At 36.4% G+C, this 144179-nt stretch overlaps 5 protein-coding genes and 8 long non-coding RNA genes across 21 annotated transcripts; 7 read left to right on the top strand and 6 right to left on the bottom strand.

The window, feature by feature from the left end:
* Positions 1–11634: 11634 nt before the first annotated feature.
* Positions 11635–13382, top strand: LOC118490639. Its single transcript, XR_004889680.1, has 3 exons — positions 11635–12583; positions 12761–12803; positions 13181–13382. It is a non-coding gene; the product is annotated as an uncharacterized LOC118490639 (long non-coding RNA).
* A 4684-nt stretch (positions 13383–18066) lies between these two features.
* Positions 18067–19813, top strand: LOC110927980. The gene is made up of 3 exons (XR_004889679.1): positions 18067–19014; positions 19190–19232; positions 19610–19813. It is a non-coding gene; the product is annotated as an uncharacterized LOC110927980 (long non-coding RNA).
* A 14286-nt stretch (positions 19814–34099) lies between these two features.
* LOC118490476 lies at positions 34100–37136 on the top strand. The gene is made up of 3 exons (XM_035988137.1): positions 34100–34890; positions 35155–36793; positions 37047–37136. Exons 1-3 carry the CDS (start codon positions 34100–34102, stop codon positions 37134–37136), a joined length of 2520 nt encoding a protein of 839 aa, XP_035844030.1.
* Positions 37137–46028: 8892 nt separating this feature from the next.
* On the bottom strand, positions 46029–48240 carry LOC110927981. Of its 2 annotated transcripts, XR_004889678.1 has the most exons (6): positions 47956–48240; positions 47840–47879; positions 47568–47748; positions 46749–46922; positions 46354–46429; positions 46029–46217 (listed from the first exon to the last, which is right to left on the bottom strand). It is a non-coding gene; the product is annotated as an uncharacterized LOC110927981 (long non-coding RNA). The 2 variants fall into 2 exon arrangements; XR_002586049.2 differs by lacking the exon at positions 47840–47879.
* A 10439-nt stretch (positions 48241–58679) lies between these two features.
* LOC118490638 lies at positions 58680–59278 on the top strand. The gene is made up of 2 exons (XR_004889677.1): positions 58680–58773; positions 59166–59278. It is a non-coding gene; the product is annotated as an uncharacterized LOC118490638 (long non-coding RNA).
* On the bottom strand, positions 59158–66561 carry LOC110929647. 6 transcript variants are annotated; one of them, XR_004889676.1, is made up of 13 exons: positions 66261–66522; positions 65528–66174; positions 64471–64631; positions 64214–64274; positions 64053–64118; positions 63482–63567; positions 63228–63291; positions 62345–62557; positions 61666–61731; positions 61483–61562; positions 61268–61390; positions 60019–60082; positions 59158–59430 (listed from the first exon to the last, which is right to left on the bottom strand). XR_004889676.1 is itself a non-coding variant. In XM_022172813.2 (13 exons), the coding sequence occupies exons 1-11, from the start codon at positions 66400–66402 to the stop codon at positions 61276–61278; spliced, it is 1701 nt and encodes a 566-aa protein (XP_022028505.1). In that variant the 5' UTR covers positions 66403–66561; the 3' UTR covers positions 59158–59430; positions 60019–60057; positions 61274–61275. The 6 variants fall into 6 exon arrangements, 4 of the variants coding, with proteins under 4 accessions (XP_022028505.1, XP_022028506.1, XP_022028507.1 ...); XR_004889675.1 differs by having other exon boundaries at positions 61274–61390; positions 66261–66521; XM_022172813.2 differs by having other exon boundaries at positions 60019–60057; positions 61274–61390; positions 66261–66561.
* Positions 66562–76230: 9669 nt separating this feature from the next.
* On the bottom strand, positions 76231–77075 carry LOC110929650. The gene is made up of 3 exons (XR_002587321.2): positions 77007–77075; positions 76514–76600; positions 76231–76445 (listed from the first exon to the last, which is right to left on the bottom strand). It is a non-coding gene; the product is annotated as an uncharacterized LOC110929650 (long non-coding RNA).
* A 428-nt stretch (positions 77076–77503) lies between these two features.
* LOC110929648 lies at positions 77504–78136 on the bottom strand. The gene is made up of 3 exons (XR_002587319.2): positions 77998–78136; positions 77659–77904; positions 77504–77581 (listed from the first exon to the last, which is right to left on the bottom strand). It is a non-coding gene; the product is annotated as an uncharacterized LOC110929648 (long non-coding RNA).
* A 5867-nt stretch (positions 78137–84003) lies between these two features.
* Positions 84004–88694, top strand: LOC110929649. Its single transcript, XR_002587320.2, has 2 exons — positions 84004–84209; positions 88422–88694. It is a non-coding gene; the product is annotated as an uncharacterized LOC110929649 (long non-coding RNA).
* Positions 88695–91032: 2338 nt separating this feature from the next.
* LOC110929651 (60S ribosomal protein L7-2) lies at positions 91033–93965 on the top strand. 2 transcript variants are annotated; one of them, XM_022172817.2, is made up of 7 exons: positions 91033–91174; positions 91944–92135; positions 92230–92327; positions 93063–93120; positions 93245–93324; positions 93403–93505; positions 93582–93965. In XM_022172817.2, the coding sequence occupies exons 2-7, from the start codon at positions 91953–91955 to the stop codon at positions 93795–93797; spliced, it is 738 nt and encodes a 245-aa protein (XP_022028509.1). In that variant the 5' UTR covers positions 91033–91174; positions 91944–91952; the 3' UTR covers positions 93798–93965. The 2 variants fall into 2 exon arrangements, with proteins under 2 accessions (XP_022028509.1, XP_022028510.1); XM_022172818.2 differs by lacking the exon at positions 91033–91174 and adding an exon at positions 91182–91264.
* Positions 93966–95449: 1484 nt separating this feature from the next.
* On the bottom strand, positions 95450–99453 carry LOC110929652 (AUGMIN subunit 2). The gene is made up of 6 exons (XM_022172819.2): positions 99205–99453; positions 98344–98445; positions 97593–97697; positions 96526–96594; positions 95965–96078; positions 95450–95891 (listed from the first exon to the last, which is right to left on the bottom strand). Exons 1-6 carry the CDS (start codon positions 99313–99315, stop codon positions 95574–95576), a joined length of 819 nt encoding a protein of 272 aa, XP_022028511.1. The 5' UTR covers positions 99316–99453; the 3' UTR covers positions 95450–95573.
* A 24631-nt stretch (positions 99454–124084) lies between these two features.
* On the top strand, positions 124085–127756 carry LOC110927983. Of its 2 annotated transcripts, XR_004889673.1 has the most exons (4): positions 124085–124829; positions 125195–125239; positions 127183–127295; positions 127360–127756. It is a non-coding gene; the product is annotated as an uncharacterized LOC110927983 (long non-coding RNA). The 2 variants fall into 2 exon arrangements; XR_004889674.1 differs by lacking the exon at positions 125195–125239 and having other exon boundaries at positions 124086–124829.
* An 86-nt stretch (positions 127757–127842) lies between these two features.
* LOC110932037 (F-box protein At5g49610) lies at positions 127843–131309 on the bottom strand. Its single transcript, XM_035988136.1, has 3 exons — positions 130857–131309; positions 128031–128173; positions 127843–127987 (listed from the first exon to the last, which is right to left on the bottom strand). Exons 1-3 carry the CDS (start codon positions 131307–131309, stop codon positions 127843–127845), a joined length of 741 nt encoding a protein of 246 aa, XP_035844029.1.
* Between the last annotated feature and the right edge of the window lie 12870 nt (positions 131310–144179).

Raw genomic sequence — 144179 nt, 5'->3', positions numbered from 1 at the left:
GCGTTTTGAAGCGGAATCACACAAAATGATTCAAGCGGAATAGTAATTTGAGGCGGAACCAATGATTTCGAGCGGAATAGCTGATTTTGCTTGAAACTTCTCAAGCGGAATCACCAATTGAAGCGGAATCAGTTGGTTTTAAGCGGAATCAAACCAAAAATTCAAGCGAAATAACAAGAATACAATTTCAAGCGAGATCTCTGTTTGAAGCGGAATCAACAACCACACTATTTCAAGTGGAATAGGCACTTGAAGCGGAATCACAGGATAAGTTTCAAGCGAAATCAATCTTTGAAGCAGAATCAAGTCGATTCAAGCGAAATCAGTCACAATCTCAAGCGAAACCCTAGTTTCAAGCGAAATCACTCAAGTGGAATGATGTTTTCAAGCGGAACCAAGGCAAATTCCAAGCGGAATCACAGTGACGTCATCATTTCGAACATGATTTCAAGCGAAATAGTAAAAATAACAAGTTTTAGTTCGATTTTAATTGTGAAACTTTCCAGGATTTGTTAATACATGATTGCGAGTGATATGTGAAAATTTGAGCCAATTTTACCGTAAAGAAATTTCAATTTTAATGAAGAATGGTGTAGAAAGCAGAAAATACAGCTAAAATGGTAAGAACTCTTCCTCCTGAGCTCCGATACCACTTGTAGGATCATGAAACGACCAAACGAGTCGATCAGAAGAGTGCTCAGACTGAATCAGAGGCGGAATTCATTGATTCAGTCTTTGTTTAGCTTGTATAACACTAGAAATACTATAAATTGTCTTTTGTATTGATCAAATAGCGATTACAGACACGGAGACACTTCGACGGAGCTTCGCCGTCGGAAACATGAACTGTTACCACTGATTTCGCTCGGTAGGATATATATAGGCATGCGATTCCGCTTAAACATGCTCAAGCGAAATCACCACAAAGTTCTAAATCTCATGATTTCGCTTGAAGTGAATCATCTGATTTCGCTTGAAATGACTCCGTGTCATTTCAAGCGGAATTACCTATATATTCCATTTCCTCGTTTTGCGTGCACTATACAATCAGTTCTAAACTAAGACTCGAACGAAGATGAAGTCGATAGACAACTACACCAACAGATTAGTAGGTTATTTGGCATATCTATGTCGTTTAATTTACACCATAACCTTCGAATCGATCTGACCGAGCACCTATGGTTTTATCGTGAACAAGGAGGAGTCAACGAAGACGACGAGTTATAAATTATTAGTTATAAATTTTCTAGTTATATTTTTTAATGCTTTGTAGTGTTTTTATTTTTTTAATGAAAATATGTTTTTTTTTAATTTTCTTGTTATTAAAATTGCCATTTAATTTTAAAAAATAAATATTTAAGTAAATAAATAATTAGGTAATGATGACGGGGGCTCCATCAACACCCTGCAAATTAAAGGGGGCGTGATAAAGCCCCCAGTGTGACGTGGCTCCTACGTGGCGCTTAGGTGGCCTGATAAAGCCCCTAGGGGGCTTCAAGCACACCCTCCAGCCTTAGGGGAAAGAGACACTCTAGGGTAAGTACCCTAGCCCTGATCAACCATCATTGGCTACATCAGAAAGTGCACTAAGTACCCATTAACTAGTAAGTGATGGCGTCGCCTACCCTAGCCACAAACTTTTTTTTTCAACTTTAAATAAAACGTAAAACTTAAACATAGGTCGAAATAATGCGCCATGCCGCTATGTGGTTAGTCCTTGTCGTTGTGGTGTTTGTAGTCGATAAGTGCCACTTGAATAATTTTCTCCTCCGAGAGCTCGTTGTGGGGATTTGGCACATTCAAGAACCTACCATGGAATCTTGAAATCTTGTAACAGATAAACGCGAAATGTGAATCCATTTGATCCACGGTTCGGTTGGTCTCACCAACGTAGACATAAAATTGGCGGTGAACCCGTTCCAAAAGGTGGTCCTTCGACAAGGAGATGTGGGTTGGTGATCGATAGCGACACACGACAACGCCAATGCGATGTCTTCCTCTTCGGTCAAAGGGATTAACATATTTAAAGATGAGGGTTTTGTGAATGAGAACGATAGAAGAGGTTTGGGTATATGAAAATATAAAAAAAGAAAGAGTTTTTGTGGTTTGGGTAGATAGTGTGGTTGGTTAAATAGAGAAGGGGGTAAAATTTCCCTTTTCGGTCGACAACCTTGAATTACTTTTAGGTGTGTTTTAGATCCATTTTCTTACCTCGAATTCGATATAGAACAGGTATACCTTAGCGTCAATTTCTTAAGGCTAGGTGTAATGATTTCATCTGTTTTCACCTTTAATATGTAATTGTTTTACAAAATTTCACTACCAATCGTTAAAATAACATCAAAATGAAATAAACATTGCCTAAATACACATATACATAGCGAAAATGTTGTCAAATTTCTAGACTTCTTATCTTTTGTTTTCCGACAAATCATGAGTAGAGATGACACTTGACAGTTGACAGCGATGCTCCATATTGTTCTTACAAATATAAAATAAAAATAATTTAAATGATGATATTAATATATTTATCTTCTTTTTGTTGTGTGATATGGCTCAAGGTGGACCATTTTTCTAATTAAATCCTATGCGTGAATATCATGTTATCTATTTTAAGATATTATTTAACCATTATTGCTAATATCATACTATCATGTGACAAATATGAAGCCAAAATAAATCAACGTTTACTATTAAAAACACACATTTTTTAACTAAAACTAGTGGTTGTGGACCAAACAAATCGGCATTACGTACACACAAATGTTTTTAATTTGGGGTTTCCCCACAATTCTATCCCCAAATGATTAAAAATATATTTTTTTATTCATTTCCTCATATCTCAATGGATCAAAACCCGTCATCAATATTTAAAAATGCATGATTATTGAAGTATTTATGATTTTTGTCATGAATTTTCACTTTTAATATTCGCTTCTTCTATGATTACAATTATAGTTAGTTGACCCATCAAATAGCCTAACCTTTTATTTTTCAAAATTGTCATCATTTTGATGGCTAATTTTAAAAGTCTAATTAGAGCCGATAAATTTGAAGTTATATATATTAAATATACGGTAAATAATTTAAATAAAAACGAGTTTTGCAAGTGAAATTGAATTATATAATCATGTTCATAAAGTTCTAAGATGCCATGAAGTCGCTAGAACCATCGTCTGCTAGCGATATACAAATACAATATACGTTCATTATCAATAATGACTTTGATAATATCAATAATACCCGTTTTGAATATAGTATTCATTATCAATAATGACTTTTGATGATATCAATAATACCCGTTTTGAATATAGTATAATAGGTTCTAAAAATCAATAGAACTAGAATTAAGCATCTCGCGTTGCGGCAGGAATGTAAAACCATGTCAAAAGCAAAAATGCCACATAACCGTCAACGACAACCAATGCTAAAGTTGTTGCGTTTTAAAGCGAATAAATAGACCGAAACGTAGAACATATAAAAAAATAACTAAGTCGATCTAAGACCCACGCGTTGTGAGGAACCTGTCAAATGAGAAAAAATAGAAGTAAAAACTTTGAACCACACATAGACGTTGCGCTGTGTTAACTCACAAAATTATGAACGAAACGTAAAAACGTTGAATCACACACGCACTGTGCGTCATGTTAACTTGCAAATTTAGTACGAAACGTAACACGAAAATTGGCGAAAGATGAGAAATATAGGGGATCAAAGTTGAAAGTAAAAAAGTTGTGTGGTTAAATTGCAAAAGATGTTAAGTTTTGGATAAAAATTAAAAATTCAATTTTGTGAGGTTAAAATTGCAAGAAACCAAAACATAGAACATATAAAAAAATAACTAAGTCGATCAATGACTCAGGCGTTATGACGAACCTGTAAGATGAAAAACAATAGACGTAAAAACCTTGAACTAAACATGGACGTAGTGTCATGTTAACTCGCAAAATTATGAACTAAACGTAAAAACGTTGAACCACACAAACACGTTGCTCCGTGATAACTCCTAGAATTTAGTACGAAACGTAAATCGAGAATTTGCGAAAGATGAAAAGTAGAAAAGTTGTAAGATTAAATTGTAAAAGAAGAAAAGTTTTGGTTTTAAAGTGAACAAAATCAATTTTATAAGTTAAATTTGCAACAAATAGAAAGATTTGGGTTAAAAGGTAAAATTCTAATTTTTTTTTTTTTTTTTTTTTTTTTAAAACTACCCAAAGCATATGATATAACACCATATGCATACAAAAGTTACTAAATAATAGTATATAAATATAACTTAATTAATTTAAAACTTATTATTAAAAATAGAGTAAACTGTCATTTTGGTCCCTGTGGTTTGGTCAATTTTGCCACTTTAGTCCAAAACTCAAACTTTTTGCATCTGGGTTCCTGTGGTTTCAGTTTTATTGCCATTTTGGTCCAAAAATGAAATCAGGTCATATTTGTCTTATAAAATCCTGTTATTTTGTCATTTTCCGCAGGGGCAAAATGATCATTTCTTTTTTATAAATAAATACCATATTTTATAAGACAAATATGACCTGATTTGCCCCTGAGGAAAATGACAAAATTGCAGGATTTTATAAGACAAGTATGACCTGATTTCATTTTTGGACCAAAATGGCAATAAAACTGAAACCACAGGGACCCAGATGTAAAAGGTTTGAGTTTTGGACTAAAGTGGCAAAAGTAACCAAACCTCAGGGACCAAAATGGCAGTTTACTCTTAAAAATATGAATGGAATATAACATGTATAATTGACATAACATGTTTAATTGACATTTTTAATTATCATAAAAATATATAACTATGTTTCAATGTTCTACTCAATTTACATTCTAAAAATAAAAATTAAACAAGAAATAGACTTTGGTTCCTCGGTGATACATAACGAAGCATAAAAGACAAACAAAAGAGAATTCTGAAAAAGAAAAGAAAGAAAGATTAGATAACGAAATAATAAAAACATTACGTGATGGCCTCTTTTATAGGAAACACTACATTTGAAATGTATTGATAAATTTTCAAATTTACAAAGTGTCACATAAATGTTGCAACTAAATACCTGTAAATAAAGGCAATTGGTTAATTAGCCGTTTTCAACTAAAAAGAAAAGAATTAGAAATCACTAAAATTTGAAAAAATATTTTGTGACAAAATTGAGCCATAATTAGCGAAGCCGTTTATGACGTTTGAAACATAATGTCGCTTACTGGGAGTTTTCCGTCTGCTACTTACAAGCTTTAACGCTACCCATAGCCCAAGTTAAGTTTTTTAATGTTTAATATAGTTTTTTCATCTTCTTTCCCTCTGTCTAGTTGGTAAATTAGGAGTCTTCTCGAAACTCTTAGATCAACTCTGTATTTAGGGTATAAATTCTAACATGAAAAATAAAACCCTACACAAAATTAATAGCTTTAGGTTTAAATTTAATGGGTCGAGTCAATTTTGAGTCTAAACTACGAGCATTTTTAGCTAAAGAGGAGGGGTCATGCTCAGGTAGACTTTATAACCCGTATATTTTTAAAGTTTTCAATTTTTCAATTGTAAACATGTATTTTATATCCCAACTTAAATATATTTTATAAGCATTAGATTTATAGCTTAAACTTTATTGTTATTTATAAAGTTATGTTGGTTTATTATAATTTATATGTTTAGAATATGAATATGCAATAGAAAGAGTAAACTGCAATTTTACCCCCTAATGTTAGGGGTTATTGGCACCCTTAATCCCCCCTAAGTAAATAATTGCAATTTTACCCCCTATTGTTTGCTGTTATGTTGCAACCTTACCCCCCGGCCTCAAATTTGTTGACTAATCTGTTGACTATAACTTGAAATGACTATAATGCCCTTTCATATTACCCCCTATGTTTTGTGCACTCTGTGATATTACCCCTTGCCACCACTGCCACCGCCATTCACCACCACAACCACCACTGCCACCTCCAGCCACCACCCCTCTTCACCCACCCCCACCCCCACCACCTCCACCACCACTCTTCAAACTCCACCAGGTGGGTACAAGAGGCCAGAGATCAAGATCCCCAATGTTGTCCTGCAACTGAACCCTGAACGAGTTCTTGATGGTGGGAAGATGGTTCTATACTAATTGCAGTTTACTCTTTATTATAATATAATATAATATAAACACGCCTATATGCACCCTCGTTTCTACCTCACCTACACCGGAATCTGTCTTTGCATAATGCTCCGACTTCAATTGTGTGCTCGGATCTTCACCGGCGACTTCTCCGATCATCAAACATTATTCGCTAATCACCTCCGACGATCGCCGGTTTCGATTTCGTTTTCCGCTTCTCAACTGAAGCATTATTGTCGCCAATCGTTGAAACCGATTGTTATATCTTGTAATTATTCTCGTGATAGAAGATCTGGAGACCGTTTAAACATATGGCGCCTCTGCTGTTTATTTACACCGTTTAAACAATGATGTTATTTATCATTTTCCAAAACATGAAATTCTGAAGTTGTGCGTTTTTATATGTATGAGAAGATTTAAATTATTTAAATATATATACCTGTTATATATTTTAAAGATAATGGGTTCCGATCATAGTCATAGAGTCATATCATAACAATTTCAGTGGTGGTGGCTGGAGGTGGGTGAAGAGGGGTGGTGGGTGGAGGTGGTTGTGGTGGTGAATGGCGGTGGTAGTGGTGGTGGTGGTAGCAGGGTAATATTATAGAGTGCACAAAACACAGGGGGTAATATGAAAGGGCATTATAGTCATTTCAAGTTATAGTCAACAGATTAGTCAACAAATTTGAGGCCGGGGGGTAAGGTTGCAACATAACAGCAAACAGTGGGGGGTAAAATTGCAATTATTTCCTTAGGGGGGTAAGAGTGCCAATGACCTCTAACTTCAGGGGGTAAAATTGCAGTTTACTCCAAAAGAAATAAAATAAAGAAATATCGGATTTTAATAAACCCAACTATTCGTCGTTGGCCGTCAATAGTCCCAATTTAAAAATTACCACTGGCAGTCCCAACTATTGACATATTGGCCACCAATGGACCCTGACTAACAGAATCCTAACGCTGTTAGTCTACCATTGCCGGAAAACCGTTTTTGGCAAGAAAAAAGTTTGTAAAGGTCCGATCTAAGTTTACAAAGAGGTTTGGGACGAGAATGTTAAGTGTTCCGGCCAAAAAGTTGAGTTTTACGGCCATAAAGAAGTTTTCCGACAAAAAAATGAGTTTTCCGACGACTTCAATAATTGGAGCTTTTACTAGAAAAAGGTTCCTAAATGTCCGTAATAAGGTTACAAAGAGGTTTGGGATGAAAATGTTGAGTTTTCCGGGCCTAAAAGAGTTTTCTGGCCAAAAACGTTTTTCCGGCGACCGAAGACTAACGTCATTAGGGTTCTGTTAGTCAGGGCCCATTGGAGGACAATATGTTAAAGTTGGGACTGTTGGCGACCAACGACGAATAGTTTGGATTATTAAAATCCAATATTCCTAAAATAAAATAAAACTTTCTCGTTAAACCTGTTATGTTTTTGTCTTTTTTTGTTTAGACCATGTGTAGTGGTAACTTGTTATAATGCCCCCACCATGGGGCATTATCCGACACGTGTCAACCCAGTCAGCATGGGGCATTATAGCATAAAGTGGTGTAGTGGGGATAATGCCCCTTTCAATCCTTAAAAAAAAAAAAAAAAAAAAAAAAAAAAAAAAAAAAAAAACAAAGTGATTTCTCATTGGTGGGTCAACTCAAGTCATACCTCCAACAAGTGCAAAATGGCGTTATAATTATAATGCCCAAGCAAATATTTTTCCCCCATAATGCCTTATGTAATGGAAGAGTGGGCGTTTTTTTTTATTATAATGCCCCCATAATGCCCCATAATGCCCCACTACACATGGTCTTACGTTATGTTCAAGTTCATATGTCAGATAAAATTTCGGGCGTGTATCGAATTTCCAGGACATGTGAGGTTCGACTTGCTAACCTACAAACATGCCACATTTAACATGTATTCTTACTTGTTAAGCACCAACCTTACTAAAGATAAATTATGAATATTAGACAACTTCCTTTTCTAAATCATAAAAGTAGAAAAGATGTTTATGTATTTAAACGAATTCGCGTAATAAGGTTGGAAGGAACACCCATCACATGATTTGATGATCACTAAAAATCAGCCAATCATAACTTCCTACATAATTTTATCACATGACCACATTTTCACCTATTTTTGCACGGAAATCAACCAATCATAACTTGCTACATATAATTTCATCGTATGATCATATTTCCACCTATTTTTATACGGGGCACTTATGGGAGTGGTGGTAGTCACAAGTGATGAAATTCTATCACTTACAAGCATTCAATCAAGTCCCGCCATGTCACTAGCCATTATTCTATCACTCACAAGCATTTTTTAGTGGCGGTACTAATCACTAGTGATGGAATACCATCACTCACAAATATTTTTAATTTTTTTTAATTAGAAATTAACAATAAAACATTAAAATTATAAATTTCATTAAAATTAAAATTAAAACATACTAGTTCAATTTAACATATTAGAAATATTTTAGGCTACAATTTAAAAAAAAAAATACTAAAAAAACTCTACTCCTCGTCCGACTCATAAAACTCCAAACCTAAAGAACCTACTAGTTCGATTAAATCGTATCTCAACCGAAAGTGTAACGCCCCAAAACTCGAATTACTAAATTTGTTAGTCTGACCCCATGTTTAATAAAATGGAATGTAATAACTAGGTTATCATGAATGAACATGGGTTAATGATCACCATCACAAGGGGATCATAAGGTATGTCTTAAATCTAAGATTGGTGATCTTGTATGAAGTGGGTTATGTTTTAATCCGTGAATTGGGATGAAATTGAGTATGAGTATGAGTTAATATCATGATATAGAGCCAAGATTATACATGGTTTGGGCTAATTTGATGATTAGAGGTAAAACCCATTTGTTTTGGTAAGAATGATGACTTGAATGATCATCCATGTTTAGTTAATCATGATTGTTGATGTATTATGATGGATAGGATGAATTCTTGTTAGAGGAACTGAAAGAAATATGATAATAATATGTTTGAATGTTTATGTGTGAATGATATATGTTTATTAGTAGGAGGATTTGATGAATTATGTATGAAATTAGGAGAGGTTGTACACACACCAAGGGTATGATGAAATTAGAGATAATTGAGCTTAGATCATTAGTAAGTGATTACCAATGTAGTTATGAAGTGGGTTTTGCACTATATGATGATATGTTATTGTTAATGATGTTTGAAATCACATACATGTGTATATGTTTAAAGGATTTCGGCTAGGATTTGATAGATTAGTATGTTTTGAGTTTGAATGGTAATTTCTGAAACAAGATTCCGTGTGATGAATGATGAACAAGCTAACTATCTTAAGAATGATATACGATAGTTGATGCTTGATAAGCGACATGGAAGCTTGGCAACGAAGCGGGTCAAACGGGACTTATGTGCACGGGAAGCATATTTGGATGAGAGGTAAGTAAGCTTACACCCCTTTTTGTAGAATATCTATTCGTTGTATTGATTACGAACATGGTAAGTAAATATGTGAAGTATGACGTTCCGAAAAGTATTTGATACAGGTCGGAATATGTGGGTATGATAAGAAATTAAAGTTGATGTTTAGAAAGGGTAAAAAATGGACATTTGGAACTAACGGGTCAAATGGTGGAGAAGTCACCATTTGGCATTATCGACTAATGAATGGTTTTGTCAAGTATTATGAATTCACAGATTGAATAGTGAAAGGATCTCGTTGTTATCATCTAACAATTTGGTGGATGAAGTATTAAACGGATCTTAGTTTTGATCCGAGCAAGGTATGTGTGTTTAGAGTTGTAGTTAAGTGATAGGGTTGGTTGAATGTGCAATGAAGTCCTTTTTTGTAAAGGATGGAGCGAAGTTGACAAAAATGCCCTTGATAGGTATAATGGGCAAACGACTTTAAAAGGTTGTTTAGAAACAAGCCATTAGATTAAATGATTACTTTGGACATGTATGAAAGCGAAAAGTATGATCTTTGCGAGTCAAAGTCCTTAAAAATGCGTAAATACCCTTAACAGGTCAAAATAACATTTAAGTGGAAATGGGTTGGGATGTTGTAAGAAACCCGTGATTGGAACCTTATATGATATATGACGTTGAAATTATAAGATTCATGAGGAATTTAGGTCAAACAAACAGGTTATTTTGATAAATGCAAGAACGGGTCAAAACTTAGTAAAAAGGTGATAAGTCGATAGCTTAAAAGTCTAGAATTTTGTTAATCCGGATGTCGGATGTTAACTCCATGTGATATAGAATTAAATTACGATCACGTAGGAAAAAGAATCGGGTTAAACGGATCAAAAACGAGAAAGTTATGCCCGTTTCCGTAAAATCGGGTTGTGCTGGGAATCTGCAACAACCAGCTGCAGCATGCTGTTCAAAAGAGGTGGTCGCGTCACGCGACGGCAGGGCCTTGTGTCGTCGCGCGATGCGACGGGAGTACGATTCAATAAAAATTGTTCTTTTGGCTCGTTTTGTCTTGGGAACTCGTTTAAATGCATTTTAATCACCCGTAAGCTAAGTATGACCAACTTAATTTATGATTTAGTAAACATAGGTATGTGTGAAGGTAAGTATGCATGTTGATATGAATGTAAACAAGTATACGCGGATATATGAAGGTATGTATATGAGTAGGCATGTATGAGTTAGGTATGTTGCAAGTAGGGATGTATGTATGTATATATGTTCATGCTTATGTAGGTAGGTATGAATAAACTTATGCACGTATGCAGAAATGTATGTATGTATCTTTGTATACATTTTCATGTGTATGTAGGTAGGTATGTATGAACTTATGCACGTACGTAGAAATGTATGTATATATGTATGTATGTATGTATGTATGTATGTATGTATGTATGTATGTATGTATGTATGTATGTATGTATGTATGTATGTATGTATGTATGTATGTATGTATGTATGTATGTATGTATGTATGTATGTATGTATGTATGTATGTATGTATGTATGTATGTATGTATGTATGTATGTATGTATGTATGTATGTATGTATGTATGTATGTATGTATGTATGTATGTATGTATGTATGTATGTATGTATGTATGTATGTATGTATGTATGTATGTATGTATGTGTAACATTCCCAAAATTTTTAGTTATATAAAATATATAAACTTATGTTATTAAAAGAATACATCATGGGTAAATTGACCAATGGAAAAATGAGATATTTTGGGCAAGCGTAGAAACCGTTTAATAACTAATTTATAAAAATACATTATATTTGAACCTACTCTGTTTTTAATGAAACTTGGTTCAAAATGTAGATAAAAATATGCTCGTCCTAATGGCATATTCATTATTTTATAAAATGTCATATTTTACAAACTATAAACGCCAAATAAATAAAGCAGTTAAATTAATATATATATATATATATATAATAAATTAATTGTTAAACAAACTTACACATGAATTAAAGTGTGTACGTTTTATAATAAAATATTAATATATTAAAACTCCAAATTTTTAAATAGACAATTGAAGGTGTACGTGTAAGATAAAAATTAGAAAGTCAAACTTTACATTAAATGCATGAAGTACGTGGCTCTAATTGAAGGAAAATAATAATTCTGGCGTGAGATGAAAGCTAAGCCAATTCAGTATAAATAGAAAAGAAGGTTCAGCTTTCAAATCCACTCCTTCTTCCTGCCTTCTCTCAAAGGCACAACCCAATTTTCTTTAAAGTTATTCACCCCTAAATTCTACAAAGCCCTGCCTCATTTTAAGTATGGTAGCCCCTGACTACTGATACCCTGTCCAAGTGACGTAGGGCCCCGTAACGTATGTCAAGGCTTTGCCTAAATTCGTTGGGGTTCTGTCTCGTGACGTAGGGATAAAGTAGAATTGGGTTACTATACTTGATGTGGGTACACTATATATTTTATTAAATAATCCAGGAGTTGTACCCAAAATATAACAAACCTCCCGAATATTTTTCTGACACCCTACACTTCCTAAAATACACCACATATGTGAAAACCGAGCCCGAAATATAATATAGCATTAAAAATAAGTGAAAAACAAGAAATAGTAAGTTGAGGCGGGCCGCGTAGACCCACCCCAACCATTCACGCGGGCCGTATGAAGGTGTAACCGGATTCCTTTGATTTCTTAAGTCCAGGCGGGCCGCGTAAGGCCACACCGTTAGTTTACGCGGGCCGCGAGTGTCCCGATTCGTGGCGCAGCCCGGTGATGACACGTGTCATCATCGTGGCAGGTCTAGAGGATGAGCCGGACAAGCTAGTCCGTTGACCAGGGTTGACGCGGGCCGCGTGACCCCTGTCCTTTCTTTACGCGGGCCGCGTGGGAACCAGAATCAGCACCTATATAAGCAGGCATCGGGTTTTAGTATTCCTCGTTCATTTCTTTTCTTTCTAAACGAATTCTGAAGTAGTAGAAGTGATACGCGGGTATTATACCCCCTAATTAGCGAAGCTCTGCCTCGTTGTAAGTATCATAACCCCTGGATACGTATTAGATATACTCTGCTCGATTGATCTAGGGTTCCGTAACGGCTGTCGTGGTTCTGCCCGACGTAGTCGTTGGAATACCGTCTCGGGGAGGGTATTACTAATGTTAAAATGGGTTATTATACTAACGCGTGTGCATTGTTTATTTAATTAGACTATAACCAAGGAATCACAAAGGAAAGCCTTATAATAGCAATGTGAGTGATCCTTCTTTTTATATACTCATTTTTGTGAGTTGATCCACTTTTTGTTAACTATTTTTACAAAACCTTGCATACTTGTCTATGCAAATAACAGTTATTGAGTATTTGTAAGAATACAATTATCACGGGTATGTTGGGGTTTTGTATACAAAATTGTTACAACCTGGATAGGAAACCTGGATATGGAGTAACATTACCACAAGTCGGGTATCGACAGTACCACGGGTGATAATTGATATAACTTGGAAACAAATGTAATTGCGGGATCGCCCTCAATACTGTTCACTGTGACTTTTTATTTAAACTTGATTAAACTGGGATTCACTCACCAGTATTTCCTGCTGATAAAATGTTTTAAACACGTGTTTCAGGTAACTTAGTGTAAAGCCAATAGAAGCCAGCTGGAGAGCACTGAAGGCTTGGAAAAGTGGCAATAAAGTTACCTAAAATAAAATAGATGTTTTTATTAAATAAAATAGGATTTATTCCTATGAAAATGTATGTACTGAAAAACTTGGGTTTTATCCCATGTGTTTAATATAATGAAAAGAAGGTGGTTTTACTCTGATAAAATATTTCCTAACTACGGTCCTGATGAAAAATTCCGCTGCCAAATAGACAATACGCGATACCACCGAAACTGGCTCACGGCCGCCCGCTCCTGAGGGATCGGGGGTTGTGAAAGAAGGTGGTATCAGAGCTATGCCACTGGTTCAAGCCAAAGAAGTGTTCTGCTGACACTTAAGTTTTAAATTCTGTGTTAGGAAATTAATATAACAATTTATGTGTTATTCTGTGTAGATGAATCTTAATATTTATATTATGGTTTTTATGTTTTGAGTTCAGAGTATAAGTAACCAATATGACTAGACGTACCCATAGGCTACCTCGGCAGATGTATTATACAACACTCTTATACAATTAGTAACTTAAGGTATCACCTTGAGTGAGATCTCTTCTTAAATAAATGAATGTACCGTAATATATATACATATATATATATATATATGTGTGTGTGTGTATATACTACTATGTGTATATCAACCTTACTAGGAAATATTAATACACGTTCATTTTGTAAAAAATATTCATAGATCATGGGTATAAATTTTAGATATTAAATCTAAAATCATAATTTATGGTAAATTTACATAAGAAATTGAATAATATTATGTATCCACCTTAAATAAAAGTATGTTATTTTAAGTTGATTCATAGACTTCATGATCTATACCATGATCTATCCTTATGAATGGCGGTATAGATTATGGTAAATTCCTGAATTGACCTTAAATCCAGAAATCGTGTTAATGTACAATATTAATTGTATGTAAAATAATTGTAGTATAGTATACTTCTAATAAACATACGTTATAATGCACTATAAAAAAAAGGGTCTGATGGTTTGTACAATCGGTATAAAAGAAAGTTAATAGTTAGTGTTTTTAAGAAGTAAAAATAAAGAAAATAAAGAAATCACAACCAAAGAAAGTGATAATAAATGCACAAACTCAGGAAACAGACAATAACCTATCATGGGAAGATAAACAATGGGTAAATCTCCATATATTAGCCACTACAGAAGTAAATATTAATTTATAGTTGAATCGCAAAACCAGTACCAGCACCCATGCCACCTATGAGCCAGAAATTTTAAAAGAAATTTTGCCCATTAAATAAACAACCTAAAAGAAAAAGATAGAATAAAACCATACATAAAAGTATGTTGAGCATAATACTCCTATAACCTAGATAGACTAAAATAAGTTATGAATGCATAATTCCTAGTATATTTTGAACCCCAGTTGTAATTGCAATAAATATACATATATATATATATATAAGTCGCAATGTTCGCCGTTTTTAATCAATCTATTTTTATGATGGTACCCAAATAGTTATACTAGAAATTTGTCTGTGATAATTAATACCACCTAATCAAATAACATTATAATATACATCAAACTAAGTTAGTTGTTAACAAAGCAATCATGTTCACGACTTTCTTTTGGAACCAATCATTTACTTTGGTTTAAAATACATATTGAAATATATGGTATAAAGTTTTAAAACTTTGTGGTTTTAAATAATATTGTCTCAAAATAAATTATATTTAAATAAATAAAACCGAAGCTAGTAAATTAACCGAAATGATTTTGAAAAAAAAAAAAAAAAAAAAGTTTGCTTTAGTGGATTGAGCCAAAGCAAGTTTTTGAAACCCATGTGTACCAATTTTCCACTTTATTTTATTCCTTCTGGTTTGTAACCAGTTGACCATAAGACTTTATACTTTCATAATTTTATGTTGGGATTATTTGTAAAGGTTTCTATTAAAATACTTAGCGATAAAATAAATGGTTAAATGAATATGAGGGATATTCATGATTAAATAAAATCATTTAAATTTTTTTGATTTGGGTTGATTAGACTACGTAGAAATGTCTAACTAAACATTAAAAGCATTTCTACAAATCTTTAAGGTATGTCCAGAATATGTCTTATGCATGGAAATAATTGATATAAGACTAACCCGTCATATTAGTTATATAATTGTGTATCCTAAATTTATAAAGAAAAATATTCAAGTCAGCTGGTTGATATATAATAGTTAGTTAGTAAATGAGTTGAGTTGATAAACTGGATGTTAAACTTACTTTAAGTAGTTTCGAAGTTCTCATACTTTAAAAAGATTATAATAAAGATGAAAGAGATGAGATTGAATTGTGATTGGTTAAATAATGAAAATGGAGATTCTCATAAAATAACTGTAGTAATAAAATACCAGTGATGTAATCGTGACACAAATAAAGTTGGTTACATGAATCTATAAAAGATCTATTTAATTAAATACTTGAAAAATAGATCTCAAATATGTACAAAATAAAGTATTATCTTAACATATTTTGAATATAAAATAGACATACTTTGATAGTATGGGATGAAGTACGTTACATAAGGTTTAAAAAAAAAAAAATCAAATTTTTGAACAGAGGGCAAAATCGTAAATTAATGTTATGTGTTTTAAGTTTATACTATATATTTAATATATATCCATTACATTGCTATAACTAAAGTTTTTAAATTACAGAAAGTAATTTATATATAGTATATATATATCTCCGGGTAACCCATAAATACCATGTCATGAGTCACATATGCACATAGTCTTCTAATTAATACTTTTCAATCTTAAAAGTATAGTATAATTGATTCAAAAAAAGGAAAAGGTAGTAATGTGATAAGTGGAATAGATATATAGATGGTTATTTGAGGAGAAATTATTGAGGTAAAATAAATAATGAGCCTGGTATAGTTTAACCCATTAGTTCAAAATAAAATTGTTCTTATGAGTCCAGAAAATTTATATTTTGAGTAATTTATTTCCCTAAACTTTTAATTCCAAAATATTATATTTGATATACTATTTTTATAAGGATAAAATAAAGTCATGGAAATAAAGCTTGATGATTGGTACCATCGGATGTATAGTTATTACTTTATATATTTGCAAGTTTAAATATTAAACTAGAAATTTGAAAGTTTCGTTTGTTTCTAAATAATAAATATACACATGTATATACATGATAGAATTTCTTGATGGTATACCCAACATAATATCTTTTGTAAGATAAATATAAGAGAAAATATCATTGGTGATTTTTATGAAAACACGAAGCCATTATAAGAATAAATCATGAAACCTATTATGTTTTAAAATACCATCTGTTTCAATAAATTATTCCGTGCATCGGAATCTCATAATATATAAGCATGAATAGAGTTAGCTGGAAGCATACTTATTACGTTGAACCTAGCTATAATATCAATGGAGATAATGATATAATTGAAACTCCCTTCTTCAACCAAAAGAAAACTACAACCATAATAATATCTATGCTTAAATGAAAAAAGTTACGATATTGATATTCACTGGTAACAACCAGGACAATATTTAGACTTGAATCTAAAATGCCTTAGTATAAAAGCTTTGAGATAAGCTAATTACTTGCATAGATAAAGTGTGATGGTTATTGGTATCCCGTGAGGATGATGACTAGAACAGTGCTTGTATGATAAATAAGCAATAACACTTGGCCACTGTTATTTCTTGTTTATTGATACTACTCGGTTCTAGAATATGATTCATCATGAGAATACTAATTTCCTTGTTCCTTGATACAATCTATAATAAATGATGTACTTCTGAAATCATTGTTTGAGAAAATTCTATTTATGGGAAATACAATGATAACTACCTCTCCGGCAAATCTGGGTATGATGTGGTATACACTCCAGCTTGTCCGGGTGAGATGAGGGTACCTCTCCGGCGAGACCGGGTGAGATGGGGTATATGTTATGTTAATGGAATTCCCTAAATAGTACCATGACTTGATGTCTAACCTGTTTTTGGAAATATGAATCTGTCAAATACACTGACCTGATGAAAGGTGTGTATTACAGTATGTGAAATATATGATTATATAGATATGTATATCTATAAGGAAATTCAAAGACCATATTGATTGACAATTAGGAATAAATCACGAACAGGTGTGTCAATGATAATTTTAGATTTATTTATTAGGAATCTCTAGTATACGTCTCTAAATTTCGATATCAAACATTATTTCGTTTGATCATCCGCCTCGAAATTCGTGCGACAAGATGAACGACGGGAACTCTTTAAGTTGGGACGCCATCAACAGTATAAGAATTTCCTTTGCAATTATTAACGCATTAGGAAACCTGTAACTAAAAGTATTTTTCTATATTTCAGGAAATCTCGAGGACGAGATTTAAAACAAGGTGGGGAGGATGTAACATTCCCAAAATTTTTAGTTATATAAAATATATAAACTTATGTTATTAAAAGAATACATCATGGGTAAATTGACCAATGGAAAAATGAGATATTTTGGGCAAGCGTAGAAACCGTTTAATAACTAATTTATAAAAATACATTATATTTGAACCTACTCTGTTTTTAATGAAACTTGGTTCAAAATGTAGATAAAAATATGCTCGTCCTAATGGCATATTCATTATTTTATAAAATGTCATATTTTACAAACTATAAACGCCAAATAAATAAAGCAGTTAAATTAATATATATATATATATATATATATATATATATAATAAATTAATTGTTAAACAAACTTACACATGAATTAAAGTGTGTACGTTTTATAATAAAATATTAATATATTAAAACTCCAAATTTTTAAATAGACAATTGAAGGTGTACGTGTAAGATAAAAATTAGAAAGTCAAACTTTACATTAAATGCATGAAGTACGTGGCTCTAATTGAAGGAAAATAATAATTCTGGCGTGAGATGAAAGCTAAGCCAATTCAGTATAAATAGAAAAGAAGGTTCAGCTTTCAAATCCACTCCTTCTTCCTGCCTTCTCTCAAAGGCACAACCCAATTTTCTTTAAAGTTATTCACCCCTAAATTCTACAAAGCCCTGCCCCATTTTAAGTATGGTAGCCCCTGACTACTGATACCCTGTCCAAGTGACGTAGGGCCCCGTAACGTATGTCAAGGCTTTGCCTAAATTCGTTGGGGTTCTGTCTCGTGACGTAGGGATAAAGTAGAATTGGGTTACTATACTTGATGTGGGTACACTATATATTTTATTAAATAATCCAGGAGTTGTACCCAAAATATAACAAACCTCCCGAATATTTTTCTGACACCCTACACTTCCTAAAATACACCACATATGTGAAAACCGAGCCCGAAATATAATATAGCATTAAAAATAAGTGAAAAACAAGAAATAGTAAGTTGAGGCGGGCCGCGTAGACCCACCCCAACCATTCACGCGGGCCGTATGAAGGTGTAACCGGATTCCTTTGATTTCTTAAGTCCAGGCGGGCCGCGTAAGGCCACACCGTTAGTTTACGCGGGCCGCGAGTGTCCCGATTCGTGGCGCAGCCCGGTGATGACACGTGTCATCATCGTGGCAGGTCTAGAGGATGAGCCGGACAAGCTAGTCCGTTGACCAGGGTTGACGCGGGCCGCGTGACCCCTGTCCTTTCTTTACGCGGGCCGCGTGGGAACCAGAATCAGCACCTATATAAGCAGGCATCGGGTTTTAGTATTCCTCGTTCATTTCTTTTCTTTCTAAACGAATTCTGAAGTAGTAGAAGTGATACGCGGGTATTATACCCCCTAATTAGCGAAGCTCTGCCTCGTTGTAAGTATCATAACCCCTGGATACGTATTAGATACTCTGCTCGATTGATCTAGGGTTCCGTAACGGCTGTCGTGGTTCTGCCCGACGTAGTCGTTGGAATACCGTCTCGGGGAGGGTATTACTAATGTTAAAATGGGTTATTATACTAACGCGTGTGCATTGTTTATTTAATTAGACTATAACCAAGGAATCACAAAGGAAAGCCTTATAATAGCAATGTGAGTGATCCTTCTTTTTATATACTCATTTTTGTGAGTTGATCCACTTTTTGTTAACTATTTTTACAAAACCTTGCATACTTGTCTATGCAAATAACAGTTATTGAGTATTTGTAAGAATACAATTATCACGGGTATGTTGGGGTTTTGTATACAAAATTGTTACAACATGGATAGGAAACCTGGATATGGAGTAACATTACCACAAGTCGGGTATCGACAGTACCACGGGTGATAATTGATATAACTTGGAAACAAATGTAATTGCGGGATCGCCCTCAATACTGTTCACTGTGACTTTTTATTTAAACTTGATTAAACTGGGATTCACTCACCAGTATTTCCTGCTGATAAAATGTTTTAAACACGTGTTTCAGGTAACTTAGTGTAAAGCCAATAGAAGCCAGCTGGAGAGCACTGAAGGCTTGGAAAAGTGGCAATAAAGTTACCTAAAATAAAATAGATGTTTTTATTAAATAAAATAGGATTTATTCCTATGAAAATGTATGTACTGAAAAACTTGGGTTTTATCCCATGTGTTTAATATAATGAAAAGAAGGTGGTTTTACTCTGATAAAATATTTCCTAACTACGGTCCTGATAAAAAATTCCGCTGCCAAATAGACAATACGCGATACCACCGAAACTGGCTCACGGCCGCCCGCTCCTGAGGGATCGGGGGTTGTGACAGTATGTATGTATGTATGTATGTATGTATGTATGTATGTATGTATGTATGTATGTATGTATATGTTGTATGTATGTAAGTAGGTATGTATGAACGTACGCGAGTATGTATGTACGTAGGTAGGTATGTAAGTATGCATGTACGAATGTATGTACGCAAGGTTTCAATATGGTTGAATATTGATATTATTAACAATGTACCTTGAGAATGAAGAGTAATGCAGGTACAATATTGTAGTCTCACCAAGGGTTTTGATGCTCGGATGGAATGCTTAAATGTAAAAAGATGTCTGAATGAAGAGTATACGAGGATGAATCTTTGTTTATATTTATAATGTGAGCTAATGTTATGAATGTATGTGGTGAGTGCAGGTTGTACGAGACACGAAGAATCATCGAGGAGTAGAGATCGAAGACCGAGTCACAAGTTAGATTGTACGGGAACGTTGATGTATGTAATATAGTAAACATAAGTTATGTTTTTATTTAGTAAATGAGTCGATTGATGAACTTATGTAAAAGAGTTATTTTGGAAATGAACTTTATAGTAAGTCAAAACGTTTTTAATGAAAGAATTTTATGGTACGAATTTTCCACTGCGACTTTGGTCAAATACGTGTTAGGGTCTTACAGAAAGTGAGTTTCTTCATCACGCAAGTCTTGTTGGATATTTTCTGGAACTTGAACTTGTGTAGGAGGATCCGGCACCCAAACCGGAGATATTGCACGTCCGTTTTCTTTGATTATCATATTGTGCAATATGATACATGCATATACTATGCTATATATGGATTTCTTGTTCATCGCACGAACCGGTCGGTGTAGTATACCCCATCTACCCTTTAAAACACCAAAAGCCCTCTGAACATCTTTTCTTGCCGATTCTTGTAATTTTTTGAACACGATTTCTTTAGCCTCGACAGGAAATGAAGGAGCTTTCACAAAAACAGACCATGATGGGTAGATACCATCCACAAGAAAAAAGCCTCGTCTGTAATATCGTCCGTTAACATAGAATGGAGAGAAGATGCGGTACCATCCGTTACGGTTTGAAACAACGACGACGTATGCAACACATTGATGTCGTTGTTTGAACCTGGAACACCGAAATATGAATGCCAAATCCATAAATCATTCGACGCCACCGCTTCTAGTATGATGATTGGTCTTTTGATGTCACCCCTAACATACGCCAATCACAACTCTCTTGGACAATTTTTCCACTCGATATGTGTACAATCGATGCTACCGAGCATCCCTGGAAAATGCCATCTAGCCTCATGTGCGGCATAAATACGTGAAATGTCGTGGCTCGTCGGTTTACGTAAAAACTCTTTACCATACAACTTAATGACCACGTTGCAAAAAAATTGAAAACATTTACGGGAAGTTCTGGCCGCCATAGCTAGGTATTCATCATATTGATTGGGAGGGTTACCTGTCGCTAGTTGGCGAATGGCGGACGTGCATTTTTGTATCAGCGTGAAACTTGGTTTGCCCCTCGCATCGTAACGTTCTTGAAATCATTCCTCGCTTGCTTCGATGTCTCCAACAATCTTTTAAAATAATTCTTTTGGTAAGCGAAACCGATCTCTAAACGTTTCGGCATTGTAGAGCGGATTCTCCCCAAAATAATCGTTCATTAACACTTCGTTGGCACGTATACGATCACGGTCTACCATCTTCTTCTTTGGGCGGGACGAACTAGTATCAAGTTCGTTATACACCGACACAAAATATTTAAGCGTCTCATTGTCGGAAGACGAGTCAGTATCGCTATCGCTATCCATCGGAATCGTCGAATTCGTAGGAAACTCCATTTGAAAAAGAAGTAGATTGTGTGAAATGTGTTTGTGTTTTGATGTGGGTGAAATGTTTAAAAATGGAGAAGTATATATAAAAGGTTTAAAGGTTATTTATTTTTTTAATAAAGTTTACCGTTAAAAAACGGTCAAAAACAGCCCCAACGTTCAAATTGTGCAACATTACAACGCGTGAAGAATTCCACGCGTTTTATATTTCACGCGTGAAAGTTAATAGTGGCGGCGGTGTTCCGATTCTCATCACTCGTGATGGGGTGCCATCACGGACCACCCCCACTCCCCTTATCGTGTGAGCATTTGAACCCAAGATTTTTTTTAATTTAAATTTAAATATGAAACCAAATTAATTAAAAACAACATTTTTCGAATACATAAATTAAATATGAAAGGCAGTTAAATTAAAAAAGATGCACTAAAGATTAAAAACCAATAACATACAAATAAAAAAACAACTCAAAAGTTATCAGGCCAATCTCACTTCCTAAAAAATTCTCGTTTGCGTTCTAGTGGAATGGATAACCATGGTTCAAAATCTAGGAAAGATACAAAAACACATTGGATCGCAAAATATTTCATAATAGATCGCAAAATATAACACAATGCCAAGAATTATAACAAAATACCGAGGAAAAAAGACACAGTTTATCACAAAAAAAAGACACAATGACGAAAATAAAAAGAACTCTAAAATCTACAAGCTAAAAATCCAAAAGTAGGGGTGTAAACAAGCCCAGAGGATCGAGAGCTACTCGTGATCGGCTCGGTTAAAAGCTCGAACGAGTCGAGCCTTAACGAGCCCGAGCCCGAGCTCGAGCCTGAAATAGAGCTCGTTTAGTTATCAAGCCCCCTGAAATACAAAGCTCGTTTAGGCTCGCGAGCCCAAACGAGCCTAAACAAAATTTTAGTTTTTTATATGTATAATATAATAATGATGATGGTAACATTGGTGAGCCGAGCTTTGGCTCACTTAATCGCTGTTGAAACGAGCTCGAGCCGAGCTTCTAGCTCATTTGAGGTTGTTCTCGAAATAGCTCGAGCCGAGCTCGAGCTTTGGATTTTACTCGCGAGCCGAGCTCGAGCTCAGAGAAGTAGACTCAAACCGAGCCGAGCTCGAGCTCGAGCTTTATAAAAACATAACGAGCAGAGCTCGAGTCTAGTCGGGCTCGGGCTCGGCTCGTTTACACCCCTATCCAAAAGCGAAAACCTAAAATCTAACATTGTAAAGTTCGCTGAGACGGTAACAGTGCCGCTAGAATGCGTTTAATTGGAGTCCGTTTGATACCCTTTCTACAACCTGCTAGTCTTAGAAGACTATGTATTTAAACTTTTTCCTAAAAACAATTAGATAAACAATTATTTAACTCTACTTTAATATCATAACCTGTGATAATAAAATACATATTAAATTCTATTTGTACTTCTTTAAAAACAATTGAGCATTTAAATAGATCTATTTCGGAAGAAAAAAAATAGTATAAAAACCAAGAGTAAAAAGTATTTGTATAATTTTTAGTTTATTTGGTGAATTAGGTGTTCTATATATGTATCATATTTTGGGAAAATAAAATACAAACACAAAAATTAAAATTGTCTATTACACACGTGATCATCATCATGGATACAACCCACAACACTATGACCACTACATTTACGGTAGTGTTTTACGGCCATCACTTGATTATGGCTTCATCAATCATCACGAGAGTGCCCTGGTAACCCTTAGGTCATGTGTAGTCATAAAGTCATTTGTGAGGCGTTATGTGACAAGTGGCGAAACGCGTAAGAGAAGGAGCTTTATATCACAAGAGGGTGTAGTAGGGTTATATATGTATGGGGCTTTGTATATATGTATGTATATATATGTGTGTGAGTGGGGCTTTGAATCTTTCTTCCTTCACACCGCTGTGTATATAAAGGTGACTCAAAATCTCAAACCCATACTGCCCCCTGTTTTATCATACAGGAACACCAAAGAGCACTATGGTTCATTTATGGGTGATATACCGCCCCATTACACATACTCTTAGAAACAATAATCAATGATCAACACATTTTAAATTTAAGCTTCTATACTGAGAAGTGTAAATATTTACTGCTTATAAGAAGACAGAAATATATTTTTTAATCATAAAGGTGATGGTGGAGATGATAGTGGGTAAAAAAGCAAGAGATCCGATTTTGTTTAAATTCTTTCACTATTCTGATGGAACGTTGAATCTTTTTTACCTCAGAGAAGGATTTAATTCAAGTTTCATTTGCTATACAATCAAATACTATTTTTCAAAGAATTTTACAAACATAGCTAAAAATGAGATTCCGTTAAACTCTATTAAATTTGAGCGAATAAAACGTTCATTTAATGTTCATTATAGTGTAGTGGCATCTTCGAAGTGGCATAAGATTTATGGACTATTAGGTCATGCGTTTGATTCTTACAAGAAAGTTTTTCTTAGATTTATTGAGTGTTTTCTTCTGAATTAGTGTATAGACATTATTGTCTAGTGGAGATGTATATGATTAGATGATTCTGCTGATGACACGATGATACTACAGTAGTCCGTTAGTGATCCAGATTTGCCGTTAAAAAAACGTTCATTTAATATTTGTAACACGTTGGAAATATCTATTTTCAGTTAAGATTTCTGTATTTTCAAAATAAGTTCTGAGATTCCTCCACACGATCGGAGGTTGTGTTTGTGGTGGTGTTGACGGTCGAAGTTCTGATTGTGGTGGTGGCAGCAGTGCTGCATGGTGGTTATGGCTGCGGTGTGGTGGTGTATGGTGGTTATGGCAGTCCTTAGAGAGGGAGATGAAGAAGAGAGAGAGAGAAAGGGGAGGTTGAGTGTGTGTGAGAGAGATAGATATAAGAATGGTATATTATTTATTTTATTTTTATTCTTTCTAAAGAAAGGGATATTTTAATCTTTTCATTAAAAACTAACAGAATAATCTAATAGTGTTAAAAAATTGGATTCAAATGGTTAAGAAAAGTGGCTGTATTTGGACTCAAATGGTTAAAACCCCTTAAACACATAGACTAAAAGAGTAATTTTCTCTAAAATAATAATAAAAAATTATAATGGAATGCCAATAGTAGGTTTGGATCGTCATGGTACTAGCACTTGTATAGGCGTATAGCTAACGATCTAAAAAATTATATTTTTAACACAACTTCATTTTCAATAAAAATTATATCTGAATGCCAAGAAAAAAACACGGTTGTATATTGAACTTTTATTAAAAAAAAGTTGACATATGCAAGTTATTATAAAAAATAAAATCAAAGTAAATTTGTTAATGTATATTATAGAGTAAATTGCAATTTTACCCCCTGAGGTTAGGGGTCATTGGCAGCCTTACCCCCCTAAGGAAATAATTGCAATTTTACCTCCCACTGTTAACTGTTATGTCGCAACCTTACCCCCTAAGCTCAATTTTGTTGACTGATCTGTTGACTTGGTGGTGAAATGACCATTTTACCCTTTTATTTTACCCCTGTGTTTTGTTTACTCTGTAATATTACCCCCTGCCACCACTGCCACCGCCATTCACCACCACAACCACCACTGCCACCTCCAGCCACCACCCTCAACCACCACTGCCACCGCTATTCACCACCACAACTACCACTGCCATCTTCTTCCTCCCCTCTCTCTCTCTCTCTCTAAAAAAACCCACCACCCGCATTCATCTTCAACTAACATAAACCCCAAATGGGTAGATCACACTTACCGACTTTGTTCCGTACCAACATTTTGAAATTAGCAATCTTTTTATCTCAATTCTATTGTTTTCACTTTATTTATGCTTCGGATTTGTTGGATCTAATGTAATTCGTTGATTTTGAGTTCGAATTAACAGTTAGGGTTACTGGTTTTAGTGATTTGAACTTATGTGCAAAACAGAGTGACTGATTGTTTAGACGATTTAGCTGTTAGTTGCATGTTTCTGAGACGAGAATTATGTTATGTTTCATCTCAATCCTATTGTTTTCACTTGATTTATGCTTCGAATTTGTTGGATCTACTGAAATTCGTTGATTTTGAGTTCGAATTAACAGTTAGGGTTACTGGTTTTAGTGATTTGAACTTATGTGCAAAACAGAGTGACTGATTTTGATAGTTTGTTTGGTCGATTTAGCTGTGAAACGTTAATTGCATGTCTGATGATCATATGAACTATTAAAGCTTCTTCGTCTGTGTTGTTTTATCTCAATTTCACTGAATCTAGGGTACAATATCTCTCGGTTCTCCCGTTTTCACCTTGAAATTTGTTAGATCTACTGAAATTTATTAATTTTGAGTTCGAGTTAACAGTTAGGGTTTCTGTTTTTAGTGATTTGAACTTAGGTACGAAACAGAGTAACTGATTTTGATAGGTTTGTTTGGATGATTTAGCATATGAACAACTCCTTATACGAGAGTTATGTTATGTTATGTTCCATCTCAATTTCACCTATAATCTTATTCAGTTTTATAGTTTTCACTTTATTTATGCTGCAAATTTGGATGATTGGGGGCTGGGGTGTGGAGATGACGGTGGTGATTGTTGAAGATGAAGGCGGGTGGTGGGTTTTTTTAGAGAGAGAGAGGGGGGGGGGGAGGGGGAGGAAGAAGATGGCAGTGGTGGTTGTGGTGGTGAATGGCGGTGGCAGTGGTGGTTGAGGGTGGTGGCTGGAGGTGGCAGTGGTGGTTGTGGTGGTGAATGGCGGTGGCAGTGGTGGCAGGGGGTAATATTACAGAGTAAACAAAACACAGGGGGTAAAATAAAAGGGTAAAATGGTCATTTCACCACCAAGTCAACAGATCAGTCAACAAAATTGAGCTTAGGGGGTAAGGTTGCGACATAACAGTTAACAGTGGGGGGTAAAATTGCAATTATTTCCTTAGGGGGGTAAGGGTGCCAATGACCCCTAACCTCAGGGGGTAAAATTGCAGTTTACTCTATATTATATATGATCCTAGGTGAAATTGAAAGACAAAAGAAACATTGTTTATACCGACATTTGAAATTAACTTATACACATGTACAAAAATAACCAATGACAAAAAAAACGTCATTTACATGATCATCTTGACCATCCATTTAGTTAATCAAGGGCTAAGATTAAATGATGAAAATTGAAGGGAAGAAAAGAGGCGCGTGAGTTTGTTTATGGGCATTCTAGTCAATCCAAGGCAATAGTTTCTCTCTCCTCTAATTCCCCCCTTTTTTTAAACGTTAATAACTCTTTCATACGTCATTATTTTTTTATAAAAATTGCACAAATAAAAACAAGCGTTTTTTTTATCTTTAAAACGAGTATACTATTGCTATATTTTCGAAAAAAATTTTTGAAAACCCAGTTGCGTAAAACGCAATGGAAAAAACCCAGTTGCGTAAAACGCAATGAAAAAAAAACCTAAAAATGACATTTTTCTAAAATGCAATGCACCAAAAACACAAAGAAATGTCTTATTTGTAAAACGCAATGGCCAGAAAACACAAAGAAATGTGTTATTTCTAAAACGCAATAGCCTAAAAACTCAAAAGAAAGTGTAGTTTCTAAAACGCAATAGACTGAAAACACATAAAAATGTATTTTACCTAAAACGCAATGCACCAAAAACACAAACAAATGTCTTATTTTTAAAACGCAATGGCTAGAAAACACTTAAAATGTCTGTTTTTCCTAAAACGCAATGGACTGAAAACACATAAAAATGTGTTTTACCTAAAATGCAATGCACCAAAAACACAAACAAATGTCTTATTTTTAAAACGCAATGGCCAGAAAACACTTAAAATGTCTGTTTTTCTAAAACGCAATGGACTGAAAACACATAAAAATGTGTTTTACCTAAAACGCAATGCACCAAAAACACAAAGAAATGTCTTATTTATAAAACGCAATGACCAGAAAACACTTAAAAATGTCTCATCTCTAAAACGCAATGGACTGAAAACACCTAAAAATGTGTTTTACCTAAAATGCAATGACTAAAAACACTTCAAAAATGTGTTTTACCTAAAACGCAATGACTAAAAACACTTAAAAATGAGTTTTTTTCTAAAACGCAATAGCCAGAAAACACATAAAACTCTCTTATTTCTAAAACGCAATGGACACATAAAACTGTCTGTGAACTGTCTATGAATTGTCTGTGAACTGTCTGAATTGTCTAAGAATTACTGTCTTCGAAATGAGCCAATTTCTGGAAAATTGTTTTTTCTGATTCATTTTTATTACAGCAATTTAATCGCAATGGACACTTAAAATGTCTGTTTAGGGGCATTCTAGTCAATCCAAAACTCAACCCCAGCCAGGGGTTTTGCCCCTTGGACCCCGCCAGGGGCTGCCGACCCTGGGACCCCGCTACAAGGGGCGCTGCCCCCGGACCCCCGCCAAGATCGTAAAACGCAATGACTAAATCAAAAACCCATATCGTAAAAATGAAATTAAAGAATTTCTTACATGGATTGAAGTGATTTCTTCAACAATTGACGAATTTTGAATGATTGAAACACTTATCAGCGCTCGAATCGAACGAATCGAGTGATTATCTCCAAAATCTCTGGAAAAAACAAGTTTTTTATGAAATTAAATTGGGTTTTCTTCAAAAAAGCTGAAGAACACGTTGATCGGGTGTTTGAATCATTGATTGGTGATAAAAATCGCACTATAATATGGTGATTATTGAGATAGAAAGTGAAGAAATGGTTGAAGATGGTGGGTTTTGAAAATAGTGGGTTTTGAAGTTACTGGGTTTTGAAAAGGAAGAAGAAAGGGTTGGATTGACTAAAATACCTTTTTTCTTTATTTTAAATGTTGCAACATATCCTAATCCTATTACTTCCTACACTTCCTAGCCAAAATAAACTTCATATTTGATGTTTTCCATTATACAAAATTGCAAGATTCATTCTTTTAACTTAAAAGGTCATACTGAAGATTTTTTTGTTAGCTTTTTTGTAATAGATAATGTCCTTACAATAACTGGCTTCAAAATCTTTACTTACTTTTTTATATATAAACTAGTAATAAGATCCGCGCGCGTTGCGGCGCGGATACATCGCAAACATCGAATGGATTAGTCCAAACATTATGTGATATGTTAACCATATGAAAACGTGCATTTCGACATATCATAGAAAACATAACAGGTATAACAGAAAAACTGACATGTATAATCAAAAGAGATTAATTATAACTTTTGGAAATAAAGGGGGGGGGGGGAAGAAACTACAATTTGACTCCACTAGGTTCTAAACAAAATTTGCGAAACATTCATATAATAAGCAAGGAAGCATATTGTATTTGGCCTCACTCATTTCCCAAAAAAAAAAGTTCACGTTGAAACATACACCAACTCGAATTTATACCAAAACGTACATATAAGTATGGACGTAAAAATGTTTTTTTAAATAAAAGCATATTATACTTGATCTGACTTATTTCCAGAAAAAAGTTTATGTCGAATAGAGAAAATCGAATTCATACCGACACGTACATAAAAATATGTACTTAAAAATAGTTTCTTAAGTAAAGGAAGTATAGGGGTAAACTTGAAACAAATTATTTTTAGTAAAAAATTTAATAGGTTAAACACGTGTGTAAAATCTTGCCAAGTAGCCCAATGTCACACCACCAACAAGAGAAGAGCTCGTAAAATAAAATAAATAAAAAGAGTAAAAATAACTCTGAACGAAAAACAGACATTGAATCATGCACACCCGTTGCGGTATGTTAATACGAAGAAATTAGACTGAAACGTAAAACGTAGAAAGAAAAAACTAAGTCAATTTAGGACCCGCACATTAGAACGAACTTGTCAAACGAAGAATAATATACGTGTTGCGACGGGCCTGTCAAATAGGAAAAACAGACAAAAAACATTGAACCATACACACACGTTGCAGTGTGTTAACTCGCCAAATTTTGAACGCTCGCTAAATTTTGAACGAAACGTAGAACAAAAAACTTACAAAAGATGAAAAGTATAGAGGACTAAAGTTGAAAATAAAAAAGTATTGAGGTTAAATTGTAAAACATGGAAGTCTTTGGGTTAAAAGTAAATGAATAAAAAAAGTTAAAATGAAAAGATAAAAACTTTAGATGAAAAATGAAAATGAAAAATGAAAGAAGAAATTTTTTGAAAATCACCCCATACACATGGTACAACTAATAATGCAAGAAAAACTTGTTTATTTATAGTATAAAAATTAGAATTTTACACTTATCTTTAAGACCATTTTTTAATTTTCATACTTGGACCAACCTATTCTTTAAAAGGTTACCGTAGCAAGCCCCGTTTTATTTTCTTTAATTGTTTTCATCACTTTTGTTGTATTAATGATTCTAAAACTGGTTAATTAACTAATCAAAGTTCTTTTTTAATAAAAATCTATTTTTAAGTATAGAGTTTTATTTTATTGTATGTTTATATTTTCGTTTGTTTATTTTAGCTATTTACTGTTCTATATTTTATATTCAAACAAAATAAAGATTTATTTTAGGGGTATAAACAGGTTGATTCGAGCCGAGCTCGCCTAAGGTTCGTCTCACATTATTTAATACTTTGCAATATTATATACTAAGCACTTGAGTCAGAATCTTATTCGAACATAATCTTTTACCACGAGTTTTATTCATTAATTCTGGTATATAAATTTAAGTTAAATAATTGATTTGGTTAATTATGATCGCTAGTAAAAAAACAAAAGAAACCAGAGTCTAGAACTTTGATCGCTAGAAAAATAGATAAATAAACTAAGCAAACGAAAATAGATATACAATAAAATAAAAATTTATATTGAATATATATTTTTATAAAAAGATGATTAACTTATTAATTCCTTTATAAGCATTCTCTATGCGAGTAAACATGTATCATATGGGTTTCGGGTAATATAGTTGAGGTCACTTAATATCATACTCGTATAGTCGTACTTAAACCTGTGGCAACTTTTATAGATGATTCAATATTGCCCTCGAATGCTCATCCCATGTACCAAACTTGAATTTTTTACTGTTGATTTTCTTTGCTGGCTTTGTGTTTTCATTAAATCACTACTGAAGAGGTATGGTCCCAATTCCTTGCCTACATGGCAAGGACCACACCACTTTTGTGCACACAAGGCACCCATGTCACCAGAACCTTCTAGAAGCTTCCAGAAGACATCTAGGCGGTTCATAGCTGGCATCAAAGAAGCTTTGCCCAACATAAAGGACAACACGTGTCACCATTGAGAGAAGGCCACATAGGCCTGCGACAATCCAGGGAGCAGGGCTGACGCGACCAGTACGAGGTATCCAGCACAAGCGAATACAAGGACGCCACGTGTACCACTACACCCTTCGCGACAGAGCAGACCAAGAGGATATTCCCCTTGGTCGGACAGCTGGCGCGCACCCACAGCTGGCATAGCTGCTTCCTCCTTCTTCACCCTCCGGCTATAAATACGACCCTTCATCATTCAGGTTCGGGATCTTGGCTCTCTTTACTCACTCTATACACACACTGTTTTATTCATCTCAGAGCAGTACTTATTCTCACGCCGGAGCCTGGTTAAGAGGGAAAACCCCCTTCTCCCTCTTAACGAGACTAACGGTGTTTACTGTTTTGCAGATCTCAGGCCTTTGATACGAGCAAGAGAAGAGGTTGAACCCCATAAGTGAAACGACCCTCTTGGTTATCCTTGTGTTAACCATTGTTTCAACATTGGCGCCATCCGCTTTTTTGCAAGACCACTCTCACCTCTTTTTCTCTTCTAGAAAACACTCGTGAAAATGGCAGACCAGAATCATTCACACCCCGCTGACGGAGAAATCTCTTCCTTCGAACTCGTTTCGGACACGGCACACGTCCAACGAGGTCAAAGGAACGAGACCATCCAAGAAGGTCAGCTGAACAACGAGTTTCCATCCATTTTTGGAAGTGCGTCCAGGGCTGCTAGCCAAACCACAACTGGACCCATTTTCCAAACAACAGCAAGAATCATTACTCAAACCACAAACGGAGCTGCTCTCCAACCTCCAACGGGGATATTACACCAAACACCACCGCCGATGCAGACTGTAAGTCATGGACCAGGCCCTTCTGTACCATCGGAACAAGCACAACTCAACTATTCCGCACTCTTAGGGCTACCCGAAGGAAAAACTCTGGCTTCCTGGTATGCCAAACAGATGGCGTCTATAAACCTCGTTTATACGCAGCTCAGCGCACAACAAGCCTTGCTCCAAGCACAGGCTAACCAATCAGCATTCGTAACTCCACAACCAAGGTCTCTGAGTACACACACGGCTCAACAGACAAACGCGTGGAACTTACGACCAGAAAGAGAACCAGTGCAACAGGTCAGAAGACCCAGCATACAAGACACGCGCGATACTTATGCTGAAACAGAGAGCAACTTCGTCCAAACTTCCAATCTACAACGAAGGCCGATCCAAACCCGTTTGGGCGCACGCAACATGAACACAGAATGGGAAGAGGAGGAAGACGACCCAACTTACAAGGCAGAATCCACAGTGTTCAGCAGACTTCCTCCAGAACACGAGGCATACAAACCAACCAAGCGCGCGGGGTACAACCCCAAAGCAGAGCATGATTACACCTTGAGCTATCGTCCTGAGGACATGGCTGAAAATTCAAAATTCATTCCAGAAATCGCGTGCGCGGCCATCGACAAAACGAAGTTACCACACAACGTGGGTAAATACAATGGGTTGACGGACCCAGACGATCACCTCCAGGTGTTTAAAGGTGCAGGAGCAACAGGCGGATGGAACTTACCAACATGGTGCCACCTGTTTGCTCAGACATTCGTTGGCGCGGCGCGCATTTGGTTCGACAACTTACCGGCTGGCAAAATCAAATCATGGGTCGACTTCCGAGAAAAGTTCCTGGCACACTTCTCTCAGCAACGAAGACAAGCCAGAGACCCAGGTAATTGTCTGAACATATGGAGAAAAGACTATGAAAGTGTAGAAGATTTCATTACAAGGTATAACAAAGAATGTCTAGAGATCGGAGACATACCAGAGAAAATGATGCGTGCACACTTCATGCGAGCAGTCAAGTGCGACGATCTGGTTAAAAGAATCAAAGGGCGAGACGGAGGACCCAAAGACTGGGAAACCTTCATTGAAGCGGCCAAGACCATTGCGCAGACAGATAGGCAACTGACCGGTGACGATCACCGTCAGCGCGCACACAACCATAACGATCGAAACAACAGAAGGGGCAGAAATCAACCCTGGAGGGCTTCTGGGAACAGAGAAAGAAGCCCCCCACGGGACGACGCACGCCATACGATCAATCAGATAGCCCATCGAAAAGAAGTAAAGCGCGAAAATAGAGAAAAGCAGTGGACTCCACTAACCAAAACACCTTCTGAAGTCTTAGCCACAGAGAACCATCAGTTCAAACCACCCTTGCAGATGCGCAACAAAAGGGGTCAGGACCCAAATCTCTTCTGTGAATTCCACAAAGATACGGGCCACTTGACCGATGATTGCTTTAGCTTAAAGCAAGAAATCGAAAGAGCCCTAAGAGACGGAAAGCTCGGTCACTTAGTCAAAGGAGGAAAGCGCGATTACCGCCAGATACAACGAAGAGATGAAGGTCCAGACAACAAGAAGCTCAGAAAGCTAGAAACTCATATGGTGCAAGGAGGTCCACGGCGACCAAGAAAAAACTACAACAAACGCGCGCAGGATGATTCATGGCGCGAGAAGCAAGTAGTGTTCCCAGTTGTCAGGGAGGTCCAAGAGAAAAACGGCCAATAGTCATCCCAGGGGTGATCGGCCACTACCAAGCAGATTACATCTTTATTGATCCCGGGAGCACCGCAGACATCATATATGAACAGTGCTTCAATCAATTCGACCAAGAGGATAAGGCGCGCCTAGAACCAGTCGATTACCCACTAACTGGTTTCTGCAATGAGGCCGTCTTTCCCCTAGGACAAATATCTTTCCCAGTATTGCTTTCTGATGGGAGAAATTCAAGAACCGAAGAAGTCACATTCATGGTGCTACCGGCACATTCAAGACATGACATCCTCTTAGGACGAGAATCCCAAGGAGATTTCAGCATGATCTGTTCCGCACCACATTCTGCCATAGGCTTTCCAACCGAAACAGGCATTGCGTTGATATACGCAAGCAAGGAAGTGCTAGCAACAGATGAAATCAGGCCGGCAAAAGCAAGCAAGCCCGCACCGCGCAAAGAGGCAGAAAAATGGGCATTGAATAGCGCGTACCCAGAACAAACAGTCACTCTGGGACCCGCAATGTCTGATCTAACGCGTGCGGCGCTAAAGAAATTATTGCATGACAACATGGACGTGTTCGCCTGGACACCGGCTGATATGGTTGGTGTTCCACGGCATATAGCGGAACACCGGCTAAATGTCTCAGAGGATGCAAAGCCAGTAGTGCATGCTAAACGACATCTGGGAGACATCAAACACGACGCAATGAAAGAACAAGTGTTAGAACTGCTAAACGCAGGAATCATCAGGGAAGTCCGGTACCAAACGTGGGTAGCAAGCCCAGTAATGGTAAAGAAACCGAATGGTAGTTGGAGAATGTGTGTCGACTACAAGGATCTGAACAAAGCATGTCCCCGTGACTGCTATGCTTTGCCAGACATAGACGAGAAAATAGATTCTTTGGCAACGTTTCGGTGGAAATGTTTTCTGGATTGCTACAAAGGATACCACCAGGTCCAGATGGCTGTTCAAGACGAGGATAAAACCGCATTCCGCACGCCAACGGGGCTATATTGCTACACCAAGATGCCGTTCGGCTTAAAGAATGCAGGTGCTACGTATCAACGATTGATGAACGAAACATTCAGCGACGCCATCGGTAAATACATAGAGGTATACATGGACGATCTGGTAATCATGAGCAAGGAGGAGAGCGCGATGCTGGCAAATATTCAGAAAACCTTCAACACGCTGCGCAGCGTGAGCATCAAACTGAATCCAGCAAAGTGCTCATTCGGAATGGAGGAACGAAAGTTTTTGGGCTTCATAGTCACTAAAGACGGTTTTAAGGTGAACCCAGAAAAGGTCCAGGCCATAGAGAGGATGCCTTCACCAGCAAACGTCAAAGACATGCAAAAGCTCGCAGGACGATTGGCAGCACTCAATCGGTTCCTAGCTAACCACGCAGCAAAATCCTTCCCATTCATCAAGACCTTGCGGAACTGCATGAAGAAAAACCAATTCCAATGGACTCCGGAAGCAGAAAATGCGTTCCGCGAGATGAAAGACTGTCTCATCAAGCTGCCAACTCTAACCGCACCAAACAAAGGAGAGCCTTTGATCTTGTACCTCTCAGCTTCCGACAGGGCCGTCGGAGCCGTATTGCTGGTCGATCGACAAGGTGTCCAAACACCTGTGTATTACGTGTCCAGAACCTTAACCGACCCAGAAACCAGATACGCAATCATGGAAAAGCTTGTCCTTGCATTGATTCACGCATCAAGAAGGCTGCGCCGATATTTCGCCAATTACGTCATCCACGCGTTAACAAATTACAATATTGGGAATATCCTAGCAAGGCCGGAAATATCAGGAAGGTTGGCCAAATGGGCGATAGAGCTAGGGGGACACAACGTAGTCTTCAGACCACGACCGTCGATCAAAGGCCAAGTTTTGGCAGACTTCATGACGGAAGTCCCGGATGACAAAGACAGAGAGTGTAAGGCGATGGAGAAAGCGGAGAAAAAACAAACCGAAGAACCATGGCTGCTGTATACAGACGGTGCATCCAACGAAGATGGGGCAGGCGCGGGGCTACGGCTAGTAAGCCCTGACAAACACGAGTTCACTTACGCCATACGCCTAGACTTCAAGAGCACAAATAACGAAGCAGAGTATGAAGCCTTTCTGGCCGGCTTGCGTTTGGCAATCAAAATGGGAGTCCGACATATTGAGGCACATGTGGACTCCATGTTAGTAGCAGGCCAAATCAATGGTCAATACGAAGCCAAGGGCGACATAATGGCACTCTATCTCAACCAAGCAAAAACGTTGCTGCAAACCTTCTATTCTTACAAGGTGCACCACATAAACCGCAGTGAAAACAAGCCGGCAGACGCCCTAAGCAAGCTTGCGTCAACAAGCTTCCAGCACCTAGCTAAAGACGTGCGTATAGAAGTTTTAAGCAACCCATCTGTCCCACTCCGAGAAGTCAGCGTCATCCAAACAGGAACCACGTCCTGGATGACACCCATAATCATGTACTTACAGTCCGGGATACTTCCAGAAAATAAAGCTGAGGCGCGGAAAATCCAGTATAAATCAGAACATTATCAGATGGCGGACGGGATATTGTACCGAAAGTCATATCTCGGCCCGCTGCTAAGATGTGTTGACGCCGACGACGCAAATTATCTGATCCGGGAAGTACATGAAGGCATCTGCGGCATCCACGCCGGGCCGCGCATGGTAGTGGCAAAAGTAATGAACGCCGGTTACTATTGGCCCGGAATGCACCTCGATGCCGTGAAGGAATTAAGAAAATGCAGCGGCTGCCAACGGCATGCACCAAAAACCATGCGTCCAAAAAACGAGTTGGTGCCAGTAACAACCGCATGGCCCTTTCAGCAATGGGGCATAGACATGGTGGGCCCTTTCCCAGAAGCTCCGGGGGCAGTCAAGTTCATCATCGTCGCGGTCGACTACTTCACCAAGTGGGTGGAAGCAAAAGCACTTGCGTCAACCACATCGGCAGTCGTTAAACGATTCATCTGGGAACAAATCATATGCCGTTTCGGCCTGCCAATCCGAATCATCACCGACAATGGTACAAACTTTGCAGCAGATGATCTCGAACGATGGTTCAAGGAACTAAACATTGAACATACCTTCTCGTCGGTCGCACATCCGCAAGGGAATGGTCAAGTTGAAGCAGTCAACAAGAGCATCGTTGATGGCATCAAAGCAAGACTCGGTGAAAAAAGACGAGGATGGGTCGACGAGCTACCAAGCATATTATGGGCCCATAGAACAATGCCCAAGACAAGCAATGGAGAAACACCGTTCAGCTTGGTCTATGGGTCCGAGGCTGTGATTCCAGCAGAAATCGGGCTTCCATCTCCGAGAATGCTCTCCATGAATCTGATCAATAACGAAGAAGAAAGGAGGATCGACCTGGACCTCCTAGAAGAACGGAGAGAGATGGCAGCAATCAATGAAGCCAAATACAAGACAAAGCTTGAAAAATATTACAACTCCCGAGTCCGGATCTGCACCTTCAACCCAGGCGATTATGTCTTAAGGGACAATGAAGCGTCCAACGCAGAAAAACCGGGAAAACTGGCTCCCAAATGGGAAGGCCCGTACATCATTGATGAGGTCCTCGGCAAGGGGGCATACAAGCTACGCACCATGAACGACAAAGAGGTTCCACGAACCTGGAATGCCCAACAGTTACGAAAATGCTACATATAAACATGTAATCGTATAGGGCGAATCGCCGACACATTTACCTAATACAAGAAGTGTTTGGCTATCTTTACTTCATGCAAATTTTTTGTCACAACTGCATTTATTACTTCGGGCGTACACGAAAACATCAATGGCTCGACCATAGGAAACGTTGTAGACCTCCAAGGCTCGTCACAACCAAGTGCACAGCCGGGTCGAAAACACAACCAAAGCCTACAAAACGCCAAAAAACATAACTTCGTGCCCACATAAACACGAAAATATCGATAGCAAGGCAACTAAACATTGTAATGCTCCCAAGGCTGTGATCCCAGCTGAGCCCACACAATAACCTGCAACTCGATCACTTCGTATGTCACATGCAAGCGCGCATACTTAAACGACAGAATAAAAACGTTGTAGTAACCCAACATCACCTGTCAGCGCCATCATTCATTCGTGACACCTAATCAAAGTAATTAAAACATGCACATATTATGACGATTTCAAAATTTGCATAACCATAATCAAAGTAACAACACATCTGTCAAATACATAACACCACATGTAAGAAATTTCAAATTGTCTCAAAAACAACCATTACAAGCCCATTCAGGGCCACACATGGCACGCAGGCCGGAAAACAACCTATCACGCATGGCTGGAGCCAGCACCTCCAGCAGCATCATCGCCATCTTCTCCCAAGGCCTTTTTCAACAAAGCCACCCCATTCGCTTTGTGAGCCAACTTCCCAGAGGCCCGAACAACAGCTAAATCAAGCGTCGAGAACTCTTTTCGCTTCGCAGCATAAGTAGCATCACAATCCTCTTTATACAGCTCGAAGTGAAAATCCTTCTCATTGTTCACCGCCGCAAGTTTACCTTCAGCATACCCAAACTTGCGTCCACTATTATACCCTGCCCTACCCAATTCAAACATATAGCGTGCAAGTTCATCAGAATGTAAGATACGATCAGCAAGCTGCATGAGAACGAGACCGAATAAGAACAAGAATATGCAAAGACAAAAACGAAATGAGAAAACCAAAAACATTACCAAAGGAACGCCGCGGGAAAGCAACCACCTACTATCAGCTGAGGCCTCCTCAGCAAGAAGCTCAGAAGCACGACACTCAGCCGCCTTCTCATCAAGAAGGCGCTGAACAGTTTCACACTCCGCAGCCTTCTCCTGCGCAAGAAGCTCCAGCTTATCGATCCGCGCAACGTATTCCTTTTCTTTCTTCTCCGCAGCAAGACGCGCCTGATGAGCCTCATCAGCAAGGGCCGTCTTCTCACCAGACAGCCGCACAATAGCATCACGCTGCGACTGCATCTCCGCGTTCGTACGAGCACATGCCGATTCCCAATCCTTTTGTTTTTGCTCATTCAACTGCTTCTGCTCTTCGAGTTTCCGCTCAGCCTCAGCAACCCGCCATTGCAAACCTTTCTGCTCTGAGTTAAATTTCTCCCTCTCTTCAGAAAACGCCTTCTTAGCCTCTTCAAACTCCAGAGTTTCTTCTCCCATAGATCGCCATTCGCGAAGGATCTCCTGAGAAGTGGCAAAGAAGTTAACCCCAGCTCTAACATGATCATCTATAAGGGCAAAGCGATTGCGGTTTTTCTGAAACATTCTCTCGGCAGGAGGAAGTGACAGAGAGAAAAACTCATGACAGTTCTGCAAGTCAGTCATTCGAGAGCCCTGAGTAAGGCTCCAACGGGGGACGTGAGGCATATCATCACAAGCTGGGTTACCCCAGGAATCATCAGGATTTTGTTCAAAGTGCGGACTTCGCACAAAGCCAGAAGTGGCTCCACCTTCAACGGGAGGGCGTTTTGTGTAAATGGTTTGTTGCGGAGTAGCCTCACTAGTCTCCATCTCCACTTCAACACCTTTACCCTTATCAACTCCAACAACATCACCTCCGGCACCGTGGCCTCCACCAGCATCACCCCCAACATCACCTCCAGCAGCGTCACCTCCCTCAAATATACCTTCAAACCCTTCCCCGCCCTTCACAGTTACACCAACATCATCTCGAGGAGGGGTCAAGCCAACAGTCCTCGAAGGAGGAGAGGTAGGTGGAGTAATCTGAGAAATATCCACCGGTCGCGGCTTCTTGCTAGTCTTAGATTCTGCCATAAGACAACAATTAAAGAGCAATCCAAGGAAAGATACAACAAACATACAATGAAGGAAAATTACCAGGAAGAGGAGCAGAGGCAGCCCATATCTCCTCCAACAAGTTCCCTCGACCCCCACTAAACACGCCCAAATCAATCTCAGACTCTGAGGGCGCTGGGGGGACCTCTTTTTGAAGCTTTGCCTTCTTGGCAGCAAAAACAGCAGCAGCCTGCTCATCAAGGCGACGTTTGTGATCATCGAGAGCTTTTTTTCTTCATATGCTCGGTCAAAGTGGCCTTATCGTCAGGATCCGACCCCTGACGCACCTCCCCAGGGCCTAGGCCAGACAACGTATCAGACACTACCACATAATCTAGATAAGGAAGAGTAGAAGGTTGCTTACGAGAAGATCCAGCAGCTCCACCCTCCTTCTTCTCTTCCCTTCTTCCAGATTTCTCCGTCCTTGCCTTCTTCCTCGTCTCCAACTGGGCAGACGGATCAACAGACGCCTCTGCATCATCATCATCCTCACCAAATCCATGTACCGGCTCCGCAACACCACCAGGCGCGGTACCTGCACGCGCGGAATGAGACATTAGATCTTCAACATCCCGGTCAGAACTTCCACTAGAAAGGATAATGACTTCCTCTCGACCAGAGTCGACAAAGTCATCCCAATCATCCTCACCAAGAACTTCATTCGCGTATCTGCTCAAACTAGCGTCGGTGGGATGCAGAAAACGGTCCCGTATTTGCTCCAACCACGTCGGATTCCCATCAGCCTGGATAGCTTCAACCATGGCACCCGCTGACTTAGGGTCCAAGGCATTCAACAAACTATAACCAACTGCAAAGTAGAAACGAAAAATAAGGATGCATAGTTAACATAAAGGGAAATAATCAAGTGGTAAGACACGAAAGAACAATACATTTGCCCTTGTGGCTATACGCAGGCTGACCCAGCGGATGTTTGGGAACCCACAGCAAACTCATCCCTGCACCAACCAAAGCCATCTCATCCAGTTGAGAAATAGCCGTCGGCTTCGCAGTTATCTTCTTAAACCAATCTTGATCACCATAGTTGGGAAGAACATCCACCCTAGGGATCCCTTGACTCACTTGCCGATATGACATATCCGCCGGAATCACACCTCGGCGGATATAAAAAAACTTCTGCTTCCAATCATGAATGCCCTTTATCGGAACAGAACACACCTGAGCAACTCCCATCCTAGCCTGAAAAGAGTAAAACCCACTGGTATACGAAACGCTGTAGATAGCGTTGAACATCTCAAACGTGGGCTCAACACGGTAAGACCTGCAGACAAACTCGAAATGGGTAATCCGAGGGAGCCCAATCGCATTTATCTGAGAAATATGGAGCCCATAACCACTCAAAACAGCAACAGTGAACTTGGTAATCGGCAACCTAAAATTGCCTTCCCGGAAAAAAGCAGCATATAACGTGATGAAACCTGGAGGGGCATCCAGTGCAGTGGATCCAGAGGGAGGGTAACGAGCACCCCACTCAGGACGGAAGTTATGTCCCCTCACAAGCATCTGAAATTCCTCCTCCTTCCAGTTAATCACAGCCTGGTCTGGACCAGGAGGAGCCCTACCTCTATGCTTCCTTTTCTTCTGAGTTGGATTCTTATCAGCCATGATAAGGGTCAAGAAGAAGATGATTTGAGAATATGGAAGATAGAACAAGCAAGAAGAAGATAGAGAGAAATCCCACTTAGAATTCGAAAGTGAAGGAAGAAAGAGATAACCGCCCCATATTTATACCCATCGCATTTAATGCGATGGGTAGTGGAACGTCAGGGAACAGAAAAAGCGCCCAATAGATGACTGACACGTCACAGGAGAGAGAAGACGTCGGCTCGTTTTTCGGGAAGCATGGGCGACAGGGTCTGCTGATGTGACAGAAAGTCACTGCAAAAGCAACTGTTTGCCTCCGAAAAGACAGGGACGTCAGAAGGTCACACCAAACACTTCCCCATAACCACCAAACTTCCAACAGAAGGAAGCACAAGAAAGCCAAAACCCATGCGGCATGCGTCCATTTGGCTCACTTTTTCAAAAGAGTCAAAACCCATGCGGCATGCGTCCATTTGGCTCAATTTTTCAAAAGAGTCAAAACCCATGCGGCATGCGTCCATTTGGCTCATTTTTTTAAAGAGTCAAAACCCATGCGGCATGCGTCCATTTGGCTCACTTTTTCAAAGAGCCAAAACCCATGCGGCATGCGTCCATTTGGCTTAATTTTTCAAAAGAGTCAAAACCCATGCGGCATGCGTCCATTTGGCTCATTTTTTCAAAAGGCCAAAACCCATGCGGCATGCGTCCATTTGGCTCACTTTTTCAAAGAAAGTCAGAACCCATGCGGCATGCGTCCATTTGGCTCATTATTTCCAAAGGGCCAAAACCCATGCGGCATGCGTCCATCTGACTCACTTTTTCAGAAAGCCAGTAACCATACGGCACGCGTCCACTTGGCTCACTTTATATTCACCAACTTCAACGCGATGCATAGAAATCACAACTCTCATAAGTCCAGAATCCCTCCTAGACGATCAACTCAACTAGAAGGCACACTGGACTGGGGGGACTTGAAGAGGTATGGTCCCAATTCCTTGCCTACATGGCAAGGACCACACCACTTTTGTGCACACAAGGCACCCATGTCACCAGAACCTTCTAGAAGCTTCCAGAAGACATCTAGGCGGTTCATAGCTGGCATCAAAGATGCTTTGCCCAACATAAAGGACAACACGTGTCACCATTGAGAGAAGGCCACATAGGCCTGCGACAATCCAGGGAGCAGGGCTGACGCGACCAGTACGAGGTATCCAGCACAAGCGAATACAAGGACGCCACGTGTACCACTACACCCTTCGCGACAGAGCAGACCAAGAGGATATTCCCCTTGGTCGGACAGCTGGCGCGCACCCACAGCTGGCATAGCTGCTTCCTCCTTCTTCACCCTCCGGCTATAAATAGGACCCTTCATCATTCAGGTTCGGGATCTTGGCTCTCTTTACTCACTCTATACACACACTGTTTTATTCATCTCAGAGCAGTACTTATTCTCACGCCGGAGCCTGGTTAAGAGGGAAAACCCCCTTCTCCCTCTTAACGAGACTAACGGTGTTTACTGTTTTGCAGATCTCAGGCCTTTGATACGAGCAAGAGAAGAGGTTGAACCCCATAAGTGAAACGACCCTCTTGGTTATCCTTGTGTTAACCATTGTTTCAACAACTACAAATTTTATTTTCGTTTAACCAAGCTCTTAAGACTATGTCACGATGTTCTAAAAAACGGGCCAGTGGTCGCACCACCAACTCCAACAATTTACGAATTCAACCGTGTGGGCTAGTCTTAACCAGTTGACAATCAGCCAACAATGTGAGAAGGTAACCATCGATTGTTCTTAACACGTTTTACTTCATATGACTAGTACAAAGTTGGGTGACTCATTTGTGCCACGTCCATTAATTAGCTTTTAAATCAATGGTTTCCGGTTTAACCGGTTAGCAGGGGCGGACCTACCTGTAATGGTGGGTGGGTGGCCGCACCCCTTGAAAAAAAAAAATCAAGTGTTAATTTTCGTCGAAAATCCCAACCGCACCCTTTGGATTTTTTCAACCGCACCCCTTGAAAATTTTCAACCGCCCTTCTCAAAAAAAATTTATGAATTTATAAAAAATATTAAATACTAATTATTATGAATATATAAGTATATAACACAAATTTGTATAATTATTCTTTGACTACTTATTCAATTTACTTAACTCAATCTACAATCTAATTTTATTAACCTAACTACCCAACCCAAAGATCTATCTTTTTTTATTGGTTGTTTTTTGTTGTTTTATGTCGTGATTAGAAGAAAATATAGATGTATAACGGTTGGTCTTTTTATGTTTTTTTTAGTTGTTCTAGACTTGTAGTTAATTATTTGTTGTTTTATTTTAAGCTTTGTTTGTTTATATGATTACTAATCAACATTAAAACTAGGGCTTGAATGTTTGAAAATTAAAATTGAAAATTATGGACTATGGTATTGGTTGAATATGATTAGTTATTTTTTCTAAGTGTTTAGTGTTGTTTTATTAACTTATGGAACAATTTATATGTGATAAGAACTATGAGTAGAGAAGTTATGGCGCAATTTCTTAAGAGAAAAAGGGTTGGACCAATTTTTTTCGTTAGATTCTTTTAATTAAAGACCAAGCTATGTCTTAGATAAGTTTCTTTGTTGTTTTATTTAATGATTAGGGTAAATAGAAGTAGGTAGGGTTTGAACTTTGATGGTTTTTTGTTGTTACTTTACTTACTTGTGATGGTTTTGTATGTTGTTTACTATTTTACTTGAAACTTTGTTAATGTGATAGGAAGTTAGGAAATAGGGTTTGATTGTTTCAAAATTGAAATTGACCCAACCCGACCCGACCCGATCTGATCCGATCCGCGAAACTTTGTTTGTTTATGTTTACTTGTTTTACTTGACCCAACTCGATCCGGCCCGCTATGAACCGATTTTTTATATAGCTAGGAATCTAAAATTTTTAAATTTTTCCACACCCCAAGAAAAATTTTCTGAGTCCGCCATCGCCGATTAGAGCAATCTATCCAAGGCTCCAAGCTACTAATTTATTTAAAACCAGCTAACACACATCCCCTAACACTAGTTCTAATTTTACACCAATATTTTACTATAAGATTCAAAATCTCAACCTCATAAAAACGGATACCACTTTAAACACCTAAATACCACTAACATAGAATCCTTTGGTTTTTTTCACTAATTAAAACCGGTTGTTGACTGTATCTGTGTGAAACCGATGACCAGAAATTCATAACACCGACATCATAGTTTATAGTTGATAGGCACATGCTCTGATCATCTGCCTCTACTAGATCTATTTTTACTTTTTAGGTGGAGTACCATAAAATATAAAACATAAAAACTGTGGGTATGGTTGCATTATGTAAGAAACTCTTTAATCTTTAATATTTTGTTCTCTAATTTACCTTTTTTTTTTAAATAAAATAGTTTTATATCAATTCGTAAATCTTGGCGATGTGATGGTTCATGGTAGTTTGGTGAAAGGTGATATTATGGATATTGACTCGAATTATAACAATCACGTAAAACATGTTCTCGTAGCTCGCTCGAAAGAAGCTTGAGAAAAACTAGCTAAAAAAACTCAATTTGAGATGGCGTGAACCAAGCTGGCTCATTTTGTAACCAAGCTCAGCTCGAGCTAAGCTCGGCTCGGCCCATGGCTCGGCTCATTAGCTCGTTCTTAGGCTCGTTTAACTCCGACGTAAAGCTCAAGCCAAGTTTAGCCGCCTGAATTAATTTCGAGCTTGAGCTCGACCCCACTCTGACTCGACTCGGCTCGACTCGTTTAGAGCCCTAATATTTTAGTACAAAAGAATTTCTGATTTCAACATAACAATTATGGTAATATACATAAACAGTATTATCTGTCGTGATTTCAATCATATTTTAGGCCTGTGAGTTACCATTGTTTTCACATTAACACTTATGACTATTATTATTATTCCATATATTATTCTATATATTAATAAGCAAATTTTCCATGCATAAATACTTGTAACTTGTACTTTGAGAATTCTTTAAAAAAAAAAAAAAAAAACTTGATTTTTTAGTTTTAACCCAAAGGTTTTTACCTTTTGCAATTTTAACCCAGCAACTTGTGCTTTGGGATTCTTCAAAAAAAAAATTGATTTTTTAGTTTTAACCCAATGGTTTTAACCTTTTGCAATTTTAACCCTACAAAATTTGTTTTTTAACTTTAACTCAAAACTTTTCATTATTTGCAATTTAACTTTACAACTTTTGTCAATTATACTTTTCGTCTTTGGTTTAACGTTTTTACGTTTCGTTACGTATAGTTCTAAATTTTTCGAGTTAATACGACGCAACGTACGAGTGTGGTTCAACTTTTTTATGTTTTCTTTCAAATTTTGCAAGTTAACACGACGCAACGTGCATGTGTGGTTCAACGTTTTTACCTCTATTTTTTCATGTTTGACAGATTCGTCGCAACACGCAGATCCTAGGTCGAGTCAGTGTTGGTGGTCGATCACGGTTGTGTGACATTAGTACTATTTGACACCGTTTTATGCCCCGCCGCAATGCGGGGTGTGCTTTGGGGGTTTTCCAAAGAAAAAATGGTTATGCATATGGTTATCGTAACCTTGGCTTTAGGGGTTTTCCAAAAAATAATTGATTTTTTTTTTACTCTTCACCCAAAAGTATTTCATAAATTACTTTTAACGCAAAACTATTTGTTTTTTCTTTTACTTTTAACCCAAAACTTTTTATCTTTTGCAATCTATCCTCACAACTTTTTTACTTTCAACTTTGATCATTTATAGTTTTCATTTTCCGTAAATTTCCCGCTTTATGCTTGGTTCTAAATTTTGTGACTTAACACATCGCAACGTGCGTCTTTGGTTTAACGTTTTTACATTTCATTCTAAAGTTTGCGAGTTAACACGACGCAACGTGCGTGTATGGGTGAACATTTTTACATCGTCTATTTTTTTTTCCCGTTTGACAGGTTTAACATAACGTGCGGGTCCTAGGTCGACTTAGTTATAACTATAGAATCCCCGCCGCATTGCGGCGGGTCTCATTTCTAGTTTATATAAATTTGCATTATTTATTAAAAAATATGTATACAGTTTTGGGGTGTTTAAAACATCCTTTTGAGTATTAACTAGATGGAAGACCCCGCCGCGATGCGGTCGGGGGCTTAGAAATTTAGATATGACATATACAAATAAACCTAAAGTGCGTCGATGATCACCTTCAATTCAGCTTGTAACTCGCGAATATTTGCAGCTTTCACCGTTACTTCTGTGAGGTTCTCAGCGAGGCGTTGCCTAGATTAATTAAGTTCAACCATCAATTTTCCATTTGTAGTCGTCATTATAATAAAAACATAAAAGTGAAATAAATATATGTAAACTCACATTGCCTTTTTATAGTAAAGTATACTGATGACTACGTATGACTCACCTACGGCTCGCAAAGTGTTAACAATACTTTTTTCCATATGTTTAACCCAAGGAAGTAAGGCTCTAGCATAAACTACCTGCATACATTAAATCAAGAATCACATATTATTTTTGTCTATTCCACACCTTAATGGTACATAAAGATTAGCTTAAAGTAAAAAACTAAAGTAATCATGTAATAAGTTACAATTGTAATTATCTCATATAAAATAAAACCCATCACTCACTGATACTTGTATTATACACGAATCAAAAACTTAGAATCAAGAAAACACAATATAAGTGAAAATCTAAAAGAATAATTAAACATCATTTCAAGTTTTAAGGCCACCTCAACGCCACGCCACGCTACTAAGCCAATTTGGAAAGTTGAGTAGAATCAAGAAACTGACATACCTTGAATCTAGCCTACAATCCGATCTTTCTTCTCTTAGTAAATTGATAGTCATTACTGAGCTATGCTTCTTTGTTTAGATCGCTTGCCAAAAAGCTATAGTCAACTTCACTTTCACTTGCCTGATTTCTTTCGCTTCCATCAAGGCTAGCAGAGGGGGCTAACCTTCGAGTAAGCTATATATAAGAATAAGAAAGATAAATTATCTATGCTAAAGGGAAAAGGGCATTCCTCTTTACTCTCAACAGCTTCTCAATCTATTGAACAAAATACAAAAAAAAAAAAAAGAAGAGATTTGATTAGTTGAAAAGAGTGGGCCCCACCTTCTTTCCCCTTTAACCGGCGTTAGTGCAATGGAGCCCTCCCCATAGCGCTCCCCCTTTGGCGCCCAGGGGGTGACTATGGGGAGCTATAGGGCGTTAACGACGCTTATGTGGCGGGGGGCTTTATACCACACCCCCTGGCCTAACTAATAACATGAACACTTATGGATGCTTGCTAGTGAAGAAATGTAGTATGTAAAGTGTTGTATTCTTAATCGTTGTGTTGCATCACCTAAATACACATTGCTTCCCAGAAATTCTTAGTTTTAGATATCTTAGAATATATGCAAAAATAGAGGTATTGTATAATAATCCCAGAGATCTTAACCAGTTACATGAATCATAAACACCTCAAATGAAGACCCTAATTTCAGCAAAAAAAAAAAGGTACTCCCACACTTCAGGAACTAAAGGTAAAAATTACAGATCAGAAAAGAATTTATATAAAAGGAACTAAGGTAAAAACTACAGACCAGTAAAGAATTTAAATAAAAATACCTGATGAACATTATTTTGATAATATAATTCCATTATTTTGATACTCCTCAAAGCAATGTGAACAACCGAAGGATCCGCATACGTAATAAACCCGAAGCACCTCAGACGACCAGTTTACTGATCTTTCATGATAACCAAATCTGTCAGGTCTCCATACTTTGTAAAATAGTTAACAATGTACCTATACACAATTATATACATAAACACTTCAAATGATGATATAAATAATGGCACTGTCATAATTACACAAACACATACAACTAAACACTAACCTATGGTAGTATCTTTGCTAAACCACCGATTAAAATCTTCCTATAACAATTAAACAAACGAATTTCTAACTTATATCATCAACCAAATGTAAAAATAATATAAACTGAAGACGAACCTGCGGCTTGCACCGTCACCGAAGCCAGGTTGCTTGGAGCCCATAGGAGATGAGTTTTTGCTTCTTGAATCGAAGATGTGTGACAATTTGGGGGTTTTAAGTGGTGTTATTGGGGTTGGTGGGGGAGGTGCGCTGGGGATTGGGTGATGGTCGTGGTGACAGTGTGGGCCGATGATAGTGGCGGTGATGAATAGTGGAGAAGATTCACCACCATCGTCGCCAACCTCTCCCTCTCTCTCTCTCTCTCTCTGAGCTTAACTTTCTCTCTCTATATTCTGATGATGCTGTGTGTTGAAAAGTAAAGTAATGAAAGAAGGGAAAGATGTATGGATTAGAACAACAATTTTTTTTTTGAAAACCACCCCAAGCCCAAGTTACAACCAACCTAAGCCTAAACTTGTTACTTATTTATATGGTTTTAATGTTTAAAGTATCAAATATTCAAATATAATTCTATATTTTTGAACTTTTAATAATTTTAAGTGTTCATCAACTTAAAAATATTATTTAGTACAATCTTTTAGTGTTACAGTATTTATATATGCATTCTCTTTATATATGAGTAAACTTGTATGTTAGGGGCGGAGCTAGTGTATTAGAAGGGGTAGCACGGGCAACCCCTCAACCCTGTCTCCGTACTGTTTTTATAGTGTAAAAAATCTTGGTTTTATACAAAGGATGCCCCTAATCCCCCCCCCCCCCCCCCAAAAAAAAAAAAAAAAAAAAAAATTGGGATGCCACAGTATTTTTTGGCTAGATCCGCCAGTGATGTATGATATGGGTTTCGGGTAATATAGTCGAGGTCACTTAATATATATCATACTTGTACTTAAACCTATGACAAGTTTATAGATAACTCCGTACCCATTTTGTCCTTGAATACCCCATCCCACGTAACCAACTTGAATGTTTTGACTCCGGATTTTCTTTGCTGACTTTGTGTTTTTCTTAGATCCCTATAAATTTTATTTTCGTTTAACAAATTTCCCTTAAGACTGTGTCACGATGTACTAAAAAGCGGGCCAGTTGTCGCAACACCAACTCCAACAATTCACCAATTCAACTGTGTGGGTTGGTCTTAACCAGTTGGCAATCAGCCAACAATGTGAGGAGGTAACCATCGATTGTTCTTAACACGTTTTACTTCATATGACTCGTATAAATCCGGGTGACTCATTTGTACCACGTCCATTAATTTTTTGAAACTTTTAAATCAATGGTTTCCGGTTTAACCGGTTAGAGGGCCCCGGGCTACTAATACTTTTAAAACCAACTATACACACATCCTCTCTAACACTACCCCTAATTGTGGCCCAATTCAAAAGTAATTATAAGAACATGGTTTGGGCTTGAAATAATACCTGAAACATTCTAAAGTCCAAAACTTCAGCTTGATTGTGAGATCATGTAAACTTAAAGAGTATATAACAAATCTCAAATAACTTTCAATTTTTATTTATTTATTGATTACTTTCTCTAACATAGTATTAACTAGTATTAAGCACCCTCGAGTTGCGGCAGGGATAAACACCAATGCCACACTGCTATCAGTGACCACCAACATTGAAGTTGCGACGTGATAATGCGAAGAAATTAAACAAAAATGTAAAACCTATAAAAAAAATAACTAAGTCGATCTAGGGTCCGCACGTTACAATGAACCTGTCAAACGTGAAAAATAGACGACGTAAAAACGTTTAACCACGCACGCACGTTGCACCGTGTTAACTCGCAAAATTTGAAACGGAACGTTAAATTTTGCAAAAATGAAAAGTATGAAGAACCAAAGTTGTGAGGTTAAACTGCAAAAGATGAAAAGTTCCGGGGTTAAAAGTAAAAAAGAAATCAAATAGTTTTGGGTTAAAAGTAAAGATGAAAAGTTTTGCCTAAACATGTTGAAAATTATAGTATTGGGTAATAATACGCAAATTTATTATTATTTCGTTATTATTTTTATTTTATCAAATTACTTTACTATGGTTTAAAATTAATATTTTATTTAATTTAATGCACATACCTGTTTCATACAAAAAAAGACTTTTATAAACCTTAAAACAATATTGACTGGTAAAATGTCTAGCTTACCGTTAGTAATCTAAAGTTGTATAGTGATCATAGTACATCCATCGAAAAAATAAATTTACTCATGCATAAAAAAATTCATTGTGACCCCTCAATCATAAAAGTCTGATTTCGCCATTGTATATATATTTTTAAATAGAAAACATATATAAAACATAAACTTATATCTTAGGCTCATTTAAAGTTATTAATCTCAAAATTTATAACTTAAGCCTATTAGACGACGTAAAAACGTTTAACCACGCACGCATGTTGCACCGTGTTAACTCGCAAAATTTGAAACGGAACGTTAAATTTTGCAAAAATGAAAAGTATGAAGAACCAAAGTTGTGAGGTTAAACTGCAAAAGATGAAAAGTTCTGGGGTTAAAAGTAAAAAAGAAATCAAATAGTTTTGGGTTAAAAGTAAAGATGAAAAGTTTTGCCTAAACATGTTGAAAATTATAGTATTGGGTAATAATACGTAAATTTATTATTATTTCGTTATTATTTTTATTTTATCAAATTACCTTACTATGGTTTAAAATTAATATTTTATTTAATTTAATGCACATACCTGTTTCATACAAAAAAAAGACTTTTATAAACCTTAAAACAGTATTGACTGGTAAAATGTCTAGCTTACCGTTAGTAATCTAAAGTTGTATAGTGATCATAGTACATCCATCGAAAAAATAAATTTACTCATGCATAAAAAAATTCATTGTGACCCCTCAATCATAAAAGTCTGATTTCGCCATTGTATATATATTTTTAAATAGAAAACTTATATAAAACATAAACTTCTATCTTAGGCTCATTTAAAGCTATTAATCTTAAAATTTATAACTTAAGCCTATTAGACGACGTAAAAACGTTTAACCACGCACGCACGTTGCACCGTGTTAACTCGCAAAATTTGAAACGGAACGTTAAATTTTGCAAAAATGAAAAGTATGAAGAACCAAAGTTGTGAGGTTAAACTGAAAAAGATGAAAAGTTCTGGGGTTAAAAGTAAAAAAGAAATCAAATAGTTTTGGGTTAAAAGTAAAGATGAAAAGTTTTGACTAAACATGTTGAAAATTATATATTAGGTAATAATACGTAAATTTATTATTATTTCGTTATTATTTTTATTTTATCAAATTACCTTACTATGGTTTAAAATTAATATTTTATTTAATTTAATGCACATACCTGTTTCATACAAAAAAAGACTTTTATAAACCTTAAAACAGTATTGACTGGTAAAATGTCATAGCTTATCGTTAGTAATCTAAAGTTGTATAGTGATCATAGTACATCCATCGAAAAAATAAATTTACTCATGCATAAAAAAATTCATTGTGACCCCTCAATCATAAAAGTCTGATTTCGCCATTGTATATATATTTTTAAATAGAAAACTTATATAAAACATAAACTTATATCTTAGGCTCATTTAAAGTTATTAATCTCAAAATTTATAACTTAAGCCTATCAGGTATTAGCCCAATACCCATTTTAGTCAAAATAATAATAACAACAACAACAACAACAATAATGAGCGGCAGAAAAAAAAATACCTACATTATTTATTTCGTTAAGGCCTAAGTGACACGTTTTTTCAGGCTCGAATAGAGAACCTGAATTCTCAGCATCGACTCTACGTAAATACATATATACGAGACCATCAATCATATACCACCCATTCACTCGCTTATCATGGAACACCCAAATATTATCGCCTTTTTATATATCTTCTAAACATTCATAACTTAGTGTTCAACGCATGTGTTGGTTTTGCCAAAGGCGTCGTATCCTGATGTTTGAGCATGTTTGCTTAGTCCATCTAAAATAAGAATTTTCATAACTGGACCCAACAAAAATGAAACGTCAGGTCCAGTTACAAAAAAAAAAAAAAAAAAAAAAAAAAAAAAATCTTATGTTAGTTGGAACAAGCAAAAGCGCTCAAACTTTAGAGACGATTTTGACATTTTAGTCGATAAAATAATAAAGCTAAAAGTAGAATTTAAACATGTTCTGAATTATATACATTACAGCTCATGCATTTTATAACCAGCGTTATACATCCGATTGATATATCTATTCGATGTTTCTCTATTAAATTACATTTTTCTGTTTCGATTATAGTATTTGACAAACAAAGTCGACAATATAGTTGAACCATATTTCATAGTTGCAGGAAATTTGTATCTTAAAACGTAAAAATAAACGAGTTCTATTTTAGCCATACGTTACACTATAAGTGATTTCTACTAAAGGCACTGTACAACCTTAATTACACAGGTTTTTTTCACTACCAATATTGATACGCAATCAAAACTGATAATAAGCGAGTCACAATCACATAAATAATGAATATTCATTGGTTAACCACTGAAGAGGCAACTTCAAACGCTATGCGACTATGCTAGTAAAAATGTGATATGATAGGGTATAACATGCATTTACTTATGATGACATTAAGATTTGGGGTATGTTTGGCAAAAGTAGTTGGCTGGTAGAGCTGATGGCTGGAAGTTGTTAACTGGTAGCTAGTAGCTTTTTAGATATATTTAGTGTTTGGCAGAGTAGCTGAAGCTTTTAATAAAATGTATAAAATGACCAAAATGGACATAACTAAAAATTTAAAAAGTTTGTTCATTAAAAAAGTTCATTATCTTTAGAGGTTAAAAAAGTCATTTTTTCCCTAAAAGCTTGTAGCTCTTTCTAAACGTTACTAGCAGAAGCGTTCAACCAAAAGCTTCAAGCTTCTAGGGCATGTTTGGCTAAGCTTTTTGAAATAACTTATTAACTTATTGGCTTTTTGGAAAAAGTCAGTATAGAGTGACTGATCGGAGTGTCGCGCTCCGGTCAAAGATAATATTTATAAGCCCAAATTACCCTTAACAATGTGTTAGTGGTAGTAAGGGGTCGAACCACGAAGAGTATGTGGTTTGTGTGTGGATTCGAATGAATTAAAACAATTGTCATAATTTATGAAGCTTGCTAAAGTATTTTTGTGTTTTCGTTTAATTGAGAGATATAATTTTTAACTAAATGGATTGATGAGAATGATTGACAAATACTACTTAACGATTGCAATAAAAACGGTTACTAGAACAATAATAATAAAAAGGAATCACGCCCGGCTTCGGTAATTGTTAACCTAGGGTTTCTACAAGTTTTAGTTTCAACTCAAATGCATTCGATTAACGGATTTAGTGTACCGTGACTTAGGTGCTACTAACTATCAACGTCCCGAAGAACGGACAAAAAGACACTTTGTAATCAACAAAAGTAAATCCTAACAACGACAACGTACAATTACATATCACCGTTTCACAAAGTCATAACTTTTAACATCGTTCGACAATTCATGAATTCGTAACAAATGTAATACTATTGTCAAAAGTTTCAAAAACCAAACACAAATTGTCACTAAGATGAAACAAGAACAATTCGAAACACTTGAATTAACAACTACCTACGCCGGGGTGAAACCGAGATGATTAGCCGCTCATGGTTGATGCAACTTGATCACCGGATGCTTGGAATGCGGATGGAGTCATCTTGAAGCTTGTAGGATGGAGGAATGATGGAGAATTAGGGTTTATGGAATGATGATGGTGAAGTGGTGAATGGATGAAAAACTAGGGTTATGGATTGATTGTGTGATTGATGGTGATGATCTTGATTAGGATGATGTAGTGATGAAGGAGATGGATTGGTAGGTGAATTCGGCTCCAAGATTAAGATTCAAACTTCCAAGAACTTGTAACTTACGAATTGAATGCTAGAGAGCCAATGGAATTCGAGATTAATCCCCAAATCATAACAATTCGCGTTTCCGGTTTTGACAAGTCGTCGCCGACGGCCCTCAACCTGTCGGCGACGGGCTTTGGTTTTGCTGCCTCCGTCCGACGGCTTGTGTACCTGGATACAGAAAATATGTGCCGACGGGCTTTTCTGGAAGGCGTCGTCGACGGTCTGGACCCCGTCGGCGACGGGCTCTCATTTGTGAATTCTCTGTTTTTCGCTCCTGACTCTCCTGGTTGATCCGTGACGCGTTCCGGTGCTTCGGTTTTCGACCCGGTGACCCGTAAAGCTCCCGAAAAGCTCCTTAAACTTTATAAAACCTGCATAACACAAATCTTATTAAAAGTAGGCCATTCAAGATTGAAACTTATGTAAAAACACTAAGTTACGCAATAACGAACACCGGTTTTCAACCACGTATCACATCCCCACACTTGTCTTTTGCTTGTCCTCAAGCAAATCTGTTTTTCACTTTCACATGGGTCGAACAACGAATATACATCCCATTCCCCGAGACAAGGGTTAAGGTCTATTGTCATACAAAAGTTCACATTCTTTACAATCTACACATATTTAATGGTAAAGTGAATAATCACATATAATAATGGTTATCCAAGACTATCCCGGCCGTAAAACTAACAAGTCATGCATATCCCTCACAATGTTCTCTCCACTCGGCTTAAAATTTGGCTAATATGTATAATGTATTAGCACTACAATCAATTAATCGCTCAAAACCGGTTAGAACGTGTACCCGCATAGGCTTGCAACTCAATCATTCTCCACCATTGATCACAAATACTAAGCACAAGTCAAAAGGTCTTTGAAGGGTTGTAACGGGGCTAGGCTAAGGGTATGGAATAGGATATTTTTAAAATGGCTAAGGTGATGAAAAATTCGATTTTTATTACAAACCACTAAACTACCCAAAACTAAATATAAACATCAACTATGAGGCAACGACTTTCGCTTTTTATTCAACCATTACTAGTACATCTTTTTGTGTTTTTCTCAATGAGTTTTCATTTTTTTTTTCATATGAATCACAACTATACAAACTTAAATTCCTAAAATCGAATTTTCATCACATGGGTTTAAAAAGAAAAGGCTTATGGTTATGGGCTAAGTGGGTTGTCAAACGAAAGGTTTAGGCTCAAAGTTGGCTACTAGGGGATAATTTTTGGGTAAGGATATAAAAATGGTGTAAAAGGAAAAGGTTTACCTAATGCCTTAATCATTCTCGTGCTTGTATTCGGTCTATGGTCTCGAACGTATCAAAAGTTGCAAGTTCTACAATACGCGACTAATGGTCCACTCAACAAAGAAACATGTAAATGTAGCTCTATGATATAAAAGTGGCTCAAACCTCACGTATAAAGGTATGATATGTGATATGCATGATATACTAGTTTCTTAGGCGGATTATTCCCAAATAACCACCCGCTAAATATCCGTCATGCTATTAATTTGAACTTGACCATGACAAAAGACCAAATGGGTTGTGCCATCCCTCATCGACTTGGTTACTTGTGCTTTTAAGATTGCTTTTGAAACAAGACATTTTTGAAAAAATTTTGAAATTTTCCCCCATCCCCACACTTGAGGCAAACATTGTCCTCAATGTGTAGTGTTTAAATGCATGGGTAAAAATCGAAAATTTTTACTACTCCCCCATCCCCACACTTGAAGTACATATTGTCCTCAATGTGTAAGAACTAGAGTTTTAAAAATGCACAAGGGATGTGACACGACTAACCTTCCCAACTTTTCACCCCGGAAATTAAAATACACATTACAATCCACTTATTCCTAACTAACAATCAAAGCAAAAAGAAACACATGCACCTGATTTTTATCGCTTGATGCTCATGTCCTTCGTCTCTTCATAAAAATGGTTGTCCCGCAAACATGTTGTACCTACAAATTCTAATCCTTGTGTAGAAGCATGCTTCTCACAACCATCAAAATTTATTAGTACGTAGTTCTACCCTTTTTATGAACATATTACCAAGTCATGCATTATTTTACTTTGATTTTTTGTGAAAAAAAAAATTTACAACAACAACAAACCTAACTCACTTTCGTAGGAATCACGGTTGCATTTAGCTTATGCAACAAGCCCTTTTAAACCCCCCAATAGCTTGGGAGGACGAGAGGTCTCGTGAGGGTTATATAGGGAACACACCCACAAAGTTCATTTAACTAGACATAAATTAAATAAAAACGACAAGAAATAACGGAACAAAATATACAACAACAACAACATAAAATATACCATACCTCTACCATTGATATCTCTCGTTTGGATCCATTGGCGGGTTGGGTTGGTATGGATAACCAGTGAGGGCCTCGAACATCTCCCTATAGTTATCGAGGGGACTTTGCTCCCCTTGAGGCGGCGGTTGGTACGGGATCGGGATGAAACCCTACCGCTTCAGGCCAATGTGGAGTCGGGTCGGATGGGCCTTGCGGGTGGGGAAGATCGGGGTAATTTGTCCACCCCGAGTGCTCGGCATATGGGAGGCCAGCTTGGTAATCTCTTTGGTGCCGCTCCTGATCGTGGAGCACTTTGGCGTTATTAATCGCCATTTGTTGAGAGACGTACATGGCACTCCAACGGCGTCGGTTCAATTCTCTTTCTTCCTGTTGACGCGCTGCCTCTGCTTCTTCCCATGCCCGTCTTCGGGCTGCCTCATCCTCTTGCATCTTTGCCAACTGTTCCATGTGTGATCTTTGCATTGCTTGGAACAGTTCTTGCTCTTCCATAAACTTATTCATTCTTTCCCTATGGGCTTCTTGAGCTGCCCAATACCCTTGCATTGAGGATAAAATTATGCCCAATACCCTTGCATTGAGCTGCCCAATACCCTTGCATCTTTTTAATCATTCTTTCCCCGGCAACGGCGCCAAAATTTGATCGGAGTGTCGCGCTCCGGTCAAAGATAATATTTATAAGCCCAAATTACCCTTAACAATGTGTTAGTGGTAGTAAGGGGTCGAACCACGAAGAGTATGTGGTTTATGTGTGGATTCGAATGAATTAAAACAATTGTCACAATTTATGAAGCTTGCTAAAGTATTTTTGTATTTTCGTTTAATTGAGAGATATAATTTTTAACTAAATGGATTGATGAGAATGATTGACAAATACTACTTAACGATTGCAATAAAAACGGTTACTAGAACAATAATAATAAAAAGGAATCACGCCCGGCTTCGGTAATTGTTAACCTAGGGTTTCTACAAGTTTTAGTTTCAACTCAAATGCATTCGATTAACGGATTTAGTGTACCGTGACTTAGGTGCTACTAACTATCAACGTCCTGAAGAACGGACAAAAAGACACTTTGTAATCAACACAAGCAAATCCTAACAACGACAACGTACAATTACATATCATCGTTTCACAAAGTCATAACTTTTAACATCGTTCGACAATTCATGAATTCGTAACAAATGTAATACTATTGTCAAAAGTTTCAAAAACCAAACACAAATTGTCACTAAGATGAAACAAGAACAATTCAAAACACTTGAATTAACAACTACCTACGCCGGGGTGAAACCGAGATGATTAGCCGCTCATGGTTGATGCAACTTGATCACCGGATGCTTGGAATGCGGATGGAGTCATCTTGAAGCTTGTAGGATGGAGGAATGATGGAGAATTAGGGTTTATGGAATGATGATGGTGAAGTGGTGAATGGATGAAAAACTAGGGTTATGGATTGATTGTGTGATTGATGGTGATAATCTTGATTAGGATGATGTAGTGATGAAGGAGATGGATTGGTAGGTGAATTCGGCTCCAAGATTGAGATTCAAACTTCCAAGAACTTGTAACTTACGAATTGAATGCTAGAGAGCCAATGGAATTCGAGATTAATCCCCAAATCATAACAATTCGCGTTTCCGGTTTTGACAAGCCGTCGCCGACGGCCCTCAACCCGTCGGCGACGGGCTTTGGTTTTGCTGCCTCCGTCCGACGGCTTGTGTACCTGGATACGGAAAATATGTGCCGACGGGCTTTTCTGGAAGGCGTCGCCGACGGTCTGGACCCCGTCGGCGACGGGCTCTCATTTGTGAATTCTCTGTTTTTCGCTCCTGACTCTCCCGGTTGATCCGTGACGCGTTCCGGTGCTTCGGTTTTCGACCCGGTGACCCGTAAAGCTCCCGAAAAGCTCCTTAAACTTTATAAAACCTGCATAACACAAATCTTATTAAAAGTAGGCCATTCAAGATTGAAACTTATGTAAAAACACTAAGTTACGCAATAACGAACACTGGTTTTCAACCACGTATCAGTGACTTATTGACTTATTTGTTTTTTCCCCTCACATATACTCTCATTGCCAAACATTATTTTAGAGCTTATGACTTTTCAAAAAGCCAATAAGTTGTTTCAGAAAGCTTAGCCAAACATGCCCCTAACCTAAAAGTTTCAAGCTTCTTCAAACAAACAAGACATTTTATTGAATAGGAGCTTTTTCTTAAAGTATGTGAACACTATAGCTATGTTTTTTCTGTAACATGTCCATGGAGGTTTAAATACGCCAAGAAAACGACTACTTATTTTAGTCTTTTTATCAACCTTTTTTTCTTTGTAATAGTTTTATTTGTACATGATGTTTTATTATTAGTAGTTCATCACCATGTATTGACCTTATCATGTTCTTAGTTCACCACACACCATCGTCCGACGACCTTCACCACCACGCGGTTCCGCCATCCTCACCACCATCAGATAAGTAGCAACGAAAATCAAATAGAAACAAACAGATCATGATTTACAATTTAAGAAAAGTATGGAAACCACAGAGAAAAATTAAATCCAAATTCCAAATCTGGAAACCAAGCTCCAGTTTCATGTTTTTGTGGAGAAAATAAAAACCCTAAATCTTATCTGGTGTTTCATAATTTAAATTACTATAAAAAAAGGTGGCACATGTAATTAAAGGTCTAACCATTGAACTTTTGTTTTAAGGGACTGTTTGGCAACTTCTGAATGGTTAAGTGCTGAACCAGTAAGAGGTCTGAACCATTAAGTGTTGAACTAGTAAAAGGGTTGAACCATTAAGAGCCAGTATAATGCTTAACCGTTGAGAGGCAAATATCTGACCAATTCAGATTACATGTCTTAACCATTCAGACTTAGTATAATACTTAACTATTCAGAGGCAAATGTCTGAATCATTCAGACATCTGCTCGCGAAACAAACAGTCTGAACCATTAAGTGTTGAACCAATAAGAGGTCTGGAACCATTAAGAGTCTCATTAAGAGGTAAACAAAGAGCCCCTTAGATTGATTCATTCATATATTAATAATAAACAAATCACACATTTAAAAGGAACATATTCAATGTGTACTCCAATTTGAGTACTAATATGAGCTTTATTTGTTTTGATCAAAACTGTAGGTACACTGGCATAAGCCCAATAAACTTTTGTTAACTGCTTGTATGGTCTTTTAACAAAAATCCGGTATCACTGTGTCTCGTCACCGTGCTAAAGCCCTGAATCTATTATAAGTGCAGCTGCCATTCAGAATGACTTGCAGTTTTATATGTTACAATCTATGTCCCCGTCAACGGGCAGATTTGGATGTACAAAAGGCTGCAAATAGTAGGAATGGTGTTAAGAAAACATTAAGTAAATAAACGGGTCAAACAAATAATATACATTTTGTCCAAAAGTTTTTATAATAATAACATTTTGAAAGAAAAAAAACTGCCATTTCAATAATACTGTAATTTAAAGAGTTAATTACTGTTTTCATCCCTGTGGTTTGTCAAAAATCACTATTTCAGTCCATTAGTTTAAAAATTGCGATTTCAGTCCTTGTGGTTTCACTTTCGTAACCATTTCAGTCCCTGTACTTCACAGAATAATGGACTGAAATGGTTACGAAAGTGAAACCACATGGACTGAAATCGCAATTTTTAAACTAATGGACTGAAATAGTGATTTTTGACAAACCACAGGGATGAAAACAGTAATTAACTCTAATTTAAATATTTTGATTAACATTATTAAAGTGGTTTTTTGCATTAAGATTGTACTTGCACCTTCATCCAGTTTTAATTTAGTACTCTTTTATTTACTCATTTGATCGGTTAGAGATAAAGCGTAAAGTTGAATGACTATGAACGGGTCAGAATCGCCATAGCTAGCATAACTTGGAACGGGAAGATTGTTACTTACATCAATGGAATTGTTCTCGTGAGGTCACTGTTGAAGCTTCTGCCAGAGTAATGCTCGTGAGAAACTGATAATACCGAAATATAGAGAGCAAAATACCAAATGAAGGACAAATCAAGCTTAAAACAAGTGGAGCAATAATTGTTTACACTACATGGAGAAACCAAATGTTTCGGTCCCATCAATGAGGTTGTGAGCAGATATTTAATATTTCTATTTAGTTTGTGGCTCCTATATTTATGATGTGGGAAGAAAATGGGGAACGAAGACGTGGTTGTGGGTCTAATCTCTTGAGAAGACGTGGTTGTGGGTCTAATCTCTTGATGGGACCCATAAATTGAACAACGGTAAATTATTGTAGACACATTCAACGGTTAATTGTCATGATGTATCACAAAACACTAGACTAGCTCCAGGCTCCACACAAACATGCTATGTTTGCAAGGTTAATCTAGTAAGTTTTCTAGTTTGTCGAAGCAGAGATGGCAAGTTCGACCCATGTACAACGTACCAAACAGGTAGAATATAAAAACAGCTAAAAACAAAATGGGTTGCCCGTGGTGTATTTTACCGAATCCAAAATCATGCTACTGATATTATTCTTATTGAAATAATATAATTCTGGTAATCAGATGTTGGACAAAAGGTGTATTCGGTCAATCTCACTTGATTCTACTCGTAGACAAAAATAACCATTTTTGAGTAAAATGCCATTTTCGTTCCTGAATTTTGGTCAGTTTTGCGACTATCGTCTAAAGGTTTGTTTTTCCGCATCTGGATCCAAAAGGTTTGAAATCTTGCCATTTTTCATCCGGCTCGTTAACTCCATCCATTTTTCCCCGTTAAGTAAGGGGTATTTCCGTCTATTTTATTTACTTAAAACAGCAATTCGGTCTTTTTCGTTTTATGTAAAAGAACCAAATACCCCTGAAAACGACCGAATTGCCCTTTAAGTTAACAAAAAAGACGAAAATACCCCTGACTTAAAGTAGTAAAATGGATGGAGTTAACGAGCCGGATGAAAATGACAAGATTTCAAACCTTTTGGATCTAGATGCGGAAAAACAGACCTTTGGACGAACATCGCAAAACTGGCCAAACCTCAGGGACGAAAATGGCATTTTACTCACCGTTTTTTACCCTAACACATTTTACATGTTACCCGACCCACCTGACCCCTTTGCCACCTCTTCAGCAGACAAATGAAAAATCAGAATCCTATATAAACTTTGATTGTAAACTATGTAGGCACCTTTACCTCTATTTATTGCCTACTTGCAACATGAGATGACGATAGCTACGTCCTCTAAACACTCGGTGCCACTGAAAAAGAAGTGAACTTTTAAAGCTCATTTGCATCCTCTCCTGCACAAGCCTACAGGGTATTTAATACAAAGATAAATGAATTTAAGCCATTTATACGTTGCAATTAAAGTGACTCGATGCATGAGACGTATATCATTTTACCATCTCACTAGACATCTCTGAATAGCCCGCGATATTGGTCGAAAGAAGGATGGATCACGTTGAACATAGAGAATACCAACCTGCAAGTTCGCAAAATAAAAACCACGTTTAATTAGATTATATTTTATAACAATTATATTTGACATGAGCTAAAGAAAGGTAACACTAGTGACTAGCACACACCTCGATCATTGCGTTAACGGAAGGATCATCGTAGATTTCGAGACTACAATCAGCAAAATAATTAACCTGCACATGTTTAGTGAAACAAATTATGACGTATAGATAATCTTGAATAATATAAAGAAAAGAAACATACCACACCCATAAATCAAGACCTCCTCTCATGAACTTCAGAAAATATTACAGAGTAAAATGTCATTTTCGTCCCTAAGGTTTGGCAAGTTTTGCGACTTTCGTCCAAAGGTTTGTTTTTCCGCATCTGGATCCAAAAGGTTTGAAATCTTGCCATTTTCATCCGGCTCATTAACTCCATCCATTTTTCTCCGTTAAGTCAAGGGTATTTTTGTCTTTTTACCTATATAATTTTTGTTTTTATATAGTAAGGTTATTTTGAATGCTTTCACATAAAGTGAAAAATAATCGAATTGCCCTTTAAGTTAACAAAAAAGACGGAAATGCCCCTGACTTAACGGACAAAACTGGATGGAGTTAACGAGCCGGATGAAAATGGCAAGATATCAAACCTTTTGGATCCATATGCGGAAAAACAAACCTTTGGACGAAAGTCGCAAAACTGGCCAAACCTCAGGGACAAAAATGGCATTTTACTTTATATGAAATTATGAAAAATATCATATAAAAGAACTCTTAACAGAAAAAACATTAAAGAGAAACGTACCCCAAACTCTGCATTGACTAGACATTGAATGAAATCCATTAGTTGAAGTTTAGCCCATTCGGAACGCAGGCAAGGATCATCTTTCTTTGGCGGGTGTCTCCAAGGAGCACCAAATCTTAATTTATCTTTCGGAATTTTCCCGTTTAGAGCATCAACCGCAAACTTTTCTAAGAGTGACAGTGCTCTATCCATCGCAGGATTCACAACAGTTACCTGTAACGTAACGTTCAGTGAACAGTTTGTGAACCATCTGGCAGGAAGTTCGTTTGTTTAATAAATGAATGAACACGAACAATAAATTTCGTTCGTTTGGTTAAATGAACGAACATGAACGTGAACAGAGGCCGTGTTCGTTCATTTATGTTCATGAATGTTCGGTAACGTGTTCAAGTATGTTCGTTTGTGTTTGATAATTCGTTAGTGGTTTTAGTTTTTATATTTTATTTAAATACTTCAAAATTCCGAGATATAAAATAATTAATAGGTATTAGTGTCTTATATATTCTGTTCATGAATGCTTGTTTCTGTTCGTTTGTTTCCATTTGCGTTCATGAACGTTCGTTACCTAAAATCAACAAACGAACACAAACACGTTCATTTCTTTAACATACAAACACAAACATATAATCTTGTTCGGTATGTGTTCATGAACAATTCGTGAACACGTATCTTTTCTTAACAAACGAACACAAACAAGGTCTTGTTCGTCTTCGTTCGGTTCGTTTGCAGCCCTATGACAGTATAGTTAGTTATTCAACTGGTTTTAGTAACACAAATATTCATTGTCAAGTGTCGGTCTAAATGTCTGAACGGTGTTGCTAGAAAGTAACTGTTGCAAGTTTCTAATAAATAAAATAAAGACGAAAATGGTATCAGTTATTACTTGCAAATATGCCAGATACGCATCTATGATATCCTCGAATGTACTTTCTTTGTCATCCATAAGCCTGCATATTAACAAAAATGTGTATATGAATATACGCTCATTGAAACATTACAAATCAGTGAAGGCACGTACTTCAAAACAAAATTCTTAACGTGCAACTTATAATATTAGAGGCAGTTTTTAAAGATAGAATTTAACATGGTGCATAATATGAAATTGATATTATTTTAGAAATTGCATCTAAAACTTACGCGCGATAATAATTGCTCTGTTTTAGAGCGTATATCTCGAAAAGATGTCGCGCGTTGGGCCCAAGCACCTCGACAATTAAATCCCACTACAAAAATTAACAAAAAAATGTATTACTTTTTCAAATCCAAACAAGTCAACAACCGAAATATTATATAGCATAGTTGTTAATAGCGAATAGCGACAAATAGCGACAAGGGACCTCTATGCTACATAGCGAATAGCGACAAATAGCGACCGCTATTTTATATATAGCGATACACTAGAAAATGAATTTTGAAAATTTTTCTATGCATATTATATCAAAATACCTTGGTATATATGCTATTTTACATGTATATTTAACAAAAACCTATAAATCCAGCTATTTTATAGCTATATCTAATTGCTATTTACATAAAAAAAACTGTCGCTATTCACGCTATTGGTCGCTATGACCCTAATAGCGACACTTGGTCGCTTCGCTACATAGCGCGCTATAGCGGTCGCTATAGCCGCTATTGGCAACTATGTTATATAGCAGTATAGCACAAAAGATTGTTAAGAGACGTCGATAATCAAATATGAATTCACCTCTGACTGGCTAAAATAATCTGGAACCATATGTACTTTAGCTTGTTGTGGGGTCCATCCAAATGTCTGCAAGATACAACAAATCATATATTTTTATAGTTCGGAAAATGAGATATTATCGTATCAAAACAAGAAAGCAGAGCTGGTAATGGTTGAGTTACTTCACGAGAAATGAAAATGTCCGGAAATCCAAAATCCATATATGCTGAGTATGAATAATAGCTGCAAAATATTGGCAAGTTTAAGACTTATATAAGGATAAATAATGTATATATGAACTTAAATAAGTACTTAGAGAAATATATATTTACATTGGTGAAACTTATCATCTAATATGTAGCTTTAAAGGTATGAAACTACATAACTAAGAAGGAATTATAATTCATTGCAAATGATGTCGCATAAAAGTTAATATTACCTGTCAGAAGTTACGAGAATAACCGGCAAACACGTCTCGTTTGCACCTAAAGCTATTATTCTCCAGATCAGACTGTCGTGATACATCGATGCAGAGACAGATGAATCATCCACCAACGCAGCACTTTTCAAGACATCGATATTATTTAATACCAACTTCGGCTGCTCCACATGCCACAAAGATACGGAGAGTTATCAGGATAGCACTTAAGAGTATATCATATTATTTACACCTGTTATTTGCAATAGCACTTCAATTGCTACACAAAGTGATGTAAATTGGAGTACGCAACGGAAAAAAGATTCGAACGTAAAATGAAATGGCCAGATCTAAGGTCCGTTTGTGATATAGAATCACCACACAAACGAACAATAAGGCAACGAATTCCAACCGAAGATACAGATACACCACTACGGTTAAGAACTCGCATCTAAAACACTACCCAACGCTCCACGGTTGAGCTAGCATAGACAAATTAATTAACCCACACACGTGAGATAATTAACACACATTTTTTTATTATAAACTCACTGACTATTTTTTCATCTCGTTCTTCTTTTTAGACTAACAATTACAAGAGTTTTCTAAGAGCTAATAACCACCACTAACTCCACTAAGCTAAATAAAACATAAGAACAACGTGCATGAAAGAAAGAAAGAAACTAAACATAAGGAAATTGTAAACAATAAACTAAAAATGGAATTAGAGTTAAGTGGTACATGATGACGTGGATAATTGTGGCATCCAAACAAAAATCTAGACCCCGGGTCTACAACAACCGTTGACTTGTTAATGATAAGTCTATAATCCCGAACGCGTTGGTAACTCGATATACAGCACAAAGTAGGCCAAAAACTATACTCTACTTTAGTTCAACATACTGACATAGCATATACTTGTGTGCATCTACTTCAGTACTCATACTTCAGGCTATAGCACTTAAATCAATAATGGTAGTCAATAAGCAGCATGTCAGTATGTCACATAGTAACACGATTAGCATTGGTTCTCTTCTGTATTATACGAACTATAAACTTAAACATCATTTTAACATACCTGAAAGTAATCAGCTTGAGCAGCTTCAGACAACAACTCCAGCAACAAATACGGCCAATCAGTAGCCGAGTTCGCCAAACTCCTCGAAAACTCACCGCTCTTATTCAACCGTTTAACAGCATTCGCCCTAAACCCTTGTTGAACCCTGATCACCTCTTTAGCCAGCTTCAAAGCCACCAACCCCTCCCTATAATACGATCCCTCTTCACCGCTCACAATTCCCCCCTTCTCACCTAACCCCAAAACCCCATCGATCTCTCCGGCATTTAATCGAGCACTTAGCGTGCACACCGCCTTATCCCACAAACCCACCGTCAAACCCCTCTTCGACACAACCCTCTTCGAAACCCGCACTCCGTTATCACTTCCGATTATCCGCTTAAGCGACGTATCCAAATTATGCCATTTTCCCATAGTTTTGCATATCTGGTGAGAGCCAATCGCACCGAGTCGAACACCCTGTTCCGCCATTGACTCCAAACAGTTCTCGAGCTGGGTTCGAAGAGTCGGGAGAGCCGGTGGTGTGCAGTTAGTCCACGAGCCCCACGGAAACGAATGCCCATGACTCGGGTGGTTATCTATAACAGACTCTGCAAAATCTACATAACCTGTGACATGAGGACCCTTGTTCCAGTTCTCCAGAAGCCCTAAATTATTACAATGAATAAGTATTTTAGTTTGAATGATGCACAAAAGAAGATGAAAGAAAAGAAATTGAAGTTATGAATGTTACGTTCAAGGATGAGTGTGGTTTTGCCGACGCCACGTGGGCCGTGGAGGATGAGAGGTTGGTGTACACGGTGGCGGTGAGCGTGGTTGTTGAGGACGGTTTCCATGACTGGTCTTGGGATGATCCTCCATGCTTTGTTCACCATTTCAGGATGTGGATTCCTTCAATGGCGGCTGTGGTGGTGGTAGTGATTGCGATCTTGCCGTTGTTGCTTCTGGTATTGCAAAGAAGTGTTTAATCAGACACAACTAATCCCTCAGGTTTAAATTGGAGTTGAAAATAGCCCCTTGTATTAACATTTTACATCGCATTCTATAATACTCACTATGATTGGCTTTTTATTTTGGGAATATTTCACATAATAGTAACCAAGTTTCAAAAGTGTTCTAATTAGGTCACTGGTGTTGTTTTTGTTCCAATTAGATAACTTAACATTCAAATCGAGCCATGTCTTTTTTTCCATGTGTCAAGAAAAAAATGGAGCATAAGATGATGGTGTCGAATTATTTTAATATATGAAATTATATTTATTAAAAATAAAAACCATTTAATTACATTAAAAATTAAAAAAATAAGTTACAATCCACGTCATCACTCGACGTTAACATCAAATAAAAGAGAAAAAAGAAACAAAAATCCACATCACCACGGTTACCTATGAAATTGATGAAAAGACCCTTAATTTTAATGAAGAATGAATGTTGAGTGACCTGATTGGAACACTTTTGAAACTTGAGTGACCTAATTGGAACACTTTTAAAACTTGGTTACTATTCTACAAAGTTACCCCTATTATTTATACTATACTTAGGTTATTTACTGACGACGAGGATCCCCACTTGGCTCCTCGTCTGGGCTCATCGCCCTAGATTGGTAATTGGGCTTGAGCCCACTTGTGTCTTTCTCGGTATGTTTAGTTAGTTGGAGCGGGCCATGTCCTGATAAGTCCACTCTTGGACAGGCCCATTAGGGCTATGGCCCAAATGTCTCACTATATAAAGAGAACCCCATTCTCCATGAAGGAGCAGATGACATTTTCCCCACAAAAAGGTTACTTCTTTCTCCTCCTTCTCATATACAATATCTGCTCCCTCTCATAAAATATACATTACTTGCACTTATAACTATCTTCTCCATACAAGATACTAACTTGAGCGTCGGAGTGCCCACGGGGTGAACCCCCTCGGGCCCTCTAACTAGATCTACCTGTGACTGCAGCCCAAGACCCGATGCCCCACAAGAGGAACCGTCACCAGGACGACAAGATGACGAACCTGAACCGGAGCTCACCGAATCTAAGGTTAGTGTCGCCAAACCTTCGGAACGACTTCAGGGATTTGGGGATTCGACATTGGCGCCATCCGTGGGACCGAGCACAAGCGTGTCTCGGTTTCTTCATACAAACGGCTAGATCCGCCCTCTCCGTGACGGTCAGATCTACATTCTTAACCCCGGTTAACAGGTTCCGCCTTCTTGTCTCATATCTCTTATATGAACAGTATATGAAATTACATGAAGATTACATTTCTATGCTTAAAACTAAGGTATGTGGAGTGTATGTATAAGCACACTCTTGAGCATGACATATCCTCATAATTTTTAAAGTCAAAGCTAGATCGTAAATCTCGTTGCAAGAAACTGCAGATCTAGATACATTAAAAAACCTTCACATTATATGGTTAAAGAAATAAAAAAAATAAAGACGAAGCAAAGCTTAGAAGGGAAGCAAAGTCAGTGAATAATCTTTTCCTTTAAAAAAAATGAAATGAAAGGTACAAACAATCATACACAAAGTGCAACTACATAACGCATGACTATGGCATGGATATTTTGATAAGGGCTGAACATCCTTCACTTTTTAATTCATCGATGGCTGCTTGATAAAATGTTGTTTGTTTGGAAAGTGAAGTTACAAGTTTTAGTATGGAAGGTACAAATGGTTAATGCACGGTTAAACCATGTGCTCATGCTAGAGCCATGATTTTCTTAAAATATTTTATGCGAAACAAAATTAGTCAGTTGATAAAAAGTGGTCATGCCAACTTTTACTGCACATGTCAGAAACACATGGGATTTGTCCTTTCTTTTTTATCTTTCACCCTAAGCAAAAGAGTTACATACTCTTGTAATTAAGAAGCATAATAACTAAAAGCAAAGTTGCAACTCTTAAAATATTACAACATACTATCCCTTTGTCTGGAGTGAAAAGGATATTTTTAACAATAATGAAAAAGAGACAAACACCTAATACAACACTTTAAAAAAAAAAACATAAATGCACGAAAGTAGGAATTTGTCCCTCTCGAGCAGAAGCCTTTTGACTTTTGAAAACAGGTACAGGCCATAGATTAATAGCAAGAGTAGTGTTGACAACTTTCAAACCTTTTCTAGTTATATATGTATAAAAAAAGAGAAGTATGTCACCCACTAAGCTATGAGTACAATTCCTGCATCACATAGCACATGTGTAAAACTAGGGTCAAACCCTATACTAATTACTTTGCCTTCATATGACTTTTACTAGTCTGATAAATAAAAAAGAGGAAGGAAAAAAAGTTAAACCCTTGTCTTCCCAAGGTGATGTGACCTTACCTTTTGAAAAGAGAAAAAGAGTAATGATGTCTTCACTCCTACCAATATGATAAAGTTTTCTTATTAAGAGAAAGCTACTTTGACTTTCTTATGAAAATAATAATATCTTGTTAGTACCAGATCCTTCCAACAGGTCCTTTCGCGGGGCTTCTTCCCCTGGCCCCTTACTCAGGCCCTTCGGCCAAGGTCCTTCCCCAGGACCTTCCTCAGGCCCTTCGGCCAAGGTCCTTCCCCAGGACTCCTTCCCTAGGACCTTCCTCAGGCCCTTCAGCCAATGTCCTTCCCCAGAACCTTCCTCAGGCCCTTCGGCCAAGGTCCTTCCCCAGGACTCCTTCCCCAGGACCTTCCTCAGGCCCTTCAGCCAAGGTCCTTCCCCGGAACCCTCCTCAGGCCCTTCTGTCACGGTCCTTCCCTAGGCCCTTCCTCAGGCCCTTTCGCGGGGTCCCTTCCCCTGGCCCATTCATCAGGTTTTTTCACAGGGTCCTTCTTCAGGCCCTTCGGCCAAGGTCCTTCCCCAGACCCTTTCACAAGGCCTTTCTACCAGATCCTTTTCTAGATCCTAACAAAAAACACTTATGCAAGGTCCTTCTCCGAGGTCTTGCGTCGTGCGCCACTTTTAGACACAAATTTATTTTTCCCAGTACAACGTTGTTAGCATACGAAGGCTACCCCCCTTAATGATATGATGGCAACACGTCTTTACAAAAATAAAACATGAGGCACAAGTACTTGTACACACAACAATACGTGTTTAACACATAAAGAAATTGATCTTTGGTATGACTTACCTCTTTGAAAGTGTTTTCGTGGCAAATATCGAAGCATGAACATGAACAACACAAGTAGCTGTTAGCCACGACCTACGGGACAGGTCGACCAAGGCTAGTATTGGACTGGATGATGTGCACCCGAGAAACAGGGCATGATCTTTGAAAAGATACTAAAGAATAGTGGTCACCTTAAATATCCTTAAACATGGATATAGCTTCGGTTAGGAAGAAAAGTAACACAGCATTGGTGAAAGCAAGAAATACCTTTGCGCGACATTGAACTGGGGGACTGATATGCCTAGGTGGATATTATTGGACAGAGTTTTTGCTAACCCCGGGCTACTTTCATTCAACAAAGAATCATATGCTAATCTGCCGGATACATCTATCAGCTATATCCTTGCGTGCTATCGTGTCTCGGATAAAGACATCACTCACTAGAAGTGGTTATGATTTAGAAGACTTTCGATACTCATCAAAAGTAACTATATTCTTTATTCACAACCGATGGTCTAGACAAACGGGCTCAAGGACAGTCTATTTTATAAGTTCAGTATTACCAACTACGCTTGACAATACTGAACTGGGGAGCTAGCATGGTATAACACCATTGGGTCCTACATTGAAGACTTCTCGAAAGGATCTTTATTTTTGTATTACCTCCTCCGAAAAGGATTAAGCCCCTCCATAAGTTCTCATGTTCGAAGATCTCAACAACAAAAAAAGGGGGAAGGGAGGGGGAATGGGCATGAACTGCCTTACTAACTCCTCCACTGGAAGAAAAGAAAAGTCTGGGATGTGTATTTGGCTCCTTCCCTGAAGGAAAAAGAATCAGTAAGCTGCATCATTCGTCATCCGCTTGAAGACAGGGAAAAGCCAAGGATGTGTATCTGCATCATTCGTCTCCGAAGTGGGCTATGTCACTAATCCTTTACTTGAAGAAATGGAAAGCCTGGGCTGCATATTTGGCCCCTCGCCAGAAGGTGAAACACTCCCTGGACTGCGTTATTAATCCATAAACCGGGACACTCACTCCTTGAAGGAAGGAAGAACCCCCTCATGCGAAACGCTAATTCAGTTTCTTCCATGGAGAAAAATAATCCGCACAATAAGTTCCCAACACTTATACTCTATACCTTAGGGGGAAATGAGCTCCTCCCATCAGCTAGCATCTACAAAGATTCTACATGGAAAAAGAAAAGGAGGGAAACCTTAATAAGCATATCTTCGCTTTAAGGGGAAAGTGAAGTCCTTCTACGGTCTTTTGTGCTCAAGAAACCCTGGTCTCCTTGAACAAAGTGATATTCTATCCTAAAGACTAAAGCATTTCGGAAGTCCCTTCCATCAACAAGTAAATCCCTTCTCTTGTGGACAAGGTACCTCAGCAGTCGCTTGCAAGAACAGGAACGTATACTTTCCATGGAACTACGTCCAGGAAAAGTTCCATCCAAGAATATGAAGAATATCCCATTATCTGGGATCAAGTATTTTAGAAGTCCCTTTCGTAAACAGGAACATACCCCTTCCTCAAGACTAAGTCTTGAGGAAACTCCTTCCAAGAATAGGAAGGAACATATCCCTCCAGCGGGATCCAGTCTTAAAGAAGCCCCTTCCAAGATTAGGAAGGAACACATCCCTCCAGCGCGATCCAATCATAAAGAAACTCCTTCCAAGAATAGAAAGGAACATATCCCTCACTCGAGATTTAGCCTTGAAGAAGCTCCTTCCAAGAATATGAAATGAGGAAGTACAGGGGCCGTTCGGTCATTAATCAAAAGTTGAATTGAATGAAAATACAAGAGGAATGTGGAAGGTAATTAAAGTGGGAGTAAATGAGTCAGGGATCCAATGTGTCATTATTTGAAACTTAAATGTGGGAGGTAATTAAAGTGGGAGTTTCACGATGGTGATTAGTATATCTGAGGATTAAGTCTTGGAGGAGCCACCTCCGAAAAAATGAGGATGTCCCCCCTATGTGATTAGGGGCCTCGTAAGTCTCTTCAACGAACAGGAACAAGTTTCTCCCAAGAAAAGGAGGGTATCCCCTCCCATGGGATTAAGTATTGCAGAAGTCTATTCAACGAACAAAAGTGCACCCGACTACGGGATCAAGTATTGGTAAAAGTTCCTTCTAAGGACGGGAAAGTACATCCCTGGGATTTGATATATGAGAAAAATCCTCCTTGAAATTTTGCACCTGGACAACTTATTCAAAAAAAAGGTGGGGGAGAGCCCCCTTGACAAGGGACTTCGAATCTGAAGAATCCTTTCCTTGAAAAGAAAAGATCTCCGCCACAGGTCTGTGTTTTAGAAAGTATCTCTCCAAAGAAGAGGAGCCCCATCTCGGGGTCGCATACGTTTAAAGAAGTCTCTCCAATAGTAGAGGGTTGCACATTCCATGGGCACCCATTTTTTAGAGAATTACAACACCCCTCAGGGGAGGAAAGAGCCCTTAACAAGGACTCACATAGGAAGTTTCCCTTTACATAACAAGTGTTTTTAAAGGCCTCATAAAACCTCTCCAAAAGGAGAAGATGCCACCCCTTCTCGAAGAGCAAAAACCTGAACGGTTTGAGGACCTTGCTAACGGGTCAAACATGATCATCTAGGCAGACGTGCTAAACGATCTTACAATAAAATGAACATGTACATAGGCATACAGACATGCCGCCTTAATCAAAACAAGGCAAAGCCCGGCCGTGGGGCTAGGACTAAGTCGACTACGTCCAAAAAACGCCGAAGCAGGCATATGAAAATCCAAGTGGCCCAAACACCATTGGACAACAGGCTCAACAGAAGCTTTAGCAACTTAAACAAGTTACAAAGCGGGCCTAGGAAAAGCTTTAACAACTTAAACGAGTTACGAAGCAAACTTGTACAAAGCTTTAACAACTCAAGCAGGTTACGAAGCAAACTTGTACAAAGCTTTAACAACTCAAGCAGGTTACGAAGCAAACTTGTACAAAGCTTTAACAACTCAAGCAAGTTACGAAGCAAACTTGTACAAAGCTTTAACAACTCAAACACGTTACGAGGCAAACTTATAAGTAAGCTTTAACAACTCAAGCAGGTTAAGAAGCAAACTTGTATAAAGCTTTAACAACTCAAGCAGGTTACGAAGCAAACTTGTACAAAGTTTTAACAACCCAAACACGTTACGAGGCAAACTCATAAGAAATCTTTAACAACCCAAACAAGTTACAAAGCTAATTCATGAAAAAGTTTAACAACTTAAACATGATAAAACCCTCCTCCGAGGGGCATCGAACAGAAAGTGTAACACGGCAAACAAGACATCCAAGTTAATGCTCTTAAAGAAACTACTCTTGAACGAGTACCTCAATCGAAATGCCCTCAAGGAGGACATGGCAAAACAATCTAAATAGCATAAACGCTGTAAAAAAGCACTATCAAACAAGTACGTTGGAAAAAATGCCTTCAAGGAGGCATAGATTGAAGGAAGGTATTGTGCTACCCTACTTGAGGGGTCACCTTGCTATTTTGAGTACTAAATACAAAGTTGTCCCAAGGATAACTAAACAGATGACTTTGGCATAACGTGCCTTAGACTACATGTACCAGACAGATAGGGGTGACAGTCAAAGGGCGAATATCGACCCGCCTAGATTTTCAGGGACTGGAACAAGTCCTGCGCCCATTCATGAGTGATTAGACTTGGACTAGGGATGACTTGACGACGAGGACCCCCACTTGGGCTCCTCGTCTGGGCTCATCGCCCTAGATTGGTAACTAGGCTCGAGCCCACTTGTGTCTTTCTCGGTATGTTTAGTTAGTTGGAGCGGGCCATGTCCTGATAAGCCCACTATTGGACAGGCCCATTAGGGCTATGGCCCAAATGTCTCACTATATAAAGAGAACCCCATTCTCCATGAAGGAGCAGATGACATTTTCCCCACAAAAAGGTTACTTCTTTCTCCTCCTTCTCATATACAATATCTGCTCCCTCTCATAAAATATACATTTACTTGCACTTATAACTATCTTCTCCATACAAGATACTGACTTGAGCGTCGGAGTGCCCACGGGGTGAACCCCCTCGGGCCCTCTAACTAGATCTACCTGTGACTACAGCCCAAGATCCGATGCCCCACAAGAGGAACCGTCACCAGGACGACAAGATGACGAACCTGAACCGGAGCTCACCGAATCTAAGGTTAGTGCCGCCAAACCGTCAGAACGACTTCAGGGATTTGGGGATTCGACATTTACCAAGTCAAATAATAATAGTTCCAAATAATCGGGGGCTATTTGATTCAAGTCAGGTCAAATAATAATAGTTTCAAATAAAACAAAGTGTATATTTACCAAACTACCCATCATTTATATACAAAGTTTATAAATATTTAGGATATACAATTTAGGAAAATAATCGGGGGGGGGGGGGATCCTATATACTTTTAAAATTTTCGGATGAAAAATCAAAACTTATACACTTCTAACCGAAACATTGGGGTGGGCAGGTGCGCCCCCGGGCACCCACTATACTTTGCCCCTGACTATTCTATATACAAAACTATAAAACTGTGTTTCATACCTAACAACGACTCTTTTGCTCACAAACGAAATGTCCTTGTCAATTACTACTCATTGGGGATTATTAGAAGATATGTCCTTCTCAGTTAAGTCGGTCAAAAAAGTGATGTTGGGTGCGGTGGAAGATAACGGAAGGTACATCTTGGACCGGTGTAAATGGACTCCGAGTAAGTGTACCTTGTTCGTTTGGAGGTCGGAAATGGACAGAATCCCCACTTCGGACGCGCTCGGTAAGAGGGGAGTTGCGGTCGGTGATGGGCTGTGCACTTTTTGCAAATCTGAGGTCAAGATGGTGGAGCATATCTTTACTTCGTGCGGTTTTTCCACTGTCTTATGGCAAAAAATTAGTCAGTGGTGTCGTATCCCTCCCATTTTCGCTTTCACGTTTAGAGACCTTTTAGAGATTCATAAAGCGGGGCACATCAGAACCGAGGTGAGGAGGGTTGTCCAAGGCATCATTATTGTCTCGTGTTGGTGCTTGTGGATGGCTTGGAACAAGGCTATCTTTTCTTCGAAGGAGGCTAAAATGGACGACGTCTTTAGCGAAGTTAAATCTTTGGGATTTTTATGGTTTAAACATAGATCGAGGATCAATCATATCTCATGGTTAGATTGGTGTAATTTTGTTTTGATGTAAGGTGTTTTGTGTTGTTCCCTGCTCGGTTTTCGAGCTTGGGTGCGTTTTATTGAAGTTCTCGTTTCTCAAAAAAAAAAAAAAAAAAGATAGATGGATATAACCACATCTTATTAGTAGAACATTGAAGAAAATACTACGACCACATTACCCAAAAAGCAATAATAATCTCGCGCAAAATAATAATGACCAGACTATCGTTAACTACCCTTCTATCAGATATATTTCATAATTTCAAGATTTCAAAACACTTATTTATGTATATATATTTAGATTTACTAGTCGTTTACCCGCGCGATGCGGCGGGAAACATATGACTTAGGTTGGTGAGTTTAGGGCTATGTACGGGGCTGTTCGGTTTTGAGCCTACTTAATTGAGTGTAAAATAACTAATCCACAACTTCTCTGCAGGCAATCCATATCTGAACGACTGAACCCAAAGCGCAAAATTAAACAAGAATTAGGACGATTTGAAGACAAAAACACAAGGTTAAGCAGTATCAAAATGTTTGCAAACAAATAGTATATTAAAAATCTGAATTGAAGTTTTGCTATAGGGTATATATCATAGCTAAAAATAAAAAGTATGTTTTTAAAAAAAAATATTATAGCATTTTATAAAGCGGTATAGGAGGTTTTTATGCAGTTAGTATGCTTATTAAAGTTTTCGAGTTAGTAGCATCGGTGATAATTTTCCTTTTTCATATATTAATTCACAAAAGTGTATCATATAATGTAACTAATTGTTTGTGTACTTATTGAAGTTTTTGAGTTAGTAGCATTGGTGATAATTTAGTAACGGGGAATGGGGGATAAGAAAACACGTCTGGTGGCCATGTATAATAAAACAAGAAAAAGATTAGTACATAATAAATAAAAAAGTACAAGTATAAGAGTGGTAAGCCAACAGTGGTATGCCATCAGTAGTAGAATTAGAGCCTAACTTTAGGAACTAAGAAGTATAAGAATATACTTTTAGTTTTATAACACTTACGGGATCTAACACTAACCTTATGTTAATGTTTTACAAAAGGTAAAAAATCCCCATGTGCAAGCCACTCGACTACAAATATTATCATTTAGACAGTAGGAAACAAAATATGGAATGGCAATAAATAAAGACTACCTGTTCATCATATTGACCCACTTAAATATGAAATGTCAATAATACAGACTAACTTTATATTAAATAGCAATGATAACAATATTTCAAGCATGTTTTTCGAGATCTAGCAGTCAATAAAGAAATAACCAAAAACAAAATGCAAGTATTTTTTGTAACTAAATTCCATAATCATCATAACGTCCCATAATGAAACGGCAATAATAAAGACAAACTTTAAATCAAACAAAGATCAAAATTTAAAAGTAATTCCATACTAACTGTTAATTAACTAAAATGAACTGCAACACTAATACAAAATGAAGCAGCCAACACAATATCAAACAACCATTTCAAAATCAATTCATAAGTAAAGCAAACAACAATTTCTAAGTCAATCCATACGTAAACGAAACAAAAGTCAAAAAAACAATCTTGGATCTCTTGCTGGTGGTGGAACAAAAAGAATCTTTTATTGACCCATGAGGATGGCAAACCATTTGCATGACATTGTTGTAAATTGTTCAGCCATGGATCTGTGAACAACTCAAATTAGACCTTGGGCTAAGCGCATGACCTAAAATGGTGTGATCAAGCACTTCACCTTGGGTTTGAAGCGGTACAAAATTCGTCTTTTGCAATTTGCGCAAGTAACTTCAAACGGTGCCCAGTTCAGCAGCAATGTTCTCTCCTGTGTTATTGGCAATAAATACTAAAAGAAACTCAAGTATTTTCGTAAGGTTCATGAATGGTTTCCTTGAAAAGGGTATTTTTTCCGTTTCATGTCTGATTTCTTTATGAAGACAAGGTTCTCTCATGTGTTCTTGGCAATAAATTATTAAAAAAAAAACAAAATAAAAGAGAGGCATGTGATGTCACCAATCATGAAACAGACGAATATACCCTTTTCCTTCTCAAGCTGTAGTAGCTTTTCAAGACAACACTATCATTCCTTTGCTTGCAGCAAAGCCTGATTCATTGTTGACAAAATAATTCCACCTACCTATAACGTACAAAGGCATGTTCAAATATTAAACTACCAACATGCACCACATTACTTGACAACCAAGAAAACACAGAAAGACATAATAAATAACCTTTATATCCATTTGAAATGTTGTTACTCTATCTTCATTGCCAGCAACCTGCATCATTAAATTTCAGTAATATCATCAGCTATACTATATTTTAGGGCTCGTTCTGCTAGTGTACAGTGACCAACTTCTCTTCTACTTGGTGCTCCAATTCGTCCTACTCCCCCAACACATGATGATAGGAATGAATACTGCATAATTAATAAAAGATAGTTAAAATAGCACCCGGATATCTTATTAGAAAAGTCATTAAAAAAACAACCGTTTACAGTTTCATAATTTCCTGCCCACTGGTAATATTTTTTCAGAACAAATAACTTTTTTCGGTACCTTAGGCAGATACGGTTTTTCTTCATTATCAAAAGCCCGTCTAAGGAGCCATTTTTCAATTTGTTTTTGATCCATATTGATTTGCATATAACCTCATCAAGCTAGATACTTTGAATCCAAATCATAACCAAAGCAGTTAACCAAATTTCTTAAAAATCTTACCATTTTCGCTTCAGGGTTGATGCTCATGGCCACATTGATGAACCTTTACCGGCCTTTGCAGGCTCCTCCTTTACATGTTTCACGTCCTGAAACCGAAAACAAGTTCAAACCATCTATACGCTTGACTAAAATGCTGAACATGAAAATAGTAATGAGATGGCACATTTTCGGTTTTGACTTTCTTTTAAGCTGTGGCGGCACCATTTGACGGTTTGTTCTCTCGGTGCTTTTTCGCTTTCCCTTAGCCGACTTATTTGAAGATGGGGTTCCCCGAGCTGATGTTGTAGCAGCTGCTGGCTTTGAGGGGCTATTATCAACGGGTTCCTCTTTAAGAGGGTTGTTATTAAGCTTTGATGGACCCCGTTATTATTAGCCTTTGGTGCAAGAACAGGGAACTTTCGTCATCAATCTACTCATAACAAAAACAAAATAAACAAAAATCACATTCCAACAATAAAAAATGCAACTGGTGAACTTTTTTGAATATAAAAAAGGACATTACATCATCGTCGTCATCGTCCTCTTGCTCTGGCTCGGATTCATTGACCCCACTATTTTTCCCGAGCAGCTTCCTCAACTCTTTTCCAGATTGACTCAGTCCTCCTTCCTCTTCTTCATTATCCTCCTGATCTTCTTCATATCTCTTTAGAATGAACATACTCGATTCTTGTTATCTGAAAAGAAAAAAGAGGTTAGCCAGTTAACCTACTGTAATAAACAAGTAAGTATTAAAGATGCGGTTGCGCTCGGTGATACAGATGCGGCTGCGTCGGGCTCGTTGGGGTTGCGCTCGGTGATACAGACGCGGCTGCGCTCGCTGCGCCGTTGCGGCTGCGCATGCTGAGCCGATGCAGTAGCGTGCGGTTGCGGCTGCGCATGCTGAGCCGATGCAGCTGCGTTCGCTGCCGTTGCGGCTGCGCATGCTGAGCCGGTTTAAAACTAAAATGTCCTCCGGCTCGAATTAGTTATAGATTTCCTGGTAAAGATATTTGCTTCGGATGATCCTGTCTCTTCATGGACCTTAGGAGGAGCTTCTGCACCAACATTTAATCAGATACCTTACCTCACAAAAAGTTAACAGGTTCAAAATATAATTCAAAACCATAACTAATCTACATAAGAATTAGTTAATTGATCTTTCCTTAGACATGTTAATCGACAATCAAGTTGAACAAACCATTTTCAAAACACGTACAAAAGGTAATCAAATTTATATGTAATTCAGTTATATGATAAGAAGAGACATAATATTTTAGAGTTCACATGCTAAACACTCACTCTCGGTATGAAATCTCATCAAGAGCCAAAAGGGAAACTGGCACAACAGTACAACACATGATGCCAATTTCAAAAGCTGCAAACTTCTTTTTCAAAATTTTATACACACAATTGAGTTGTGTTGAAATGCTTACAGTTGTTAATAAATATTTAAGTCATAATTTATATAATGGTGGAGATGTAGTAAAACAAGCAATAATGTACCTCATCAGAAGGCATAGAGCCTCTTGCATCATCTTGCCCCATTTGTCTTTTTCGATATTCGAACCATAGCTCCAATCCAAATACCCTCAAAACTGCTTACTGGATATCGAAACGCGATAAGCTGATAAAAATGGTTTAATAAACAATCCTAAACCCCCTTACAATCGCGATAAGCAATCCAGACATCCTCAACACTCCTTACTGTATACCGGAATAAAATAAACTGATAAAAAGTTTTAACAAGCAATCCTAAAACTAAAACAGTAAAACCCCTTCCAATCCTCAAATAAAGATTCAATGACATATATTGTAGATCTAAGCATCCAACTCATGTTATCATGCATGTCACCATTTAATATTTTCATCACTTAATAAGTTGTTCACAGCTCTATCAAAATCAAAAATCAACTGCTTTTTTTTTCTTTTTTTTTTTCATTCAACGTTACACAGATCTGAAACTGTACATCCTTCACAAAATCAAAAATAGAATCAAGTTCATATCTATGATCTATCTATCACTGAACAAACAAAATCAGATCAAATCATCAAAACCGACACTACAAACCGATCGAAATCAACGAATCATCGATCGTAAATCCAGATCAACAAATCAACTCCTCGAAAACCTAAACGAATCTGAACTGAGACGCAAGTACGTAACGAAACGGATCAGATCCGAATCTACATCAACAACAATCGGACTAAAACAACTCAATTGAAGCACAAATGACCTAATTAACACAAACAAATCAAACGGTGCCGTCATGACCGATAATAGCGGCAGCAGTGAGGTGGTTGCCTTCAATCTCGCACATCAAGTGGTACAGCACCCCGCGGTTGTTTATGAAATGGCAAACCCTAAAATCGATTGTACAGCACCTCGCGGTTGTTTATGAATTTGAGAGAGAGAGAGAGAGAGAGAGAGAGAGAAAAAGGAGGTTACCTTCATCGATCTGGTGAAATCCTCACAGATCTGGTGAGAGATCTGGCGAGATCCGAGAGAGAGGCCTGATGAAGTCGCCCAATCGCCATAGAAAGAGAAAGCAGAGGATGCGAGTTGTGAGAGAGATGAGAGAGAAGGAAGGGGAAAGCTGGATCCGTGTGAAAACAAAGTCATCCGTCAGATCACGATCCGTGTGAAGAATTGAAAGAAAATAGACGGTTGATGATGGATCCGGGTGAAGGGTGAATGTTTTGTGTTTTTTGGTGCTTTAAGTCTTGTACATTGTGCATTGAGTATGTTTTAAGTACAATTTTTTTTCCAATTTTATCCTTCGAATATGTATTATAAAGTAGTATAGATATTTATGGATTAGGATCAAATACAAAGGATCCTAATTGTAAGAAGTGTAAGAATGATTTATAGAGTGACAAGCGTCCAATAACCTAAAAGAACCCTCTACACAAAAAACCCCACTACAAAAAAAACCGTTAAACATCCACCACCACCAAAAACCTAAACACCCACTGATGTGTGTAAAATGCAACATATAAAACACATCAATTAAGGCATAAAACTAACCCTTTTTAAGTACTAATGTTGGAAAAAGAGTGTTTTTGTCTTCCTTTTGTATTTTCAGGATGAAATGAGCTCAAAATCACAAAAGAAGCAAAAAGACCACTAATTCTACCATAAATACAAGAAAAGGAACAAAAGTGGACTGCCCGGACCCTCAACGGCACCTCCCAAGGCAAAAAGAAGGAAACAGAGTCTGAACACGCCCCGTGTCCAGCGAACACGGGGGCGTGCCCAGGAAGCAGCAGAAAAGACAAACCAGTAGAAGCTTCCATTGCCCACCACAGGGCCGTGTCCAGCGAGCACGGGGGCGTGGTGAAAGTACAGCAGGCGCATTAATTGTAATTCGCAATTACAATTAATGAGGAGAGAGAGTGTCAGGCGGGCACGGGGCCGTGTCCAGCGGACACGGGGCCGTGTCCAACCTTCTGTTCAGCCTATAAATAGAGGAGCTTGGCTTCATTCTCTCTCATCCCTTGGCACACCACCTCTCTCACACCTCATCCACCACCCACCACCACCATAACACCATCATCCACCACCATCATCCATTGTCCATCGTAGAGTGTGTGAGTCGTCTCGGGATCCAAGATTGATCGTAAGAGTTCTTGACAATCAAGGCCATGTTTGCCTAAGTCTCTTACATCACTTGGTGAAGACAAGTGTTTAGTATAATACTTTTTATTTTTAATCTTTTGCACTTTTTATTTGGTTTTGTATTAATGACTTTAATAACTAGTTACTTATGTTGAAGGTGATCTTTCCTTATCGTTTGTCCGTGGTGTCTTGGCGTTATTTTACTGTCTATATAAAATAAAAGATTTTCACCATTCATATCTCCACGGTCTATATGGAGGTATGTTGGCTACCTGGTCGGGGGTTAAGGGAACGGTTTGGTAAGGGTCTTGCCCTTGTTCAGCGTTTAGAGGTCCTGCTTGGGACCTGGGTCAAATTTAGTAGGATCTCCTTCAATGCCCATAGGTATTGGATGGCGGGGATCCAAACTCTTTGACCCCCTCATAAGTTAACTACTATTAATACTATAACCCGGCTATTTAGGACTGTATCCCTGCTGACTCAGACTACTTAGCCGAGGGTAACGTCACCGCCAGAAGCGGGGCCTACCATAATTTGCATTAATAACTTAATTCATTATCTTTCAATAATCCGACCCTTTAGGATTGTATCCTTGCTGACTCAAACTACTGGGTTGAGGGTAACGTCGCCTTCAAAAGAGGGGCCTACTACAATAACTAAGATAATCTCTTAAACAAGTGCAAAAGTGCGAAAATAATCAAAGGTTATACTAATACACGTGTCGGAACCAAGTGATTCATCTTGTCTATCTGTTTTTATTTTTATTTTATTTTCAGCATTTTAGTTAGTTTTTATTTTTCTTAGTTTAAAACATTTTTCTAACCTTTTTGATTTGATTAGACGTTGAGGATAAACCGGTATTAAAAGCTCTTGTGTCCTTGGACGACCTCGGTATCTTACCAACACTATACTACGTCCACGATGGGTGCACTTGCCCATATGTGTGTTTAGTGTTAGTAAATATCGTGTTTTATAAATTTAAAACTTGGCTAAAAGTGTAAAAAGGGCTTAAATATATATCTAAAAACATATATACACTAACACGCATCACCCACCCCCTCCCCCCAATCACCCACCCAAAAAAAAAAAAAAAAAGAAAAATTGCCAAGAGGGTGGGGAGTGGGGGTTTAGGTTTTTGGGTGGTGGTGGGGTGGGGGTAGGTGTTTAGTTTTTTTTTTTTTTTTTTTTTTTTTTTTTTTTTTTGGGGGGGGGAGGGTAGGGTTTTTTTTTAGGTTTTTGGGGGTGGAGGGGGGGAGGGTTAGGTTTTTTGGGGTTTTTTTTGGTGAGGTATAGTTTTTTTTTTTTTTTTTTTTTTTTTTTTTTTTTTTTTTGCCGGGGGGTGGGGGTGGGGTGGGGGTTGGTGTTTAGGTTTTGGGTGGTGATGTAGTGGGTTTAGTTTTAGGTTATTGAACAGTTGTCACTCTATAAATCCTTCTTATATTTCTTACAATTAGAAGTCTTTGTAGAATAACTTGACATTTATATTTATATTTATTTATAAAAAATATTCACTTTAAATCAAATACCGTATATATATTCACCATCTTAGATCTTAGCAAGCTACATAGTTTCAATCCTCTCCAAATATTATTCATTTCTACACATATAATAAAGTAAATCATATATGAAACACGCGGTGTTCTATGGAGTTATCTCATTTATGTTTTCCCGTCTAATAAAATAGATATAAATAATATTTGTTAATAAGATTAAAATTAAAAAAATTAATAAAGTAAATCATATATGGGACGCGTGGCGCTCTATGGAGTTATCTCGTTTATGGTTTCCCGCCTAATAAAATAGATATAAATAATATTTGTTAATAAGATTCAAAAAAATATTTTAATTCGTAAATTTTATCTTTTTATCATTTACCCTAAATATATTGATATAGATAATATTTGTTAATTAATTTTATCTTTTTATCTTTTACGATTTTATTTTTTATTTATGTTGAGTTCATTTCATAACTTTAATAAAGAGTTGATTGCAAAACTTTCGAACTCTTAATAAATAAACAGTTTATTTATACATTTTTATCCTTTACCCTAAATAAATATTATCTTTTTATCTTTTACCCTAAATAAATAGATATAGACAATGTTTGTTAATTAATAAGATTCAAGTAAAAATATATTATTTTAATCCATTAATTTTATTTTTTATCTTTTACCATTTTGTTTTTCATTTATATTTATCCTGATTTGCTTTATAAAAGGGATTAATAAAATAGAATTATAACAAACTAGGTATAAATAACTCCTGACTTTTACTAACGTTTTAGACTTTTAATGTAATAAAATACAAAAATAATAACCTATAACAAAATAGTTTATGTAAATGCTCTAACTATCTATAATATACAATCTTTTATAATAAATGGTTGAGTTCATTTTATAACTTTAATAAAGAGTTGAGTTTATTTTAGAACTTTAAATAATTGCAAAATTTTCAGAACTCTTAAGAAATAACCAGATTATTTATATACTCTGTCTCTTTCTCATATCAAATATTCGATGTCACGTGTCAACCTCTAATAAACTATAGATTTTAAGAACTATATGACATGTTATTTAAAATTAATATTTAAAAAAACATTTAATTAACATGTGTAATACACACCTCCAAATCTAGTTATAATACCATATAACTTTTGAATTAAAAATAAGAGTTAAATGCCCGGATAGTCCCCGTGGTTTGGCCTTTTTCACCTTTAGTCCCTAACTTTCTAAAATTACAGCTATAGGCCTCAACTTTTACAATTTCGTTCCCGGATGGTCCCTGGCGCGGATGGAGGTTAGTCTTTTCAGTTAAGTGGGTGTGAAATAACCTAAATACCCTTATTATTAAAAAAAAAAAACTTTAAATCAATAACCACCTTCCATCCAAACACACCTCTTATTCCTCATATTCAGATTCATCTTCAATCCAAACACACATCTTCTTCCTAATCCTTCAAGACAAGAGTTGCAATGCATTTGCGCCAACAAAACAAACCATCTTTCTGTCTCTGTCCACTATACAAACACATGCTCTGTTCGACACAAAACTCATACAAAAATCCTACAAAATTCACTGCTCGTTTTCTTCAAGAAACAATGGAATTACAAGTCCCACAGGTACGTCATCTCTGTTTGATGTCAAATTTGGTTGCAATTTTCATTCAATTTGACCTCCTCTGTATCTTCATCTCTCTTTTTCATTCGATTTGATTGTTGAATTTCATGATTTACTGTTCAAAACTGAAGAACCATAGATTCATTGCATTTCATATTACAATTTCAACTGGTTACACGTATTTGATTTCTTGAAACGGAATTTTTTGAAATCGTTAATGAGAAACCATATTTTTTAATAAGTATTCTGTGGAAACACTTGAACAGAGGTTCATTTTGTGTGTAATCTAATTCTAATAACACAAGTTCAACACATGTTCAAGGAAGAAGAAGTGTGTTTGGATTGAAGGTGATTATTGATTTAAAGTTTATTTTTTAGTAGTAAGGGTATTTAGGTCATTTCACATCCACTTAACTGAAAAGATTAACCTCTATCTGCACCAGGGACCATCCGGGAACGAAATTAAAGAAGTTGGGGACTATAACTATAATTTTAGAAAGTTAGGGACCAAAGATGAAAAAAGGCCAAACCACAGGGACTATCCGGTCATTTAACTCTAAAAACAAGTTTACTTTTTTATTATTTAAAAGTAATTATAATAACTAGAGTAAATTACAAATTTTTTCCTTTATGTTTACATCAAATTGCATGCGCTGTGTGACAACCGTCAAAAATTCAGGTATCCGTACAATTAATTAATCTTGATTAGTGCTTAATGACTGTGTTGAATTACATATAACCGCATTCTGATTACTGCATCATACTTACATGTGCATCACATATTGCATATTGTCACCTCATTATTACATACAAACTTTACTGACAAGAATGATGCAGAAAGCACAGTTAGCAGATGACTCAGAAAAATGCTGACAGAACTCAGCACATAGACAGACAGTGTTTTGAGACCCATTATGGGCCAGAGACTAAGTACTACACTAGTATAGTGTGTAGGGAAGTAAGGACCACAGAACTGCATTCCTAAGTGATAGTTTAAGTGCCGGAAAGTGCCTAAAACCCATATAAAGTGCTGAATTTAGCATAATTCAGCAAAAATCAGCTTTTTAACAAGTTCAAAACATGCATAAATATGACTAAATGTCTAAATTGTCCTGAATGTTTTCCTAAATGTCGGAAATTAAAAGCGTCACAAAATGGTACATAAAGATCACTAAACGGTATAGTTTGACACTTTAACGAACCGGTATCTAACAGAACAATCGGACACTACCCGAAACACCAAAATTATACTATAAACATTTTTTAATGTTTCTAAGCTAGTTATGAACTTCAAACACCCTAACACACTATATAACACATAATATGCATAACATCTAACTAATACACTTAGAATCTAACTAATATCCCTAACTATCCATCATAACCCAACCCTATACCCCCCCCCCACCATGGTGGACGGTCACCAAGGTGGCCTCACACCTTGATTTCCTTGAGATTTGTTAAGATATATGTTATGTACTTATGAGACATATTATCCAATGGATTAACACTTAAACTTGGATATAAGAATAACAAGGAAGACCATAAGCTCATCATCATCTCTCACACACTTCACCTTCTTCCTCTCTTCTTCTTCCCCCCTCACGGCCGCAAACAAGCACCACCACCACCCTCATTTCCATCTCATTCTCATACAATCCCAAGTCATCACAAGGTGCTAGAAGCTAAGTTAGGAAGTTGGGTGGCATCGGAAGTGGAAGGACCTTCTCTCATCTTCAAGTGTTCTTCCCTAGCCCTTGTGCTAGTAGTAAGCTTCTTGTCACTTGAATTTACTTCTCATTTAGTTGGTTAAAAGATGATATGTGATGATAATCATAAAGAACACTAATGAACAAGAAGATGAAACTTTAACATAAGCTTAAAACCATATAAATACATGATGATTAGTGTTGATTTGCTTCTTGATGATTGATTATTTGTGTTAGTGATGTTAGACATTATATGAAACCTACTAGATTGTGATTAAACACATGATCTAGTAAGTTAAGATGATGATCTTGTGAAAGACGAAGATGATCATACTTTATGTAGACATGAACTTGAATGATGAAATTTGTTTTCATATGTGATGATAATTTAAACAAAATACAAGTCTTGTAAGTGGATGATTTCCCAAAATAGTTTTCCAAAGAAACTAAGTTAAATAACAAGATTTACATAGACTTGGTTCTTACATAAACAAACACTATTTTTAAGGGTTAAACAAGTGTAGAAACACTTGTGTAACAAAAAGATTACATAGAGAAGCATTTCTAGAAAATGTGTTTGGAAGTTGTAAACACCTAACTTCTTTAAAAATGAAGTTTTTAAAGAAGTAAATATATTTTAAAGGGTAACTAAACCTACTAAACACACTACCAAGTTACTACAAGTTTTTATGAAAGTTCAAGTTCATGTTGTTATGTAAATAGCATTGTTTTGGCACTTGGTAAGTGTTGGTTAAGTTGTTGATTGTTTGTGATGATTTTAAAAAGAAAATGATATGCTTTGATAGCATGGACACCTCCATTTTTAGGGGAAACTATGGCAAAATTTTCTAAAAATATAAACACTTAGAAAAATATTTTCTAACAAATATTTACAAGTGTATTTTAACTATGGTTTTCAATATAAACTTTGCCATATTTTTTGTAACAAAAATACAAATATTGGAGGTTGGTTTTTGTAAATAAAAATAACTAAATATGTATTTGAAAGGTATATATTTAGAAGACACATGTGTGTGATTATTTGTATACTTCGTGTATTAGTTATATTATTTTAGGATTTGAAATAATATAACTTAACATATACCAAGAAATTACAATCCAAAATATTACAAAAAATCCCAAGGATTAAAGACACAAGTTACATGCATAATATTGTAAAACCGAACGAAAGAATGTAACTTACAAAAATATTCCGGAAAATACCTTCATGAATATATTTTTGGTAAATAATATTTTGGACACAAGAAATGAAAATATGTTTTTATGAATGCTACCAAGTTATATCATATTTTTTACAAGGAGAAAATATAATATTTTTGGGAAGAAAAATATATTTTCTTGGAATTTTTAGAAGATATATTATTTTTGGGAAAAATATATATTTTTTTGGGTAAACTTGAAATACATTATTCTTGGACAAAATAAGTTTATAAATATTTCTAAGTGAGACTTGAAAATATATTATTTTGGAACTACAAATATTTTTGCCGAAAGGAAAAATTATAAGTAATTTTCTAAGTAATAACTCTTAAATATATATTTTTTGGGAAATATATATTAGTGGACTTTTATTAGAAATAATATTCCGGAAAGTTTAACACAAAATTAAGTATAAGAATAGTTAACTATTACAAGAAGATACGTATCCTCGTACGTATAAACCCACACCGGAATACGACACCGATACATGGCGAAAATATACGAATATGCATGTATGAGATATCCCCATCCTTGGGAAGGAAATATGAATATAAATACTTGGGAAGTATTGTTACAAAAATATCGTTTAACAATTATTCCAAAATTAAATATAGTTTAAGTTGAAATATTATTTATTTTAACAAGTAATTATAACTTGGAATGATATTGATGACATAAAAGAAACGTAATTCAAAAACGAAAATACTAAGACAAGGCACGGCCCGTCCGTCTAATAGACATTAGTACATTGTAGGTAGTCGTGTTTGCTGAAGGGATTTGAGTTACAAGTACTGAAGACACAAGACTGTGAGTTCATGACCCTCTTTTCTTTTAACTGTTTTCAGTTTTATAACTTCGGGGGTGAAATACATGTTACAAACTGTTTACAAACATTTTATGTGGTATGATTAGCTAAGGAAGGGTACTGCTTGATCATGTGAGTGGTGGGTATGACACTTAAGGACATTAATCCTCGTTGTAGGACCGAGGGACATGAGTGATAGATCTATTTGGGTGTAGCGAGCCCACACCCATGCGGACCAGGGTGGCCCATGTGGCGACTATGTCTTATTCCCGGAGACAAATCTGCTAGGTTTGAGTTTTCCTGCATCACTTCACACATACCATTGGCCTTGCAAACCATTGGTGATCTGTTTTTCCTTATTGCTTCATATCAGGATTTACATACATTCAGACAGACTTTAAAGGTTTATTCATACACACAGACAAACACATGAATTCGCTCAACTTTTGTTGATGTTTTTCAAATTACATGTATTTCAGGGAACTAAGTGGATCTGGCAGGTGTTTGCATGTTTCAAGCTGCGTCATGAATAAAAGATGTCATCCAAAGCCATTAGGGTTTAGGAGGTGTATCTTACTCCTGGACGAGATACATGGTTCTAAACTCGGTTTTATTTAAGGTCTTTTGTCGAGTCTTAGTGAACTCTTTCAAACATGTTGTGGTTTGTAATTTAGAATTTGGTGTCGACGTTTCAGACAATTATGTTGTGTTATTTTCAAACTTAAATTATGGATGAACATCTTATGGTTTTATCATATAGCGTTGTTATGATTGAATGCTATGGTATTAAGAAAGTCACACCATAATCACGCTTCCGCAAAAGTCAGGGTGTGACACGCTGTACTTTAGAGAAAAAGTTGACAAGTTTTGTACTTAATGTTCCAAAATCTCGCATGTTATGTCCTTTAGGCCAAACCCAGTTAGATTTTTTGGTTAAATCTGGTCACCCAAGGGCATTTTAGTCTTTTTATCCCATTTATTTAATAGTATTTAAAAAATTATTTAAAATAATATTATTATTTTAACTATATATATAACCTCCATCACCACCACCCTCCATCGCCACCACCACCCTCCACCTCCACCCCCACCTCCACATTCACATTTAAAATAATGTTCCAAAGTCTGCGCTTGAAGCTACAAATGTAGACCCTGCATTTCCCACTATTCTTACAGAGATTTATCGCACAGTTAGTAAAAAGTCTCTTGTCGCTAATGAGGAATCCGATGGAAGTTCTGCTCTTCTTAAGGGGACCGATATTGTTCTTCCGAGTCAAGAAGTTGTATCCGGAAGAAGCAAGTTTGGTTGCTGCTCGTCGTAGTGAATCATGTGTATGTCACAAACTTTTGGTTGATTTGAATTACTTCATCCACCTCCACCTCCACATTCACTGCTACTTGCATCCAAAACCCCCAATTAAAAACCTGAATACCAAATCAAAAACCCCCAAAACCAAAAATATGAAAACCCTAAAAACAATTCCGGCATCGAGTCTCCAAAACCCACCAAATGCTTTCTGTTCAGGTGGTATAAATCCTCTGTCGCACCTAACCCACCACAACCACCCCTTCACCCACAGTTTTTATCCTTCCTGTTCCTCTCCAAATGCTTCCTGATAGCAACAACCTTCTTGATCAGGTGCTATAAATCCTCTGGGATTTTAGGAGCAACATAAATTAGTCGATTAACATAATAAAATAGTTGTCAACAAGGTACACAACTAGAAAAGAGAGAGAACTTTCTGATGATCAGAGAAAGAAAAGAGAATTTATATATTTTTAAGTTTTGTACAAAATAGTCACTGAATAAAAGTTTTTCTACAAAATAGCCCATATGAATGTGAAATGACAAAAATGCTCTAATGTGCAATGCACATGACCAGATTTAACCAAAAAATCTAACTGGGTTTTGCCTAAATGACATAACGTGCAAGATTTTGGAACATTAAGTACAAAACTTGTCAACTTTTGCGCTAAAGGACAACGCCTGTAATTTGGTGTAAACATAAAGGACAAACTTGTAATTTACTCTAATAACTATTATTTCATTTTAATAAATCACCATATTAATTTTTAAAATTTTCAGTATATTTATAATAACTATTATTTCATTTTAATAAATCACCATATTAATTTTAAGGAAGAAGATCAATTACAAATAAACTTAACGTACTAAACATACAAACTGAAGGAAAAGAGAAAAAAGCACGGTGTCATTTTTGTAATTATGAGTAACTATCAAAATTACTATTGTAGAGTAATTCTGATATTTTTGTAGAGAAATTTTGATCTTTTGTAGAGTAATTTGAAAAATTACTCTTGTAGAGTAATTTTGATCTTTTGTAGAGTAATTTTGTAAAATTACTCTGCATCAAAATTACTTTTACAAGTGAATCAAAATTACCTTACAAGTTTATCAAAAAACTGTAGAGTAATTTTGATCTTTTGTATGGTAATTTTGGTCTTGTAGGGTAATCATCAAAATTTCAACTAACCCCCAAAAAATTGTAGAGTAATTTTGATCTTTTGTAGAGTAATTTTGTAAAATGATCCTGTAGAGTAATTTTGATATTGTAGAATAATTTTGTTAGCATTTAGTTATGAGGTTTAGCTTTATGGTATAATTTTTAGCTTTTAGTTTGGGTTGGGGAGGGGGGGGGGTTAGTGTAATTTTGATAATTACCCTACAAGACTAAAATTACTCTACAAAAGATTAAAACTATTCTACAGTTTTTAGGGGTGGGGGGGGGGGTTGTGTAATTTTGATAATTACCTATAAGAACAAAATTACTCTAAAAGACCATTTTACAAAATTACTCTACAAAAGATCAAAATTACTCTACAGGTACATTTGTAGAGTAACTTTGATAGTTATTGATAATTATAAAATTACCAACGCCTACTTTTTTCTTTTCATGCAATTCGTATGTTTTGTACGTTAAACTTATTTTTACAATAATTTTTCCCTTAATTTTTAATGGGGGATTATAACGTAGTTTCACAAAAATAATTTAACCCAAAAAATGTCAAAATACTCTTTATCCTAAAAAAAAAGATGCCCTTAAGGTTATTTAAAATCAGAAAAGCCCATTGGACTATAGCCTAAGCCCACAAACTTGTATGGGTAGGCTTCGTCTAGAAACATAACCCTAATTTCTCATTCCCCTTTAAGAACAGCCTGCCGTATCAACAAATCACCCTCTTTTAATCGCCTGTTTGCTGCTTTCAGTCGGTAAGCTTCTCTAGATCTTCCTACATTCATCTTTACAGTAATGATTTCTGTATAGCTATCGCTGTTTTGCATACCTTGATCTCGATTTAGGTATTTTGGATTGTAATTGTTTTGAACTGGAAATTGAAATGTTTGCTGTAGCTAATTTATGCATTCATCAATTGGTTGAATTATATGTTATGGTTTATGTTATCTAAGAAATGATTCGGATTATATTTTGCATTGTGATTTTGAGTTTTTAGGCTTTTATGTAACTTGATATTAGGGCTTGATATTAGGGTTAATTGGAATGTTATTGTAACGTGTGATTGAGAATTTTATTTTTAGTTTTGAACTGTAGCTAATTGTTACTTTCATTAATTAGTTGATTTTTTTGTTTTGTTTTGGTTAATGTTTGCTAAGAAATGATATGGATTTGACTATGATTTGGAGTTTATTGCTGGTTTTGTAGTTTGATTCTAGGGTTAAAGGTTATAATAAACATGTTATTATGATCTAATTATGCAATTGTAGATGTAGTTTGAAGAAATGGTTGAAGTTATTGGAATATTATTGTAACGCGCTATCGATAATCTTGAGTTTATTGCTGGTTTTGTAGTTGACACTCACATTAATTGGTTTAACCGTTTGTTTTGGTTTATGTTTGCTGAGAAACGATATTGATTGGATTGTAATTTGAAGGTTTTACGAACTTATGTAGCTTAATATTATGGTTAATTGCTATAAGAAACATGTAATTAGTATCTAATTTACGCATTTGTTGATGTAGCATTACGGAATGGCTGAAGTTGCAAAGGTAGGACCCGCAGTTCCGGAGTCGGTTCTGAAGAAGCAGAAGCGAAATGAGGAATGGGCTTTGGCTAAAACGCAAGAGGCTGAAGCGTTGAAGAAAAAGAATGCGGCTAACAGGAAGTTGATATTCAACAGAGCTAAGAAGTACAGTGAGGAGTATGAAGCTCAGGTATGGTTATCATTTTAATATCTTCGTCTGCTTGTGTGTTTTAGATTTATGTGTGTGGCGTGAATTGGACTGATATGAATATGTTTACGTGCAGCAAAAGGAGTTGATTCAGCTGAAAAGAGAGGCAAGGTTGAAGGGTGGATTTTATGTCAACCCTGAAGCTAAGATGCTTTTTATCATTAGGATCCGTGGGTATGCATTGTTGCTTTTATTGCTTACAATTAGGCCTGTAAACGAACCGAACGTTCATGAACTTGTTCGGCGGGAAGTTCGTTTATTTAATAAACGAACGAACACGAACAAATATATTTGTCCGTTTAATTAAATGAACGTACATGAACACACCTTGTGTTCATTCATTTATGTTCGTGAACACTCTTTTATGTTCGTTCATTTATGTTCGTGAACGTTTGTGTATTTACGTTTGTTTAAATTTTAATAAATACATAAATAGTTATATTTATATAAATATTAAGTTTTCTAACTACTTATATAAATATAACTAATTAGTATATCTATGAACCCTTGTTTAGATGTGTTTTCGGATGAAATGTAATATATTAAACTTGTTTCTTCAATCATGTTAATTTATGTTTATTCAAATATGTTCAGTTAATTTTTTTTATGTTCGTGAACTGTTCGTTTAGGCTTTAAACGAACGAACATAAATGAATACGAACATGCCCGATTTCTTAATGAATGAACACGAACAAAAAAATGTGTTCGATTATATGTTTGTGTTTGTGTTCGGTTAAAGTTAAATGAACGAAAACGGACATGCCTATGTTTGTGTTCGTTCGGTTCGTTTACAGGCCTACTTGCAATCTGTATTTCTGTTGATATGTGTTGTATACTTGTACTCTTTTATTTTAAAACTGTGAACCGGCTTTAAATCTAAATCTAATAAGTCTATTTCTGAATTTTCAGTATCAATGCAATGGACCCGAAATCAAAGAAGATCTTGCAGCTCTTGCGTTTGAGACAGGTAAGCTGCTTTTAATGTCACTTGCCAGCACAATGTTGGTTTTTGATTCAATGAATGGTATTTATGTGTTTAGGGTTTATCTTATGTCTTTATGTGTGTTTGTTGCATTGTTCTTGTCAACCAGATTTTCAATGGTGTGTTCTTGAAAGTCAACAAGGCAACATTGAACATGCTGCACAGGGTGGAGCCATACGTCACCTATGGGTATTTATCTTTTCAAACATGTTCTCATTTTGTAAGCATTATATATCTTATCGTTGTTAAATACCTTTATTTTTTCAGATACCCCAACTTGAAGAGCGTGAAGGAGTTAATATACAAGAGAGGTTATGGCAAGCTCAACAAGCAGAGGATTCCTTTGACAGATAACTCCATTGTCGAGCAGGTTGGTTTAGTTATTTAACTGCGGGTTGGTATGTAAACTAGTATATTTACAAGTTACGCTTGTTTTGAAATAATAGGGTCTTGGGAAACACGGGATCATCTGTGTCGAAGATCTTATCCACGAGATCCTAACTGCGGGTCCGCACTTTAAGGAAGCTAATAACTTCCTGTGGCCATTTAAGCTGAAGGCTCCATTGGGAGGTTTGAAGAAGAAGAGAAACCACTATGTTGAAGGAGGAGATGCAGGTAATCGTGAAGATTACATTAACGAGCTCATTAGGCGAATGAATTAGAAATTGGGGTTTTTAATGTTGTCTTTTGATGTTTACTAGATTGTGTACTTTGTGTTTTTTGCGAGTTGGGGCAGTTTTATTTTTTTGAACAAAGGATGTATCTTGACTGATCTTGCAATTTTGTGCATGGTGCTTTCACATGCTTATAAGTATCGTCTATTATATTTCGTTTTGTTGTATGGTTTAATTGCTTCAAAATCAGTCGACTGGTAGTGGTTTTAACTAGTCATTGTGGTTAAGAATATTTTCCGATGGTGTTGAAATTGCGGCTTTGCTAGTTCTGACTCCGTCTTGGGTTCATTGTCTTGTCTGGTTCTTGGTGCTTTTGGTCAAAAGAATTTGATACTGATTTTGATTGAAAAAAGTGTTGAGATATAAAAATACTACGTTTAAATCAAGTCTAAAAATGAAAGAAGGCATCCATATTTACATCTTCATGTAAAAGTAGTAAAAAAAGTATAATACAAACTAATTACAAGTAAGCTGTTTTTCCTTGTTTGCAACTCTACATCTATCGTCTAAGTACGTACAGCCTATTTAACATGCCGTTTTTGAGTTGACTATGGTACTCTTTTATTGTATCAGTCGGTTTGAACACAAATGTTTTTTTTGGACGGCTAGAACGGCTGATTAGGCCTTTGGCCTTTGATCACCCAGGTTACGAATATGGATCATGCGGTTGTAATATTACTGTTAGGTTAAACTGGTGCCACAATTCGCCCCCTGCAAGATTCGACCCTAAAACCTCTCGGGCAGGAACCCCACTTAAGTGGGTAAATCTTCCCACCTCCCCCCAAACCAATTTGGTCTGCGGATCATTGGCGTATGAACACAAATGTTAGTTACTCTACTAACCTGTTTAATTTTTGAAGGGGTTTTTTTTAAAGTCGCTATTTAGGTTTTAAATTTTGATTTTTAGTTTTTGTTTATATATTTATAAATTTATAAATGAAACTAAGTTTCCTCTTAAACATTTCACTAACTTTCATTTTATAACAACTTTATGTATTACTTATTCTCACCTCATTTTTCAATCAGTTTCCTTTTGGATATCTCTAATATTGAGCTAAATATAACTTCATGCTTGTTAGTTGAGAATGAGTGATAAAGAACAAAGACAATTAGGACACCAATTACAAAAAAATATGCTCACACGTCATAACAAGACTTAAATGTGTCATAATAAGCAATAACGCATCCCTTCAAGAGACCACAATGATTGTCTAGAACAGTCAACCACCTACACAACATAGCATACCGCAAAACACTCCTTGTCGCTAAAGTATTGGCATTACATGTTGGACATGAGCAAAACACTTCGCCTAAAAATACCCCTCCAAGGGGGAAGGTATTCAATACCCGAACAGTCAATTCTTATATTCGTCGCTAGATATGTCCTCTTAGTTTTATGTTGAAGTTCGATCATAAGTTCTAACCTACAAGTCAGTGGCGAGGCTTGAGCTAAATGACAGGGGGTCGAAAACGTATATACTAAAAAATTTCTATAGAACTGGGGGGTCAGAAACGTATATACCCAAAAAATTTATACGAAAACTACATATAACACTACTGAGTGAAAAGTTCAGGGGATCGGGCGCCCCTCCCGCCCCTTCTATACTTCGCCACTGCTACAAGTTGTTGGTTGTTGCAAGAATGGCAAATATTTGATTCCATTATTCAATACCATATCAATAACACATACATCCACTTAAGAAGCATTACTAATAAAGCCAAAATTGCATTTCATGCAACACACTGCACAACAACAGGTTTCAACTATGAAGCTGTTCCCTCACTCGACGATCTTCTATCATTCATATCATCTACATCAGTATCATTTTCAAACTCCCCTTCTTGGTTCTCTCCTCCCTGCATATCCGGGCTTCTAAGATCCAAATCCTCAGGGCCCCATTCATTCGCTGCATGTTCTGAACCCGCTGGTGACGTTCTCTGAGAATGATATCTTGATGCTGGTGAGTGTGCAGGGCCCACCCTCAACTGTTGAAGGGTTGCAAAAGTCTCTCTCATGGCTGACATTGCTTCGAAGTACCTGCTACATGATATTAACGCCACTTGGATTGGACGTAGCATCTCCTGCTTGCAATATCATCTTAAATACATGTTCTCTGAGAGAGAATGATATTTTGATATGGTTCTGTAAACTTACCCCCCATATAGATGGTGGTTCCCTAAAGTTTGTTGTCCAATGGAGATCGGAAACAGATGCCGTGAGGCTGCCATAATCGTTGGCAGCACTCCTTAATAGTTCAGAGAATTCTTTCTGTTAAATGAAATGAGTCATGATCATATATAAGCTTCAACAACAGTATACAGATTAAAAAAAAAGAGTTAATTACTGTTTTCGTCCCTGTGGTTTGTCAAAAATCACTATTTCAGTCCATTAGTTTAAAAATTGCGATTTCAGTCCCTGTGGTTTCACTTTCGTAACCATTTTAGTCCACCTCGTAACCATTTCAGTCCCTGTACTTACATAATAAATGGATTGAAATGGTTACGAAAGTGAAACCACAGGGACTGAAATCGCAATTTTTAAACTAATGGACTGAAATAGTGATTTTTAACAAACCACAGGGACGAAAACAGTAATTAACTCTTAAAAATGTATATACAATAATTTTACTTTTTGGGTTTAGCGGTATCGAAAGAGGATAACTGATACAGACAGTAGTAGTTTAATATGTGTCTTTCATGTTATAAGATAACTAACCTGATATTCGGCTTCCACGGGAATGAATTCTGGTGGAAATGGCTGTTGAAGACGGGCTATTATACGATCCTGCAACTCAAAATAAAGAACAAAATGCAAAATAAATTACCAAAGTGCTAACTGAATATGAATACAAAAAACTATATTATTAATTTATTATTAAAGTAATTGTACAATCTTTTAATAAAGTAATGTAGGAGGTTTGTATAAATTTTAATGAATCCGGATGACTTCAACCCGTTCCATCCCATTTGATTCGTTTCCTTTTTAGCAATTTTTTTTGTTTAATACATTTGACCCGTGAAGACAAAGCGTAGACCATATCAGCCTATTTGTCATCAATAGACGTCACATACTCACATGGAACGCGGTAGGCTCCAGTACGCGGTACGAAAACCGGTACGTTGGGGGGGGGGTAGGTTCATTTGGGAACGCTAATTCGGTACGTGGTACGGTGTATCCTATGGCGTACCACTATAGCCTGGTACACGTATCATATATATAAAAAATATCTTTTATTAAATTTCAATTCAAAAACATAATCAAAACAGAAACTTCATAAAAGAAAATTCATAATTACAGTATATTAATTGTAGTGTGAAAAGTTAATGGCGATAATTATAAAAAGCGGGAAAAAACTGTTCACTTACCTCTGTTATAAACTGCAAAATAGCGGCAACTGTAGTGTAAAAAGTTAATGGCGGAAATTAAAAACAGGGGGAAACAAAACTGTTATACAACTTTTTTGCGATAAGTGTCAATTGGCTTTTCAACTTCCGGTACATGAACCTGGCCGTACCAGAACGCCGGCCACTGCAATCGGAAACGCATTTCGGATTTATTAAAAACGTGAATTTAGCGATTGGAACACTATTTTAGAACACAATCGGGAACGGTTCAATTTAGCGATCTGGTACGCGTACCAGAGGCGACTGGGACGTTTCTGTACCGCGATTCGGTACGAACGATCTGGTAGGTTTGCGGGACTTTTAGCGTTTCCTGTGACTATGGATCAAAAGATACCACCAATATATATTGACAGCGATAGATAAATCCACAAAAAATACCTTATTCTGGATGACGCCTTTCAATATAGTAGTGATCCTTGCTAAAGTTTCTATCTTTTTCTCCATTTCACTCACATGTGTCAAGTGAGAGATATTCATATCTTCCTGAGAATTTCAGAAAGAAAAATATTAGCTTATTTAATTGAAAGTAAAATAATTTTACAAACTTTGAACCTAAAATGTATAATGAAAATCCATAATAATTTCAAGAATTCAATTTACAGAACAATATTAACAAACTTTTCAATCACTCATACTGAATCTGAAAGAGTAAAATGCTAAAATGGTCCCTGAGTTTAGGTCACTTTTGACACTTCAGTCCAAAAATGAAACTTTTGGTATCTGGGTCCTAGAGGTTTCATTTTTGTTGCCATTTTCATCCAATTGGCAAACTAGGTTAGACTTTTCTGTTAACTTATCCCCCTTTTGTTGGTTTCCTCATTTAAATTAAGGGTATAATCGTCATTTTATGCTATAACATATTTTAATTAAATGAGGAAAACGACACAAAAAGGGGAGACGTTAACAGAAAATTCTAACCCAGTTTGCCAATTGGATGAAAATGGCAACAAAAATGAAACCTCTAGGACCCAGATACCAAAAGTTTCATTTTTGGACTGAAGTGTCAAAAGTGACCTAAACTCAGGGACCATTTTAGCATTTTACTCGAATCTGAAAAGAAAACGAATCGTAGAATATGCGCAAAAAAAAAAAAAAAAAAAAGAAAAGAAAAAAAGAGTGACTAGTTTACCTTCCGACCTTGAAGTTCCACATTCAGAGCTGCAACCTTTCTTTGTACCGCATTAAGTTCGCGCAACAATCTTGTTAAGTCGTCACCATTTCGCAGATATTCCTAATTAAACAACTAAATTCTTAAAAGACAAAACGCAAGCATGCCATTCTACTATCTCAAGTTTTAAATATGAGGCAAACGATAACAAAAACAAACAGTGGAAGACTCAAATAACTTTCCACATAAATGTTTATGACAATAAGACTACTCTATAACAATAGCATCAATACCAAACCTTATTCTACATCCTCTAACAATCGTTGATCAATGACTAAATGCAGGGGCGGACCCACATTGAACGGGTCGGGTCTCCGGACCCCAATGTTTTTTAAAAAATTAGTAGATCCGGTATATTAAATTTTATAAGGACCACATAAATACAATTAGGTGGACATCATAGAAAGAAATGGAAAGCTGATATAGTGGTAAACCTCCCTCCTCAGCAACAACAAGAGGTCACGGGTTTGATCCTTGTATATCCTGTTTTTTCTGATTTTTTGACCGACCCGAAAATTTTAACGTTTTGTTATGAAAATTTTGAACACCGAAAAAATGGACCCCATTGGGAAAAAACATCCAGGGTCCGCACCGACCCGGAAATTTTAACGTTTTTGTTATGAAAATTTTGAACACCGAAGAAAAAATGAACCCCATTAGAAAAAAAAAAAAATCATGGTCCACCACCGATTAAATGTATAAGTAAAGTGATAAAACTCTCTATAGCCAATTACAATTTATTTTCGTCAAGCACTCAAAAGAACCTTAGAACTGTTGAATTATTTGATTATAAAGACAATAATACGAATAATAATATCGTACCTGAGAGGGAGGAGGGCGATACCTAGAGTAACCGAGGTCGGCAGCGACGACAAGGATATCCGACATTCCACCAAGTTTTTTTCCCGCCAAATTTCCCTCAATCGACGCCATTTATGGATCAGAAAAAGAGTTGTTTCAAAACTGAGAAATTGTTATTGATGATTTCATGAGCGGAGAGTCTCTGGTCCCCTGAAATTTGAAAATGAGAGATTTCAAAACAGAAATTGCAAATGATTGGATGATCGGAATATAAGCTTAACTGCATCATGTCAATTAAAACCTTATTAATAACCAACAACTTTATGCATATAGTAGTTGTAAAATTGGTTTTGGGAGTTTTTCAAAAAAAAATTGGATTTTTCATTTCTAACCCTAAAGTTTCAACATTTGGCAAGTTAAGTTTAAAGTTTTAATCTTTGTTTTTCAAAAAAAAAATTGGATTTTTCATTTCTAACCCTAAAGTTTCAACATTTGGCAAGTTAAGTTTAAACTTTTAATCTTTGTTTCCCTTTTAACCCAAAAGTTTTAATCTTTGACAATTTGAGTTTAAACTTTTAATCTTTGGTAATTTAACTCCTTTAGATTAATTTGATTTTTCACTTCTAATTTAAAAGTTTTCATCTTATACAATTTAACCCCTTTCATTAACTTTATTTTCCATTTCTAATTCAAAAGTTTCCATCTTTTGCGATTTAACCACTTTGATTTTTTTTACTTATGTGTTGTAATCTTGGCTTTGGGGGTTTTTCAAAGAAAAAATGGTTATGCATATGGTTGTTGTAACCTTCGCTTTGGGGTTTTACAAAAAAAAAAAAAGTTGATTTTTTTTACTATTCACCAAAAAGTATTTCATAAATTACTTTTAACCCAAAATTATTTGTTTTTTTTACTTTTAACACAAAACTTTTTATCTTTTACAAATCTATCCTCACAACTTTTTTTACTTTCAACTTTGGTCCTTTATAATTTTCATTTTCTACAAATTTTTCGCTTTATGCTTCGTTCTAAATTTTGTGACTTAACACATCGCAAGGTGCGTCTTTGGTTTAACGTTTTTACGTTTCGTTCTAAATTTTGCGAGTTAACCCGACGCAACGTGCGTGTGTGGGTGAACGTTTTTACATCGTCTATTTTTTCCCGTTTGACAGGTTCAACATAACGTGTGCGTCCTAAATCGACTTAGTTATAACTAAAGAATCCTCGCCGCATTGCGGCGGTCGTAATTAAAACCTATGTAAATTAGCAAACTTTTTGTGCATAAGGACTTATAAGTTGTGCTTTGGGTGTTTTCCAAAAAAAACTTGATTTTTTTGTTTTAACCCAAAGGTTTGTACATTTTCCAATTTTAACTCTACATAATTTGTTTTTTAACTTTAACCCAAAACTTTTCATTATTTGCAATTTAACTTCACAACTTTTATCACTTATACTTTTCATCTTTCGCAAATTTTCGTTTTACGTATAGTTCTAAAATTTTCGACTTAATACGACGCAACGTGCATGTGTGGTTCAACGTTTTTACCTCTATTTTCCATGTTTGATAGGTTCGTCGCAATACGCATATTATAGGTCGAGTAAGTGTTGGTTGTCGATGACGGTTGTGTGACATTAGTACTATCTGACACCGTTTTACGCCCCGCCGCAACGCGGGGTGTGCTTTGGGGATTTTTCAAAGAAAAAATTGTTATGCATATGGTTGTCGTAACGTTGGCTTTGGGGGTTTTCCAAAAAAAAATTGATTTTTTTTTTTACTTGTCACCCAAAAGTATTTCATAAATTACTTTTAACCCAAAACTATTTGTTTTTTACTTTTAACCCAAAACTTTTTATCTTTTACAATCTATCCTCATAACTTTTTTTACTTTCAACTTTGGTCCTTTATAGTTTTCATTTTCCGCAAATTTTGCGCTATATGCTTGGTTCTAAATTTCGTGACTTAACACATCACAGCGTGCGTCTTTGGCTTAACGTTTTTACGTTTCGTTCAAAATTTTGCGAGTTAACACGACGCAACGTGCGTGTGTGGGTGAACGTTTTTACATCGTCTATTTTTACCCCGTTTGAGAGGTTTAACATAACGTGTGGGTCGTAGATCGACTTAGTTATAAATAAAGAATCCCCGCCGCATTGCGGCAGGTCGTAATCCTAGTTTACTTTTATTTAGGAAAGAAAAATCTGTTGTAGTGTATAGAGAAAAGTGCTCGGATAGTCCCTTGATTTGGTCTTTTTTCACCTTTAGTCCATAACTTTCTAAAATTATCTCTATAGTCCTGAACTTTTGCATTTTCGTTCACGGATAGTCTCTGGCGCGGATGGGGATTAGTTTTTGGTGTTAAGTGGATGTAAAATGACAAAAATGCCCTTAGTGTTACATTAATAACTTAAAATTTAAAAGAATATAATTAATATTTAGATTTTATGTAGGACCCACCTCCCCTCACCCTCTTCATCTTTCCCACTTTTCTGTAAATCCAGCTAATCACCACCACCATGACCTTAGCTACAAAGTAGTATATCAAGGAATAAGGGGCTCCCATTGTTGTTAAAGCATACAAAACTCTCACAAACTTTTACAGTGGAAAGAATTATGGAGCTCATGATATGTGACTGAAGTTCTTGGGTCAAAACAGGTGCAGGATAATACGCACTCATTTGACAACCACCACTTCCGCAACAACCACCACTGCCGCCATCATCACCACCCCCGCCACGATCCTCTTCGGCAACCTGTATTTCTTTCTCTCTCTCTATCGCTTTATTCTCTCTATTTCAGTCATATCACATTGATTTCGGATTGAGTTTTTGATCAAGATTATACTTTCGAATTGAACTGATTCAATCGAAAGGTGATTCAGATCTGTTCTTGAATGCATCAGATCTGTTTCGTGCATTGAGTTCAAATCTGTATCAAGTTCATAATCTGTTCATCATTATATCCCGATCCTCATATGAGAGTATCACAAATCAAGTATCACATTAGAGTATCATGAATCAAAGGCTGGATATCTCTGTTTTTTGGTTTTCTGGCGCCAGAGGCTGTGGACCTACTTAGTCGAGTTCAAAGGGTCATGCATAGTAATGTTATGACCCCGAGATCTATGGACGTAGTTTTTAAAAGGCTTAATTTTGCTATTCAAAAAGGGGTAGCGGCAAAGCTTGTAGCCCGTTTACCAACTATCTCGATGTAAATTATTATTTTTTAAAAGAATATAAAATTGCCAACGGAAAAAAAAAATCTATGCTTTTATATATAAGCAACATGGTTGGAAGGAAAAAAAAAATGCAATGTGGATATTTTTTTAATGTTTTATTGTTATTTTTCATAGTAGGGGTAATTTTGTAATTTCACATCTACTAAAATAGTTTCACAAATTATATTAGCATAGTCGGGTATAAAGAGGTTACACAGCTGGCTCATTAGAACTACGAAATATTGTCCCGTAAGCTTCACAAATTATTTCATAAATTATAATTAAAGTATGAGGATTATAATTTTAAATTAGAGTAAAATGCACCGATAGTCCCTATGGTTTGGTGAAATTTCACCTTTAGTCCTCAACTTTTCAGAATTACACTCTTAGTCCCTGTGGTTTGACAAGTTCTTACTCGGATAGTCCCTAAAGCGGATTAAGGTTACTCGGATAGTCCCTGTGGTTTGACAAGTTGTCACTTGGATAGTCCTTGTCATTTCACACCCACTTAACCAGAAAAACTAACCTCCATCCGCTTTGGGGACTATCCGACTAACAACTTGTCAAACCACATGGACTAACAGTGTAATTTTGAAAAGCTGGGGACTAAAGGTGAAATTTCACCAAACCACAGGGACTATCCGTGCATTTTACTCTTTAAATTATCTATCATATTTATTTGAATTGGATAAATTAATTAGAGATAAATGGAATTGAAATATAAACTCATCATATTTATTCGACTTTAATAAATTAAATAGAGGTAAGTTATAGTTATGGAGATAAGAATGATAGTTGGTTGATAAAATTTCCAAATATTTGATATTTTGTGATGAAATTCTTATTTATCATTTTTTTTTTAAATTTGGATAATATTTAGATTCAAATTTGTAATTATGAGTAAAAAAATTAATTTCCGGTACAAGGAATATGATTTTAAATTGCTTAATAATAAATTAGCAATAGAGTCAAATTTAATAATTGAACCCATAATTTTCTTACAAATGAAAACCATGAATTCTTACCTAGTTATGGGACAAATGAGACAAATATAGGACATATACTACACCTATATGATATGATAGGTGTAGTATGTATAAAAATGATTAACATTATAAAAAAAATACTTATTTTTTATTTATTTAAAATAGTTTTTCCCTTTGGTTATGCACTTTAGGTTTGAATTTGATTCAACTTCACTAATTGTAGTTTAAATCAAACTTATCATTTTCAAAACTCAAATACTTTTATTTGATTAATAATCGAGCATTTAAACTTTCACTAGTTAAAACTTAAAACACTTCTAGGGTGAGGAGTTGGTCATATGAAAAATTTGGTCCTTGTTTAATAGGCGTTTTGTGGGTGCGTAGAGTTGTAACAATCTCACTTTTTGATTTGTTATATATTATGGGTTAAGTTATTGTATAAATGAGTCTTAACATACAAAATACCCTAAACATGAGAAGTGAAAGAGATTATTTTTTTGAAAATTTTCCTCATCTTATTAAGCATGTATTTTAGTTTCATAATCCAAAAATATCGTGATTTTACAATACTTAGTTACTTACTCTACTACTGTAAAATCACGATTTTTTTACATTTTTAAATTAAACATCATTCTTAGCAGTATGGAAAAAAAAAGTTTCTTCCACTTCATACGTTAAGGACATTTTGTATGTTAAGACCTATTTGTATTTGATCTTTATAGGAATTTTTATCAATCCTGATGTTGATTAAAACTTTTATTATTCGTGATTTCTCATTGGTTTTCTTTTTTTTTTATTGGCCGAACTAGTATATAGAATATAAATATAAAAATATAGTATATAAAAAAATAGTCGGGCCAGCACGAAGCTGAAAGACCCGGAGGAAAACAATTATATAAACAATGTTCGCAAATCAAACACACGTCATGTGTACCAGTTTAAGCTAACAAATTTTAATCTACACTTTAGCCAAGGAAGGAAACGCATGCTCCATAATAAGTTGTGTCGTTTGGTTGATAGGAATGGAACGTTTATTGAACTCAATCTCATTACGTGCTTCCCACATCTCCCACATACAAGTCAAAAGCATCGCCTCCGCTATCTTCTTCGAGCTGTAAGCAGTGGTGGACCCATGATTTTTTTCTAATGAGGTCCAAATTTTTCGGTGTTCATGGTTTTAAAAACCAAGCGTTAAAATTTTCGGGTCGATCGTTGTTCGGTTCGGGTCGGGTCGGGCCGGGTCGGAGGGAGCTAGGACATAACAAAAAAATATATAATTATTACTCCTTAGAAAATACCGAATAAAAATACGATTTCATTCGAAACAAAAAAGAAAACATTGCAAATTTTTAAAGTTCAAAATTCATAGCATACAAGATCCTTGCATCATTAGCCTTAGAATTCAAGTTTAAGAAACTAAGTCACAAATTCTAAATTAAAATTAATAGAATCATAGCATTATAATGATACAAAGATTTACATGTTATGATAATTTCCAAACTTTATATGCATAGTAATAAATCTTTAAACAACTAGACAACTAAAAAAATTATAAAACTAAAAAAATGGGTTTACCTGTGTGTTCTGTTTGTTTAGGATGTAAGGAAAGTAGGAAACCATTAATCAGTTTATTTTTTAGGAAGGAAAGTTGGAAACATCAGTTTCAAATTAGATTAGGAAAAAAAAAAACAAGCTACACAAGCTTCGAACCTGTGACTTCTTATTAGGAAACAAGGGTATCTGCCACTACAGCAGCTTTGCTCTTTATGTTATGGTGTCCACCTAATTAATTTTATGGGGTCCTTCGAAAATTTAATATATCGGATCTACTAATTTTTTATACTCGATAACTCTCATAGTTGGACAAGGTATTGCAATATGGATTCAAAGCCATGAATTTGACATACAAAACCTATGTACTCACCAGCATTTTTATGGTGACTGTTTTCACATATGTTTCAGGTTCTATTATGTGGCGATTGTTGATTGTTTGCTTCACATAGGATGGACGTGGGCTTTAGTGACTTAAAACCTGAAAGACAATTATTGTACTTATTTGGTTTGTATCAAAACAATGTGTTTATAATGAAATAAAACAAAACTTCAATTACCATGTCTTGTGAAAGCAATGATTCTATTACGACACTCCGCGACGTTTCCGCTACGGTTTGTTGTATTGAGGCACATTGGGGTCCGGGGACCCCTACCCACTTTATGTGGGTCCGCCCCTGGCTGTAAGGTATGATTCAAACTCGAAGTACTTCATCCAAATAATAATCTCCCACTGTATGGATTTAGCCACCCAACAATTGAAAAGGGTGTGTTCCACCGATTCAGCCATAACATTACATCTGCCGCAGATGGGATTAACGTTCAGCATATATACCACAAGCACATAGGCTGTCTTTAGCTGAAATTTGTTGGCTTAATATTTCTTTCATTTTCTAGTATTTCTTGCAGTCATTCGCTGTAATATAATGATTTTTGTATGATATTACTTACTAGAGTGTAATATGTGCTGCATGATATTACTCTACCGGAGTGGACTTTTAGTAAGAGTGTATTAACACTCAGTGTCAGTGTATTAGTAAGGCCAGACTTAAAATGAACAATAAGCATTTTGGGCATTTAGGATCTTCATTGGAATGTGAAATTATTCATGAAAGAACTGAAGCCACTGATTGGGTCGGGTTCTGTTAACCGATACACTTTTTGTATATTTTTTTCCTAAAAAGCTATGTAAACAATCCATACTACCGCGTATCATCATAGTAATTAACTCAAATTTGGAATAGATTTCATGTATATCATAAGCTTTAAAATTAGGCAGAGTCAACTAGATCAAAGCAAAAGCCAAATAAAAAAAACATAGTTAAAATATCGTCTTAACAAAAACTGCAACTCAATAGCCTCATCAACAAAGATTATCCAAACTTCTATGTTTGCCTTCTTAATCTTCTCTGTCTGTATGTTTGCCTTCTTAATTCTTCTTTTCTTAAGAAGTTTTACGGCAGTTTAGTAGCGACCAACCAAACCTTGAAACTCCTTTGACGAAAGTAATAAGAAATAAAAACAACATTGTCAAAAGAAATAACAATGGTGTTTTGTTACCTTGTCGTACGTGAAATTAAGTCTCTGAAAGTTGTGAAGTTTAACAAAGCTAGGACGATAAGTCATTATCCTAAAGTAGCCGGCCTTACAATTTAGGTATAGAGTAGCATTCGTATTAAGACAATAGGCCAGTAGCTTATTTGTTGCTTCATCATGGACTATCAAAATACTAGTACCTTTTAAACCATCTATGAGACACACGGGTAGTGATTCGAGAATAACAGGGCTTATATTTTCTCGGATAGTTCTCTCTTTATACCAAGTTCTTCCATTCATCACCCAGACCTCTAATCGTAAGGAACCGAATATAATTTGACTTAACCTACCTTTCAGGACTCCTAACTTGGATTTTCGGTAATGTCTACTAGGAGATGGAAATAACTCAAATGTCTCTGTATTCAAATCAAAACCGTAAACTTGGCCATCACCAAGCCAATACAAATGACTATTTAGAAATACACCAGGACCCATTGTGTGGTTAGGGGTTTGTTCCAAAACTTTCCATTGGTTAGTGCCAATGGTGTGAACTAAAGTATGATCAGTCCCGTAAACCTTATTTTGGAAGCTTGCTGTCCGGTTGCAAAGTATCACTTTGTATTCCCCTGCTGCTGAAACACCGAAACCATAACTATATATCATATTGATAAATGTTAGTTTAGGAAGGATCACATATTCTTCCAAAACAGGATTAAGTATGTAAACGAAAAAATATGGACAATAACAGCAGATTAAACCATTGATGGAACCCATGAAACTAAAAGGAGGACCTCTAACACAAATTAGGCTCTTCACAGGGTGGAGGTGGTACTTATCTTCGTGTTCCATCATCTCAACCCAGTCTAATCTTCCTTGCGTACCAATGCAGTATTTATTAATCATGAGGGCCTCACGGGATCTGGAGAGATGAAGACGAACAAAGTAAGGATCGGAAACAAGATCTCGCCACTTTCTGCACACGCACTTGAAGCGGATGATTGCTTTGACTGGAAGTCTGGATAAAACGTCCAACATGACACTTTTGTTGGAAATTTCGTGTAACTTTTAGAAAATAATTTTAGTCAATTTGTCGAACAAACTGAACGCAGCGGAAAACATGTACACGAGGCTCGGTTCTAAACCGTTTCCACCAGTGATCTCATTACAATCAAAATAGGTTGTATAAAATTAAAGAATCGTGACATCCAAGAAAGACACCTTGGTTCAACGAACGATCTCGCTAGATGATCGTTGACCACGAAATTTGATTTGTTTGTTTGAAACGATTTCAAACGAAACCTAAATCTAAAGAAAATAAAGTTCAAAACTATATTTACCTTTTGCGTAATAAAATACAAGAAGTCAGCTTTGGACTGAGAAGAGCCGTATATCTCCTTCGCAGACCCTTTTGAAAAGCATCCAGAAGCTATGAATTAATTGTTTTGAGAGTTCTATTTGCTGTCTACGATTTCTATATCATATGTATACTTAAATGAACCAAAAAGCATATATATTAATCTAATAGAGAATATTGTGGAGATTAATAAACAAACTCTCAATTGTATCCTATTCCAAATTCCATAACAATAGGATAGTTATCTATTAATTTGTCCAGCCAATTAATATATATCTAATGAGATTGTTTGGTATTTAAAACCGTAACAAAATTCAAATACAATCTCATTTTATTAATTATCTCATAATTAATAATATATTATATATATGCACAATTTATTATAAATAACAAATTAATCTATAATATATCTTATTAAATCCAGCTCTCCGTAATTATTCCAAATAATTACCCGTTTCTTTTATTACGCTTATTATTTCGTGATCCGGTGATTAACCATTAAAACACCATTATATGTTCGTTGCCCAAAGTGTAACTCTTTGGGTCGTACCTTGACGGCAACGTTGAATCTTAATCGACAATTGAACATTATATCCAACAATCTCCCACTTGGTCGATTGGCCGATTAAGTTTCAATGTAGACAATAGTGGGTGCCTAGCTGCATCATATTGCCCCCGACAAGGTATGACAAATTTATGTCAACTAATTCTTTGCACTAATCAAACCTTTGGTTATGAAAATACTATAGCCCGGGTTATCGACTCATTTATCCCTCTGTATTGAACACTTGTTGAACATGAGACATGGATCCAATTCATTCTCATATATTATTCAACATTTCTAATTTCGTTCCTGATTTGAAGTGGTTTATCAAACTATTACTAGTTCGAGCGTGGCCACGCGTTCAACACCAGTTCAAATCAACGAAAGGCGCCAGAGTGTTCTTCTTCTAAGTATAGAAGTACAGATCCCTTTGGCTACAAACAACTCCCACTAAACTTCAGATCATTCCCAAAACTATCCTTATTACTACCAGTTACGTACAGCGTTAGATAGAATCAAAGAGCAACCATTCATTTAAGTTAGTTCTAGTATGTACCGCAGGTCTAAGGATACAATGATCGTACCTATTCAAAACGTCTTATGACTAAGATCCATGAAGATCATTTTGAAACGAGTTACGCCCAATATGATTCAACTAATCATATCAGTGAATATGGTTCTCAACGCTTTGAGTATCCATTATATGGATCAACCATCTAATTCACAATAGTCTTTTACCAGATTGGTTCTCACGAATCTGATAGACTACGGAAATTTTAGAATACAATATTCATAGATACCTAACGTACTAATATTTGAACACAAATATAATAGTTTAAAAGACATTCAACCATTAAATTCAAATAAACATAAAATATTGTTTACAGTTCAAAATGCACCAAATTACTAAATTACAAAATCAGACCCACTGTCTAGCATATCTAAGACCTATACTATCTGCATGCTTCTCGTGTTTCACTTGAGGTATAGGCTTAGTAAACGGGTCCGCTTGATTCTGATCAATATCAATTTTCTCTACTACGATGTCTCCTCTTTCCAAAACTTCCCGTATGTAGTGGAATTTTCTGAGAATATGCTTCGTGCTGTGATGTGACCTTGGTTCCTTTGCCTGAGCAATTGCACCTGTATTGTCGCAAAATATCTCGATAGGCTTCTGTATGCTTGGTATAACTTCGAGATCAGCGATGAACTTTTTCATCCAAACAGCCTCCTTAGCAGCTTCTGAAGCCGCTATATATTCTGATTCAGTGGTCGACTGGGCCACCACGCTTTGCTTAGAACTCTTCCAAGTTATAGCACCACCATTTAAAGTAAAAACATAGCCTGTCTGAGATCGTGAATCGTCACGATCCGTTTGGAAGCTTGCGTCAGTGTAACATTTTACTTTCAGCTCTTCTTCCAAACCGCCAAATATCAGAAACATATCCTTAGTTCTTTTTAAGTACTTTAGGATATTTTTCACAGCAATCCAGTGACTTTTACCAGGATTCTGTTGATATCTGCTAGTCAAGCTCAGAGCAAACGATACGTCCGGTCTAGTACATAACATGGCATACATGATGGAACCGATAGCAGAGGCATATGGAACCTTTTTCATATCCTCTTTATCTTTGTCCAATTTGGGACACTGATGACTATTCAGTACGGTTCCACTTGCCATTGGCAAGAGACCCTTCTTGGAATCTTGCATCGAAAAGCGCCGAATGACCTAATCGATATACGTACTTTGACTAAGTCCAAGTAGCCGCTTAGATCTATCTCTATAAATCTTTATTCCTAGAATATAAGCAGCTTCTCCAAGATCCTTCATTGAGAAACATTTACCAAGCCAGGATTTAACATCCTGCAGCATTGGGATATCGTTTCCAATGAGAAGTATGTCATCTACATACATGATCAGAAAAGTAATAGAACTCCCACTTGCCTTCTTGTAAACACATGGCTCATCTTCGTTTTTGATAAAACCAAATTGTTTGATTTTCTGATCAAAACGAAGATTCCAGCTTCGAGATGCTTGTTTCAATCCATAAATGGATTTATTCAACTTGCAAACTTTCTTTGGATTCTTAGGATCTACAAAACCTTCAGGCTGCTCCATATAGACATCTTCTGTAAGGTGTCCATTTAGGAACGCGGTTTTGACATCCATTTGCCATATCTCATAGTCATAATACGCGGCTATGGCAAGTAGAATCCTAATAGACTTAAGCATGGCTACTGGCGAGAAGGTTTCCTCATAGTCAACTCCTTGAGTCTGAGTAAATCCTTTAGCAACCAACCGAGCCTTATAGGTTTGCACATTTCCATCCATGTCTGTTTTCAACTTGAAAACCCATTTACTTCCTACAGTCCGACATTCGGGAGGAAGTTCAACCAAATCCCAGACTTGGTTGTCATACATGGATTGCATCTCGACGCCCATGGCTTTGAGCCATTTTTCAGATTCGTTACCTGAAATCGCAGCTTTGTAGGTTGAGGGCTCTTCTTGATGTATTATCAAGACGTACCTATCAGGTGAATACCGATTAGGTTCATGACGATCCCTCGTACTTCTGCGGTCGCCTAGTGTTACATCAGATTCCTGAATCCTCTCAGGTTCAGGTTCAACAATATTTTGTTGAGAGGCAGATTCGACTATTGGTTGATTAATTTGTGGTTCTCGAATTTCCTCAAGATCCACAAGATTATCTCCAATTCCTCGCGCCATAAGCTCATCCTCTAGGAATGTTCCTCGACGCTTAGTGAAAACTCTATTTTCAGCAGGATTATAGAAATAATAACCAACCGGATATGCATATCCAATGAAAACAACTTTTTCACCGCGAGGATCAAGTTTGTCCGAAGACTCACTGGTAACATAAGCGTTACATCCCCATATGCGAAGGTAAGAGACTTTAGGTGGTTTACCATGCCACATCTCATATGGTGTCTTTTCTACCTTTTTAGTAGGAGCAATATTCACAAGACGTGTAGCAGTTTCAAGAGCATAACTCCAAAAGGAGTGTGGTAAGATTGTACGACACATCATTGATCGAACCATATCTAATAAGGTTCGATTTCTCCTCTCAGACACACCATTGAGTTGTGGTGTTCCGGGTGGAGTTAGTTGGGATATAATCCCACACTTCTTGAGATGTTCATCAAACTCTTGATTAATGTATTCACCACCTCGATCGGATCGAAGTGCCTTAATCGTTTTCCCTAGTTGATTCTGTACTTCATTTTGGAATTCTTTGAACTTTTCAAAGGTTTCATGTTTAAACTTCATAAGATAAACATATCCATATCTACTATAATCATCAGTAAATGTGACGAAGTATCTTTCCCCGTTCCTTGACATAGTCCTGAATGGACCACATACATCAGTATGTATGAGTCCTAACAGGTCTTTGGCCCTTTCACTAGCTCCGGTAAAAGGGGCCTTAGTCATCTTGCCACTTAGACAACATTCGCATAAATCATAAGTCTCCTGACCCTGTATTCTAGAATCCCTGCGGTCTGGAGCTTCCTCATGCGATTAATGTTAATATGGCCAAGACGACAATGCCAACGATATGCTTGATTAAAGCTAGTTTTAACACGTTTAGAGGAAAGAGAGCATACTATATTATTTGATCTATTGTTAGAAGTATCTATTTCATAGACACCATTGTGAGGCTTAGCCTCAAAATAGAACACACCATTTAAAAATGCAGAAATGCTACCATTAACAATATCAAAAGCATAATTAAAACCTTGTTCTCTTAAAGCAGAAACAGAAATAATATTCTTAGTCAAACTAGGAACATAAAAAACATTATCTAAAGTAATAAACAATCCAGAAGGTAATTCAAGAATAAATTCTCCAACTGCCTTCACAGCAACATTCTGCCCGTTCCCAACGTGCAGCTCTAAGTCACCCTGCTTCAGCTTCCTAATCCTTTTTAGTCCCTGCAAATCATTACAAATGTGAAAACCACATCCAGTGTCAAACACCCAAGATTTGCTCGAAAAGGAAAATAGATCAATAACATGTATACCTGAGGATTCTCCAATCTGCAGCTTCTTAAGCTTCAACTCAGCCAGGTACTTGGGACAATTCCTCTTCCAATGCCCGATCTCATCACAGTGAAAACACTTGGCATCTTTATGAGGCTTTGCCTTCGGAGTGGCAACCTTTTTGCCTTTGCCCTTGTCTTGCTTACTCGCCTTGCCTTTTCCCTTGGATTGCTTCTTCTTGGTAATTCTTCCTTCCCTGATCGCCAGCACTGGATTGCCCTTAGTTGGGATGTTTGTCTCAGCAGTTTTTAGCATCTGATGCAACTCTGGGATCGTTCTTTCCCACCCATTCATGTTATAGTTCATTACGAACTGATGATATGAATTGGGTAGCGAGTTAAGGATCACATCCGTAGCTAACTCATTACTAAGGGGTGCGTTCAGACGCTCCAGTTGATCAACGAAAGACTTCATTTTCAGTACGTGAGCACTGACCGAAGTACCTTCCTGCATGCGACATGTAATGAGAGATCTCATCACCTCAAAACGCTCATGACGAGCTTGCTGCTGAAACATGTTTTTCAGCTGCTCACTCATCTCATATGCGCCTAAGTTTTCCAGATTCTTCTGAAGTTCTGGAATCATCATAGCAAGCATAAGACATGTCACATCTTGGGAATCATCAACATGTTTTTCCCATGTCCTGCGGGCTGGACCCGTATTAGCAGCAGGTGCTTCGGGAATTGGTCCTTCAAGGACATAAGCCTTTTTCTCCGCCCTGAGAACAATTTTCAGGTTGCGGTACCAATCCATGAAGTTAGAATTATCAAGTTTAGCATTTTCAAGGATGGACTTAAGCGAGAATTTGGTGTTATCAGAATTGTTTGTAGACATCTGTAGAATTTAGAAGAAAATTTAGTAATTTTCATGCATTAACCTAATTCAATTTTGACCCAAGATATACAAAATTTTAGGAATTAGGATGAGATCCCATCTCCCCATAACTCAGTCAATGGACTTAGCACTCTTCACTGGCATAGATTGAAGGGTAGGTGACGATCACCAATTGTGTCAACTACACAATTCTCGGTTTGGGGTCGCATGACGAGTGTTGTCAAGCATTGGTACGTTAACCCCAACTACGCCCACTTTCACAACCGTAGAAGACGAATGCAGGGTAAACACTAACATTCGCTCTCGTGTCACAAAAGTGATATTTGTCCTCAAATCAGAACTGTAGCCCGGCCCATGTAAGCATGGAAATCGCGGAACTACCCCTAACCAAAACCGTAGGCCTGGATGCAGGGTAAACACTAGCACCAGGGGTTCGGATAGATCAGTTCGGGTGTTCTTAATTTAGGGTGGCGTAGAATATCGATTTTAATTTGGGTTATATTTTAAAATTACCAGTTCGGGTCATTTTAAAATACTTGTACGGCCTATGGCATGAACATAGGCTATACAATTCCTTTGTAAAAATCAATTTTACGTTTTAATTTGCGACGACTTGAAACACCTTTCAATCACTCGACCGATTAATTTTAAATACCCGATTTAATCTAAGCTGGTCGTGTCGCAAATTTATTTTAATCAATAACTTTTATTAATTATGGTTTTCAAATTAACTTTTAATTTTTTTTGAAAAACCAATTTTGATTTTTGTATTTTAAAATAAACTGTTTATTTTAATTACCTATCCAATACTTAATAAACCTTTTATTAAAATTGTCGTTTTAATGATCGTGTATTAATTATTAATTTTATGTACGTAACAAACATCTCATGGCAAAACGCATAATAAAATAAATAAATATGCAATTCCGGGTTCATAATATGTTTGGTTCGTTCGAGCCCAAGAACATGAACCGAGCCCATTAAGTATAACACAACCCTTTTGTGCTCCCACTTAATCTTGGATCCCATCCTAAAAAAAAAACTTTTTATAAATTAAATTTCCGATAAAAAGAAAAAAAAATAGAATTTAATGACATCTGATTTCCTTTTAAATATATCGGTTTTATATTGAAATCACTATTTCAATATTTCCGATTTTTTTTATTTACTTAACCGCATAGCTTCAAAACTAATTAGGTACGTGTTTCATAAAAAAAATTCTAAACCCGAATTTGCATAGTACGATCATTAAGCTAAACGAAATAGGTTAAGGCCAAAAATTATTCCAAAGAGAACTTTGACAAGCGTTCATGTTTTGGCCTTAATACAAACTTGCCTATAACTATTATACGTGACAGGTTCCTATGCCAAATCTACTCGATTTTAAGCATGCAATTCTATAACTATTTTATAGATTTATAAACACATGTATAAAATAGCCTACTTTGATTTGTAAGGTGGCTCTGATACCACTGTTGGAAATTTCGTGTAACTTTTAGAAAATAATTTTAGTCAATTTGTCGAACAAACTGAACGCAACGGAAAACATGTACACGAGGCTCGGTTCTAAACCGTTTCCACCAGTGATCTCATTACAATCAAAATAGGTTGTATAAAATTAAAGAATCGTGACATCCAAGAAAGACACCTTGATTCAACGAACGATCTCGCTAGATGATCGTTGACCACGAAATTTGATTTGTTCGTTTGAAACGATTTCAAACGAAACCTAAATCTAAAGAAAATAAAGTTCAAAACTATATTTACCTTTTGCGTAATAAAATACAAGAAGTCAGCTTTGGACTGAGAAGAGCCGTATATCTCCTTCGCAGACCCTTTTGAAAAGCATCCAGAAGCTATGAATTAATTGTTTTGAGAGTTCTATTTGCTGTCTACGATTTCTATATCATATGTATACTTAAATGAACCAAAAAGCATATATATTAATCTAATAGAGAATATTGTGGAGATTAATAAACAAACTCTCAATTGTATCCTATTCCAATTTCCATAACAATAGGATAGTTATCTATTAATTTGTCCAGCCAATTAATATATATCTAAATAGATTGTTTGGTATTTAAAACCGTAACAAAATTCAAATACAATCTCATTTTATTAATTATCTCATAATTAATAATATATTATATATATGCACAATTTATTATAAATAACAAATTAATCTATAATATATCTTATTAAATCCAGCTCTCCGTAATTATTCCAAATAATTACCCGTTTCTTTTATTACGCTTATTATTTCGTGATCCGGTGATTAACCATTAAAACACCATTATATGTTCGTTGCCCAAAGTGTAACTCTTTGGGTCGTACCTTGACGGCAACGTTGAATCTTAATCGACAATTGAACATTATATCCAACAACTTTCTGGTAACACGTCTTCCATCGTTAGAGAATACAACAAAACTAGGGTTTTGGTGTTTGTGGAATGGTTGATTAAGGCATTCGTCTTCCATGCAGAATATATAAGAAAGTGTTTTAGGGCTAGGCCCAATTTGAGCCTTTAAAATTTATTTAAAGATTATTTATTTACTAATTATAAAATCAAACACTAGAATTCATTGATTTCTAATTGATATAATCTTTGACAGAAATCATTTAAAACTGGGACAGGCATGTTTATCTCCGAAATTAACGTTGCTATTTATGTTGGGATATGGTAATGTGCATATCATACATATATATAACGATGATGTCAGTAGCTTAATCAACAGGTTTAATAGCTAGGCAACATGGCTTTCTTACCTAAGAACATCTACATCAACAAACCTCCACAAGTCTCAGATCTGTAGTAGTAGTAGTAGTACCACAAGTCTCTCTGTTGTAGTGGTAGTGGTAGTGGCATTAATTATACTTTTTTTGAACAGTAAGAACTTGTATTAGAATAGAGAAAGTAGCCAGCGAAGAGCTGGATTATGTTAGAAAAAAGGAAATGATTTGATATAATTGAGATCAATAAAATATTGCAACATTATCTACAAAAATAAAGGATGTTCTACGATTTCATCCTTCTATTTGCCAGCCAATTTATTTTCCTAATTTCCTTATTATTGAGCCGTGTAATGGTATATAAATGTTCCTGGTTTTCTTCGTTATTATTATTCAGTTTCAATATAATACAATTCAATTTTCTCAATACTTGTTAACATGGTATCAGAGCATGATTCTTAACCTGCTCATCATCTACTCACCTCGCAACGAGCCATAACCGGTCACCATGTCCGACGGAGATAACTCGGGTAATGACCTCACCTTACAACTTGCCAATTTGCTAAAAATTTCGCAGCCAAAAAGCCCAAAACTATCCGACAGTTTACAAATCAATCTAAAACTCAATAGTCAAAACTATGCACTATGGACCCGGATGATGCGACTAAGTAGGTAGTAGATTGGTTTGAGTAATCAAATGAGCATCACACAATTACAAAAATGATTTGTTTAGGCGGTGAGAATGAAGATTATAAGCGGTTTTTTGACCGCCTAAACAAATGTCGCAGGAAAAAATGTTTAATTAATTTCAGCGGTTAAAAACCCGCTCAAAATAATACAAATTCCGATAATTTGTGATTTTGTGTTTTTGAGCGGTAGTTTAACCGCCCAGAAAAAATAATTATGTTATCAATTAAAGTAATTAAAATAATAGGAGAGCTCAAAATAATGCTATATGTTAGCTCAAATTAATGGCTATATGTTAGCTCAAAATAGTGGGTAAGGAGAGCTCAAAATAATGGCTGACTCTGCTATATACATATACGAGAAAATAATGACTAAATAAAAAATGTTGGCTCAAAATAGTAGATAATGGATACACACCCAGAACTAAAACAATCAAAACTAAAACAATCAAAACTCAGCAAACATCATAGAACCTCTTGATTACATAATAACTTCCAAAGTTTACAAAAGTTGTTCTAAACATAATAACTTCCAAAGTTGTTCAAATAACTACACTAACCTAACCCATCTTCCAAAGTAGTTCAAATAACTACACTAACCTAACCCATCATGGTGTATTCAACCAACCTACACTCTTACTCTTAAAAAACCGCGTCATGATGTTTAGAGCCAACATTCCTCCGATTAACTTCAGCAACCTTAAGAAAAGTAGAAACGCCTTTTGTATATATTTCAGAAGTAGGCAGACTATGGTACATCCAATATTCTCTGTCTTCCATCTGAAAATTAAAATAATCCAATAAGTAATATGCAATTAAACATGTACATGTTGTTAATATAGTACTCTAGGGTGGTGGATCCTAACCCACTTTTTAAATATTCTATCTCAAATGTATATATTTTAACGTGTTAACTATTTAAGAAAAAAACGACAGCATTTCCCCTTAACTCCCCAAGTATGTGGATGAACCACAAACCCGAAGGAGTGGGGAAAACGCAGCCGGATTTTTCTTAATAGTTAACATGCTAAAATATATACACATCCTAATGAGATAGAATATTTAAAAAGCAGTCCCAAACGAGGACAATCTAAAATTTATCTCTATTAGATAAATTTTAGACGGGTAAGCTCTAAAAGGTTATTATCAATGCATGTATATTCATTTATATATATATATATATATATATATATATATATAGGTAGAGAATCCTGTAAAAAGTGCCCAAAGTGTGAGAAGTGTATTATAACACTATATATAATACTATATAACACCATATAAACACCGGATAACAATATGTAACACCATATAATACCATATAACACTATGTAACACTATGTCACATTATATAACAAATATAACACTATAGTTTGTCTGATAGCATGTCTATGATAGATGTATAGTGTTATATATTGTTATATAGTGATATATAGTGTTACATAGTGTAATATTGTGTTATATGGTGTTACATAGTATTATAAAGTGTTTATATGGTGTTATATAGTGTTATATATAGTGTTATAATACACTTCTCACACTTTAGACCCTTTTTACACTATCCTTACCCTATATATATATAGAGGATGGTTCAAATGAAAACCACTTTTATTGTAAAAACTCGAAAACTAATTAAAAAAAGCCTAAAAAACACACAAAAATTTTTTTTTTCAATTTTTTATAAAAATCGTTGGTTTTTATATATAAATTTTTTTTTAAAAAAAAAATTTTTTTTTGTGTAGTGCACATGTGTAATAATACACATGTGTAGTACACATACACATGTGTAGTATTACACATGTGCATTACACAAATTTTTTTTTTTTTGAAAATTTTTTTATATAAAAAAACCTGCGAAATTTGGTTTGCAAAAAAAAAAAAAAATAAAAAAACAATTTTTTTTTATGTTTTTTGGCTTTTTTTAATTAGTTTTCGAGTTTTCACAATAACTAGTGGTTTTCATTTGAACCTTCCCTTACATACATATTATGCATAAAAAAATAAAATACATCAACAACAAAGATAATAAGAAACAAAAGTTCATACCTTTAACCTCTTGATTTGATATAATGAAGAATAAAAGCTAGAATAACTCAATTATCTACAATCAAATAACAACAAATAATTAATTAATACATATTGATCAAACAATTAATATATGTATATAGAAGAATACATATGATATATACATGTTACTAAAGTAATGTTTGAATAGAATGAAGAATGAATTGAATTGAAGAAACATGAGCTAGCTAGGGTTTGCAGAGAGAAAAAAAATAATTAAAGAGATGGGAAGAAAATCTAATAATTATTAATAGTAATCGTAAAGTTTTTTTATTATGAAATATGATAAAACCTTTTATTTGAGCTAGGTTGTTATGCTCGCACAAAAAAACGTATTTTTTTGAGCTATCATTTAGCCGAGCTAAAAAAACCATTGTTTATTTCAGCTAGGTTGTTATGCTAGCACAAAAAAACATATTTTTTTGAGCTATAGTTTAAACTAGCTAAAAAAATCATTTTTTGAGCTATATAGCTCAAAAAAACGTGCGTGTAAGTTTATTCTGCTGATTTTTGGGCGGTTTATCTCTCTAACCGTCTAAATTAATATTTTGTGAGCTCAGAAAAATCATAATTTGATATAATTGAGATCAATAAAATATTGCAACATTATCTCCAAAAATAAAGGATGTTCTACGATTTCATCCTTCTATTTGCCAGCCAATTTATTTTCCTAATTTCCTTATTATTGAGCTGTGTAATGGTATATAAATGTTCGTGGTTTTCTTCGTTATTATTATTCAGTTTCAATATAATACAATTCAATTTTCTCAATACTTGTTAACATGGTATCAGAGCATGATTCTTAATCTGCTCATCATCTACCCACCTCGCAACGAGCCATAACCGGTCACCATGTCCGACGGAGATAACTCGGGTAATGACCTCACCTTACAACTTGCCAATTTGCTAAAAATTTCTCAGCCAAAAAGCCCAAAACTATCCGGCAGTTTACAAATCAATCTAAAACTCATTAGTCAAAACTATGCACTATGGACCCGGATGATGCGACTAAGTAGGTAGTAGATTGGTTTGAGTAATCAAATGAGCATCACACAATACCAGTTTCATTATATATATCTAATTTATCAACTACTTGTATCTGTATATGAGCAACCAACACATAACCGATTTCGAATGTCTCAAATTTTGTATTTCTGTTATACCCATGTTACTATCGAACATCGAACAAATTGGGGTGGGGGTATATAATGGTGAGAGCTCTTGGATGGCATCAATTCTTGATTACAAAATGGGGGTCTTTCCATTTATTTACCTTGGATTACTGTTAGAAATTGGAGAAAAGCAACAATCTGGACCAGAGATAGTGCAAGAAACAACGGACAAGATTATTCAAGTCAAGGAAAGACTAAAAGCAGCCTGCGATCGTCAAAAGAGTTATGCAGATAATAGACGAAAACTGTTAGAATTTCAAGTTGAAGATAAGGTATTGTTAAAAGTTTCTCCATGGAAAGGAGTGGCCAGATTCGTTAAAAAAGGAAAGCTAAGCCCTAGGTACGTTGGACCTTTTGAGATTATCAAAAGAATAGGACCAGTAGCTTATCAGCTACAACCGCCAGAGGAAATGGCACGAATACATGATATATTTCATTATGTAATCTCAAGAAGTGATTAGCAGACGAATCATTAGTGATACCTCTTCAGGACATAGAGGTAAATGAGAACCTTAAGTTTATAGAGAAACCACTTCAGATTGAAGATAGAAAGATTAAGAATCTCAAACACAAGAGATTAGTTCTGGTCAAAGTAAAATGAGATTCCAAGAGAGGACCAGAGTAATACTTGGGAACTCGAGTCAGAGATGAAAAGGAAATATCCACACCTGTTCCAGTAGATCTCGAGGACGAGATTTAAAACAAGGTGGGGAGGATATAACAACCCTCCTAAAACACTCCTACACGTCCTAAAATACACCCCGTATATGAGAACCGGGCCCGTGTGACATTAATATTATTAAAAACAAACAAAATCATTATTTTAGGTGGCTCGCGGCCCGCGACGGGAGAGACCTAGGCGTCTCGCGGGGGGCGACGACCCTTACTTGCGGGACACACAATTTTGACATGTGTCCCATCTCGTGTCAAGCCTACTTGATGATCTGCCAAGCCTACGCCCTAGCTAGGGTGGGTGGCGGCACGCGACAGGCATGGTTCTGGGGCGTCGCGGGGCGCGACGGGATGCCAGAACTCCTATAAATAGAGTCGATCAGCCCCATTTCATCTTTGCTCTCTTTCTCTCTCAACACATATAGTGCGAAATTAACGTGTATAATACCCCTCTAAAAAGCAAAGCTCTGCCTCGTTGTAAGTATTATAACCCTCAATCACGTATTTGTTACCCTACCCGATTGATCTAGGACTCTGTAACACATGTTAAGGCTCTGTCTGACTCAGTTCGTTGGAGTTCTGTCTCGTGTTGTATGGCTAATGTGATTTGGGTTATCTTACTAACACGTGTGCATTGTTTAATTTTTAATATATAGATAATAACCAGGAGAATCATCAGGAAGCTATAGTATTATCTAAATCTACAAAGTGAGTACACTCTCTTTTTGTAAACCCTTTTTGTGAGTCATTTTGTCACATTCTGTGAAATCATTATTTCAAAAGTTTTACAAAACCCAAAATGTTTATCAGTTATAATTACAGTGATTGAGTTTTTGTATTCTACAATTGCTGCCAGTATTATGGGGTTTGTATACAGTACTTGATAACCTTCACAATTGGGCACAGGTATCCAATGTGTTATATGACCATAGTCACAGATCCGTCGAGTGACAAGTACTGACCGAGTAATTGGGTATGCTGTAAAGCTATAAAACCTGTTTTGATTAAACTAGGATGCACTCGCCAGTATTTCTTTCTGATAAAATCTTTTTAAAACGCGTTTCAGGTAACTTAATGTGAAGCTAATAGAAGCCAGCTGAAAAGCACTGAAGGCTTAAATAAGTGGTTATAAAAGTTACCTAAATAAAAGCAGATTTATGTTTTCAATAATTAGGGTTTATCCCTATAAATATATTGTATTGAAAACTTGGGTTTTATCCCATTTATTTATTATAAAAGCTTGGTGTTTTTAAACTCTGATAAATATTTCCTAACTACGGTCCTGATATATAAATTCCGCTGCCAAATTAATAAACACCGATACCACCTGCACTGAGTCTCGCGGCCGCTAGCTCCCGGGGTAGGGGTCAGGGCTGCGACACTCGGGGTTTGCAATAAACTTGGGCATGGATTGAAGATTAGGTTTGGAAGTCTGAGTACAAGTGTGTTATGCTCTATTTTATTTGGTTTCATGTGTAGGCCTCAAGCCTTTAAGTATGTTTCATCTTCGTGTGGGTCGTGGGCCCTTAGTTTGTCTTATTTCTGCGGTTTCCAACCCTCTCTGGTAAAACGTCTAGAAGGGGGGGGGGAGATGCGCTCGGTTGCCTTTTTATTATTCTTTTTTAATAAAATTTGACAAGGGCAATGTCGTTTTCCAAAAGAAAAAAGATTGTTTTGTATTTGATCCTTCCCTAGTATAGTATAAGTCTTGTATATGCCTATAGATTTAGTGTATAGGTCCCGTATTTGATCCTTCCCCTAGTAAAATGGTCTTTTTTGCCCATCGTATATAAAGGGGGGGGGGTTAAGAAACATTTTTATACAATATTTATCGCTTTAGCAAAGTTTTATAATAAGTACTTTTTAAAAAAAATAAATAAAAAACATTGTTAAGTATCATATCCTATATTATAGTATATATAAAGTCTCGTATAGGTCCCGTGTAGACCTATGGATGTAGTATTGTATCGTGTAGTATAAGACACATATAGAACTATACTACACTATACGATACGTTACGATATCACAATTATAGACTTATACGAGGCGAATATGAGATCTATACTACACCTATATGATATGATAGGTGTAGTATCATTTAAAAATGATTAGTATTGTAAAAAAATACTTATTTTTATTTATTTAAAATAGTTTTTCCCTTTGGTTATGCATTTTAGGTTTCAAACTTATCACTTTCAAAACTCAAATACTTTGATTCGATTAATAATCGAGCATTTAAATTTAGCTAGTTAAAACTTAAAACACTTCTAGTGTGAGGAGTTGGTGATACGAAAAATTTGGTCCTTGTTTAATAGGCGTTTTGTGGGTGCGTAGAGTTGTAACAATCTCGCTTTCTGATGTTATATATTATGGGTTAAATTATTGTACAAATAAGTCTTAACATACAAAATACCCTTAACGTGAGAAGTGAATGAGAGATTTTTTTTTGAAATCTTTTTCCAAATCTTATAAAGCACGTATTTTAGTCTTAGAATCCAAAAAAATCGTGATTTTACAATAATTACTTTACTACTGTAAAATCATGATTTTTTTTTACATTTTGCAATTAAACATCATTTTTTAGTAGTAGGGAAAAAATTCAAAAAAAAATTCCCTTCACTTCTCACATTAAGGGCATTTTGTATGTTAAGACTCGTTTGTATTTGACGGACATTTTGGTCATTTTAAATGCAATTCGGTTAATTAGAAGGACAATTCGACCATATAAAATGATAGAATTACCCTTCTACCTAACATAAAAAATAGACGAAGTTAACCCAGTGGACTAAAATGGCAACGTTTCAAACTTTTGGACTAAACTGGCAAAATGATCAAACCATAGGGACTAAAATGGCATTTAACTCTTATGTTCTACACCTTAGCCAGCGAAACGCATGCCCCATAATATATATTAGAGGTGGCAAAATGGGTGGGTTGGGTAGGTTTGGGTAATGGGTTAGGATGGGTACGGGTTTTTTAAGAAAAAGTTCTAGATGGGTTTAGGTCACAATGGGTTTCGATCATGATAGGCTAAAATTAAAAAAAAAAAATCAGAGAATTTTAAAAAAATTCAAAATTTTTTTAAAAAAATCAGAAAAATTAAAAAAATATAAAAAAATTAAAAAAAATCAGAAAAACTAAAAAATTTAAAAAAATCAAAAAATTAAAAAAAAATCAGAAAAACTAAAATATTCAAAAAAAAAAAAAATCAAAAAATCAAAAAAATTTAAAAAATCAGAAAATTTAAAAAATTCAGAAAAACTAAAAAAATCCAAAAATTAAAAAAATAATAATTAAAATCAGAAAAATTCAAAAATTCAAAAAAATTCCAAAAAAAAAATCAAAAAAATTAAAAAAAATCAGAAAAAATAAAAAAAAGATCAGAAAAGTAGAAAACTGCATTTTTGATACATTGGAACAACCTCAAAAACCAAATAAAACAAATAACTTCCCCATCATCATTCTCCTGTATATTCTCCTATATTAATAGAGGAATGTAATGAACAGTAAAAGTCAAGGGGTATTTAAAGGTTACTGGCGGTACAAAGAGAGAGAGAGAGTGGGCGACGGCAGTAAAAGTCAAGGGGTATTTAAAGGTTACTGGCGGTACAAAGAGAGAGAGAGAGTGGGCGACGGAGGGAGAGAGAGAGCTCGGCGGAGGCAGAGTAAGATAGAGAGAGGCGCGGCGGTGATGGAGGAACCGGCTATGGTCTCCGGCTGACGGTAATGTTGTCGATCATCACTGAATGGGAACGTGACGGCCGGGGGTTCTAGGGTTCCGGCGGCGGTACCGGTCACTCTAATCGGTCGATTCTGGAGACGGTAGAGAGAGAAGCAGCATACGGTAATGTTGTCGATCGTCGCTGAATGGGAACTTGACGGCCGAGGGTTCTAGGGTTCCGGCGGCGGTACATGCGAGACATACAAAGAGCAACAGAGAGAAGCAGCATACGGTAGAGAGAGAGAGAGAGGAGAGCGGGCGGAGATACGTTGGCGACGGTGACACGGTGGTGGCGTTGAGGGTTCCATTTCTCCTGAGCCCTAATTCAAGAAAAAAACAAGTTGAGGCCTAAATCGACCTAAGCCTGTACCGGATATCAAACATCACCACCGTCCTTACCAAGTACCAACAACAATCAGCCGTATTTGTGAAATCCTTCGAAGCCAGGAGCCACCGGGTATTGATAAACAAATCCCTCAGATGATCTTCGTGACAGACTTGAACCGTAAATTAGTTTCATTGTTGAGGTACATGTGCATTGATTGTGTTAAGTTTTTTGGTTCAATAATCTAATTTATGCATATCTGTGTTTTCCTATTACAATTTAGTAAATCAATTCATTTTTGTGTGGGATTAAATAGTTCATGTATCCAGTTTCTGTGTGTTTGTGTTTTGTTATTATAATCCTGAAGATCAATTTGTTTGGTGAATCTGTGTGTTGGTTTTCTTTTTTCTCATTTATAGTAATCTGATGAACATTTACATGTTTGTTACTTATATAAGGCTTAAGATTTTTAGCTAATTATTTATTCTATAATTTGTGTATATGTCATGTTAGGATTTTAATCTGTCACAAAAGATTGCATACTTAATAGGGTTTGTCGATTTGCAGGTTATGGACATGTTGAATTTTGTCATTACTAATACAACTAAAAAGGTTTATTTTATCTCTTCCAGAAGTCTTATAATTTACTAATTTTTTTGGTTAACCTTACACATATCATGTAATATTTCTCGAATGTATTATTTGTAGTTAGGTTGTTAAATAAGTAGTTGGGTTTGAGATTTGTGAACGCTATTCATTAATTTTGCAACATAAAAAGTTATTCTACCTTCTGAGATCTTTTCGATATATAGTGTAAGGTCGACCCATTTAACCACTGTGAAGGGGTTCGGGTAAGTTTTTGTTTACACCCTCGAACATGTCATAAATGGTCTATGTTATTGACAACCCGCTGGGTTCGCAGCTTGACCTGTCTAAAATGTATTTTATATAGTGGATTTCTTATTTGGTTTATGTATATAACGAGTTAACGTCAATCCGCGCGTTGCGGCGGGACATAGTTAAAGCAGAGGTTATATATAAAAACCTTTTAAAAATTGGCAAAAATAGTTTGTGGCCTGACCTCACCCGACCCGACCCATTTGACCACACCTCTATATGCGCAGAAGTTTTTTTTAGATATAGATATAACATGTAATTTAAAAATAAAAGTTAGAGGTTAGTTAATATATTCAGGCTACATTGTGTTGCGTCATCTCCGTGTTAAACAAAAACTCACAAAATGGATAGATATCGCTAGCCGCAAGCACATAGCGTGCATGGACCAAATTACACAACTGGCAATTGCAAAATTTGTGATTTCCATGACATCTATGTGATGGCTATTAAAGTAAAAAACAACACATTTAAGGATTTTTAAGAAATGGTAATCGTTTCTTTCTAATCTAAAAAGCACATCTAATTCAATTTGATTCCTGGCCGAATGGTCTCGAGTTCGATTCCTGATCCACCCGGGTTTTACCGGCTCTGCATTGTCGTGCCCTCGGGCGGGTGTAGGGTCGGGTTTTCCCCGGAACTGGTGGCATGGTGGGCTAGGGGCTCCGTGCGTGCAGGTTGGGCTGCCGCAGGCTACCTTTCGGCCAATGGGTGCCGCGTACGGAGTACCCGACGATTCTTATGTTGGACGTTCAAAAAAAATTCAATTTGACGTATTACATGCATATAATTTGGAAATTAGTTTTGATCATGTTTCCGTTTTCATTTCTCCATCATCTATAGTTGCATTGATTTAGGAGTCATGATCATGTTTGACATTCGAGGAAATCACCGGTGTCTGTTAGCACCACCGAACCAACACCAAGATTAGAAGCATTGTTTCACAAAGCATAAATAACGATGCAATCTCATTTGTAAAACTATTGTCCATTTCTTGGTTGAACAATTCTCTAATATACCATCAATGGCTATCATATTGATATCATAGCCAAATTTTAATCGATCTATCTCTGTAAAAGTGCAACTCTACGGAAACACCGATCCCTGTTTTCGGACCAAGAAATCAAGATGGCAAAGTTAATTTCCAATGACGATTATCAGTTTTGTCTTTCTGTGGTTGTAAGCAATTATATAGTCGGAACAGTACGTGGTTGTAGATGGTTGCTTTGCGTAGTAGATACAGCAGTTTACAGTTGTGCGCCGGTTAGGTCCATTGAATTGGATTTTTGATCAAATGAGAGGCTGCCTTATATAGGGTTGAAATACCGTTTGCACAAATCGTTGTGACTTTTGCAGAATGACGAACCGCTACATGAAAGTCAACAATTAAACCTGTACATAAAATAAACTCCACCAATTCCAAGTATTATGTCGGTTGGTTCACAAAGGTTGCACCGCTTTGCAATATATCATATCATCCCGACTTATTTTAAAAGAATTATTAATTAATAGTATATAATATAAAATGAAAGGGTGTGTGTAAAATGAATTAAAAGGTGTGACTTTTAGAAAAACGGGACATAACCCAAGGTTGGTAATTGTTTAAGGTATAATAGAATTTGTATTTTTTTCTAAACTAACAAGCATAATTATATCTGCAGGCCCTTGAAACTATTACTCGATAGTGCTGTGAAACTTCATTTAGCAGGGGAAAGAGGCGCATACACCCCCTATAACAACTTCAATATCAACCTCTCGACAATGACGACATGACGTAAGCTTAACCTTTTAAATAACTTATTGTTATTTCTACTAAACATCGTATTTTGCATTCATAGACCTAAAGAATACCACATATCTTGATGCAATGATCAGCCTTCAGTCTTGCTATTCTATCAAAGATTACATATGCGAGCTTCAAGATGAATGTTGAAGATTGTATCCCACACAACTTGCATAAGATCTGGTAAAACAACTTCAATGGTTTCCTTACATAGCAATAACACACCACAGCACCAGTTCAACTTTGCATCATATTTGTCTATGTACCGTCTCTGTTAATGACCATGTCATGAGGTTTTTTTGTTTTTGTTAATGGTTCATATTAGCAGATTCGTTCAGGCATTTATCGCGTTTTTTTAATGGTCCTTTAACCCGATGTTGAGGTTATGACCCGTTTTTGCATCGATACAAAACACGTTTTGATATCACGACTTAGTGTATTAGATTTTTGTATCGGTTTCGAGTGCAATATCATAATGAACCAAACCGATACTGGTCGAATTCCCGACGCAACGCGCGGGTGAACCCACCTAGTTAAATTAAAATTTGTACATGGAATCCTCATCATCATTCTGTGACATATCTAGTGCTAAATCCCTACGCTCACTCTCCGAGTTCAATAAACTCGAATTCGAATTTCCTCTATTAACTTCCGGTCTCAAATCAGCCAACCGCTGCTGATTCCTGTGTTTATACTCAACACACACACAAACCATATGACACAAACACTGGCCGTCGGTGGTGGTGAGGAGCGGCGATGTGGTGGTGGAGTTCTCTCGCACCCGTATCAGCCTCCACACACTCTCGTATACCAAGTCTTGTGTTTATACTACCGAGCCCGAATGGCCATCCACTTGGCACCTCATGACCCTTTCAATAATACTTTTCATATTTCAAAACTTGAACATAAAAGAAAATTCATCAATCAAACTCATTTTATTAAATATAAAGTTATATTTTCTTCAAGATCTCAACAATTGGGCAACAAACAAATATAACTTTCCTATGAAATTTACAACTTCTATATGATTAACTTAACTCTGACCAATAACGAACCCACTATCGTATAGGCCCGCGAACGAACTTAACAAAGAAATATTGTACAATTATACTGTTTTATTTGTGAAACTGATCAGTACCTATTGGTGACATATGAAAAATAATAGCTTAATCTCTGTTAGGCATTTCATCAAACAGTAGGTGTTCAACAACTTATAAATTGTTTTATTCATAAGCAATGAGCAAGTTTGTTAATCAAATTTGTATCCAGAAAGATTTCAATCTACTAGTTTAATTAAAATAACAGTTAACTTACTCGCTAACAAAAATTCATATGACTAACAGAACTGGATTTACGATAAACAAAATAACCCAATAAACCCCAAATTCCACTATTGACTTCCGATCTCAAATCAGCCAACCGCTGCTGATTCCTATGTTTATACTCAACACACACACAAACCATATAAAGCAAACACTGGTCGTCGGTGGTGGTGAGGAGCGGCGATGTGGTGGTGGAGTCGTCGGTGGAAGATGATGGCGATTGAATCGAGTGAGGGTAAACCCTAGTTCGTAGTTAGAAGAAGAAGAAGGTTATCGATGAAGACATGGTTGTTGATTGTTTGACAGTTGGGAGGATGCCTTAACGTCATGAAGTCTGATGCGTTTTACGGTTACAATGTTACATTGTTAAAAACCCATCCTGACCCATGTTAAAATTTAAATGGGTATTTTAAAACCCATCCTAACACATCTTGACTAAATCCCTCAGCCCATTTTGACTTATTTCCTTTTTAAAGAGGCCCAAAATAACCCAAAATATCATGATTGGTTTTTGTTGCCACCCCCTAAGGCTAGAGGGTATGGTGCCCATCCTCCCTTGGAGGATGATCCGCCACATAGGCGCCACATCATAGTCCTCCCAAGAATGGTTCATCCCACAAAACTAGTGAAAATGGGAGGATGGTTCTAGATGATCCTACCCCACCACTTTTATATTTTTTTTAATCTTCCACACACATTAATCATCGTTCCTCACACATTTTTGTCCTTTAGTGGACTGTCTCAAACGTCTTGGTGTCGACGGAGAGGACGGAGAGGGGGGGGGATGGTGTTGCGTCGGCGCCGGTCCTCGACGGGTAGCCTAATATATATATAGGAATGGAACGTTTATTGAACTCCATCTCATTACGTTCTTCCCAAATCTCCCACATACAAGTCAAAAGAATCGCCTCCGCTATCTTCTTCCAGCTATAAGGTATGATTCAAACTCGAAGTACTCCATCCAAATAATAATCTCCCACCATATGGATTTAGCCACATAACAAATGAAAAGGGTGTGGTGAATTCCACCGATTCAGCCATAACATTACATCTACCGCAGATGGGATAATTAACGTTCAGCATATATACCACGAGCACATAGGCCGTCTTTTGTTGAAATTTGTTTGCTCTAATATTTATTTCATTTTGTAGCATTTCTTGAAAGAATTGAAACCACTGATTGGATCGGGTTCTGTTAACTGACACACTTTCTGTATTTCTTAAAAAAAAAGCATTAGTAAGAGTGTATTAAGACACTCAGTGTATTAGTAGTAAGACCAGACTTAAAATGAACAATGAGCATTTTGGGGGTATTTAGGATCTTCAATGGAATGTGAAATTATTCATGAAAGAATTGAAACCATACTACCATATCATCACAGTAATTACCTCAAATTTGGAATACATTTCATATATATATATATGCTTTTAAATTTAGGCTGAGTCAACTAGATCAAAGCAAAAGCCAAATAAAAACAACACAGTTAAAATGTTGTCTTAACAAATTTGCATTCAATTCTTCTTTTCTTATGAAGTTTTATGGCAGATTACTGGTGACCAACCAAACCTTGAAACTCCTTGGACCAAAAATAATAAAGAAATAAAAACAACATTGTCAAAAGAAATAACAATGGTGTTTTGTTACCTTTTCGTACGTGAAATCAACTCTCTGAAAGCTGTGGAGTTTAACAAAGCTAGGACGATAAGTCATTACTGTAAAGGAGTTGGCCTGATAATTTAGGTGTAGAGTAGCATTCGTGTAAAGACAATAGGCCAGAAGCTTGTTTGTTGCTTTATGATGGACTATCAAAATACTAGTACCTTTTAAACCATCTATGAGACACAAGGGTTGCGATTCAAGAATAAGAGGGCTTATATTTTCTTGGATAGTTCTCTCTTTATACCAAGTTCTCCCGTTCATCACCCAGACCTCTAATTTTGAGGGACCGTATATAATTAGACTTAACCTACCTTTCAGGACTCCTAACTTGGATTTTCGGTAACGTCCACTAGGAGATGGAAATAACTCAAATGTCTCTGTATTCAAATCAAAACCAAAAACTTGGCCATAACCAAGCCAATACACATGACTATTGAGAAAAACACCAGGACCATTCCGTATTGGGATTTGGGGGTTAAGGGTTTGTCGCAAAACTCTCCATTGGTTAGTGCCAATAGTGTGAACTAAAGTATGAACAGTCCTGTAAACCTTATTTTGGACAAAGCTTACTGTCCGGTTGCAAAGTATCACTTTGTATTCCCCTGCTGTTGAAACACCGAAACCATAAGTATATATCACATTCTCCAATTGTGGTTTAGGAAGGATCATATATTCTTTCAAAACAGGATTTAATATGTAAACGGAATCATATGGACGATAACAGCAGATCAAACCATTGACGGAACCCGCGAAACTAAAAGAAGGATCTATAAGAATGCTTAGGCTCTTCACAGGGTGGAGGTGGTACTCATCTTCGTGTTCCATCATCTCAACCCACTCTAAACTTCCTTGCCAATCAATCATGAGGGCCTCACGGGATCTCGAGTGATGAAGATGAACAAAGTAAGGATCGGAAACAAGATCACGCCACTTTCTGCACACGCGCTTGAAGCGGATGATTGCTTTGGCAGGAAGTCTGGATAAAACGTCCAACATGACACTTTCTGGTAACACGTCTTCCATCGTTAGAGAATACAACAAAACTAGGGTTTTGGTGTTTGTGGAATGGTTGATTAAGGCATTCGTCTTCCATGCAGAATATATAAGTGTTTTAGGGCTAGGCCCAATTTGAGCCTTGAAAATTTATTTAAAGGTTATTTATTTACTAATTATAAAATCAAACACTAGAATTCATTGATTTTTAATTGATATAATCTTTCACAGAAATCATTTAAAACTGGGACAGGTATGTTTATCTCCGAAATTAACGTTGCTATAAGCCTATAACGATGATGTCGGTAGCTTAATTGGCTTTCTTAGCTAACAACATCTACATCAACAAACCTCTACAAGCCTCTCTGTACAAAATAAGTTCTTTTACAACGATTTAATTTTTTATTTAAGACGGTTCAACATAACACCGTTACCGAAAAAAATAAGAGTAATTTGCCATTTTGGTCACTGAGGTTTAGTCACTTTTGCCACTTTAGTTCAAAACTCAAACTTTTTGAATCTGGATCCATGTGGTTTTTGTTTTATTGTCATTTTGGTCCAAAAGTAAAATCAGCTCAGATTCTCAAATAATATCCGGGAGTAAACTGCCATTTTGGTCCCTGAGGTTTGTTCACTTTTGTCACTTTAGTCCAAAACTCAAACCTTTTGAATCTGGGTCTATGTGGTTTCAGTTTTATTGCTATTTTCATCCAAACGTAAAACCAGCTCAGATTTCTCAAATAAAATCCTAGTGTTTTGCCCTTTTCCTCAGGGGCAAAATGGTAATTATAAATTTTATTATAACAAATTATTAATTAAAATAATAAAATTAAATAACTTGTTGCTTGACCTTATAAAAGCAAGCAGATACTTCCCCAAATGCAAGTGCCAAACAACAAGTTTTTGGGGGAGATTTACCAAATACAACGCTAGCATAAGTGTTAACAAACCTGATTCGAGTGCTTCCATAATCTTGTAACTGGTTTCACTGCATCATGATATCAGATTATCGCATTAAACCCACTAATCGATATTTTTCAGTTTTTTTTTCAGCGGCGATAAAGGGGACATGATAAAGGCATCATTTATACACCATCTGGATAAATCAAAGAAAACCGCTACCGTCGGGGAAATTACTAGAAGGTTCTCGTTAAACGAGAACACCTTCACAGTTGGCGGGTCGTATGCTGTTGATAGTTTGACTGTGGTCAAGGGTAAGCTTAACAACCATGGAAAGCGGGGTGCGGTGTTGGAGCACGAGATTCTTCTGAAATCACTTGTGACAATCTCTAGTGAGTTGGAAACCAATGCTTTGGATAAAACGCCGAAGTTTGGTTTGGCACTTGCACTCAAACCTTGAGCAAAAAAAGTGTTGTTTATTGGCGAGTTTGTGTCTTTTCAAAGTGCTGGATTAGGGTTTGCATTTTGGGAAGATGATAGGGAAGTGTCTGCTTGCTTTTATAATGTCAAACAAAAATTACCTTATTTTGGATGACACCTTTCAATATAGTAGTGATCTTCACTAAAGTTTCTATCTTTTTCGCCATTTCACTCACATGTGTCAAGTAAGAGATATTCATATCTTCCTGAGAATTTCAGAAACAATAAAAATCAGTTTATTTGTTTAAAGTAAAATGATTTTACAAATTTTGAACCTAAAATGTAAAACTAGAATCCACAATAACTTCAAAATTTCAATTTGAAGAATAAATTTTAACCAACTTTTCAATCAGTCATGTTGAATCTGAAAAGAAAATGAATCACAAAATGTGCGCAGAAAAAAAATTGACTAGTTTACCTTTCGACCTTGAAGTTCCACATGCATATCTACAACTTCTCTTTGCACCCACCGCATTAAGTTCGCGCAACAATATTGTTAAGTAATCACCATTTCGCAAGTATTTCTTTTTAAGAAACTAAATTTTTAAACGGCAAAATACAAGCATCCCATTCTACTATTTCAAGTTTTGAAGATGAGACAAATGATAACAAAATCAAACATTTGAAGACTTAAAACACTGTGAACATAAATGTTTTTGACAATAAAACTATTCTATTTAATTCAAACGGCTCCGTGCTACTTTTTCTTGTTCTTTGTTTGTTTATTTGTTACTGCTATAGTTTTCTCACAACTTTATGTTATCGGTAGGGTACCACTATTATTATTAGTATTTTTTTCTTGTTTGTTTCTTAGCAACACTTCATTATACTTTACATGTCAAAAGTAGAAAAACAGTTTTTTTTAGAGCCGAGGGTCTCTATCCCTAAGGATAGAGGAAATCTTTGCTATCATTTGAATTTTACTAGATATATTTGTTTTATTTAATCGATTGCATTAACTTCAATTCGTATGGTCTCTCAAAAAGACAACCAACAAACCAATGGTTGATCAATGATTTAACTCCCCACTATGATAGAACGAACAGAACCAAAGAGAAGAAGAAATATGATTAATCATGCTACTTTCATTAAAATTAAAAACGGCTAATCCTACTTATACAACTGTTTAACCACTACTAACAACCCTTCTAACTAACCTGTTAACAACTAACCACCCCCTTTTACAATTAACCCCCTTTTATTACAATAATTACACAATAGCCCCTGAACTATCTTTCAACAATTACGATATTGACCCTTATACTTTTGTCTCCTAACAATACTTCCCCCTAACAAAATTCTTGTCTCAAGAATTGAAATGAGGAAATCTAAACTGAAACTCTTCTGAATCCTCCCACGTAGCTTCAGTGATAGGCAGATCTTCCCAATGAACCAAAATGCTTGTGGCCATTAGATTATTGTTAGGATCTAAGTTTGAATTGTTTGTGTTTGTTTTAAGATGAAGAATCAAAAGATGATAATAAGTATGAATAATATGCAGCGGAATGAAGAAAACTTTATAACACGAACAGTGGAAGATATGCTATCATCATGAACACTTTAAGTTGAATGATTGTATTACACAATGATTCACGTATGCATGAATTATAAATCCCCCTCAGCCCGAGATCACAGTGTTTGTTCGTACAAAATGCAAGTGTGTGAAGTGATCTAATAGAACAGTACATGCACTGTTTATTTATAGTAAAAACCTAACCATTGTGGCATCTTTGCTGACATCACCTAGACAATGACATCTAACAATACTAACAACCTCTAAACTCTGCTAGCTAAACACTGTTACATTAATAAAGCACTGATTACAAAACACTGCTGACTCTAAACTCTGATGGGCTCTATCCTCTGATGAAGCTTTAGCAGACCTTCTTCAAAGGATGATCAAACCTTTGCTTCCAGCAATCATTTGGTCTTCATCAGTGGTTTAACTTCAACAGACTTTAGTGAACCAGCAGACTTTAGCATTGAGCAGACCTTAAAAGCAACAGATGTTAAATGCCTTTGTCATTGGAAGGAGAAGGAATCCAAAGAACTGTTTATTCTGGATCAGTTGTTGCAGAACTGTTTTGACTTTGTATGTGAATTCGAACCCTGGATCGAATCTTCAACCGATGAATGCGTACCGACACGTGATATGTGCGGAATCCAATCACGTGTGTGGATGAGAACACGAGGATGTAATTATAACTGTTTTCTTTACTGATTTGACAACGTTTACACCGTGAAAACCAACGGGCAGAGCTTCGCCTCAAGAATGCCCAAAAGAGACAAATGAACTAGACAAGACACCTATATATAGAAGACTGGGTTCGTACAAGGCTACTATTCCTTCGTACGAAGCTGCCATGAATGTGTCTTCGTACAAAGCCAGCTTCGTACGAAGCTGCTCTTTATACATATGATCTTCATACTTGAACTGTTTATCATCAGTCTTGTGTCATTTGTTTCAGCTACGTTACGTGATTGACGCAAGCGATATACATATGCACTCACAGACTCCCCCTTGGATATTGCTGCGATCAATCTCATAGCTTTGTGTCTCTCTCTGAGTCTTCATAAAGTGTTGACATCATCAGAACCACAGACTCTCCCTTGATACTAACAAAATCCCCGAGGATCTGTTTTCAGCTTCAGCTGCTCCCCCTTTTGTTTAACTCCTCCTTCAGGCTCCCCTTGCTTTAAGCTTCCATGCTTTCAGCTGCTTGGATCCTGATTCTACAAGCCCCACAAGCTCCTCCAGGATAGATACCTGGCTCTTTGTTTGCAAGCTTGTCTTCAGACTCCCCCTTAAGCTTAGCTATCGGGATCGTAGTCTGGCAAATCATCTACAAAATCTCAAACTTTTGTAAGATATTTGACAATATAAAGATCAAAATCAACAATCTTGCTCTAAACATATAATCATGAATAAGCTGGAGCATTTCAAATATGTGACTGCACATGACATCGTTTGTTCACATAAATTTTGAATTTATATTTAAAAGTGAAAGCGTTTTTGGTTTTCCAGAATCGATGACCTGGCTCACTCCCCCTATCAAATAACTTCATATTTGACATTTTAAGAATCCAAAACTTCACAAATTATCAACCAAGTCAAACTTACTGACCTTGGAGATCTACAAACTGTCTTTGATATTTTTCAATTAAAAACTTGTTTATTTTCAGAAACATGTTCAGCATACTCAGATGTTGAAACTCAGTCTTCGAACATCGGTTGTCGAAAATAAAGTAGAAACAAAATCTTTTTGTACTTTTCAAAGTTTATGCTAAAACACATTCAAAATCTTTTTGTAATTTTTCTTTAACGAAAAGTAGTAAAGAAATATTTACAGATATATTTTTGTTTGAGTTCGCATCAGAGGATCATATCAGTTTATGACAAATCACTAGCGTCGTTGAGCTAAAAACACTCTAAACGATTCACTTAGATTGTCAGTATACTGATTGATGTGTGTGGTGTTATATATAATTTTTATTTATATTTTTAGCCCCTTTTACACTTTAGTCAAGTTTTAAATTTATAAAACACGATATTTTACTAACACTAATCACACATATGGGCAAGTGCACCCATCGTGAGCGTAGTATAGCGTTGGTAAGATACATAGGTCATCCAAGGACACAAGAGCTTTTAGTACCGGTTTATCCTCAACGTCTAATAATATCAAAATTTTAGAAAAAGGTTTAAACATGAAAATAAAACTAAAAATGCTGAAAATAAAAATGAAAATAAAAATAAAACAAATAGACAAGATGAATCACTTGAATCCGACTCGCCTTTAGTGTAACCTTTAATTATTTCCGCACTTTTGCACTTTTTAAGAGATTATCTTAGTTATAGTAGTAGACCCCTCTTTTGAAGGTGATGTTACCCTCAACCCAGTAGTTTGAGTCAGCAAGGATACAATCCTAAAGGGTTAGATTATTGAAAAATAATTAATTAAGTTATTAATGCATAATGTGGTAGGCCCCTTTTTTGAAGGTGACGTTACCCTCGGCTAAGTAGTTTGAGTCAGCAGGGATACAATCATAAGTAGCTGGGTTAATGTTTTAATAGTAGTTTACATATGAGGGGATCAAGAAATTCGAACCACCGCCATCCAATACCAGTGGGTATTGAAGGAGGTCCTACTAAGCTTGACCCTGGTCCTTGCAGGATCTATACACTGAACAAGGCAAGACGCTCACCAAACCATTCCCTTAACCCCCGACCAGGTAGCTAACATATCTCCATATAGACCGTGGAGATATGAATGGTGTAAATCTTTTATTTTATATAGACAATAAAATAACGCCAAGACACCACAGACAAATGATAAGGAAGATTCACCTTCAACATAAGAAACTAGTTACTAAAGTTATTAATACATAACCAAATATAGTGCGAAAAGATTAAAAATAAAAAGTATTACACTAAACATTTGTCTTCACCAAGTGATGTAAGAGACTTAGGCAAACATGGTCTTTGATTGTCAAGAACTCTTACTATCAATCTTGGATCCCGAGACTACTACACACACTCTATGATGGATGATGGTAGTGGATGTGGGTTGTGATGGTGGTGGTGGGTGGGTGAAGTGTGAGAGAGGTGGTTTGCCAAGGGTGATCGGAGTGTCACGCTCCGGTCAAAGATAATATTTATAAGCCCAAATTACCCTTAACTATGTGTTAGTGGTAGCAAGGGGTCGAACCACGAAGAGTATGTGGTTTGTGTGTGGATTCGATTGAATTAAAATAAATGTCACGTTTTATGAAACTTGCTAGAATATCTTTATGTTTTTGTTTAATTGAGAGATGTGAGTTTAGACTAAGTGAATTGATTAAATTGATTAACAACTAATGATTAACGATTACGAGAAAATTGGTTACTAGAACAATAATAAGAAAAAGGAATCACACCCGGTTTCGGTAATTGCTAACCTAGGGCTTCTACAAGTTTTAGATTCAACTCAAATGCATATGATTAGCGGATTTAGTGTACCGTCACTTAGGTGCTAATAACTATCAACATCCCGAAGAACGGACAAGAATACACTTTGTAATCAACACAAGTAAATCCTAACCACGACAATGCACAATTACATATCACCATTTCGCAAAGTCATAACTTTTAACATCGTTCGACAATTTACGAATTCGCAATAAATGTAACACTATTATCAAAGGTTTCAAAAATCAAACACAAGTTGTCACAAAGTTGAAGCAATAAACAATTCGAAACCCTAAATTAACAACTACCTACGCCGGGGTGAAACCGAGATGATTAGCCGCTCATGGTTGAAGAAGCTTGATCACCGGATGATTGGAACTCGAAATTGAACATCTTGAAGCCTTGAGAATGGTGAATGATGATGTTTGGTGAAAGATGATGATGGTAAAAGGATTAGGGTTTGTGGATGATGGATTGATTGTGAAGATGATGATGGTGATTCGGGTTGTGAGTGTTGTAGAGATGGAATGGTAGGTGAATTGTGTTGAATAATGGCTCCAAGGTCAAGTTCAAACCTCCAAAGAAATTGTAACCCCAGAATTGATCCCCAACAACCCTCTTTGATTCGTTTCAAAACCAAATGGAAACAAAATTTGCGTAGCCAAGATTTAGGGACCGTCGCCGACGGCCTGAAGCCCCGTCGGCGACGGTATGTGGGTTTTAAAAACTGAGCGACGGCTTGCTTTGCTATCTACGGGCATTCTGGCGACGCACACGTACAACGACCGTCGGCGACGGTGTCCAGAAACTGTCTCTTATGTTTTTCGCGTTACTTGTCCCCGGTTGACCCGTTTCGCTTCCCGGTGGTTCGTTTTTCATCCCGGTGACCCGTAAAGCTCCCGAAAAGCTCCTTTAACTCCGCCAGACCTGCAAAATACATATCTAATCAAAAGTAGGCCATTCGAAATTAAAACTTGCGTAATAACATCAAATTAAGCAATTACAAGCACCAGTTTTCAACCACGTATCACATCCCCACACTTGTCTTTTGCTTGCCCTCAAGCAAATTTGATTTTCACTTTCACGTGGGTCGAACAATGAATACACTCCCCATTCCCGAGACGAAGGTTAAGGTCCGATGTCATGCTAAAGTTCAAACTCTTTACAATTTTCGATATATTTAACAGTAATGTGATTTTACATACACAAATGGTTACCCAAGATTAACCCGCCCGTGAAACCAACAATTCATGCACGTCCCTCACAATGTTCTCTCCACTCGGCTTGTAAATTGGCTAATATTTATAGTGTATTAGCACTTCAAAGACTATTCACTCAAAACCGATTAGAACACATACCCGCATAAGCTTGCAACTCAATCATTCTCCACCATTGATCACGAACACTAAGCACAAGTCATAAGGTCTTGTAAGGGTTGTAACGGGGCTAGGCTAAGGGTAGGAATTAGGATATTTTTAAAGTGGCTAAGGCGATGAAAATTCGATTTTTATTACAAACCACTAACTTAAACAAAACTAAATATAAACATCAACTATGGGCAATAATCTTTCACCCTTTTATTCGACAACTACTAACACTTCTTTTTGTGTTTTTCTCAATGATTTTTTTTATGTAAACAATCAAAAGCAACTATACAAATACGATTCCTATAACCGAATTTTCATCACACGGGTTTAAAAGAAAAGGTTTAACGGTTATGGGCTATAGGGTAGTCAAACAAAAGGTTTAGGCTCAAAATGGGCGACTAGGGGATTTATTTGGGTAAAGATAGATAAATGGTTTTAAGAGAAAAGGTTTACCTAATGCCTTAATCATTCTCGTGCTTGTATTCGGTCTATAGTCTCAAACGTATCAAAAGTTGCAAGTTCTACAATATATGACTAATGGTCCACTCAAACAAAGAAACATCGGTATGTAATCTATGATATAAAAGTGGCTCAAAACCTCACATATCTAAAAGGGTATGGTATGTGACATGCATAAAATACTAGTTTCTTAAGCGGATTATTCCCAAATAACCACCCGCTAAATACTCGTCATGCTATTAACTTGAACTTGACCATGACAAAAGACTAAATGGGTTGTGACATCCCTCGTTGACTTAGTTACTTGTGCTTTTAAGATCGCTTTTGAAACAAGAAATTTTGAAAATTTTTTGAAATTTCCCCCCATCCCCACACTTGAGGTAAACATTGTCCTCAATGTATAGTGTTTAAATGAACGGGTCAAAAACGAAAATTTTTACTACTCCCCCATCCCCACACTTGAAGTACATATTGTCCTCAATGTGTAAGAACTAGAGTATTAAACGCACAAGGGATGTGACACGGCTAATTCCCCCAAAATTTCACCCCGGAAAAATAATATACAATTTACATTCCACTTATTTGCTAACTAAAAATCAGAAGTAAAAAGAAACGTATGCACCTGATTTCTGAGCTCATTTCTCGCGTGCTCCTCTTTTCTTCATGAAAGTGGTTGTCCCACGAACCCAATGTACCTACAAATCTTAACCCTTGTGTAGAAGTATGCTTCTCACAACCATCAAAATTTGTTAGTTACCTAGTTCTACCACTTTTATGAAATTATTACCAAGTCATACCTTATTTTACTTTGATTTATGTGGAAAATAATTTACAACAACAACAAACCTAACTCACTTTCGTAGGAATCACGGTTGCATTTAGCTTATGCAACAAGCCCTTTTAAACCCCCCCAATAGCTTGGGAGGACGAGAGGTCTCGTGAGGGTTATATAGGGAACACACCTACAACGTTCATTTAACTAGGCAAAAATTTAAATAAAACAAACGAAAATAACGAAAACAAAATAATATACAACAACAACAACAAAAACATACCTTGCCTCTACCGCTGATATCTCTCATTAGGGTTCACTGGCGGGTTCGGCTGATATGGATAACCAGTGAGGGCCTCAAACATATCCCTGTAGTTATCTAGTGGGCTCGACTCTCCCTGAGGTGGCGGTTGGTAAGGAAACGGAATGAAACTAGAACCGACTGCCTCTGGCCAATGATGGGTTGGGTCGGATGGGCCTTGTGGATGAGGAAGGTTGGGGTAATCGGTCCACCCTGAATGTTCGGCAAAAGGAAGACCGGCTTGATAATCTCTTTGATGGCGCTCTTGATCGTGGAGCACCTTGGCGTTATTAATCGCCATTTGGTTAGAGAAAGCCAACGCTCCCCATCGGCGTTGGTCCAATTCCCTTTGTGCATTTTGGCGCCTAGCCTCCTCTTCTTCCCATGCCCGTCTGTGTGCCCTTTCTTCCTCTTGCAACTGTAACAAGCGTTCCATTTGTGACTGTTGTAACGCCTGTTGTAACACCTCGAAAAATTTCGTCCAATAATGTCTTGACACGTGTCATAAGGTTCCGGTATGTGAAAACAAACATTAGAGGGACTAATAGTGACAAACAGTGAAAACTATGGAACGTAAGGGTCCAAAGTGTCAACAATGGATAAATAGACTCTATGATAACCCTACATAATGTTCATAACCTTAAACGGGTGGTTCATGGATCATACGACGCGGAAATTGCACAAAAGTGAGGAATTGCAAACTATAGGGGCCAAAAGTGTCAACATGTTTAATTTATACCTCTAAGTGAACTTTTGGCAGACCCGAAGCTTTGAGAAGCTAAAATATACTCACTAGAATATGTGGTTAAAATTTCGTGAAGTTTCGTCAACGTATGAGAAAGTTATGGCCAAAACCGTACTTGAGGGGTTAAAAGCGTCAACGTCGAATTTCATGGCTTTCGGTTGAGCGCAAAGTTATCCGAGGGCATTACCATGTAGGTAAATGTCCCAAGGTTCTTAAAAACCAAGTTTGGGGGTTTACGGGTCGAGATAAGTAGCCGAAACATCGCATACAAGATCAGGGACCAAAGCTGTCAAGTTTAAAAGATGTTTGGCTGAACAGCAGGTCAGGCGACCCGCCTGGACAGACCCAAGCGGGCCGCGTGGGACTACCAGCATCAGAAAATCGGGAAAATGGGTTATTTGGTCCGAAATTGATGTGCATAACAGCTCATTCCACCTCTCTTTTGCTCCAATCAGCTCCCATGCATGCCTAGGACATTTGTGAACCTCTACAACATCTGAATTCCCCTCTTAAATCAGATTATTCACTCATTCTTGGCAATTGCAATTGTAAACAAAGAGCTCTCAACTCTCAAGAACCCTCTCAAGATTTCTGGAGCATTTCTGGACATCAAGGCCGACTCCAAGTGTTTGCTAGGCTTCATTAGGACCTTGGTAATCCTTTATATCAGTCTCTAATTCGTTCTTGCTTTGATTATTGCTAAAAGTCAAACTGATTGTTCTTATACTTTGACTTTCTAATTAAACGAGTTTTACTCAGTCATTTCTCAAATTGAAACCACAATTATGTTGGTATTTATGTGGGAAACAAACCCTCAAAAGGGTATTCTCTGATTCCCACTATATGCATGCTAATTGTCGAGTCAAACTTGTTCTAAAAAGTCAACAGAAATGGTTTTTGCAAAAATAAGCTTAAATGGTAATGTATAGGACATGCAATCTGTTTGATCATCATAAATAACTTATAATATATATAAGAATGTGTTTTATCATCATCAACTCGACAATCTATAGTATAAATACGAATCAGAACCGAAAGTCTTGTAAAACGACTTTTTCGTAGACTATCGATTCGGATTCGTACATGCATGTTTGAGATCTGTATTGGAGAGTATTTTGAACCATTTTTATTTTGGTAAAACTCTCTGGAATTTTGTTGCTTGAGTCTATGCTTAGCCGATTCATTTGCATGTTTCCGATTATGCTTAAAAGTTGACTATTTTGCCCTTTTTGATATAAAACGTGATTTTTGGAAAAGTGAAAGAGTAGAAATCTTTATTTCTAATATATAAACTTGCACCGAAAATTTCGGATCAGTTGGTGGTCCAGATTTTGAGTTATGGCCATTAGCGTAAAACTATGTTCTTAAGTTACATAAACGGCCCTTTTCGCGTATAACCCATTTCAGACCACGTTTTGATACAAAACTTTTTACCCACTGATGTTATATAATATTTTGGGATTTTTGATGATTTTTATTTAATTTTTGGCTGATCGTTTCTTAAATCGCTTAGTCGATTCGGTTTATGTCGGTTTTGACCGTTTAAGCTATAAAATGAGTTTTATACATTCTTTTGACCCGAAACCTTTTTCTACTGATCTTATATGTTAAATAAATTATTTTAAGCAGTCTGGAAATATAAAAATCCCAGCTTTCTTTTGAAAACCCGGAAACGGCGTTAAATTGTATTTTAAGCATTTTTAGCGCATAGTAAGCGTTATACTCATTTTAAACATATAAAACTTATACCTACTGATGTAATTAGCATATTTTCATATAATAACAGTAAGTATAAGTATATGAACTCAGATTTCCAGTTTTGGCGTTTTTAGCCCTTGTGAATTTACTAAAATACCCCTATGGTGTATAGTTTGATTTTAAATGTTAAGTTTGGTATATGGGTCATACCCTACTGTTATAATATGTTAAATGGAGTATATTTTCTGTATAAACCAGACCCGAAACTCAGATTTCTAATTTGACTCTTTTATAATCTCTTAAATGACCAAAATGCCCTTATGAGGCATAAATTGAGTTTAAAAATTATTCCGGGCAATATAGAACCTAACTTACTGATATTATATCATATTTAAAGCATATTATCTCACGGAACTTGCATTTGACTCTTTTGGCTACCCGTAACGCCCTTTTTGCGTTCGGTTCGGTTTACGTAACTAGTTTGCGTAAATTGACCGAAACGGGTCAAACGATATCATTTTTGTCTCAAAATCCAGAATGTATTTAGTATACCCATATTATACAAGTATTCAAACTTGTCGGGTCTAAATCACATTCTACCCGGTCTTTCGCTTAATCGTGCGTAAACCGTATCATCTTTAAAACTAACCGGTCAAAGCTTAGGCTTAAATAAAAGACCCGTTAGGAATCTAATAGGTTATTATAAACCTTTGTTCCAGATTAGGAGGCCCAGTAAAAGCTACCTACACTTACCGTTTGTGACTTATACTTGCTCAGGTAAATACATTTTGACTTATTTTCCCTATACGGGCTTGGGGTACGGTATTTAAAATACCGCTTGATCGGGCGCACAAGTCCTGCGCCTTATGGGTGTACAGTCTTGAATAGCTTGTGCGACTCGTTTAAACAGTCTTGTCTTACTTTAGGCTTTGGGGGGTTATTGACCGTGTCCCGGATATCCTTGGCATTATCTTACGAGATAGCCACGACCAGAGCACGGGGTGTAGGCGTACACTCGGCGTGTATAACTCTTTAATGTGGTGTGTCATTTAATCTTTAGCCCGGACAGTAGATCCCGGGCCACCAAAGATACGAGTGCATGTAAATCGTTCACAAGTTTATATTGCATAATTATCCCAAGTTAATAAAAATATTTATGCCTTGTGCATTTAAATCAATTTTCAATCATTTTCAAAATGAGTCAGTCGATTTGTTTACCAGTGTAAACTG

Source organism: Helianthus annuus, chromosome 3, assembly GCF_002127325.2.
Source record: "Helianthus annuus cultivar XRQ/B chromosome 3, HanXRQr2.0-SUNRISE, whole genome shotgun sequence".
Lineage (NCBI taxonomy): Eukaryota > Viridiplantae > Streptophyta > Magnoliopsida > Asterales > Asteraceae > Helianthus > Helianthus annuus.
This window is presented reverse-complemented; position numbering and strand designations above follow the sequence as displayed.

Bases quoted from the DNA above. Each gene is read 5' to 3' on its own strand.
- LOC118490476 (XM_035988137.1), top strand. From the start codon at position 34,100: ATGGTTGGTGTTCCACGGCATATAGCGGAACACCGGCTAAATGTCTCA. The intron at 34,891-35,154 runs GTTCCTAGCTAA...TTACGTGTCCAG, and splicing joins CGATTGGCAGCACTCAATCG to AACCTTAACCGACCCAGAAA. The intron at 36,794-37,046 runs GTCTATGGGTCC...CGTCCAACGCAG, and splicing joins GAGAAACACCGTTCAGCTTG to AAAAACCGGGAAAACTGGCT.
- LOC110929652 (XM_022172819.2), bottom strand. From the start codon at position 99,315: ATGGCGTCGATTGAGGGAAATTTGGCGGGAAAAAAACTTGGTGGAATG. The intron at 96,079-96,525 runs GTTAGTTATCTT...TTCATTTAACAG, and splicing joins CCGTGGAAGCCGAATATCAG to AAAGAATTCTCTGAACTATT. The intron at 95,892-95,964 runs GTAAGTTTACAG...TATTGCAAGCAG, and splicing joins AACCACCATCTATATGGGGG to GAGATGCTACGTCCAATCCA.
- LOC110929651 (XM_022172817.2), top strand. From the start codon at position 91,953: ATGGCTGAAGTTGCAAAGGTAGGACCCGCAGTTCCGGAGTCGGTTCTG. The intron at 93,121-93,244 runs GTAAGCTGCTTT...CTTGTCAACCAG, and splicing joins AGCTCTTGCGTTTGAGACAG to ATTTTCAATGGTGTGTTCTT. The intron at 93,506-93,581 runs GTTGGTTTAGTT...TTGAAATAATAG, and splicing joins ATAACTCCATTGTCGAGCAG to GGTCTTGGGAAACACGGGAT.
- LOC110932037 (XM_035988136.1), bottom strand. From the start codon at position 131,309: ATGGAAGACGTGTTACCAGAAAGTGTCATGTTGGACGTTTTATCCAGA. The intron at 128,174-130,856 runs GTAAGCTTTGTC...TATTATTGAAAG, and splicing joins TGATACTTTGCAACCGGACA to GGTCATGAGGTGCCAAGTGG. The intron at 127,988-128,030 runs GTTTGTGTCATA...GTATAAACACAG, and splicing joins CACCACCACCGACGGCCAGT to GAATCAGCAGCGGTTGGCTG.
- LOC110929647 (XM_022172813.2), bottom strand. From the start codon at position 66,402: ATGGTGAACAAAGCATGGAGGATCATCCCAAGACCAGTCATGGAAACC. The intron at 64,119-64,213 runs GTAACTCAACCA...TGTATCTTGCAG, and splicing joins ACATTTTCATTTCTCGTGAA to ACATTTGGATGGACCCCACA. The intron at 61,563-61,665 runs GTGTGTGCTAGT...GCGAACTTGCAG, and splicing joins CCGTTAACGCAATGATCGAG to GTTGGTATTCTCTATGTTCA.